Consider the following 144,179-nt stretch of genomic DNA (forward strand, 5'->3'; position numbering starts at 1 on the left):
TCACTCAAAATGTTTCCATGACCACTCGTCTTTTGCCAAGTGGATGCAGGAAGAGGCAAGAAGCACTTCTGTTAGGGTCCCTCAGGTGTCCATGATCTAATAATCCCTAGAACCTGGAATTGTGAACATGTGAACATGTTACCTTATGTACCAAGAAGGGACTTTACAGATGTTCTACAGGTGACAGATCCTGAGACAGAGATTATCCTGGATTATCTGGGTGGGTCCTTAGAGGGCAGAAGAGTCAGAGACCTGGCCAAAGAAAATGTAGGAAAGATGAGGCACAGGAAAGATTTAGTGCTGTTGCTGACTCAGAGAGAGGTCATTTCAAGAACAAGAGACATGTGACAGTCAGTAAGAAAGGGGGGACCTCAGTTCTACAGTAGCATGGAACTGCAATCTGCCGCCAACCTGCAAGAGCCTGAAAGAAGGTTCTCTCTCCAGCATTAAGAGCCAGAGCAGGCCCTGGGAAAGGTCTCAATTTCAGTTAGGTGGCACCTGCGTTGCATTTTCAACCTGCAGATCTGAGTTTGTATTTAAAGCTGTGAAGTTGGGACACCTGGGTGGCTCAGTTGGTTAAGCATCTGCCTTTGCCTCAGGTCATGATCCCAGGGTCCTGGGATTGAATGTCTGTATTCAGCTCCCTGCTCAGTGGGGAGCCTGCTTCTCTCTCTGCCTGCTGCCTCCCCTGCTTGTGCTTTTTTCTCTCTCTCTCTCTCTCACAAATAAATAAAATCCTTAAATTAAAAAAAAGCTACAAAGTTTGTGGCAGTTTTTTACTGTAGTGAGAGAAAACGGACAGTACAAGATGAAAGCGAATAATCTAAAACTGATTCTTTGGGAGACATGAGAAGTACACTAGACTAGCAATTTCTGAAGTACTGGGCATGGAATCCCAGAAACTTAGCTTGAGAAAGAGTTGCAAGAATACCTTTTCTGGACATCGGCTTCCCGCACTCACCCACAGTCATGCCTCCATCTCTTGGCCAGCCTGGTGGGTCGGCCTCCCTTTTCTGCTGCAGGCCTCAGGACTGAGCTGTGCCACAGCGGGTGCTGTATCTCCCACCAGGGCTTTTCCTGCTTGGCTAACTTGTCCTAGCATCTCATGTCATCTAAGCATAGACGCCTTTTCTTGATCCTGTATTTTAATCTTCCCTGTCTCTGCCATTTTTTCCTTGAGCACGTCACCTTTGAAAGCCACCAAATGGCTTGGGCTGGGATAGAGGAAACAACAGTTAGGGCTTCCTTGTTAAAGAAGAGAAGCAGGTGAAAAATTTATATATTTATTTTGGTGGGAAAAACTACATGTTATTACACGCTTTTTGCAAAGATTACTAGCATTTAAAAAGAAATTACAAAAGCTAATCTGATATCCTCTGTATTTATCATCTCTAAACCTCAGTTCTACCTATAAATGAAACACTATATTTTTGCAATATTAAATATTTATTTTTATATGTACAAAAATATTTTACTTGGAATATACAATCTCACATGTTGAACATTTCAATAATTTTTGTTTTGGACAACATAGGAAATATGTGAAAAGAGAAATTTATAGGGACAGTTTCTGAAAAATCAATAATTGTACTGCAAGAAAATTTTATTTATACAAGGGCAGCAGTAATGTTTCTTTTATACAGGAACTAGTAATACAATTACTTGGAAAGCAATAGCAAAATTTATTTTTAAACTTTTTCATCAGAAAGTTAACTTTAGCAGCTTGTTCAGCTTTTATTTTTAGATTGCTAACAAGCATTTTGCCCTCCATTAAAAAAGAAAAGTTCTACAATTATTTCAAAGATTAGAGGTTAAAAAGAGCATGCATTTGTTTCAAAATAAAGATATACCAAACTGAAATGGAAAAAAAAAATCCCCAAAGCAAGGTTTTCACATCAAATCCTCACCATGGGCTTTAAAATAACTCAACATGCAGAAAACTATACTTGCTGCCGAACCCTAAGTGCTCATTCTTCCCCAGCAAAACCCAAGATCCCACTTCCTTAAAAATCAATGTTACCAAAGAAAGAGGACTCGGCAGTTCTTTTAAAAGAACACATAGCCAAAAGGAATATTGATCTTACACTTAAATTATAGTGGAGACGAGCAATTCCTCAAATCTGGTTCTACCTGAAAAGGTGAAGGCATTCCTCATTTGGACCATATTTACCAGAACAAGCTTTGTCTTCAAAGCAGTGTTGCTATACTATTGCCTCTCTTTTTTCAGAATAAGATGAAGACCACGTATTTTAACTGGTGATGACTTCTGCTTAAACGGTGGTAATTTATAGCTGAGGAGTTTTGAATGCTCTGCTTTTTTTCCACTTCCTCTAAGCTCCTTGGCCACCTTGACTGATATGAGGAAAAACTAATTTCAGGTATGGCCTGTCATATTTGTATGTTTCTACCCCCTGCTGTTGCTGAAGTGCAACAAAGACATCTAGTTCCAACTTTTAAAATAAGACCTTTTGGCTTCTGCTTTGTGGCAACAACAGTACTATTCCGTGGGACTCAGGCAGGTTTACAAGCACTAATTCATTTACTTTCCCAAATACGAAGTGGCATTTATGCTCATTGTAGATGTGTTCATTTGGTTTGTGCTAGTAATTAGTAAAAACTGGTAGGGGGAAAAAAAGGGAATGAACTGTCACTTCTGGTTAACTTTGGTGTGTGGAAGCAAGTCAGATTTATCATAGCACTGCATTATCAGCCAATAGCCATGAAGCCATTAGAAAGAGAAAGCAACTAAGATGTCTTCATGTTTAATTCAAGGTCCACTAATTGGAGGTAACAATAATTCTCCCTACAAAGAAACAGATGCCTTTTAAACTTAATACTATGGGTTAAACAATAAGGCTGCAATGATAAATTTCAGGCATAAGAATTAAGATAGGGCAACTTTAAAGGCCAAAGATCAGAATGTCTTGGATGTCAGAATACTGAATTGCTTATATTTTATTTGATTTGTGAGTAACAAGAATTTGTTAAAGGTTTGGACTGAGAGTGGAATTCTAAACTCAAAAGGACCTCCTGACCAAGGCCACCAGAGAGCAGAACAGACCCTCCTTGGAGCTGTTTTAAAACTGGAGGTAGGATTCTGGAATAGTATGTACCATTCATTATGCTACCTCTGAAAGAGATACGTTTTAAATAAACTAAGATAAAAAACATCAATATAAGTGAATACATGTAATAAATAGATTAAGTAGCCTAATAAGGATTTTCCAGCCTAGCATTTATCACATCAAAGTTACAAATTACTTCATGTAATTTAAGGTGAAGACAAATATTAAGCTAGCCTCATTTAACTGATGGAATATTAAAAGTAAAGGAAAATATAAATTTTATCAAAGGTCGCACAGTCAGAATTAGGATCTCAGCTAGTAGAAGCACGCCATCTCTATTTTTAATAAAAGAGATTGTTTTAAAGAAAGTAGTGCAGGGGCGCCTGGGTGGCTCAGTGGGTTAAAGTCTCTGCCTTTGGCTCAGGTTGTGATCCCAGGGTCCTGGGATAGAGCCCCACGTCGGGCTCTCTGCTCTCTGCTCGGCGAGGAGCCTGCTTCCCTTCCTCTCTCTCTGCATGCCTCTCTGCCTACTTGTGTCTACTACTACTGTCTGTCCAATGGATAAATAAAATCTTAAAAAAAAAAAAAAAAAAAGAAAGTAGTGCAATGTACTGCAGAAGTGGTACCAACCAGGCTTCAAAATTCTTACCTTAGAAATGAGATAGCATTCCTTCACTTTTTAGGGTATTAAAATTCATTTTTGATTCTGTGCACTAAATTATTCCAGGAACACAAAAAGTAACATAATGAATTAAGGGACATATTTAAAAAATGAATAAAATTTGAAGCTAACAAAAATGTAATTTAAAAATAATCTTACCTTAAGGAATTACAGAATTGTTATCTTCTTCAGATATACAGTGTATACTCAAAAAATGATGCTGCTGATTATTAGTTGACTGTTCTTAGAAGTCTGTGAATATTCACTTGCACTATATACAATAATCCCATTATTTAAAATACTGAATCTTGCTCAAGAACTTAAAATACATTACAGATGTTATTACATGAATTGTCACAGCAAATCCACTGGAACAACAGGAGGACAGTTACCAGAATCTCTAAGCCTGAACCATATCACAAATTCACTTGAAAGTTTAATTAAGTATTTCCCACGACATTGCCATCTAGAACTCTGTCCTTTTTGCTTAAAGAAATTGTTATAATTTTCTGAGCTAAATTTTGTATTTTTCAGAAAGATTAGTATCTGCCTCAAAACTGGAGCCTTATAAAACAACGTGAAAAAAGTTTCAGACTGTCTAAGAATTTGGGAGTAAACATTTAAGAACACTAGCTATAATTACAAGGGTGAACCTATTTAGTTTTATTATTCATGTACTTTGGGAAAATTTTACATATTATACATATGGCTGTATATATATATATATGTAATATATATATATATGGTGACTCAGGCATTTAAAAAAATGACCTATATATGTACATAAAAGTTCAGGATTTCTTTCTCCATATTTAGTATAAAGATTCATTACTACAAAATTATTGGCTCCCTAGCCTGTGATTTCTGGAAAATGGAGTGTTGTTTCAGAAGTCATAAAAGTACAATGTTAAGTAGACCACTATTTTGACCAATTTTCAAAACTTTTACAGTTAACATTTATCAGTTCAAAATAATCGTACCTAACTCCATGGCTATCTATCTTGAAAATCAACTCCAATCACCAGATTATGACACTTATTGTTCTGCCCAGCAATAAATACCAATCTAATGAATTTTTAAAGCAAATATCATCTTTTATTGTCATTGGGATGTATGGCCAAAGCAGTTAGTATCTGGCCATAATCTATAATGCTACACTATTGTATTTTATTGCTAATTTGCATTCTTTCCTAAGTTTATGTTAATAACCAATTTGCTCTTTTCAAGAAAACTTGTCCTCATAAGCTATTATAAGTAAATTTGCTAGATTCTAGAATCTAGGGCTCAGGCTACTATTGCTGTAGTCATACTGTGTTTATAATAGGATTTCTATTTTAGAAAGCTATGTTCAGCAATTGTATAGTTAAGAATTGGGAAAAGTAAAAGTCCTGATGTATTAGATATTTGATAGTATCCAAATATCAAACAGAAATTAAGACTGCATAATCAAGACGTGGCTGGAATAAAAGTAAAACTAGTTGTAGTGCATCACATATATTCCACTAGTTATAAGGTTACATGACTTATCCAGGAACATCACCTCTACGGGTATTTGTACATTTGAAAATAAAAAATACATATATATAATAATTAGTCGTATATAAATAGTCATGCCCTGGATGCTGAATGTGGACACTCTTCAGTCCACAAAGAATCCTCAGGTACATTAATGTATTGGCACAGGTTTCTTCCCAAAGGCATTTGCATGTGCATGCATATTTTAACTATTACCAATTGCTTAGCGTCACTTTAAACTGTTTTCTCTTCAGTAAATCTAATTATTTTAGATATTTCCCACAAGAGAAGTTCATACTTCATTGATTACAACTGTACTCTCTCACTGCCTTGAAAGAATCCTGGAGCCTCTGGGACTCCTTGCCCCAGTAGAGCTCTACTGGGTCCTGCAGACTCAGATGGAACTTCAGTTTCAAGTTCAATGATTCTGTTGAGATACAATGAACTTTTCTGAATTTATTCTCTTCAGCTCAGGCATCTAGACTGAAATAAACTAAACAGCATTATTTTGTATTATGGGGGTCTAGAGTATATTAACTAGTCATGAATACCATTCATAACAGAAATAATCCTTTTAAGTATAGACTATTTTCTAAATAATATGCATTTTAAATCATATGATAAAGCTAAAAATATATATGATGTAAAAATCATCTCCATCATGTCAAGATAGTTGAAATATTTTGTGGGTAAACTTCTTGTGCTGCTACAATGATACCAAAGCTGCTCAAAGAGGCTCCGTGCAACAGCATGAAGGCACAGCACAGAAGACAAAACATTTCCTGAGAACTTGGAAACAAAATTTCTCTTAAAATTTTCAGTGTTGAAACACTAAATCATAAGACATTACCTCAACACTGTGCTTTGATTCAGGTTGCTTTGAGAAGCTGAGAATTTGAAGTAAATATATGTGGTTTAAAAGTTACCAAAGTTATTAAAAGGGTGTGATCCATTTTACCACTAATTCCCTATCCCAGGACTAAGAACATGATCTGTGTTCTGGATATGTAACACTAGAATAAAAAAAATACCTATACATTTCCAATCTTAACAATACAGCAACTTGGCTGTTCTGTTTCATTGTGAAGATGACTTAAAGCAATGTGTGCATAACTGCTTATTGCCATGTACTTTCTCCCCCTTCTAAGCCCTCCTGGCTGGTGTTCTGTCACGGCTCTGTTGAGGAGAAAACAAATTCAATAGCCAGGAGCCAGATGCCTACCATGGACAAAGATGACCACAAGCACCTAACCCTGTAGGTGTGAATACTGTCCTTGTGAAAAGCTGGCAGCAATATAAAACACAGCTAACTTAGTTTAATGATGAGCTACATCTCAATATGTTTGAAGAAGAATTTATACCATCCAAGAATCCTAAAGAATCCTATTAACTGAGATGAATTTTAAAAATCTGAATGTTAATGCATCTAAAAGAGAACTGTTTTCTTAATTACTAAACAAAAAAGTGCATTTCCTAACAGAAATGTAAAAAACTGTATAAAACCTTATTTTATATTATATAATACATACAATGTACATATTATATAATGTATATGTTATATATAGATAAGACAGCTGACAGTTATTTCCAGATCTCATAAGTTGTTCAATGGATCTGGTTCTCAACACGACAGATTTAACAAATATTCTAACAATCACATCACACTTCAAAAAGCACACTGATTCTTCACAAAATCCCCCACTTGCAAACTTGAAGTATCACAGAAATTTGCAAAGGCATGATACATTTGCTGACCATATCCTAATAAAACACTGTTGAAGCTACAGGAGGTTCATTTTCGTCAATGTCGGTATTTTCTACATGTGAAAATAAATCAACTTTATGCATCATTTTGCTGCGTTATGTGTTACAGGATAAGGCACTCTCTTAGCCTACAAGGCCTTGCTTGCTGTGTACACATTCACTTAGCATCAGCCTGTAATGGCAACAAATGAGAGTGCAAAGTATTGCTCTTCACTTTTTCCCTCAAGATGGAAATGAAGGGGAAAAAAACCAATATACCTGCTTAAATTAGAATGGATAGCCATATATCTTTGAAATAATGAAACCATGTATTGTTGAGCAGACTTCTAATGTCAGACTTGGAAGGTATGGACATTATAGTTCTGCTTCAACTTTTATTAGGAAAGAAGGCCAATAATTACTATTTTCTCCTAATAAAGAGTAACTGACCTTTCACTAGTTAAATACTGAACTAAATAAAGGACAGCTTTACAAAACTATTTCAAGTATTCATTATCACAGTGAAAATGGGAGACCAATGCGAGAATGAAGGATTTGAAAATTCCTTTGATGAAAAGGCAAGGGTACTAAATCAAAACATATAAAATGCTTCAACGCATTTCTTTATGTGGTATGAATAGAAAGATTACCCATAAAAAGTTAGAAAAATTAAGATAAATTATATATTAGTACACCTTCCCAACCACATTTTATATAAAAATTCAAATAGTGTACTGGTATTACAATCTACACAATAAAAATGCCTGAACTTGGCAGGTATCTTCTATCTGTGCATGTATTTTCTCGGTAGAAGGCTTATTTGTTGCAGTCGTTTTTAAAAAGTTTTATTTCCATTATTGAATCATCAGTAAACCCAGCTGATTGGGACCCACTGTGGCTCTATTCTCAGCTTCTCTATGGCAGTTTGTAGTTTCTCAAAGGCTTTGTCTAGATTGTCGTTTACGATGATCAAATCAAAATAGTGGTTGTATGCTCTTTGAATCCGTGCACTTTCGTCCACTGTTTTCTTTAAGTCAGAGTCCTGTCAAAGAGTGTTAAAAGGAAATGTTTCTATCATAATGTGTATATACTTGCTCAAATACCGATTCAAAGTGAACATAAGAAATAAGCACACTGGGACTTTTATGGTGATTCTGATATTAATGCTCAAAATCTAATCTCTACAGTGTTAAAACAGACATTACCACCTGTTCATATCCCAGTCCTTCCAGCAGTGCAATGTTTGCTTTGTAAGTATTCTGTATCTTCTGTTTCATTGATCTTAGGATAAGATTCCTAATTAAATAACTGCTGACAATGATCTCAGGGTGAAATTTAAGATAATAAAAGAATTATTGCAGGTTTCCATCCCAACTATATCATCCTTTTCAAATGATTTTTTTTTTTAACTTTGCATGTATGTGATACACCCCTAGAAAAAGAATCCCAGGATTTTGCCTTCTGTGTGTTTTTGTCTTCCTTCTTCATGGGCCAGGATGCCAGCTGAGGCGGTCAGGACAATGAAACCAAACTGGGGGGAAAGGAGCAGATTATTTTGCCATTTTTGTAGATCTTTGAGTTGTACATCTAATCTGCTCAAACAACGATTCAAACACATTTGTTTAACCTGCTTGTGAGGTTCACAGCAATTTTCCCAGCTCTGTGATCATCAATGATTTCAAATATGCCAATGTAACCACGCTTCATCATCACTGTTAGAAACTGGTTAATGACTTTGGAGCTTAGCCTAATAAGAACCTAGCGTTTGCCTCTCCTTTCAGGAGTTAAGTTAATGCTCTTGAGAGCATCTGCCAAGACATTCACATGCACCATTAGGACGACACAGAAAGACTGCGGAAAGAGCTCAAAAGACTTTTATCTTATGGGCTCTGAGATCATGGAAACCATTTTGCAGTGCCTATTAAGCTCAAAGCCAAATTTGCTGCCTATCTCCAGGAAAGAGAATATTAGAAATGTGTTTTGAAGACTAACTACATGCTCCCTATCCCCACCAACACACACACACATATTTCTTTCTTTCTTTAACTGGCACTGTTTATATTTTGTATATTTCTAGTCATTTTGTAAGGAAACAAGTAATAGGTTCTGCGTGAGCAAGTAAAGCTTTTCATTAAATTGCAACTGTTTTGAAATTTCACACTACTTTTACATATTCATCAAATATTTATTGATTGCTATTAAATTGTCTACTATGTTTCATCATCTGTGGATATAACAATGAATAAGACAGACAGAGTGGGTTCCTACCCTCCAGAGCAGGAGACAGACGAAGGGCAAATAAACACAAAAACTTCCAAGATGTAGTGAGTACTATAAAAGAAACCAATCAGAACAAAGAATTTTGAGAATTCTATTTTAGATAGAGTGATTACAAAGATACTGAGTAAATGACATTTAAACCGAGAACTATAGTGTGGGAAAGAATATTCCAGGCAGAGAAAACAGCAATGCAAAATCTGGGAGGGAAATGACCCTGACAGGTTTTAAGATACTGAAAGACCAGAGGGATAGAGGGACTGAGGCCAGTGGTGATACCTTGAGATAAGTACAAACTAGGTTGTGGAGAACTCACATTCAACAGAAACACATCGCTGGCTTGTGATGGAGAAATAGGAGATGGATATGACGGCAGACCGGAAATATATTTTGGTGATAAAGTCATCAAGATTGGCTGATGGGCTGAATGTGAAAAGTGATGAATAAATGAATGGCTGAATAAATCAAAATGTAGAAAGAGGGGCACCTGGGTGGCTCAGTGGGTTAAGCCGCTGCCTTTGGCTCGGGTCACGATCTCAGGGTCTTGGGATCGAGTCCCGCATCGGGCTCTCTGCTCGGCGGGGAGCCTGCTTCCTCCTCTCTCTCTGTCTGCCTGTCTGTCTACTTGTGATAAATGTCTGTCAAATAAATAAATAAATCTTTAAAAAAAAATTTTTTTTTGAAAATGACGACCTACATAGGTGGGAATGGAGCAGACAGAGAAAAGCTAGATTTTCCTGTTAAGATTTACTTTAGAACTATGAAATGTATAGAATTATACAAAATTAAATTCAAATAAAAAAAGAACAATACTTAAAAATCAAAAGAAAAATGAAACAGACCCGTGTTTCAAGTTAATGGTTTAACCACACAGAAAGGAATTACTTCACTGACTTTAAAATAATACCCAGTGGTATATATCTTAGGAACAATTTTTTAAAAGCCTGAAACTTAAGAGTTTTCAAAAATCATACTGTTGATATCAGTGTTGATACTGTTACTCAGAAGTTATATAGAGTGGGTTCTTAGTTTATATATGTGAAGAAATTATTTTAATGTCATCAAGAACCAAGATTTTCAGCATAAGAAAAAAAATACAAACATAGAGTCAAAGAAGTTTAGTAAAATAATGGAAAGTTTAAATTAGAATTATCAAACTGAACAAATGATGTGTACTTTCTTTCTTTCTTTTTTTTTTTTTAAATTTTATTTATTTATTTGACAGAGATCACAAGTAGGCAGAGAGGCAGGCAGAGAGAGAGGACGAAGCAAGCTCCCCGCTGAGCAGAGAGCCCAATGTTGGGCTCGATCCCTGGACCCTGGGATCATGACCCGAGCCGAAGGCAGAAGCTTTAAACCACTGAGCCACCCAGGTGCCCCTGATGTGTGCTTTCTAAAAAAGAAAAATGTATTTCCTATATCTGGCCACCAAAAAGCCTGGAAACAATGAGCAACTAAGTTGAGCACACAACTTCAGCACCTACATTGCCTCTAAATACCATTTTCCACTAAAAGGAACCATGTTTTTTGAATGGCTGGCTCCAGGTCTGGGCTAAGAAATGTGTAAGAAAACCAGAAACAGCTTATCTAGCTAGGAAGAAAAGAGTCATCAAAGATTAGTGTGGTTGTGTTAAAAAAAACTCAGAAGAAAAGCTGAATATTCCCACAAGCTAAACATAAGCCAATTTAAACACCAAAAAGAGTTGTAACTAAATCATCAGAGATGAAGTAGTCCAAGAGACTTTAAAACACAGCAATTTGACTGCATATACATAGTGAGATAAACCTTAAGGACAAAAAACCAAAACCAAACCAAAACAAAACAACCCACCAAAAAACTAGTTCATGGTAATCACACCTGGTAGTGTTGGTGTATTTATTCTCAGACTGTTGTGTGTGTACTGTGGGATAAAGCAAATGAACAATTACATCATATTTTAAGTCTCACATTCCCAGTGTTTTTGAGAACTGGGATACTCAGTACTCAGAATGGAAATAAGGTAATAGAGGTTAGCTAAAAACCCTGTAATTCTGAATTTGAATGGGAAATAGCAGTATGAATTCATGAAATGGTTTCCTTCAGAAATACAATAGAAAAACATATCCTAACTCTACCTGAGAGCTAGAAATAAGGATCAATCTGACAATAAGCACCCCTAAGTATTATGGTCCTAAAATACCACTTACTCTAAAAGGAACCAGAGCTTCTTGAAGAAACAGCTCATACCCGGCCTAGAACAGAAAATGTCCAAGAGGAGCCTGGAACATCTGTCATACCAGATAGTAAGGAAGCTGAGACTAAAAGTTCTCAAGGGCCAACTTGAATAAGCTCCTACTGGTCAAAATGGGACAATTTGAGCATCAATAAGAATAACCATAATAGAGTAGCCACGTCAAAAACTCACATCAGGTGCTCATGATGAAACTAAAAAACAAAGAAAATGAACCTTATTTGATCACCTGTTGCTTTTAGGGGCTCTCAGAACAAACTCATTATTCTGAAAACTGACCCATCGAAGTATCAGCATATACTCTGACCTTCCTATATGAACTCTACTTCAGAGTAATCAACTAGTTGATAAAGAAAAGTTATTTCTTAGAACTCTAGTTTATAAATTCAGAAAGAATGACAAACTTTTTGGTGTTATCATTTTATAATCCCTAAGAAATATGTGATCCAGGCAAAGATGAATAAAACTTGCCAAAATCATTAGGTAAAAAGCTTCTAGAGAACTTTACAGATCAGGCTCACAACATCTGAACCCTCTCATTAATCGTCTCACGAAAAGAGAGCCTTTCATATATGCCTCATAATGTAACAAGGCAACATGTATCAGTTATTAATTATTTTTGGGAAAAATAAATAAACCTATACCTGTTCAAGCTTCTATCAGTTCATAGGGAATAGAGGGAAATGACACCATGGGGACAAAATTGGCAAGATCTAGACTTTGAAGCACTCTATAGGATAACTGACCCAACTTTTTTGTTTTGTTTATTTCGATTACAGCAAAAGCTTGATCTCACAAACCCGAGATCATGAACTGAGCCCCAATCAAGAATTGAATGCTTAACCAACTGAGCCACCCAGGTACCCTAACCCATTTTTTTGAACAACTAAATTAGAAGGTTCCAAGAGAGGAGAGGTGGGGAGAATTTACAGATTAGAACAAGTAAAGGGATGTCTGCTTCCGGCTAAGATGTACTAACAGATACCGGACTAACCCTCCTACCTGACAATGAAAACAGAAAATGTATGGAACAACAGCTTTCAAGACTTTATGCACGAGGCAAAAACATAAGCCAATTTATCTCAGAGACAAATGAAGTGAGCCCTACTTATTAACCACAGCTTATTGTCTTGAAAGACCTTCTAGGCCACAATATACAAGGTAGAGCCCAGAAGGAGCCTATACAACATTCCGAGTTGGGACAGAGCTGAGAGCCCAGAGAGACCAAGGTGGCAAGAGTTCATGGGACAGAATTCCTGAACAGAAAGCAGCATGGAGAGAGAACTTCAGAGACTAGCAAATGGTCCCCTCTTCCAGCATATAGCTGTATACCAATCAGGGCAGTGTACATGTACCTGAGACCACGAAAGAACCACCAGAAAAAAGTGAGAAGTGTTCAGCTGGAGTCAGGAACAGGACCTCTTCTCACCAGGAAGAACAGAAAACCTCGATGCACAGGCCATTTGGAAGAGTCCTCAAATGGTCTTGTCTCAGGAGTGGAGAATAATTGCCCCCAGATTAAGAATTGTTCTGGTCTTACCTAACACATGTTTAAAAGCAATACCTGAAAGGAACAAACTGTTTCTAAACAAGTACATCCTAGAACGAAGCTCACAATGTCTGGCATCCAAAAAAAAAATTACTAGGAAGAGAAGCAGAAAATATGGCCAGTGTGGAGAGAAGTCATTCAAGCCAAAACTGATTCAGAACACAAATGTCAGAATTAGTATGTGATGACATGAGAGCACCTATTACAGCTATGTTTCAGATATTCAAAAAGTTAAGTAGAGACACGGAGAAAACTGAAAAAGAAGAAAGAGGATTAACACTATGAGGTTTTAAAAGTCTTTATCTTTTAGAGATAGATAGTGAAGTATTTATGGTTGACATATCAAAGATTTGCTTCATGTTAGGGAGGAAGTGAGAGAGGGCTAAGGGAAATAGAAATGGCCACACATTATTGCACATAGGTGATGGGGATATGGGAGCTCATTTTTTTCTTCTTTTGTATGTATTCTGAATTTCTAATAATATGAAAAGAGAAAGGCAGAACAAGAGAAAATATAACAGAAACTAAAAGTCAGAACTATCTACCAGTAGTAAACCTTATGATGAATATACCTGTTATTGGTCTTGGAGCCCAATTTCCTCACTGGTAAAATGAGAGGTGGATTAATATGCATATTTTAATATTGCTCCCTTTCATTTGTATAGGGGGCATAAACTTGTGTGTGTGTGTTTAAGATTTTTATTTATTTATTCAAGAGAGAGAGAGAAAGGGAGAGGGAGAGCACTCCCTGCTGAGCAGAAACCCCGATACGGTGCTTGATTTCAGGACCCTAAAAATATGACCTGAGCCAAAGGCAGATGCTTAACCAACTGAGCCACCCAGGCATCCCTAAACTCATGTTTTAAAATAAAGTGAACAATGATTTTTAAGTAAAAGACATGTGTTCCAAATCCTAGCTACATCTCATGAATGGATTTTTATTCTGCCATGTATCATATGGTATATTTATTTCATAAATATGATTAGAATTAAACATGCCCAAAAGAAAAAAGAAAAAATCTTAGGAGTGAAATTGTTAGCTTGAAAAGAACTGCTCACCGTCAAAAGCTTAGTAGTGATACCAGCATCCACCACTGCCTTGTGCATGGCACGTAATGTCTCTAGTTCTGGAGCAGCAATAAATACAACATAGGGCATGAACTCGGATGTCCTCAGCACTTTCAGGGCCTGTGTAGAAGAAAAATTACAAACCAATTTATATGGAAATGAATTTAAATTATGTTACCCTTTAATTTATAATAAATGCTAACTATTCAAAATCTATCTGCCCTCTCACTAAGGATGAAGGATGTAATTTAATACTTGCCACCTTCTATCCTTTTGGTTCTATACAGAATGTTTCTAAAACAGTGATCCATTAACCATGTTCTGACCTCAGTCATACTACCCTTTAATCCTCTTGAACAAAGGAAAGTATTAAACTTAATGATCCAAAAATTATCAAGAATGATGTAAATGCTTTCTATGTTATTTGTACAATTCTGTTAATATTGAAAGAGCAGAAATAATCTCAAAGTTTATTGAGAATGGTTATATAAATTAATCTACATTTGTACTGTGAAACACTATGTAGCAGTTACAAAGAACTAAAAAGCTCTACAAAACTGACATGAAAAGATCTTCAAGAGATACTGTTTAATGGGAAAAAAGCTAAAGAATCTATATAGAATTTTCCTATTTATGTAAAAAAGAAAAATAGAAAACACATAAAAAATCTAATAAAAACTATATAGGTATATATCTGTATTTAAGGCATACTCAAATGACAAAAATATATATCAAACTATTAATAGTTATCTCTGAGTAGGGAAGTTAAGTTGGATTGAGTGTGGAGGGATGAGAAGGGGTGACCGAGAGAGAAGAAATGGGAAGAAGAGAATGGTGTGTGTGTGTCTGTTGAGAAGGGGTGAGACTTTATTATGTTGCATCTTGTTGAAATTTCCTAACACATGCATTTATATGTTACTTGAGCAAGTAAGTAAATACTAAACTTCTATGAAGTTGTATTGCTATCCAAACCTCTGCCGGTTCATTAATGATCAGAGATTTATTTAACTAGCTGCAGACACATAAACAGGTAATAGAAGGAGATACCCTCACAATCTGAAAATAAAACCAAACAAAATTACACAGGATTAAAATTTTAAAAACAGCTTTGGAATTCGTGCAGCTTACTTGTGGGTTGACATCCAAAATACAAGTTCGTCCAGTTTGGACAACTTCAAGAATAGAATCAATTTTGGTTCCATAGAGATTTCCTTCATATTCCCCATGTTCCAGATATTTTCCAGCTTTGATATCTGCTTCCATCTCAGACCGTGACACAAATTTATATGCCTGACCATCTTTTTCATCTTCCCTTGGTTTTCGTGAAGTAACTAAAATAATGTTGAGAATTTATACAAAGAGAACACAGGGTATTAAAATTGAGACTAAAATGCACAGGGTAGCTTAAGATTTTTCCATTTAGTTTGGGGTTGGCAAATTATGACCTATGGCCAAATCTAGTTTACTTCTTACTTTGAAAAACTAAGTACTATTAGACCACAGCAATGGCACATTTGTTTTATCATCCCTGGTTTCATTCATGTTACCATAGTGTAGTAGTTGTGCCACAGACCAGATGGCCCACAAAGCCTAATATTTATTCTGTGGCCCTTGAATTAAAAAGTTTGCTGACTCCTGACCTATAGGAATATTTTAAGAGGTAGTCCCCAATACACAATTTATATCTTAAAAAATATGCTTTATAAAGTCAGTTTTATATTATATTTACATACAGCAAATATATTTTCATAGACAGTGTCCTAAATTTAAATTCTTTTTTTTTTTTAAAGATTTTATTTATTTGACAGAGAGAAATCACAAGTAGTCGGAGAGGCAGGCAGAGAGAGAGAGAGGGAAGCAGGCTCCCTGCTGAGCAGAGAGCCCGATGCGGGACTCGATCCCAGGACCCTGAGACCATGACCTGAGCCGAAGGCAGTGGCTTAACCCACTGAGCCACCCAGGCGCCCCTAAATTTAAATTCTTAATTATGATGAGTCCTACTAAGTGTGAGGTATATTGTAAGTGAATATCTTTTCCAGTTGCCACCGCATCCCCCTTAAGGTATATACACTTGAACACTTCCTAATAGAGCACACAACAAGTGAGCAAATTCTATTTTTAGTTGGTATTATCAATCTTCTGAAGCACAGTTTTACCCACCAATTATCTATCCTTCTCCTCACCCTAACACCACACCTTCTTCTGGCCTCCTGCTTACTGATATTCTGAAATGTTAACTATTCTGTTCTGCAGCTTGGTGGTGGATCTAGCCACACTTGATGCTACTATGGTCTATTAACTTCATCTACTCTAAAGTATTTTTTTTTCGGAGAGAATAACAGTAAACAGAGCAAGTCAAAATTTAGAAGATTGTTTTTGTCTGACAGAGTTCTGAGTACTTCCGAGATACACAGTTCCTTTGCAACTTAGGCTAGCATAGAAATGGAAATTCTCTTTCATACTGTTGCAAAGATGCAGTTAGATACTCCCTTCCAATTTGTTAACACTAGCTTGGAAGAAGGAAAGTAATTTGTGTGTGTGTCTGTTATTCTACAGTCTAGCCTTAATCTGATTTTGGCTAGATCTTTATATCTGATCAAATACTTAGACATGCAGAATATCTGATGAAATCATTAGGCATATGCAATTAAGAAGTAATCCAGATCAAGAGTTGACACTATTTTGACTGTATAATAAGTATAGCACATCAAGAAAATTTTTATAAGAACAGAATGAACTTGAAATTCAAGCTCAATAATAAGGGTCTAGTTCATAAATGAGATCATTAGGCACAATAGGACTCCCTTTCTTCTCCTATTGTTCTGTGGCTCAGTCTTTAGGGTGATCATCCCAGACAACTGTGGAGAGCATTTATAAAGTAACTCAAAGACCTGCAAGATGCTATGATGCCTTTTCATATTAAAAAATGTGTAGTATCCAAGGTTTCAGGAATTATTCAGCAAAGGTGGTATGATAAAATGTCTAAGGCAATTTTAAACTTTCCAAATAAATACATACTAGGACTCGGCTCAATATCTGTGAATATAATTTTGAAAGAGTACAGTTTTTTGGTGAAGGTCTATAGTGAAACCATATATGGGAATGTGCTGCTTGAAAAAATATGTATAAAGCACAAATATTAACTCCATGTTGAGGGAATCTTAATTCTTGGCAAATGTTTTTAGTTTACAAGCAAAAAAATTTAGAAGATTTTATTGATCTATTTAGAGAGAGGGAGAGCAAGCATGAATATGAACAGGGGGAGGGGCAGAGGAGAGAGAGAATCTTAAGCAGACTTAAGCAGTGCTGAGGGCAGAGTTCCATGCAAGGCTTGATCCCACAACCAGAGATCATGACCTGAGTGAAATCGAGAGTCAGATGCTTAACAAACTGATAAAACTACCCAGGCCCCCCTAAATTACAAGTGAATTTTAACCATAATCTCATTTTCAAATGAAAACTCAAAACAAAGCAAAACAAAAATCAAAACCTAACAACTATACTGCTACATATTTAAGTCCCTTTCCATTCTTAGTACAGAGAAATTAGAATGGGGTGGCTTTACTACAACTTACTTCTTAGGCTTATATGCTAGGCAAACAATGTGATTTCTTGTAATGTAATCACTATGGCAAAATTCTAAATATTTATAGCTCTTCAAATGGTGAGGAAACAACAAAGTAACATTTTTCTGTTAATTAAACTCAGGATGTCAATGTTAAAAAGCAAACTTGATTCCTAAGGTAGCCTATTCCCCTGGATTAATAATTTTTTCTATTTTAGGATCATTTAATAATATATAAAGAAAAATCTATTTCTTCTAAGATTTATTTATTTGTGAGAGTGAAAGAGCAAGAGAGAGCACAAGCAGGAAAGAGAGGCAAAGAGAGAGGGAGAAGCAGGCTCCCCACTGAGCAGGGAGCCAAACTCGGGGCTGGATCCCAGGACCACTGAATGAAGACCCGAGCTGAGGCAGATGGTTAACCAACTGAGCCACCTAGGCAACCCAAGAAAAATCAATTTAATACAATGCCAGCATTTACAACCTTCCCTATGAGACTTCCTTATCCATACCATCTGACAATATGCAGCACAATACTATATATCAAGAATTAGGCAAACTTGTCACACTTTTGCAGTGTTTCTTTTTTGTGATACATTCTGTGACTTAAAAAAAAAAAAGCTAGATGCTATTTAAATGAGAATGTTTTAAAGAGAAGTAAAACACACCTACATTATATGAAGAAGTGAGAGTTACCCTGATGTATGAGTATACCTAAAATTTCTATATAAAAACTTAGATTTGAATCCTTACTAAAATATTTATTTACTGTTGAAAGGCAAAACAGCATCTTTCCAGAAATTAATTTGACACCAAGAAATCAAGAAGTTGAAACATCTATATATATTTTTTGATCTAATAATATTATATTTGAGATTTATATATATATACACACTTTATCATCTCTTGTAACAAACATAACTAAACTATATACATAGGCAATAACACTATACTTATACACTGGAATATTAAGAAGTTATTAATTTTTTTTAGGTTTGCCATGGTAAAATATATATAAAATTGATCATTTTAACTATTTCTAAGTACACAATTCAGTGGCATTAAGTACATTCATACTGCTGTGTAAAATCACTACTATTTCCAAACCTTTTCATTTTCTCAAACTGAAATCTGTGTCCATTAAACACTGACTTCCATTAAACACTCTCTCCTAGGCCCTGGTAACCACTACTCCACTTTCTGTCTCTATGAATTTTATTATTCCAGGTATCTCATATAAATGGAATTGTACAAAATCTGTCCTTTTGTGTCTAGTTTATTTCATTCAGCATAATGTTTTCAAGGTTCATCCATATTACAGTATGGATAGGAATTTTATTCTTTTTTAAGTTTGAATAATATTCCATTGCCTGTACATATAAGTTAGTTTACCCATTTATGCACTGATGGACATTTGAATGATTTCTATCTTTTTGGCTATTGTAAATAATGCTATGAATATTCATGTACAAATATCTCAGTCTCTGCTTTTAATTCTTTTAGGTATATACCTATAAATTGAATTACTAGATCATATGCAATGCTTTGTTTATTTTTTGGAGGACCTGTTGTACCGTTTTCTACAGAAGTATGTACCATTTTACATTCCCATCAGTAATATACAAGTGTTCTAATATCGCTACATCTTTGCCAGTACTTGTTATTATCTATTTTTTTTTAATGCATAATACCATCTCCTAATGGGTATGAAGTGGTATATCACTGCAGTTTTGATTTGCAAGTCCCTAATGATTAGTGATGTTCAGCATCCTTTCATGTGCTTATCGGCCATTGTAGATAGTCTTTGGAGAAATGTCTATTCAAGTTCTTTGCTCATTTCTGAATCGGGTTGCTTGTTTTATTGTTGCTGTAGGGTTAATATTTACATAAAAACATATAATGACAATAACTTGTGAGGAAAAAGTTCATATTACAATATTCATTCATTTATTCATCAAATATGTCTTGGGTATAGCCTATGTGCCAGACCCTATTCTAGATTCTGAGTCTACAGAAGTACAAAAGACAGAGCAGCTCTCTGTTCTCGTGGGACATACTCTTAAATGTAGAGATGGGTGAATAGTCAAAAAATAAGAATTTAAGTGCTAAAACATAACCACTAGGTACTGGGGAGGCTACTTTAGTAATGTCCTATGAGAAAGTGATATCTGAATAAAAAGAAAAATTTAAGAATCTGAAGATCTGGGAGGCAGAGTGTTTCATGCTGAGGGACCAACAAGAACAAAGGGTGTGAATGATAAGTTTGAGGAATGTGAAGTAAAGAAAGACCAGTGTGTTAAGTAGGAGAAAAAGTATGGAAATTTTTATATGAATAATATGGTCATAATTCCATAATTAGAAGTTATTTTAACTGTGTTCATTGTATTAATAAATAGAACACTGAATAAGGTGTATTTTCTTTTTTCCTTTTTGCAATCTCATGGTATCCCTCAAATCCCAAGTAGAAGCTAAAATGCCAAGGATTTATAGCTTCCTCTTTCAGAGTTTACTAAAAAGTGGCCAACTTGGTCCTAGGAACATCTGTCCACCTATCTTTATCTTATTATATATACTCAGAAAGGAGTCGCTGAGGTTATGAATTGTAGGTTCAGGGCAGAATGCTTTATTTTCTTCTCCTTTATCCCATGGTAAAATGATTCTCCCTGATGAATTCTGAAAACTCATGATGACATACTGTAACAGTGGGGTGATTTGTACTCTCACTGTTTGACAAAGCAAGAATGAGTTTCCTGTGGGATATGTGTGTGTGAGAGTGTGTGTCTGTGTTTGTGTATTCAAAAGATAGAGTGGATGAACTGTACTGAAGGTATCCTGCACAGAAAGACAGAATGAAGCATAGAGAATGAAGCAAAGGAGAACATTAAGTATGGGCTCGGCATTAGTCTCAAGAGGACAGCCGGAGATCATACTATCCTGGGCAGGAAATGGCAAAGTATGGAAGTCTCCAAAGAACCTACCAAGAGGCCTTAATGAAGAGACAGTATTTGGCCATTTGTGACAAAAAGAACTCTCATCTCCACAAGGCAAAATTTTACATGACAGCCTTTGGTCCCCACTTCTTCCTGTCCTGACCCTGAAAACCAGAAGTAGCAGAGCAGGATGTGAAGGCAGAGTAATAAAACAAACTATACTGTTCACCTCAGAATATAGGTTTCAAGCCAAGGATCAGAAATGAGCTGTGAGGAAGGGAGAAACAGTGAATTGGATATAACACTAAAGTTTTGAACTGGAGTAGCCTTTTTTTAAACACCCCAAAATAGGGTTTTATTTAAGAAAAATGACACAGTTCTTATACATGAAAGTGACTACAAAGTTATGGAATCTTCTAAGGGAAGGAGGGAAAGTAGAGAGAGAGAAAATGTGACAGAGCATGGATGAAGTCAGCAGTTAGATGAAAATGAAGCTTTTTCCTGTTTGTACTCCCAAAGAGCTCAGCCGTCCAACAAACCACTTAGTTATATACTTGCCAGAAACCAATTAGTCAAAATAGCTAACTGCAAGGATACTAAGAAATGAATGTGTATTCAAACAATGTAAGAAAGGATTTAAGTGGCCTGGTAGCTTTTACCCCAAATTCAGGAAAAGATTTTAAATTAATGAATTATTGATGGATGCTAAAACAATTGAGTAAAAGTTTGCTGAGGAGAATAATTACACAGTTTCAAAGTATCTTTGAACAAATGACTTATTAATGACAAATGGAAGAAGTTACCCTTTACAGTGAAGAAACCTATCAGACATGACCTAAATCAGTAATCAAAGTTAAATTCATCAGTAATGGAATAATTTGACAAACGGACCTACTATGTAATGTTGAGAGAAGAATAAAGCATGATTTATCTTTTCTAATAATGCATGACCTGAACCTAATCATGGGGAAACAACCAGGTAAACCCATGATGAGGGACATTTACATTAAGTGGATAAAATACTCCAATTAAAAGGCAGAGACTGGCAAAATGGATTTAAACAAAAAACCATGACCCAACAATATGGCTGTCCCCAAAAGACACACTTTAGATTCAAAGACATCAGTAGGCTGAAAGTAAAAGATCTAAAAAATATCCCATACAGGGCGCCTGGGTGGCTCAGTGGGTTAAGCCACTGCCTTCGGCTCAGGCCATGATCTCAGGGGCTCTCAGCAGGGAGCCTGCTTCCTCCTCTCTCTCTCTCTCTTTCTCTCTCTGCCTGCCTCTCTGCCTACTTGTGATCTCTCTCTGTCAAATAAATAAATAAAATCTTAAAAAAAAAATATCCCATACAAACAGACCTGGAGTGTCTATACATAGATCACATAAAGTAAACTTAAAGACAAAAATTTTACTAGAGACAAAGGACATTTTATAATGATAAAAGCATCAATCCATCAAAAAGACTAAAAAATACAAACATTTATGGATTTAACAACAGAGTTCTCAAACCACATGCTGCAAAAAACTGTCAGAATTAAGGAAGAAATAACTAAATCAACAAAAACTTCAATACCACACTTTGAAATAATGGATAGAACAAATAGGAGATCAACAAGGAAATAAAAGGCTTGAACAATACTATAAACCAACTAGACCTAAAAGACATTTGTAGAAGACTCTACCCAATGATAACATAATACACATCCTTCCCAAGTATACCTGGAACATTCTCCCAAATTGACCATACCTGAGGTTACAAAGCAAGTCTCAATGAGTTTTATTTGTTTATTAATTTTTAAAAGATTTTATTTATTTATTTGACACAGAGAGAGCAAAAGTAGGCAGAGCGGCAGGCAGGGGAGAGGGAAAAGCAGGTTCTCCGCTGAGCAGGGAGCCCGATAGGGGACTCAATCCCAGGATTCTGGGATCATGACCTAAGCTGAAGGCAGTTGTTTAACTGACTGAGCCACCTAGGTGCCCCATCAATGAGTTTTAAAAAAGTAAAATCATACAGTGTTCTCTGACCACAATGGAATGAGCTGGAAGTCAGTAACAGAAGAAATTTGGGAAATGCAAAAAAATATGTGGAAATCAAACAATATGCTCCTGAACAACCAATGGGTCAAAAAAGGAAATCACAAATGTAATTAGAAAAGTTTTCGAGATGAATGAAAACAGACACAATACCAAAAGTTATAAAATGAAGCTAAAACAGTTGCTTCTAGAGAACTTTATAGCTGCAAATGCTTATTAAGAATGAAGGGCGCCTGGGTGGCTCAGTGGGTTAAGCCACTGCCTTCGGCTCAGGTCATGATCTCAGGGTCCTGGGATCGAGTCCCGCATCGGGCTCTCTGCTCAGCAGGGAGCCTGCTTCCCTCTCTCTATTTCTCTCTCTGCCTGCCTCTCCATCTACTTGTGATTTCTCTCTGTCAAATAAATAAATAAAATTAAAAAAAAAAAAAAAAAAAAAAGAATGAAGATCTCAGGCTCCTGGGTGGCTCAGTTGGTTAAGCGACTACCTTTGGCTCAGGTCATGATCCCGGAGTCCAGCAACTGGGTCCCCCATCAGGCTCCCTGCTCAGTGGGGAGTCTGCTTCTCTCTCTGACCTTCTCACCTCTCATGCTCTCTTTCATTCTCTCTCTCAAATAAATAAATAAAATCTTAAGAAAAAAAAAAAAGGAATGAAAATCTCAATCCAATAACCTAACATTCCACCTAAAGAAAATGCAAAAATAGCACACTACACCTAGAAAAAGAGAGAAAAAATAAAGACTATAAAAGAAATTAATTAAACAGAGAATAGAAAACCAATATAGAAAATCAACAAAAGCAAATGCTGGTTTTTTGAAAAAAACATCAAAATTGACAAATCTTTAGGGAGACTGACCAAGGAGAGAGGACTTGAATTACTAAAATCAGAAATAAAAGCAGGGATATTACCATGGGTGCTGTAAAAATTCTGAAACCCATTAAAAAGAAACAGAAAGCCTCAGCAGACTTATAATAAATAATAAGACTGAATCAGTAATCAAAACCTCCTACAAAATACACCAGGACTGAATGGCTTCAAGAGTAAACGCTATGAAATACTTAAAGGAGAATTAACATCAATCCTTTACAAACTCTTCTAAAAGAAAGAGAGGTGAAAGGAACACTTCCCAATTCAATGTATGAGTCTGGTATTACCATGATTATCAACATGATTAATATGATAAGAAATGCAATCTATGGGCCAGTATCTCTTATGAATATAGCTGCATAAATACTCAACAAAATACTAGCACACTGATTCTATAAGCAAAAATAAGGATCATACACCATGGCTAAATGGGATTTACCATAGGAACACAATTAATGTAAAAGAATAAAAAACAAAAATCATGCCATCATTTCAAAAAAGGAAAAACATCTGGAAAAATACAATACCTTCTCATGATAAGTCAGTGAATTAGGAATAGAAGAGAATTTCTCTAACCTGATGAAAGTTATCTACAAAAAACCCACAGTTAACATCAAACTTAGTGATGAAAGACTGAATAGTATCCCTCTAAGATCATGAACTAGACAAGGATGTCCACTTTTGCCACTTTCACACTGCACTGGATGTTCTATAAATGGCACCCAGTTTAAAGGAATAAGGAAAACTGCCTCTACTTACAGATAACATGATCTTGTGTATAGAAAATCCTGAGAAATTTACAAAAAAATTATAATACACGAGTTCAGCAAGGTTACAAGATTACAAGGATACAAGATTAATGCACAAAAATCTGGTGTATTTGGGGGCACTTGGATGGCTCAGTTGGTTAAGCATCTGCCTTTGGCTCCAGTCCTGGGATGGAGCCCTGCTTTAGGCTCCCTGCTCAGTGGGGAGCCTGCTTCTTTCTCTCCTCCCCATTCATGCTCTCTCTTGCTATCTGTTTCTCTCTCTCTCTCAAATAATAAAATGAAAAATCTTTTTAAAAAATAAATCAGGTCTATTTCTATACATTTGTAATGAACAATCTGAAAAGAAAATTAGGAAAATTAGAATACTTAAGAATAAATTTGATTAAAAAAATACAACTTGTACACTGAAATCTACAAATACTACTGAAAGAAATTAAGGAAGAATAAAGTGTTAGAGAATTATGGATGAGAGGACTACTTTATCTCCACAACACTGAAGGACTAAGGACTTTGAAGCAAGGAACTAAAAACTGAAGTTGGTGGTGTAATTATGCATATGGAGCAGGTTAATCTATACCTTCTCCCTCTTCATCTTGTTAGAGAACAGTCTCAGCAGGGGAGGATACCTGAAAACTCTTCTCTGGAAAATTAAATAACTCCTCCCCAAAATATTTTTTTAAGGTTTTTGTTTTTTGTTTTTTTTTTGAAACAGACAGAGAGAGAGAGAGAGAGAGACAGAGCACAAGCAGAAGGAGAAGCAGGCTCCTCGATCAGCAAGGAGCCTGATGTGGGACTGGATCCCCAAGACCCTGGGATCATGACCTGAGCTGAAGGCGGATGCTTAAACAATTGAGCCACCCAGGCATCCCTGCCCTAGAAATATTTTATGCCTACTTTATGGCTCCTCCAACAAAACGGCTGTCTCCTCCCCCATTTCACAAAATAAAGCTCAGCCAGTTGCCAAGATCTGCTCAAGTACATGGAACTTCCAACCAGTTTTAACACTTACTTAAGCAGGATGTACAGTCCAGGATCAGTGCATAAAAGAAAAAATCCTCTAGCATAAAAGGGAAAACACACACAATCATACCATAAACAGAAAAAGTAATCCAGAGGAAAACAAAGGTAATTCAGCTATAGATGAAAACCTAAAAAAAGAATACACTATTTACTATTCTTAGAGATACCTAAGATACAGCTCTCAATAAACAGAAAATCCTAAAATGAAAAATAAGATTACTCATGATAAAACACTGATGGAAGAGAAAATAAAGAACTCAAGGTAATCTTTTAAAGAGTAAAATAAAAAGATAAAGGGAGAGACAACATGACTGATAGAGAAAGACACTGAGGAGATGATTCCAGGATGCTCAACATTCAGCCAAAAGAGATTCTAGAAAAAGTAAACAGACAGAACATAGAGAAATCATTCAAGAAATAATAATTTTCCAGAATTGAGGGACATGAATCTCTAGTCTGAAGAGCCCACTGATCAACAGCACAAGGAATTAAAGAAGATGAACAGGAAGGCACATCATTATTACATTTCAAAATACTGAAAAACAACAAATGAAACAAACAAAAGATCCTGAATGTCTGTGAAAGAAAAATAAGGTCACCTGTGAAAGAACAAAGATTACAAAGGCACTGACCTCAACAGAACTGGATTTAAGAATAACATCTTTTAAGTTTTACTATCTTGAATTTCTATTCTTGGTTAAACAATCAAATATATGACAAAATACATATCTTCAAATACAAAGATAAATAAAGTATATCTCATATACTATTTCTTATGAAGTTACAAGAGGATACATTCCAGCATAACAAGTTACTGTCAACCCAGGAGAACAAAGGGAAATAGGCCCATGTTAACAGTGGGGTAGCCAGAATGGAAAGCAGCTGGTCCTCACTGAAGCAGGAAGATCTATGGCTCTGAGACAGAGATCTCCAAGAAAATAAACATGACTTACTGGACAACTCTTTGGTTTAAAGACAGGAAGAAAAGGAACTCCATCAATTGCTGGATGGAGGAGAGAAAGATGCTGTTCAAGGAAATAAAATTCAATGAACTAAAACTAAACATTTTTATATTGGGAAGAGAGTCAGGAAGTCAACAGACAAGCTTACACTGGATAAAGCAAGAAATTGCAGAAGGATGACATTATTAAGAAATATGGAAGACTTCTAAAATAAACAGGAACAAATATGAAAAAGCAAATGTTTCTGGTAAGCAGGTGGGGTACAGCAATATAGGCAGTTAATTTTTCTATTACATATCTTTAAGAACTCCTTGATTAAAGTACTGTACATGTATTAACTAGATAAAGATGAGATACAAAATACTTTGAAATACTTTGGTCACAGTGAAGTTTTTATTTTCTTAGCTATTTAACCAGTATTTGTCTGAATTTAGTGACTTACAGTGCCTACAATGGAATCCAAGGCCTTACATTGAAGGGATTACAAATAGCACATGGTTATTACTCCCCTAACAAATCCGTAAGAATTTCAGCAATAAGATTACTCACTGAACGTTAAACCTCAAACCATACTAGATGAAAGCAGAGAAACTCTAAAATTCATCTAAAAGAGATGGAATGACATTAGGCTAAGAACTCAGAACAGCTTAATGGCATGAATATACCTAAAGAAATACAGTTAATCCAAAGGGGGCTTGGTCAGCAATTGAGGCACAGAAAGAGATTATAAAGACAATGCTGGCTTGTCTCCTGCATTGTTCAGGGGAGAGAGTATGTAAATTCCCACATATTTCTAAAACAAAGACAAATGTATACTGGTCCTTATAAAAAGTCTATGACATCATCTAACTCCTTGATGTGGTTCTATTCTTATCAAGCACACTTCTGACATCATTACTTAATTTTCCCAATATTGGGAATATGCCAATATGCCAATAGGGAAAGAATGCAAAGATTATAAAATGAATGTTTGGCTTATTTAATTTTATACTTCTCATCAGTATTATTTTTATTTTATATGTCAACCTTTGTGACTTTAATTAATGCTGCCTGATCAGGAAGATGAATTGCTGTTGATGTGCTATCAAAAATCAGGTTAATGACCTTGCAGGATAGAGGTACAAGTGAGAATGCACAAAATTCACAAAGGGATGGCCACACTGGATGGCAGGCGGTGGTGGGAGGGGGTGTGTGAGGATCCAGGTTTCCCTCTTCTCTTTACACTAAAATGAGTAAAAACAACAACAACAACAACAAAATTTTTCAGATAAACATCAGTTATACAAGAAAATACAAAGTTAATGCTGATTTTGCCATAACTCCTAACACTTTCATTTAACTAGCATTTCTGTATGAAAGAGTTTGGAGAAGCAACTGCCACTGGGCAGCAAGCCAACAGAGCTATAGCACTAGTTCAAGACAGCTGTAGAGTCACTGAGTTTTTCAGTATCTTCTACTTGTTCGTTTCCACTGGCATAATAAAAAATTATTTGGGATTAAAAATAATAATCTGCCCTACCCTACTCTTTGAGGCCAAATTAAACAGCAAAAAGAGAAAACTTACATGGCACTGTGGTTCCAAATCTAGTGGGATTCAACACTATGAACCTGTTTTTCAAGCTTCTTCGTCCCACACCTTGGGCTCCTATCAATACTAATGTCTTTCTCTGGAAAGGAGGCATTTTGGCTACTTCCTCATATATCTGGATTTCATGACGATCAAATTCTAAATGTAAAAGGAAATGGAGAATCGTGATACTCAGTTATTTTTAGATGGATGAAAAACCTCTGCAATTCTGTTCAGTAAGAGCTTGGTTGTCTGACAGGTAAATATCCCTTGAATTGTACTAACTTACTATAGATTCGTTTTTATAAATTTGGTAAGTTCAAGAAACTATTTTTTATCTTGATTTAAACATCTGCCTCTATCCATTTGCTCTTAAAAATTTGTCTAAGCAAGAAAAATGCCTGTGCTTTATCTTTATCATACATTCTATCCATCTATCTAGGCTTTTTTATCAATTCTCAGTAGAAGTAGTTCCTTTAATATATATAATCAAACTGCAAATTACCTTAAGTAATTTATTCAGCCAACTAGGGTGTATCAGACATAAAAGATGTCAGTATACTTAGTGTGGCTGCTTAAGTAAGTCCCACAGAATGAGTATGCCCTTCCAATCATATAAATGAAAACATCCTGTGTGTTGACTCAGCAAATACCAGTACGATTAAATAAAATACATGCAAATATACTGATAATTACATTTTAAGATTATGAATTTATGTATAAAATGTTGGAGCCAAACTATTATCAGTCAAAACACATTCCAAAATTAAATCTTGGTCAATGAGAAAATTGCAAGTTCTCTATTTTGCAAAAAAGCTGTAAGGACATATATTTAATGAATAATAAGGACAAAGTGGATTTGAAATAGTACATTACCTGTTATTAGGGTTATAACTCTTAATCTGCAGTAATAACACTTCTTCCTTAGATTATTATCTTAACAGCAACTCCTTCTTTGCATAATTTCTCCACAGAAGATTAAACCAATATTAAGGGAGAGTCTATTTTCTTATTATCATTATCATTATTATTATTATGTATTATTTCCCTTATAGTGTGCTATTTAGTTTATAACCGGTAGAGAGGCAGCTCTGAAGTCTAGAAAGTACTTTAAAATTGTCAATTCCTTTCAGAAGGCCTTCTCATTCAAAGAGCTGCATTTCATGCCTATCAGCCTCTAGGACTGAAAAGAATAACTATGGTAGCTGTCATACTTACCTTTCTTTACATCTAAAAGATTTAAGAGAGTATCCTACTAGATCAGGCTAAGATCTTTTTGGTCCAGTACTATTTTCCCAAAAGTATCATGGACAATGTTAAGGCAGAATATAGTTGCCCTTAATCATAACTCTATTAGTATCTTCCTAAAGGCATTTCTTAAGAAATGATACATAAATTACCATCAAAGTTCTCTGAATAAATAGTTTTAATAAGTTTGTTCCTTCATTAATACAAGAATAAATCCTAACCAATCCATTTTACTGTGAACTATACTCACAAAGAAAACACCTTGGTAACAGTGTGAGTATGTATAATGTAAAAATTAAAACAATCTTTATATTATATTGCACCATGTGCTCAAGTGACAGCCCCTTACAATCGGGTAGTAATCTGAATTACTTTCATTTAAAATTATATATTTGGAGTTTATGCCACATTAATTAAAGATATAAAGCTATCTCATTTGGACCATTCAGAAAGTATTTAAAACGTACCTGCATTTCTGGTTGTGAGATACATCATCTTTTTCTTTTTTTTGCTACTTATGGTTCCACAAAAAGGTCCTGAAGGGTCACAAGAGAAATATAACTTAAAACAGTATGTCAGAATATGATAAAACTGCCCTGTGGTATTCTATAGGGGTGGGAGAATTACCTTTCCAATGTTGTGTCCTACAAAGCAGAAGGGGGCAGAAGTGAGTTGAGCCACTAAATTGTGATACTATATACCAGCAGGTGGCACACAGGGATCAAAAAGTTTACTTTTGAGAGAGATACAATAAAGTAGATGGGATGGATTAATTTCAAATATATTTTAAATAAATTCTTTTGCTGATTCGGATGAAAGAGGAAAAGAAAGGTCACCACAAAGGACTACTTGTTACACTCTGTGTTGAGCTCCTCACCTGAATTGTCCCAGTCTCTTCTCACAAATGCCTTTCTCTTCTCTTCCAGGAACTGGCTTGGAATGAGACCAGCGCTTCCTCCCTCTTTTACATGGCTAGCCTAGAATCAAATCAATGAATTGCATATCTCAGTGACCAAAATTTAAGACCATATTCTAATAAGGAGGACAATCAATAGTCAGTAAAAATATAACACATTAGCTCTTCAAAACTGACCTTAAGATTTAAATCCATGGCATTGTCAGTTAAGATATTTAAACACTTTAGCATTTAAAGGAATCAACTGACACCTAATCACTCTGTAATCTGGTATCAAAATTTTGGGACTAAAATGCAAAGGTATAGAGGATCTTTAAATTACTGCAACTTTTTATTCATAATGTTAAGTTAGTCCAAGAACAGAAAGGATAAATACTATTTTATGTGTTAAAAGAACATTTCATTAGCACACTTAGTAAGGTACTTACTATCAACCTTAATCTTACTAGAGAGATATAATCTTAATATCCTAAGTTTAAAATAGGTAAAACTACATCTACTGTCAAGAAACTAAGTTTTGAAATCCAAAAAAGTGCTACTTTAAAATAGTGACTAAAGAACTGTGTGCTAGAGACTTATCCCACAAGGGTAGGGTTTTTTATATTAACAACTAGCACTGAAAAATCTGGTTATCATTTTTAGCCATTAAAATCCTAAAAAACAGAATTAAAGTAACAGATCACCAAATGCAAGAAGAGACTGAAATAATGGTGACAGGAGGAGAGGGCAGAACGAAGAGACAACATTCATAGAAAGGGGAAGAAAAGAAAGATTTCCTGGAAAAGTTCAATAAAGAAAACAAAGAGTTTTTTGAAGAGAGTTCTTAGAAATTCAGTGGAAACGTCTAGATCTCATGGATTCTTTTAAACTTACCTACGTTTTAGTTCTCTCACTGAATAATGCACTTATACATAATAATGTCTTCATTTAAATTTAAGGACACATTAGTAAGACTATTTTCACTCTTGTTATTCATTCCCCCTTAGAAGTCAACCAATATAACTTAACAGAGCTAATGTGAGTTACTAGTATCTCCATTTAATTTAGAGTTTAGAGTGCTAGGTCCTGGGTCCTTTCCTCATACACCTTCCTTTTTAATCACTTGTTCTGATGGTTTAGGGAATTTTAGACTTTCTGACTTGTCAGTTTCTCCAGCTCTGAATACTGTTGGTATTGGACAGTGTAAACAATTACAAAATCAGACTTAATTCTGCTGCTAGAGATTTCTAAAAGCTAAAGTAGGGGAAAGAAAAAACATGATCGCAGAGATCTTTAGAAAATGAAGTGGGGGAAAATATGGTGATAACAAAATCCCTTTCCATATACGCATATTTTAATCCAAGACCAACTAACACTAATCATAAGCTAAACTTTCATTTCTAAGTAACTGAGGAGAGGTAGAGAAACAAATTTAAGAGCTTAAGAAATTTGGGTTCTTTGCCATAAATGTATATAGAGGGAGAGGAGACAAGAGAGAAAGACACTACTACACACATAGTAAAAGACTTCTAGTTAAAACTATAAACACTGAGAAGGGATGACCCCAAGTTGTTCTTGACCAATACTATATTTTATTACAATCACTCATGTGGAAGAACCAACTATTCTAAACTATCCTAAACCAATGGAGTATCTCCACAGACTAGTTAATTCTGCATTTATTAACAGCTACTCACAAAGTCCCTCTCAATTTGATCTTTTCTGTCCACAAAATTAGCAGCCATGAAGCTGGAGCTGTCCAGGTAGGAAAAAACCATTGGAACAAATGCTAATACCTTCTTCTTGAATAATATCGACTAGATCTAAGATTGAAAACAAAAAAGCAGTTGTGGAAATTATGAGAAGCATACTAACCTGCCACCAGTTTGGATCTTCTCTGTTTACAATTTGAAGAATTTCTCCTTTTGAAAACTTCAGTCCTGCTTCTTTGCAGGGTATCAGATTATCATTGTATGGATTATAATCAAAATGACATTTCACAAATACCTAAAACACATAGCACAATTTAAAGTAGTATGGATGTATCATTTGTCACTAGATTTTTAAAATCTTTTTCAAGTTGTTAATTATAATTGAGAATTTATTTAGTACTTCAAATAAGGACCTTGTCCCACTCAAATAAAAATCAATTATTATGCATAATTTGGCATCAGAAAAGAAAATATTAGTACTACAATTAAAACTTTGTTTCTACATTAATGTCTAATCTTAAACCAACAGTTTGATAATCATTTTACTCCACCATTCTTATATTTTCTCCCCATCTTTTCACATGATTTTCTAACTCTGCATAAGTTTTGTTCAATTAAATGACACTTTCTGATTAATACCCAGCAACAATATATGCAGCTGATTTAAGGCATATATTTCAGATATAACAGGACTTTGGGGGGGGGGGTTGTTTTTTGAAAGAGCCCAGAAATCAAAATTAAACAATGAAAATTGATGCTGAAGTCAGACCTGAAATATACTTAGTAGCTCAAAAAAAAAAAAAAAAAAAAAACCACCTAATTTTCATCACTGGTAACATATGTTTTATAATCATAGATTTACACTGACCAAAATTTGTATAGAAAATACTTTTCTGAAATTATCTTGCTTTGATCTAAATAACTAACATTAAATTAACTACAAGAACAACACTGAAAAGACCTTGAAACTATTTCTCAATTTAAAGTCACTAAACTATAAAAACTCCTTTTAAATATGTTTTATTAATAAAAGTATGCCAGTAAGTTACCACCATTGGTTATCTCCAATAACTGATCCAATAACTGGATCCAATAACTGGAATATTCTGCTTATTCACTTCAATGTAAATTCTAATAAGTTAAGCATTTTCAGTATTTGATGGCAAGTTCAGATTACTTTCTTAAAAAAGCTTTTTCATGCATATTTATAAAAATACAAACTATGTCCACTGAAGAACTGACTTGGCATAGATTAATCAGCAGGTGAACTTTAACAAGCAGAAAAGCACAAAATTAGTCAAAATAACATTGATATCATACTTCTATAAATGTAACCAAGAAGATATTCAAGTAACACAGCAGATACATTACATTATTAGTGTGGTAAAACATAATGTGATGGATGCATATTAAAATAAATTTAATAATTTAAAAGTAACTAATTTGGGAACATGTGACAAAATTTTAGTTATTTACAATTAGATGATTTTGGTAGAAAGCATTCAGAACATTTTCAATAACTTTGGAAAGGCTAAATATTATTTAAAACATCAGTAAGCCAATTTTTTTTAATATAAAAATTTAGAAACATCTAAAAAGCAAGCATACAAACAATATTAAGATTGCTAAAATGTGACAACTGGCTAACTTGAAAATGGCATGCAGCTCAATGTTTTGGTAATGGAAAAAGAAAACCCAAATTATTATTTAATTAAGGTAAATTTAGTTGGCTGATAAGACGGAAAAGCAGAGTATCAAAGAATGTCCTGGAATGACATCATACCTGACGGACGTGTGCTGGATGCCTCTCCATACTGATGCAACTCTAAAAATATATTTTTCATTGCATAAATAAAGCCAGACTTTTAAATTGATAATAAATTAACAAAACATAAACAAATTACTGGCCCATTTTATTACTTCACTCATTTGGTAAAGTAACTATTCCCCTCATTAATTATTCATAGGATATAGCACCTGAAAATTAAAAATGATAGAAGCAAAAAGGTCGAAATGTTTGTGATGAGGCAGGGAAAAAGGACGGGTATGCAAAGTTTTAAAAAAAATACTTGGATACTCTTACTTCTCAAGAAAGCCGCACCAAATGAATAATAAGAGCATCCTGTCCTCTAACCAGGAATGCATTTATCATTCTTATCTGTGGGACAACATATATTTTGTAGCCATAAATCCAGATTTTTTGAGGTAGTCTAAATTTTAAGTAATTATTCCCCTACTCCTATCAAATTGTTTTGGAAATGTCATTATTTGTGGAACAAAACACATCTCTCAAATGTAAAACATTTCTAGAGGGAACAATTTTTATTATTTCACGTATGAAACTACTTTTAGAACATTATTCTCATGCTCAAAAACTCAGATTAGTCTGGTTTTACTCACTTTAAAAAATCTGTCTGAAAAATCAATTAACCCAATCTTTAACCCACTGAGCCAACCAGGCACCCCTATTTAACCCAACCTCTGATCTGAAGATTTTGTAATGATGTGAAAGTCATTAGAGTTCTGATCAAATTTAGTATAATTATATTTTATTTTATTAAGTATATTGTAAAAGGTTTTACTAATAGGCTATGGATGTTAACAATTCATTATTAAGAAGTTATTAAACACTACTAAAATATTCAATCTCATATTCTTATCACTAAAAAAAAACCTGAAAAACTGACAATCTAAAGTAGAGGGAACAGAGAATGGGAAGTACAAATGGCTTTTAAGCATAAGAAATGTTCAATGTCACTCAGAACAGAAATATGAATTAAAACTATATTATAACAACATTTTCTTCCTGCCAGATTAGCAGAAATCCAAATATTTGGTAAAATTCTATGGATAAGACTCTATGCCAATAGGCACTTTCCTAACAGGTTAGTGGAGGATCTGGCTCAATCCCTTGGGAGAACAATTAGACAATAGCTATTAAATTACAAATGTAAAAATCTTCTCACCTAATAATCCACCTCTGGGAATGTAGTAAGCAGCAATGCTGCTCAGGCATATGCAAAATGTCTTATGTACAGGACTATTAACTACTAAATTAGTCCTAGTAGCAGAAGATCGAAAGCAACCTAATTGTTTAATAATAGGGAACTGGTTAAATAAATGATGATAACCCTACATGATATAATACTATGCAGCTATTAAAAAGGGTGGGGAGGTGGAGATGTGTGTCAAGAAGTAGTCTATGTACCAATAAGGAAACATCCAACAGATACATGGTGAAGTGAAAAAAACCAAGTAGTGTATATATATATATGTAACCTTTTCATTGAAAAGGAGGTAGAACAGGAATAATATGTAATTTTTACTCACTTGCACATGAATAATAGAAAGATAAACTAATAGCATGGTTTCTTACGGGGAGTGAGGACTAGGCTTGTAGTGGATTATGAGAGAGATTTCAATTGAATACCTATTTATATTTCTTGAATTTTGAACCATTGGAATGATTCACCTATTTAAAAATTAAATTCTCATGGTAATAAAAATAAGATAAAATGACTCATACTTCTGAATAAGATGAACCAATAAAGGACTCTGCAACCTGAAACAACTAAAATATTGGACAAAATTTGACAAAACGTTTTTTTAAGACATCAAGCAATGAAGTCAGTGATCCCTAAAAAATGGAAACAAACAAGATGAACTACTCAGTTGCCCCTGCTAACTGCACAGAGAAAGTTCCCAGATTGCAGCTCAGAAAGGAAGAATCTCAGTGGAACCTGTGTGGTCTCCAAGTTGAGGAGATGAGCTGGGCGACCTGGGAGATCACGGTGGCTGCAGTGTACAGAACAGAGTAATCAGTGAGGAAAGGGTTGCATACTCAAGAACTGCAGAACACTCCCTCCAGTCTTCAGGACAGTACTGATCAGTGAATGGATATAACAAAACTACTCAAAGTCAGGTAAAGAACCTGCATGATAAGAAGCAATATCAGCAAGTCATACAGGGTCAGGAATAATTTCTTTTCTCATCAAGGTGAGTGGAAAAATCTCATAATTCATGAGGCACTGAGTAGGTGGAAGGATTATGTCCCAGACTTAATCCTGCCCTGGCTCTACCTAAAAAAGCTTAAAAAACAAGATCTCAAAGGATCAAAGTGTTCCCAAGTAACTGAAGTATCCTAGAACAAAGTTTAAAATTTTTCTGAGGAAACAAAAATATCCAGCTTCAACAAGGTAAAATTCATGTCTAACAACCAATCAAAAATAATATAATTTACAGTGTGGAGAAAAATCAATTAAGAATGATCCAGAAATGATAAACATAATCAAATTAGCAGAGAAGGACATTAAAATAGTTATTTTAACTTTACATATTGTATTCTTAGGTTCAAGAAGCTAGAGGAAGGACTAGGCATGTTAGGTAGAAACATGGCAGATAAAAAAAAAAAAGAAAAGGAAGACTCAATTTAGATTTCTAGAGATGAAAACCAAAGTAAGATGGAAAAAGTACACCAGAAGTGACAACAGATTAGACATTGAAGAAAATAAACTTGAAGATAAGCAGCAATAAAAACTAAGATAAAAAACAGGGAAGTATTAGGATTTAAATGAAGAGAATCACTGAAAAATGGGACAATTTCAAGAAGCCTAATATATGCAAAAATGATGTCACCAAAGGAGAGAAGAAATGGGAACAGAAAAATAATCTGAAGAGGTAATAGTCAAAATGTTTCCAAATTTGATGAAAGAAATAGTCTTTTCAACAAATGGGGCTGGAAAATTGTTTATCTATATGCCAACCCCCATTTGTCCATATCTTAAACTTATACAAAAACTCATACACTAAATGGATCCTATTGCTAGATATAAAGCATAAAACTATACAACTTTCAGAAAAAATATCAAAAAAAAATTTTATGACCTTAGGTTATGCAACAATATTTTACACAGAACAATACAAGCATGATTTGTAAAAGATAAACATGGAAAAATTGGACTTCATCAAAATTAAGAACTTCTGCTCTTTGTATTACACAGTTAACAGAATGAAAAGACAAGCGTTTTCACTGTGAGGAAATCCTTACAAATCATAATTCTGACAAAGTAGTTGTATTCAGGGGCGCCTGGGTGGCTCAGTGAGTTTGTCTCTGCCTTAGGGTCAGGTCATGATCCCAGAGTCCTAGGATCGAGTCCTACATTGGGCTCTCTGTTCAGCAGCGAGCCTGCTTCCCTCTCTCTCTCTCTCTGCCTACTCGTGATCTCTGTCAAATAAATAAATAAAATCTTAAAAAAAAAAAAAGTAGTTGTATTCAAAATATGTAAAGAACTCTCAAACCTAAATTAAGAAAAATCTTAATAAAAAACTGTTACGATTTTAAGACAATCACCAAAACAGACTTAAACACACACACGCACACACACAAATAAACACAAGAAAAGATACTCAAGTAGTCATCAGGGAAATGCAAATTAATATTATATTGAGTTATCACTACATACCTATATAAGTATCTAAAATTGTAAGGACTGACCATACCAAATTTTGGTGAAGATGTACAGTAATTGAAACTCTCAAAATGCTGGGGTGAAAGTACACTGGTAAAACCATTTCTGCAAATAGTTCAGCCACTTCTCTGAAAGTTCAACATATACCTACCATGACCCAATCCTTCAGTTCCTAGGTATTCACCCAAGGGACTTACATGTAAATGTCCACAGCATCTTTATTTATAATAGCCCCAAAGTGGAAATAACAAAAATGTTCATCAGCCAGTTAATGGATAAACAAACTATGGTATAGCCAAGCAATGAAATACTACTCATCAACACAAAGGAATCAACTACTGATACACATAAAAAGATGGATAAATCCTAAAAGAATTATGCTGAAAGAAGACAGATTAAAACAAAACAAAACAAAAGAAAAAAACAGCAAAGGTGATTCATGTTGTATGCTTCCATTTATATAAAAATAAGGAAAATGTAAACTAAACTATAGTGACAGAAAGCAGAGGAGTGCTTGCCTGGAATGCAGGACGGGGGGAGGGAGAAGGAAGGAAGAATTATAAATGGATACAAAGAAAATTCTGGAGGTGCTAGATATATATGTTGTCTTGATTATGTTGTTAGTTTCACAGGTACATATATCTACATTTATCAAATGGTACACTTTAAATGTATGCTATTTATATAAGCTTTTTCTCAAGAGTATTTTTTAAAAGTAAATATAAAAATTTTACAAGTACTGGGACGCCTGGGTGGCTCAGTTGGTTGGGCAGCTGCCTTCGGCTCAGGTCATGATCCCAGAGTCCTGGGATCGAGTCCCACATCAGGCTCCTTGCTCGGCAGGAAGCCTGCTTCTCCCTCTTTCTCTGCCTGCCATTCTGTCTGCCTGTGCTCGCTCTCTCTCCCTCTCTCTGACAAATAAATAAAATCTTAGAAAAAAATTTTTTAGAAGTACTGAAAAAATAAAATATTACAATGGACTATGCTGGGCCTATTAAAGGATAATAATTAGTAAGAGAAAAGAAATCAAATGGATGAAATGGCTTTAGAAATAGCCCTACCATAACCTTTATGTTAAATCAGAAGGTGGTTCGAAATTTGGAAATATGTTGTCTGAACATAGTGCAAGTGTTCTTTATGCACCCTCAGTCTCAACACATATTTTCAGGTCTATTCAAATTTGCAATTGGAGCAAGTGACAACGTGGTGAATGCAGTGATCATAGTTGATATGAAGTTCACTGTGACAATAGCAGAGATGATTAAGAAAGGATGTTATTCTTCTAAAGATTTTCAAAGTATATGAATTCAGCCTACTCAATTAAATGCAGTCACACACACATTTTCAATCAGCAGGGAGTCTAGAATATATTTGTTTAAAAAAGCTTTGAGGGGCAATTCATACTCCTATTTGGTAAACATCCATCTGTGACCCACAAATTTAAGTTTCTGTCAAAGAGTTTATTTTAAAAAACTATTAAACTATTCAGAATTATACTAATAATAATAATTCTTAATTTATATCACACTAAGTCACTGGTTCATGCAAAGCCTATTTTTATTTTATTCCTTTTAAAAATGTGATAAACAGCTATAAACTTGTACCCAAAACAGAGGCTAGAACCTTAAGTGGTCCTCCTGCTCTCATTCCATTCCATCACCCTGACTTCCCCAGCTAAGGTAACCCTTACCCTGAACAATGTATTCATTAACTCTTTGGTATCCTTTAGTATAGTTTCACTGTGCAGTTATATGCATTCTTTAAAAGTATGCATTTAGATTTTTTAAACGTAAAAAATTATATCACATCATAGCATACAATCTTTTGGAATTTACATGCTTGTTAACATATTTCTAGCTGTACATACCTATGAACTGCTCTAGGAAATGACTCCAGTATACGTGAACATTCAACTCTGATAATGCTAAACTCCGCCCACCACCCCATGTGGTTATATCAATTTACACTGCCACCAGCAGTGTAAAAGAGATACCTTAAAGTCACATGTACACTTTCTGCCAATTGAATGTTATAAATGGTAATCCACAGTCATTTTTAATATCTCTTCATTTGTTAACTTGATTTGTATATGTGAAGAGAAACAGAAACACAACTTCATGTTAACCCCATTAATAACCAGTTTCATTGAATAGTCTCTCCTCTTCTCCATGAAAGATATGTCATCTTATCAAAACAGTACATGTGTTAGCTCTCTTTCTGAACTCTCTATTCCTTTAATCATTCTATCTGCTCTTATGCCAATTCCATGATGGTATCTTAATTCCTACAAATTAGGAATGCCCCATTACTATATTTCTGTTTTTCAATACTGTGAGATATTCATCCTATCAAATACTATGAAAAATCTTACTGGAATTTTGTTGAATCTAAAAATCAATTTGAGGAAAACGGGACACCACAATATTGTCTTCTCCATGAACATGATGTATCCATTAGGATCTTCATCAGAGTGTGTATAAGTGTGTGTGTGTGTGTGTGTGTGTGTTTGTAGAGGACTCGAATCTTTTTGTTAGATTTATTTCTAAACATAAATGTGACATTCTCTGACTCTACTGTAAATGATGTTTGTCTTGCTTATATATCTTGATGTTTGTTGATGACATACAGAAATGCAACTGACTTCTGTATATTAATCTTAGTTTCAAATAGCTTGCTAAACTCATTTCTATTATAGTTTTGGGTACATTTTATGCTAAAAATATAATTTGAAAATAGTAAATTTTATTTTCTCCTTTCTGAACTTTTTGCTTCAATAATTTGTCTTTTTGTGCTTATGAAACCTTCAGTAAGATACTAAATTGCAATGGTGTTACTAAACATCCTTCTCTAGTTCTTACTTTTTGTAACTAGGCAAGGACTTTATTAACTCTTCTTTTAAACTTTATATTGTGGCTTCTTTGGCTTAACTAACTGTATATTGTGTATAGGCAATAATTAAAAAGCAGCAGAGTCCAAGGTCCTCAGAATTTAAATGATAGGTTTCTATATTTCATCATTCTATATATTTGCCATAAACAAAATTTTTTAAGCAGTCAAAATTATTGAAGTTTTATTATTTAAAAAATAAATCTAGTCAATTATTTGCCTAATTATTGGAGGCCTCATCAAAACCCTGAACAAGATCACCCTTCTCCCCAGGAGCAAGTGGTGCTTTTCCATTCAGCTTCTGCCAGTGTCCTTAAGCTTCTCAGTACCAAGTTGGTCTAAGAAGCCAGGGTGCATTTCTGTCAGGGACTGTGTCCCAGCATGGCTGGTAATGGTAAAAGTGTTTGCTGCCAGAGACATCTGAGCTTAGGATTGTTAAAGTAAGTAGATAACCATTCCTAGTTTGCAAATATACTTACCTCTTTAATGTCAGAGATACTGCTTATTCTTAGTTTCTTTAAGGAGAACTGAAAATTTTTATCACTTACTATAACAGATATTTGTTGGATCATCTGTTACTCTATGTACCATTCTCAGGGCAGTTTTTTTTTTTTTTTTTTTTTTAACCAATGCACAATTACGCCTGAAGTTTGGCAAGTTTCTCTCAGTTTATGATAGGTGTTTTGATCTTGTTGGAATGGAAATGAGGCTTTCTGGGGGAGTGGGGTTGTACTTAAGTCTTAGGCAGACTACCTGAGGGTCCAGTTCCTGATATTAAAGAGAATGATTCTAATATTCAACTATTCAGGATAATGTTGTCTTTAGTTTTAGTTTTTATTTTTACATAAGCATAAGGAGTCTCCCTCTGTTCTTGATTTATTAATCTTTTTTAAAATCATAACTATGGATTGAATTTCATCAAATTCTTTACTGAGGTTTCTCTTTTTAAATCTGTTAATGAGTTTGGTTTCACACTTATTTCCAATATGAAACCACCCTAGCACCCACGGGAAAAATTCAACTTGAACATGTTCTGTTATTCCTTTTATATATTATTAAATTTCATTTGCTATTATTTTGTTAAGAATGTTCAAATGCATAAGGAACTGTAATTTCTTTTCTTAAAATATTTTTGGTATCTACATCATGGTGGCCTTAAAGATGAGAAGTTTGACCTTAATGAACAAATGGAATTATGAACAGCCTTTGGAAACTAAACCATTATGTAAGTTGAGAAACCTCAGAATTAGCTACAACTTCTAATTTACGTTGGTCTCTAATTTAAAATGATAGATTCTTATATCTCATGAAAAATTTTGATTTTTAATAAGCACTTCAAATTATTCCGATAAAAATATCTACTGATCATGTTTTGAGAAACACCACCTGGCAGGGAGAGCTCCTGGCTCCCTTCTGCTCTCCTAGCAGTCCAGAGGGAGTTAAGATAGGCACACTAGGACTATATGATAGAGCTTCCAGTGAAAAAGCTGAAGAGGTTAAATGCCCTTGCCTCCCCACAGCTTCTCCTAGGAAAATGACCATAGCTTGTCCAGGACAAGCATTGTTTAGACCTGTTATTCCAAAGTAATCAGTAATAATTTCCTCATATTAAAAAATAACCCAATTTAGACATGTTTTGACTCACCTTTGGAAGTCTTCATGTTATAATCTCTTTTCTTTTTTTATGATAGGCCTAAGAACTGTCTCAGGCTTAGATGACCTCTCCTAGCCCATTTAAATCTTTACTCCCAGTTCTAAAGGCTAAATTAAAGAATTTGAGAAGGCATGGGATGGGAATATATTTAAGCCTGAGAGGGCTAAAGATCCTAGCATCTTATGCTATTCAGACCAGTTCACTGGGTGCAGAATCTAGAAAGGAATTTGAGCCAAAGTGCTAACATGTAACATATCAGTATTATGAAAATACCTTGCCTGTAAAAGTTCATGATAGCCTTGGTAAACTGGTATGAATTCTGGTTTACACCACAGGGGGGAAAAATCTTCCTAATTATCACAGCTAACACATAATTTTAAAAAAATCTTAAGTTCTACTTTTCCAATCTATTCAAGTCCAAATGAAAATGTGCTACTTGAGAAATACAGGAGGTCTTAGAGGTAATAGTGATGTGAAATGTCTAATTTCGAATACCTTTTCTTTCATGATTCTTTTCTTGGAGCTGGGGAACAGGGGACACTGCACTGCGGGATTCTACAGGCCCTCTTCTTTATAAAGGCATTACCCTCAAAGAATAAAAGATGTAGTTAACTTTCCTAACACAGAGAAACAGGCACAAAATGAGAAGACAGAGGAATCCGTATCAAATGAAAGAACAAGACAAAGCCATAGCAGGAGAGCTAAGTGAAACAGATTTAAGTAATGTGCTTGATAAAGAATTTTAATCAATGATCACAAGCATACTCAATGGACTTGAGGAGAGAGTGGAGGACATCAGTGAGATCATTAAGATAGGGACAGAGTAGGGGCGCCTGGGTGGCTCAGTGGGTTAAGCCTCTGCCTTCGGCTCAGGTCATGGTCTCAGGGTCCTGGGATCGAGCTCCGCATTGGGCTCTCTGCTTGGCAGGGAGCCTGCTTCTCCCTCTCTCTCTGCCTGCCTCTCTGCCTCCTTGTGGTCTCTCTCTCTCTGTCAAATAAATGAATAAAATTTTCAAAAAAAGATAAGAGATAGAGATAAAGGACTCAATAAACAAAGTAAAAAACATGCCTGATGGAATGAAAAGCAGGCAGAAGAAAAAAAGGAATGAATTAATGACCTAGAGACAGAGTAATGGAAAGTAATTATGCTGAACAAAAAGAGAAAAGAATTATGCAAAATGAGAATAGACTTAGGGAACTCAGTGACTCCATCAATGTAGTAATATTCATATTATAGGAATCCCAGAAGAAGGAGAGAAAAGGGGGCAGAGAATTTATCAGGAGAAATAATAGCTGAAAACTTCTCTAGTCCAGGAAAAGAAACAGATATCCAGATCTAGAAGGCACAGAGAACCCCAACAAAATCAACCAAAGCAGATCCACAAGAAGACACACTGTAATTAAAATGGAAAAATAAAGTGATAAAGAAAAAATATAAAGAGCAATGGGACCAAAGAAGATAGTTACATATGAAGGAAACCCCACAAGGCTATCAGCGAATTTTTCAGTAGAAACCTTCCAAGCCAGAAAGGAGTGTCATGATATATTCAAAGTGCTGAATGGGAAAAACCTGCAGCAAGGCTATAATTCAGAATAGAAGGAGAGATAGATTTTCCCAGACAAACAAAAACTAAAGGAGTTCGTGACCACCAAACCTACCCTGCAAGAAAAATTAAAGGGAATTTTTTGAGTGGAAAGACCAAAAATGACAGTATCAAGGTAGAAAACACAAAAGCAATAAAAATGACTATTTCTGTGAAAAACCAGTCAAGGAACTCACAAAATAGAAAGATGCAAATTATGACACTATATACCTAAAACATGGGTAGGAGAAAAGTAAAGAATGGATTCAAACATAAACAATTATGAATTTAATATAGACTGCTATATGCAGATATTCTATACAAACCTAAGAGTAACCACAAATCAAAAACCACTACTAAATATACAAAGAATAAAGAGAAAGAAATCCAAATATATCAAGACAACCAGCAAACCATGAAAGACAGAAAGACAAGAAAGCATCAGAGAAAATGTTCAGAAACAACCATAAAATGGCAATAAATAATATCTATCAATAAATTACTTAACATGCAAAAGGCCTAAATACTCCAATCAAAAGATATATGGTGACAGAATGGATAAAGAAACAAAACCCATCTAAATGTTGCCTATAAGAGTTATTTTAGACATAAAAACACCTGCCAATTGAAACTGAGGGGCTAGAGAAACATTTATCATGCAAATAGATGTCAGAAGAAAGTCACAGTAGCAATATTTATGTTGGACAAAAGACTTTAAAACAAAAATTATAACAAGAGACAAAGAAAGGCACAATATAGTGATACAAGAGAGAAAATTCAACATAAAGATAAAACAATATGAAGTATTTATTCACCCAACATGGGAGGTCCCAAATACATAAAAAAGTTAATAACAAACATAAAGGAAGTAATTGATAGTAATACAATAATAGTAGGGGCCTTTAACACCCCACTTACATCAATGGAAGGCTCATCTGAAAACAGAAACTCAACAAGAAACAGTGGCTTTGAGACACAATGGACCAGATGGATTTAACAGATATATTCAGAAAATTCCTAAATTTTCTAAAATTCCTAAAATACCACAATACACATTCTATTCAAGTGTACAGGGAATATTCACCAGAACCAATCACATATTAGACCACAAAACAAGCCTCAACAAATTCAAAAAGATCAAAGTCTACCATACATCTTTTCTGACTATACCATTATAAAACCAGAAGTCAACCAGAAGAAAAAACCTGGAAAGACTATAAATACACAGAGGTTAAATAATGTGATACAATGAATAGATCAACCAGGAAATCAAAGAAATTTAAAAATACATGGAAACAAATAAAAATGAAATTATAATGTACAAAACCTTTAGGATGCAGCAAAAGCATTTCAAAGAGGTAAGTTTAGAGCAATATAGGCCTACCTCAAGGAAAAAACCCTCAAATCCTTACAGCTAAAGGAACTAGAAAAAGAACAACAAACAAAACCTAAAACCAGAAAAAGGAAGAAAATAATGATTAGAGCAAAAATAAATGATAGAGAAACTAATAAAATCACTAAATCAATGAAGTGAGGAGCTAGCTCTTAAAAACAAAACAAAACAAAACAAAACAAAGCAAAACAAAAGTCAATAAAACTGATAGCCCCCCAGTCAGACTTATTGAGAAAGAAACCAAATAAAATCAAAATGAAAGAGAAGAAATAACAATAAACCTCCAAAAAATATAATTACAAGAGAATATTAAGAAAAATTACATGCTGACAAACTGAACAACTCAGAAGTGGATTAATTCCTAGAAACATATTAACTGACCAAAACTGAAGCAGGAAGAAATAGCAACAAAACTGAATCAATAATTAAAAAACTCCCAACAAACAAAAGTCCAAGACCAGATGGTTTCACAAGCAAATTCTGCCAAACACTGAAAAAAGAGTTAGTATCTATTCTTCTCAAACTATTCCAAAAAAGTGAAAAGGAAGGAAAACTTCCAAATTCATTCTATAATGCCAGCATTTCCCTGACACCAAAATTAGACATCACAAAAAGAGAAAAGATCTCTCATGAACATAAATGCAAATATTCTCATCAAAATACTAGCAAATCAAACCTAACAATACATTAGTAAAATTATACACCCCGACCAAGTGAGATTTATTCCTGGGCTGCAAATATAGTTCAACATTCACAAATCAGTCAACATGACACATTGTATCAATAAGAAAGGATAAGAGCCACATGAACATTTCAACAGACACTGAAAAAAACAATCAAGCATAACATCAATTCATGATAAAAATCCTCAACAAAACAGGTTTGGAAGGAACATACCTCAACAAAATAAAAGGCCATTAATGAAAAACCACAGCTAATATAATTTTCATTGGAGACAAACTGAGAGCCCTTCCCATAGGGTCAGGAACAAAACAAGGATCAAAATAAGGATTTCCCCTAGGGTCAGGAACAAAACTCAGCACCTTTATTCAACATAGTACTGGAAAACCTACCCATAGCAATCGGACAACAAAAAGAAATAAAAGGTTTTAAATCACCAAGGAAGAAGTCAAACTTTCACTCTGCAGATGACATGATACTACATAAAGAAAATCCAAAAGACTCCAACAAAAACCTGCAGGAACTGATTAACAAATTCAGAAGAGTCACAGGATACAAAATCAACCTACATAAATCTGCTGCAGTTCTACACACCAATAATGAAGCAACAGAAAGAGAAATTAAGAGAACAATTCCATGTACAACTGCACCAAAATTAATAAGATACCTAGGAATAAACCAAGCCAGAGAATTCTGAAAACCATAAAACAATGATGAAAGAAATTAAGGATGATATAAAGAAATAGAAAGACATTCCATGCTCATGAATTGGAAGAACAAACATTGTTATTATTTTTTTATTTTTTATAAACATATAATGTATTATTAGCCCCTGGGGTACAGGTCTGTGAATCGCCAGGTTTACACACTTCACAGAACTCACCATATCACATACCCTCCCCAATGTCCATAACCCCACTACCTTCTCCCTACCTCCCTCCCCCCAGCCACCCTCAGTTTGTTTTGTGACATTAAGAGTCTCTTGCGGTTTGTCTCCCTCCCTATCCCATCTTGGAAGAACAAACATTGTCAAAATATCGATACTACCCAAAGCAATCTACACATTTAAAGCGATCCCTATCAAAATACCACCAGTACTTTTCACAGAGCTAAAACAATCAATCCAAAAATTTTTATGGAACCATAAAAGACCCTGAATAGGCAAATTTATCTTGAAAGAGGAAAGCAAAGCTGAATGTATCACAATTCCAGACTTCATGATATATTACAAAGGTGTAGTAATCAAAGCGGTATGGTACTGGCACAAAAACAGATGCAGAGATAAATAGGACAGGATAGAAAATCCTGAAAGAAATCCACAATTATGTGGTCTATTAATCTTTAACAAACCAGGAAGACTATCCAACAGGAAAAAGACAGTCTCTTCAACAAATGGTGTTGGGAAAACTGGACCACTTTCTTATACCGTACACAAAAAATAAACTTAAAATGGATTAAAGACCTAAATGTGAGACAGGAAACCATAAACATCCTAGAAAAGAGCACATGACACTGGTCATAACAACTTTTTTCTAGATAGGTTCCCTAAGGCAAGGAAAACAAAAGCAAACTATTGGGACTCCATCAAAATAAAAAGCTTCTGCACAGCAAAGGAAACCATCAACACAACTAAAAGGCAACCTACGGAATGTGAGAAGATATTCTGCAAATAGCATATCCAATAAAGGGTTAGTATTCAAACTACATAAAGAACTTACAAAACTCGGCACCCCAAAACCAAATAATCCAATTTAAAAAAATGAACAGACGTTTCTCCAAAGAAAACATAGAGATCAGCAGAAGACACATGAAAAAATCCTCTATATCATTCATCATCAGGGAAATGCAAATCAAAACTATAATGAAATAGCACCTTACATCTGTCAGAACAGCTAAAATCAAAAACACAAGTAACAAGTGTTGATGAGGATGTGGGAAAAAAAGGAATCCTCTTGCACCGTTGGTAGGAACGCAAACTGGTGTATCCACTGTGGAAAACAGTATGGCAGTTTCTCAAAAAGTTAAAAATAGAACTACTCTATGATACAGCAATTGCACTACTGGATATTTACCCAAAGAATACAAAAACATCAATGCAAAGAATATAGGCACCTCTATGTTTACAGCAGGATTATTCACAATAGCCAAGATATGGAAGCAGCCCAAGTGTCCACTGATTGATGAATGGATAAAGAAGATGTGGTATGTATGTGTGTGGATATATATACACACATATAAATATTAAAAACATACACATATATATACAAATATATAGTGAAATATTATTCAGCCACAAAAAAAGAAAGAAATCTTGCCATTTGCAATGGCATGGATGGAGTTAGAGAGTATAATGCTAAGTGAAGTAAGTCAGTCAGAGTAAGACAAATGCCACATGATTTCACTCATATATGGAATTTAAGAAACAAAACAAGCAAAGGGAAAAAGAGAGAGAAACCAAGAAACAGACTCAAATATAGAGAACAAATTGATGGTTACCAGAGGGGAGATGGGTAGGGAGATGAGTGAAACAGGTGATGGGGATTAAAGTGTACACTTATCATGTTGAGCACCAGGTGATTAAAATAAAAACTTAAAAGAAATGTATATATTTTTTTCCTGTCCTTCAAAAAATAATGTAAAAGAAGTATTCAACATACGTTATTTCAAAGAATTGTATAGAAATATAAAAACTAGACTTTTAACTTCTCATACTGAAAGATCACTGGCAGTATCTTATGTAGAAACTTACAATTTCACTTACCCATGAAATGATAAATTTGTGAAACAAAGTTGAATTAAAGGCATCAATCTAAAACATTCCTTTCTCCCATTTCTACATTATATAGGTCTTTTAAACCCTCTCCTCAGTTCCAACACTCCCACCATCATTGCCAAATCCTTCTCTGCAATTACTTTATTACATTTCTTTCTTTACCACCATAACAACAGTAGCAGCTACTTTTTGAGTGCTATATGCCAGGCGCTGCTAAGAGAGCTTTACGTGAATTAAGTAATTTAATCCTTGTAACACCTTCTGAGAAAAGAAATATTATCCTTAACTATATACATGAGACAATGAAGCACAGAGAGGCTAAGCTAGTAAGTGGTAGCATTTGAATCCAAACAGTGTTAACCTTCTTTTAGAGTTGTCTCTCAGAAATCACCTCACACCTCCAAAATTCTGCTTCCTGGTTAAAGGATATCACTTCTCTCCTTTTGGAAATTCATTCAACAAGATCAAACTAGATAATTGCTGTCATTAGAACATTACCCTGTTCAATAATCTACCTAAAAATTAGTTACAAAAATCAGACCAAATGAGTACAATCCAGGTATTCAAGATTTTTCTCAATCTATATACCTATCCTCCCTTTCTGACCTCATTCCCCATCCAGCCCATCACATGAACACTAAATAAGAGGTATTCAGAGCTATATTCTTATCCTCTCACAGGGTCTAATATAATTCCTGGAACATAACAGGTGCCAAAAGTGTCTGCTAGGTTAAGGACTAAAAGGCTTTATGATTTTTCAGATACCAGCTGTAGGTTACTGTAATGCTAAGGTTCATAGTATTCACAAAGACATTTTGTTATTCCTTCCTAATAAGACAGTGCTAATTGTTTTAAAAATTCAAAAATTCACCCATGAAAAAATAGGGCAAATCAGAACACTTAAATCATAGTTTTTTCCTATTTTCTTTAGCAAAAGAGGAACAAGTGGCAATTATAGCTGTTATAACTAAAAATGTGATTAAAGAAATAGAAGTATTATTGATATTATCAAGAATTTTATTACTAACCTGTTGAGGGGTTATGGTATCTCTATAACTTGGTAAAATTTTTAGGGTGACACTTCCACTAATATTTTTCAGTAATTCTTGTAATTCCTTTGGATTGTTTCCAACTTCATGACCATTGACTTCTTTAATGATATCTCCCACATGAAGTAGACCTTGTCGATCTATCATTCCTCCGTGAAGGATTCGGGCGATTACCAGATCATTATTTTCAACCCGAAACGTTACACCCTAAAGGAAATAACAGAATTATCAATGATTTCAGATTATTAGGAAGAAATCTTAAATATTCATTAATATGTATATGTAAGAAAATCATTCTAAAAGTAGGTGAGTTAATTGTTCCTACTTTCCCCCATTCTCTCCTGTCTTCAATATTTTAATCTCATTAAACCACAGGCAACTGTGATGATATAAATGACCTCATAAAAACAGGACTTTCAGGGAATTGCATTCCACAGGATAAAAAGCTCAAAGGAGGAGAAAAAGTATTTATGCATTCTAATGACCTTGTTCTAAGCTTATCATATTTTCTGATAGTCAGGACCCAGAGATAATAATTTTTGCGTGGAATAGAAAACTTCACTACTTACAGACTCCTACCATGCCTTCAATTTTTAATAACTTTCTTTTGTGTTTTGATACTATCATTAGCAAGCAACTTGAGTTCATTTCTTCAAAGGGTATAGGAAGAAATGGGGTAGTTGTATCTTATAATTTCTACTGCCCATTAGCCAGCTTCTTCAGGCTTCTATTTCAGCTAAACATTTTATTTTGGCTTAATTTTATATGCTATATTAAGATGAGAGAGCATCAGTTGTATATTTCTATACAAGCCAAAAAGTACTGATAAAACAAATAAACATGAATTGAAGTTTTTATAATAATACAAATTATGAAAAAGAAAAAAAGATATGATTGAGCCACAAATATGTCAGATTTCAGATTTTAAAAGGCACTGATTTATCTACTCACCAATGGCTCCCCAGCTCTTTTGTGAATACCAAGAATACGAATGGCATCTACTGGTAATAATTGATTATTGATAGAAGAATTATTCATTTCTGGGCTTGACGGAGGTGAATCATAACATTTTGATGCCACAATATCATGGGCCTCCAAGAGTGACTGTAAGGATTCAAAAAAGCCTGTGGTTATTAATTACTGATGGAATAAGTTATTAAAAATAATAGTCCATTATTCCAGTGGAGTACTAAAACCTTCCAAGGCATACATTATTAAATTCTTAAAATATGAGGTAAACCAAATGCACCAGAATCTTTTAAAGAAATATATATACAGTACATTAACATAAATATTGTATTTCTTGTTTTAAAAGAGTTGAAGACTCCTGATAGAGTTTTATGACTTCTTAAAAAAAGTGACATGTTCAGTGGAAATTGAACCTAGATTTCCAAGTGTGGTACACTGAAGGCACTGGAATTCACTGCCACCTTTGTCATCAACATTATCACATTTCCTATTTATCATCAATCCCTATTTATTAGGTATCATACAAATTCAAATGGTACAGGGGCACTTGGACGACTCAGTGGTTAAGTGTCTGCCTTCTGCTTAGGTCATGATTTCAGGGTCCTGGGATAGAGCCCTGCATCAGGCCTGCTCAGCAGGGAGCCTGCTTCTCCCACTCCCTCTGCCTGCTATTGTGCCTACTTGTGCTTTCTTGCTTTCCCTTTCAGATAAATAAATACAATCTTTAAAACAAACAAACAAACAAAAAACCAAATTCAAATGGCACAGACCCTAATTTTTACTTTAAGATTTTTATGTTAGTAATACCATGTATTTTTTACACATATAAAAGCCTGCTAAAAAGATATCCAATAGAAAAAAATGGATAAATATTTACAGCATCTTATATCAGTGATGAGAGATTCATATTACTGACAAAGGCTTTAGTTTATAAAACATATGTTTTAAGAGGAAAAAAACTCTAATGAGCTAGTAATGGTCCTGAATATAATTTTACATCCTACATTTATGATGTACGTGCTACCATCATAGATGACTTCGATCTACTTTCTAGGGATTTCTTATAATTTTTAAATATATTTTAGTTTTTCACTTACACTATAATTGTGTATGCTCAACAATAAACAATAAACAATAAAATTAAAAAAAATTTTTGAGTGGATGGAGCTCAAAAACAAATCAAAATAGAAAGAAGGGAGAAAATGTCAACAAATTAGAACAGAAGCAATCAGGATATGTGTAATTTCTGGTCATTTCATGTCATAAGAGACTAAAGAAAATTTCAAAAAGAAAAAAAATCACAAGTCCACGTGTAAGGATTATTCCTATAAATGCTAGACGTTGCTAAAATCTCTAACCTGGGTTGCTTAGCTTCCAACCTATGCCTTCTTAGCCAGAATTATACTCCTGTGACTTGAACCACTACTTAGATGCTGATAACTTCCAGAACTCTCATGAGCTTCAGATTCATAGACTAAAAATCTTTCTACAACCAGTCAGTCATGAAAATTTGAAAATCAAAGAGTAAACATGGTAGAGGATTGAGACATACTAAATTAATGAAAGATCTGTAACTGCACAATGCTATTTAAAAAACAGAAGGACTGAAAAATTCATCTGTTGCCATTTAAGACTGCTATTTTAAACAATTCTTTAAAAACTGGTAAAGGGAAGGATCAGACATTTCCCTGATTTTTCAGTCTGAAATGCATTACGGGGTAACTAAATAGTTCAGTTGATGAGGAAAAGCTCTACTTTATATAAGAACAGCAGCTACAAAACGTAGAACGAGAGAACCTGGAAAATGTCATTTTGAAGGCTCTAAAATACTGATTCAGGCAAGGATTAATTTGTGTTCATAAGTAGATAAATGATTAAACAGGAAACAGCATCTGTATGTTAGAATAATAACACACTAGATTATGTCCTAGTCAAAAGTATTTCAAAGAAGGGATTAGATTGTCTATGCCCTTAATCAAGGGACTAATCTCAGCAACGATACTGGTGAGCTAACCAGGTGTCACATATCTTCTGATGTACTTTAATTCATATTAACATTACATCACTAATGATGCATTCTAGTTCCAAATAGTTAACCTGAATCATCCTTTTAGATAGAACTTCTGTTCACAGGAAATAGAGGGGGTAACTAAACAACAAAGCGAAGAGACCACCAGATTATCCAGGGAGTGGGACATTCTTTAGGGCAATGGTCTCGTCTCTTAATAGGTCAATATCATAATCAAGGGAGAAAGGATGGTCCATCCAAATGCCACACATGAATCTAGGTTGGAAACCCATAGTACAAAACAGCTATAAAGAATATTTTGGTGTCAAATGGAGATGTTTGAATATAGTATGTGTATTACATGAGATGGAGATCCACTGAAATGGCCAAGTGGAAATCAGTGACTGAAAATAAGGGTAAGTTACAAAATAGCTTGTACAAAAGGATCTCAATCAGAAAAGAAAAAAATATGTACATTTATGCATAGAAAAAGTATGGGTACTAGGATAGTACAGTAGATCTGGGTAATAAGAATGCAATATCTTAATTTTTAAATTTTTGCTTGCCAGTATTTTCTAATTATATTTATGAAACTTTATATAAATTTATATACTTATTAGATTTTATATATTTATTAAAGATACACAGCATGTCTGAAAGCTCTATCAGATTCTTCTGAAGTATCACAAACTTAACAAGGCTGGTTACCTAACATTAACATGTCAATTTCTTCTAGAGTATTCCTTATCTCAGTGAGTGCCATCAATTATTTGTTAGAAACCTTACCCTTATCAACTTCCCAAATCTCTCTTCTGCAATGATCACACATAACCAATCACCAAGTCCTGTTGATTTTACTGCTTAAACCTGAAAATCTTCACATTTTCTACTCTCAACACTGCTGTCAGTTTCTTGCCCTAGTGCTTAACCATCTTGCTCCACAATCAGCCCCCTCTCCCTGTGTAATACCTCCTACTCTCCCCTCTCATGGTTTCCCATTGTCCTCGGGGTAAAGTTCAAATGGCTTACTGTGCCCTAGAAGGCCTTCATCAACTGGCACAAGCATATAGGATGTCTCTAATACATGTCCATTATTTTGTATGTTGAGACACTGATTCATGGAGCAACCAACTCACTATAAACCTTTGTATTTTACAGTCACGTTGTTGAAGAGTCACAGAAAGTCCTTGAAAAAACCCAAAGAGGAGTTGCCATTTCATTTTCAATGCTAAGATTTATAGTGAAAAGCACTTTATATTCTTCCATCCCAGCATCACTTACAAAACAGTCCATTCTTTCTCCCCTAAAATGTAGTATCTCTATCATAAATCAAATTGTCATATACATGTATATGTACTTCTGCGTTTTTTATTCTCTTCCATTGGTCTATTTTTCTAATACTGTCCCAATGCCACACTTAATCACAGGTTAATAGGAAATCTCTCCCCCACTCCTCTCCACTTTCTCTTCTAAAACTGACTCTTTGTTAAACAGGTTTATTTTTCACTGACAGACCAAAGCTTAAATTGCACTTATTTTTTTTTTTTTTTTTTTTGCAGCTATGGAGGAAATGTTATGGATTAGTTTCTATCCTCACACAGTTCTCTTTTGTTTTATTCTAAATTCATTGATTGCATCTCAGTCTCAGAAGCAATACTGCAATAGCTTTCATAAGAAAGGCTGTGAAACAGTGGTAGTGAGGAAGGAAAACCTATTATCACAGTAAGAAAAATGTCTCCAGCATGTGGTCTGGTGGTGAATCAAGGCTGGTTTTAATTACACAATGGAAAATCCATTCTGATATATTTCTGCTATACATTTATGTAGTGTGTTATTAGTTGTGGGTGTATCTGATTTGATATCCTCAGTATTTCAGGATATTAAAATACTTAAGTTGGAACTTACATATTTACAAACTCTAAATAATCTTAAATAATCTTAAATATTACTTAATAATAAATAATCTTAAATAAATCACCATAAACTGGAATTTAACTACTAAAAGAGAATACTTTGGGAATAAAGTGCACTTGGGAAGAATAATACACAAAATTTACCTGGAAGTGAGGCTCTTTGAGGATTCCAACCAGCTCTGCCACATTTTCATCTGCATTCATTAAGGGAGTGATATCTTCAAGAATTTCATTGACTAATTCTAAATTATTATCACTGACAGCTTCTAGTTTTGAGTCTTCTAGCCTCTCATGAGCCTGAAAAGATACAGTATAATTAAAGTCACAGCACATATTGTTTTGCTCCAGACCATGGTTTTCTTCTTTTCATAAAAAAGACTTAAAAAGATACTACTTGAAAGTTTGATTCATTGAAACCAAATGTAATATTTCAATCAAGGACAATATATAGATTTTGTAGTAAATGTTATCAAGAAATATAATAAATCTTAGCTTGTATCCCTATTCTGAAAGTCAAGGAAAACTTGTTTTAATAACTTAACCATGAAAAAACTATAGTCAGATAATAACTGAAAAGAAAAAAAAATTTCCTACCCAATAGAATTTCCTAATGACTTTCCTAATGACTGGTCTAGGCTCAAACTCTAGAGGATACTGCTTGTGATTCATGAAAATAAATGATTATGCATAATAAAAATTAAAAAAAAAAAAGGAAATGTAATCATTACATGGACTGCCATTAAAAAATAATAAAAATCATTTGGGGAGCACCAACTCCTAAAACTACCATTTCCCAATATTTGAAAATCAGCAAAATAAGTCAATTTAGGAAAGTCAGCTCTTGAACTGGACTTTGAAGGACTGTTTGATTTCATTAGGGGAGTGATCACCTTGTGTCTCTTTATCTTAAGCCACTTTTTTTTTTTCTTAATCTCACCATCTCTTCCATGGAAAATGGACCATGAATCACACTATTACAGGAAACAAGTAGCCCTATTTAGCCTCAAATAGTTGGAATAAAACAGTTTTAAATTCAAACTAAAAATGAACATTAAGCAGTCTCCCTTTTTTAAGTGTTCTTTGTTTTTTGATGAATGGTTGCTGTCCGATTTTGAAGGCAGGCAAAGCATAACTGTTAAGACTTAATGTATAAATGAAACTATGTAAGATGACAAATCTTGTATTTAGTATTTTAAGATCCACGTTGGTAAGTGCTCAGGAAAAACCCAAGTTTCAAGTAGTAACAGTATCAATTAAACTTTATCTGCACCTATAATACTTTAGCTGTTATATCTACCATAGAGTGGATCCTTCAAGACAAACACATGATTTTTAAAATGCAATTTTTTTCACTTAAGTATTTTTTTCTAGGTGACTCACCAGACTGAAATAAGTGTTTAAGTGAAAGAGGGGGCTATATATTAAGCAACATTTTTAAGAAACGCCTCAGAAGAAAAAAAAATTTAAGTCATATGAGATGACAGAAGAAATTATAACTGCTATTAAACAAAGAAAAATGTCAAAAGACCAAATGTAATTTAGAGAAAGGAGTTACTATTTTTTTAAAAAAGATTTTATTTATTTATTTGACAGACAGAGACCACAGTAGGCAGAAAGGCAGGCTGAGAGAGAGCAGGGGGGTGGGGGGAACAGGCTCCCTGCTGAGCAGAGAGCCCGATGTGGGGCTTGATCACAGGACCCTGGGATCATGACCTGAGCCGAAGGCAGAGGCTTTAACCCACTGAGCCACCCAGGCGCCCCAGGAGTTACTATTTAGATATGAAAAAAATTAAGACTAGAAAATGCCATGAAGTGGGGCGCGTGGGTGGCTCAGTTAAAGCCTCTGCCTTCGGCTCAGGTCATGATCCCAGGGTCCTGTGATCAAGCCCCACATCGGGCTCTCTGCTCAGCAGGGAGCCTGTTTCCCCCCGCTCTCTCTCACTCTGCCTGCCTCTCTGCCTATTTGTGATCTCTGTCTGTCAAATAAATAAATAAAATCTTTTAAAAAAATTTATTAAAAAAAAAAGAAAATGCCATGAAGAATGAAATGGGTAAACCTGTAACTTTCTGAAAGTTTAATGTAAGCCTAATAAGGATAAAATGATGACACTCACATATACCATAAAATGATTATCACCATTGGAAAAAAACCCTAAAATAATGGATATAACTAGCTATTAACTCTTATAAAACAAGCTAGAATTGCTTATTGCTTTAATACAAATATTTGCTGTTAACAAATATTTAATTTAGCATCGTTAACCTTGCAACACTCTATTACTCTTACGGAAGTAGAATAAAGTTTAAGGAAATAAAGGAAATAAAGAAGCTGAACATTTATTGAGGGCTGTTTGGGTATGTGTCAGGAACTATATTCTCAGTGCAGTGTGAGTGAGTGTGTATTAAGCAAAGGTAGGTGTATTGTTATCCTCACCTTGCAAACATAGATGCTGATGCAAAATAAGATAAAGTGATTTGCTTGAATCTACGCTACTGCTAAGTGGCAGAGTCAGGTAGTCTAATACCAAGGCTTGAATGCTTACCTACTAAAGCTTTTTTGACTTCATCATTATACAGACAGCCACTGAAATATCGTACTGTGGTTAATTATTGTATCTGTTATATATTATTCTAATTCATTTAACTCAGAGATATACTCTCATTGACTGCTAGTTGATTTGTTCCTTCTTAGCATGCTCTTCTAGTCCAGATGTGTCATTCTGTTCTACTGAGTCTTCCCTACAGTTACTTTGTACTCCTGTGGTTCAGAATACTACCTGTCCCTTCAACCTGCACCCCTCTGCTCAAAGTAAGAGCTATAAAGACCACCTGTTTCTCTAGTTAAGAGATAAGGAGTACCTTACAATTTTCAGGTACTGTATCAATATATTTTCTATAACACCCTCTGGTCATGTAATATATCAATTCAATTCAGACAAGTAAAGAGCAGAAATGATCACTGACCTGAGAACTCTAATATAGCTCCCTTTGTTCCTATTCCTATGTTCATCTACCTTACTGCTCCCAAATTGGGTGAGGACACGTGGGAAGGTGGACAGACCTACCAGAAAGAGGATGTCAAGCAGGAGGGCAAAATTATGTTATAAAAACAAACACACCCAAAGGTTTTTTCATACCAACTACACAGACTGATGCTATAGTAGGAAAGAATCTCACTATACAATAAGAAGTTCTCAGGGAAAAAATAAAAGGCTTTTTAGTGAAACTGCAGCTATAATTATATAACACAGAAAGCCAATTTCTAAAATATAGTTGGGTTCTATCAAGACTAACTGTAATTTTTCCAAAAAAGCAAAAGCAGGTCCATATTTGTTAATATGTAGATTTTTAAGCTCGAAGATACTGTGAAAGAAGTTGGGACCTCTAGTCACTTTAAAGTCATAATTTATTTAGTAGATTTTAAGAGGCAAGTGCCAACTTGAATTTAACTAATAAGACCCACCCACCACAAAAAAGAAAATAAAGGACAAAAGGAAATAGTGAAAATTGTCCAGAAGGAGAGATGAATCATAAGCTATTTGAATGAATGGGTCTAGCATCCTTTAAGACACTATGAGAATAAAAACATATTCCACCTGCCACAAGTGGTTGAAAGAATATGCTATGACTGGGTTCGTAGAACAATTGGAGTTGATACAAATATGGCCTAGCCTTCTTTTATGTCCAGATCCGAGAGTCCTATTTACCACTGCACCTTAGAAAAATGAACTGCAGAGAAGAAAAAGTTCTTTCAGGACTTCTAGGTATTTCTTCTAGGCACAGTCCAGCAGCCATGCTTGCAAGCCAAAAAAAAGAAAGAAAAAATTTAACAAGTTGTGGGCTATAACTAAAGTGAAAAATACTATCATTTATTTTGTTATATCTAATACTATTATTATTATGTGTAAAACCTTGCCTTTTGTCCTCAAAAGGACGAAAATATAAATTTTGTTTCTATCTTTGAATATGGCTAAGTATGTGGTAGTTGCTCATTAAATGTTTCTTGGAAAAGATAAGTAAATGGGAAGTAAGTTTTGCTGTGGTCAGAGTCATCCCCTTCTATTCTAAAGAGTTTAGGAAGAGAAAGATCAAGAGAAGCCCACGAACAGTCAAAAATAAGTAACTTGAGCAGAAAATAGAAATGAGACAGGAAATAGAAAAGTCAATTTCTATTTTGCTTCTGCATCCATTATATCAAAGAGAATGAGATTTGTTCTGAATAAAAAGATGGACGAAATAAGTATAAATAAACTAGAATTGAATTCTCTAATAAGTAAAGAACTTGCCAGAAATCTAGTTAACAAAAGGAGTTCAAATTCTTAGATTAGATAAATTATATATTGAAGTACTAAGGAAGCTTCTAAATAACATTGCCGAGCCACTCTTAGAGTTATCTGTGGAAAAAGAGAACAGATGCCAAAAAAACTAGAAATGGTAATCTATTACACTTTTTAAAATGAAAAAGACCTTTTTTCTTTTTTTTTAAAAGCTTGGCTTTAACAGTATTCAGAAAAAATATAAAAGAATACTTTTTATAATCTCTGAGTGGGAAAGACCTTTCTAACTTATGCTGCAAAATCTGGAAGCTATAAACTAAACAAAAAAGGTCCAATAAAATTAACTGCATTTAAAAATTTAATTTCTTGTCAAAAATCAGCAAAGTCAAAATACAAATGACAAACCAGGGTTAAAATACTTACAAATCATATTATAGACCAAAGGCTAATTTTCTTATACATAAAGGAAGTTTTAGAGAGAGAGAGACGGAGAGAGAGAGAGAGAGAAAGCAAGAGCACTAGCAGGGATAAGAAGAGGGACAAGCACACTACCAGGTGAGTGGGGAGCCCAACTTGACCCCAGGATCCTGAGATCATGACCTGAGTGAAGTGAGGCTTAACCCACTGAACCACCGAGACACCCCTACAGAAAGGACTTCTATAAACCACTAAGAAAAAAATCAACACATAAATAGGCAAATACTATGAACAAGAAATATACAGAAAAGGAAATTCAAATACCTCTTAAATATCTGAAAAGATATACAACGACCTTCATGATAAGAAGTACAAACTAAATATATAGTACTATATATATTTTTTTAATTAGATAGGCAAGGATAAAAATCCTGGTAAAGTACCATGTTGGTGAAAATACAGTAAAAGACAGACATTCTCATACATTTTTTTTTCTCCCTGGTGGAAACATACTAGTGAGCAAAGTACACATTCATCTGAAGCGCACATGGAACATTTACCAAGACAGACCACTGTATGGGCTATAAAACATATCTTAAACAGTCTGTAAGAATAAAAATCATATTAAGTATGCTCTCAGAATACAATGGAATCAAATCAAAACTCAGTAATAGAAAAACAGCTAGAAAACCCCAAAACACTTCAAGACAAAGCAACACTGTTTTTTTGTTTTGTTTTGTTTTTTAGGATTCATTCATAAAAGAGAGCGCACAGCACATGAGTGTGGTTCAGGAGAGAGGCAGAGGGGCAGAGGGAGAGGGAGAAGCAGACTGCCCACTTAAGTAGGGAGCTGGATGCAGGGCTTGAGCCCAGAACCCTGGGATCATGATCTGAGCCAAAGGCAGATGCCTGACTGAGCTACCCAGGCACCCTCAAAACAACACATTTCTAAGACTACATGGGTCAAAGAAGAAGTCTTAAGAAAAATTTAAAAATATGCGATCCAAATGAAAATACAACTTACCAAATTTTGCGGGATGGGGCAAAAGCAGTATTTAAAGGGAAATTTATAGTACTGATGCACACTTAGAAAAGAAAAAAGACCTAAAATCAATAATCTAAACTTACATCTTATATAGTCAAGAAAAAAAGAGCAAATGAAATCTAGAGTAAGCAGAAGAAAGGAAATAATCAAATTTAAAGCAGAAACCAATGAAAGTGAAACCAGGAAGTCAATAAAAGTTAATGAAACCAAAATCTGGTTCTTTGAAAAGATTAAAATTAATAAACTTCTATCTAGGTTAACTAAGAAAAAAGAGAAAACAGAGATTTACTAATAACAGAAAAGAAGGGGGGGGCCATCACTACTAATGCTATAGACATTAATGAATAATAAAAGAATACTATGAACAAATCTATATCTATAGATTTGATAACCTATATGAAATGGACCAATTCCTTTAAATACACACAGCATAAAAACTCACAAAAGGAGACATAAATAACCTGAAGAGTACTCTATCTGCTAAAGAAATTAAAATCAATAATTAATAACCTTCCCAAACAGAAAGCACCAGGCCTACAGGGACTAACTTGTATATTCTACCAAACATTTAAGAAGAATTATTCCAATTCTCTACAATCTCTTCTAGGAGATAGAGAAAACATTTCTTAACTCATTCTATAGGGACAGCATTACTCTAATGCCAAAACTGGACAAAAACATTACATGTCATTATACATCTATTAAAACCCATAGACACACATATACAACACGAAATATGAACACTGATATGAACTATGGACTTAAGTTAATGAAGTTTTAAATTTATAGAAAGATTGTGCAGAGGGGTGCCTGGGTGGCTCAGTGGGTTAAAGCCTCTGTCTTTGGCACAGGTCATGATCTCAGGGTTCTGGGATCGAGCCCCACATCGGGCTCTCTGCTCAACAGGGAGTCTGCCTCCCCCTCTCTCTCTGCCTGCCTCTCTGCCTACTTGTGATTTCTGTCTGTCAAATAAATAAATAAAACCTTTAAAAAAAAAAAAAGAAAAATTGTGCAGAAAGTATGGAGAATTTCCATGTTATCTGCCTCATTTCCATTTCTATTATTTACCTCTTGCATTAGTATGATACATTTGTTATAATTAATAAGCCAATCTGATACACTATAATTAACTAAAGATTATAGATTACATTAAGATGTCCTCTAAATGTTGTACAGTTCCATGGGTTTTGACAACTGCAGAATGTCATCTGTGTACCTTTACAGTATCATACAGAATAGTCCCATGGCCCTAAAAATGCTTTATGCTTCCCCTATTCATCCCTCCCTTGTACTCCACTAAACCCTGGCAACTACTGATTCTTTTGCACTGTCTATAATTTCTGCTTTTCCCAGAATGTAATGTAGTTGGAATCACAGTATATACCTTTTCTGGCATGGTTTCTTTCATCTAGCAATATGTATTTGTAGTTCCTCCATATTGTTTTGAAGCTCATTTCTTTTTTACTGCTGAATAATACTCCATTGTATGGATGTATCACACTTTATCTTTGCTCCTATTAAAAATCATCACCGTTTGCTTCAAAATTTTGACAATTATGAATAAATATGCTATAAATGTTCATATGTAGATTTCTTTGCGGACATAATTCATCAACTCCCTTGGGTAACTATCAAGGAGTACAACTGCTGGATTGTATGGTAACACTATGTTAGCTTTGTAAGAAACTGCCAAAGTGTCTTCCAAAGTAGTTGTACTATTTGCACTGCTACTAGCTATGAATGAACAGCTTCCTTTTTAGGATACAGGCTTTCTCAGAGATATTGCAGGTTCAGTTCCAACCACCAAAATAAAGTGAACATTGCAAAAAGGGAATATTGCAACAAAGTCAAATGAATTTTTTGGTTTTTACCAGTGCATAGAAAGTTATGTTTACACTAACTGTGCAATAACATTGCGTCTGAAAAACACTGTATATACCTTAATTAAAAATTACCATATTGCTAAAAACTACTAACCATCAACTGAGCTTTTGGCAAGTCATAACCTTTTTGTTGAAAGAGGGTCACACCTCAACACTGATGGCTGCTAACTGATCAGGGTAGTGTTGCTGAAGGTCTGGGTGGCTGTGGCCATTTCTTAAAATAAGACAATGAAATCTGCTGCATCAACTGACTCTTCCTTTGATAAAAAATTTCTTTGTAGCAGGAGATTCTGTTTGACAGATTTTCCCTAATAGCAGAACTTCTGTCAATCTTCTCAAACTCTGCAACTGCATTATCAACTAAGTTTATGTAATATTCCAAATCCATTGCTATCATTTCAACAATCTTCATAGCATCTTCATTAAGAGTAGATTCCACCCTAAGAAATCACTGCCTTTGCTCACCCATAGAAATAACTCCTCATTTGGGTTGATGACTGGATCAGTTGGTTAAGTACCTGACTCTTGAATTCAGCACAGGTATGAGACTGAGCCCTGTGTCAGGTTCACACTCAGCATGGAGTCTGCTTAAAAGTCTCTCCTGCTCCTCCCGCACCTGCACGTGAGCACGTACTCTTTCTCTCTTAAAAAAAACCCCACAAACTCCTCACCCATTAAAAGGTTTATTATGAGATTGCAGCAATTTAAATATTATCATGATAAAGTAGAAATATTGTGAGAATTATCAAAATGTGACACAGAAACATAAAGTGAGCACATGCTGCTGGAAAAATAGTTGAGAGATTTGCTCAAAGCAGGGCTGCTACAAACCTTCAACTAAAAAAGAAAAAAAAAAAATACCCAACAAAAAACCATAGTATTCATGAAATGCAACAAAGAGAAGCACAATAAAATGAAGTATGACTGTTTATGTTTTGCAAATATTTCCCCCCAATATATAGCTTGCCTTTTCATTTCCTTAATGGTATCTTTTAAAGTAGAAAGTTAAATTTTGATAAAATCTAATTAGTCAAATTTTCATTATGCTTCATGCTTTTAATGTCTTATCTAAGAAATCTTTCTCTAACCCAAAGTAGCTAAGTTTTTCCTTATGTATTCTTTTAAAAGTTTTAAAATTTTAGTTTTTACTCTTAGATCTATTTTGAGGTATTTTTGTTTATAATGTGAGGCAAAGGATGATGTTCATTTTTTTGCCTATAAATAATCAATTGTTTCAACATTTATTGAAAGGACTATTATTTCTTCAATGAATTACCATGGTGCTATTAATAAAAACCAGTTGACCATACATATATTAGGGTCTCTTTCTGGGCTCCATTCTTTGCCACTGATCTATGTGCCAATACTACAGTGTTTTCTGTACTGTAGGGTAATAGTAATCCTTGATATCTGGCTATGCATAGCATCAAATTTTCTCCTTTTTCAAAACTGTTCTGGTTTAGTCTAAGTCCTTCATAAATTTCAGTTTATCAATAATATGTCAGCCTGAAATTCTGACTGGGATTCTACTCAAGCTACAGATAGTTTGGGGAAAACCGACAATGTTAACAGTACTTAGCCTTCCAAACCCTGTATGTATGTATGTATGCCTTTAATTTCAGCAATTTTTTTTTAGTGTCCAGAGGACAGGACTAGCACATATTAAACTGATCCCTATTTCTTTAACAAGTATATAAAAATACAACTAATTTACATAGATTGATCTTGTATCTTATGACCCTGCTAAATCACTTGTTAGTTCTAGGTTTGTTCTTCCTTCTGATAGATTCTTAGGATTTTCAATATAAACAATAATGTTATCTTTGAATAAAGATAGTTTATTTTTTCTTCTTCAATTTGTATACCTTTTATTTATCTACTTTTCCTTGCCTTTTTGTACTGGCTAGTACCCCTGGGTATAAACATGAATGGAAATGATGAAGATTGAATAGAAGGGATCACAGAAAGAAAGCATTCTATCTTCCATCATGAATTATGATGTGAACTGCAGTTTTTTAATAGATATCCATCAGGTTGAGGCAACCTCCAAGTTTACCAAGTTTTTATCAAGGATGAATGTTCAATTTTATAAAATGCTTTTCCTGAAACAATCACATGATTCTTATCATATCAACAAAATGGTGGCATTTACTGATTTTCAAATATTAAAGCAGTCTTGCATTTTTTAGACAAAACTCACTTGATAATGGAGTATTATCCCTTTTGTATGTTGCTGGATTTGATTTGCTAGTATTATCTTAAGAAGTTGAAGTCTATGTTCATGAGGGATACTATTTTACAGTTTTCCTTTCTTGAAATGTCCATAGCTGGCTTTGCTATCAGGGTAACACTAGGCTTCATAAAATAGTAAATGTTTTCTTTTCTTCCACTTTTTCTGGAAGGAATCAAGTAGAACTGCAAATATTCAATTTAAAAAAACATAGAGCTCTTCAGGTTGTCTCTTCTTACGTAGGCTTTAGTAGTTTGTGTCTTTTAAGGAATCAGTCAATTTCATCTAAGTTGTCATATCTATTGTCATAAAGTTGTTGTTCATAGTATTTCTTATTATTCTTGCAATACCTGTTGGATTTGTAGTGATGTCCTCTCCTTCATTTCTGATACCGGTAATTTGGGTCTAGTTATAGGACTACTGATTTTATTGATATATTTGAAGTTATACTGACTTTGTCTATTTGCCTTTAATCCATTTAGTCTTATTTTTATTAATTACTTCTTTCTGCTTATTTTGAATTTAATTTGCTCTTTTTTTTTTCCTATTTTCTCAAGGTGCACACTTAGATGACTGATTTACATATTGTTGTTTTCTAATTACAGCATTTTCCTCCAAACATTGCTTTGACATATATTTTCATTTTCATTCAATTCAAAACATTTTTTGTTTGTGATTTCTTCTCCACCCTGTGGTTATTTAGAAGTATGTTGTTTAGTTTCCAGATACTTGGATATTTTTCAAATAACTGTTCTGAATTTTAATCTCCTTTAGTTTCACAGGTCTGCTATAAAAAAACTGGGGTGAATCTGCCCGATGTACTGTGTAGCATGAGGACTCAACTCAGTAGTGGGAATGCAAACTATTCTCCAGATTTTGTGATCCCTGGGAATTGTTTGGCCTACTGTGCTTTCCAGGGGATCTTCTCTAAAACTCCAGAGGCCTACTTCATACATATATAGGTCAGTGCTCAGCCAAGGATTTGACAGAGATCTCCAGAGCCCTTTCTGTGTTCAGCTTCCTTTTCCCTAATATTTTGCCACACAAATTTCAGTCACTTCCATCTCCTCAAATCCTGACCTCTATGAAGATTGCTGGCCTGTTTGTATTTTCATCCTTTACTGCAGCCTGAAAACTATCCTCAATTTCATATTGCTCACTTTGTTTCCTTTCTGTCAGGGATCATAGTCCTGGCTGCCTACTATCCCTGTCTAAAGATGGTTTCCCTTCCCATCCCATATTTTGCTGACTTGTGATGTTAATTCAAGACTATTTTTTCTTCCTTATAGCTTGGATGAACTTTATTCATTCTTGTAACTTTAGTTTACAATCTTGAAACCCTAGAGATTTCAGTACGCATCCCTGATTCTTCATACACTATAAACAATTTCTTTTACCACTTCCTGAACAATGAAAGGATCTTACAATTGTTTGATTCATTAAAATGCCCCAAGACATTGTTATTATTTTATTTTAAAAATTAATATTATATTTACCATTAGTATTCCCTTTGTCATTCTTTCTGCCAGAAAAATGTCCTTCTGCATTTCTTATGAAATAAATGGAGATTATTTTTCTCAGATTTGTCTAAAAGTAAAAACCTTTATTTTGCTTTCATTTCTGAAGGTATTTTTGCCAGAAAGGGAATTCAAGTTTGGCAGTGTTTTTCTTTCAAAACTTCAGTGATCTCAGTGCACTCTGCTTTGACATATATAGTTCCTGTTCTGTTGTTAACCATTAGTCTCATTGTTTCTCTTTAAAAGTATTCTTCTCTGGTTACTTTACAAATATTCACTCAGTCTCTGATTTTCAGGAATTGGACTATATTGTTCCAAAGAATGTCTTTCTTTAGATTTTTCCTGTAGAAGTATTCACTGCTTCTTGAATCATCAGTTGATGCTGTTCATCAGTTTTGAAAATTCTTGGCTACTAGATCTTCAGCTATTTCTTCTGCCCCATTTACCCCTTCTCTCCTTCTGAAATACCAATTACATGTATATCAAACATTTTGAGAATGCCTTCTATTCCCTCTTCTGTTCTTTCCATACTTGCTACTGAGTTTCAGTTTGGATGCTTACTACTGGACTGTCTTTAAATCCATTGATCCCCTACTCTGCAATGTTTAATCTCTTAACCCTATCAGATGAGCTTTTATTTCAGATATCATATATTTGAGTCCCTGAATATCCATGATTGTTTTTTAAAGTATTACTAACATAAGGTGTTTCATTAATTGCAGGTGTACATTGATTTAACAAATCTACACAGTACTCAACGCTCACCGTGATAAGTACAGTCATCAACTGTCACCATACATTACTTAAATATCACTGACTATATTCCCTATGCTTTTAATCTCCAAGACTATATATTTTTTTACAACTGAAATTTGTACTTCTTAATCTCCCTCTTCCATTTCACACATCCCTTACCCATCACCCTTCCAGCAATCACCAGTTTGTTCTCTATATTTAAGAGTCTGGTTGTTTGCAGCACTTCTTAAAAAAGTCAAGATATGGAAGCAAACCATGTGTCCACTGATAGATAGATAAATGAATAAAGATGATGCGGTATATTGGGACTACACCAAAATAAAAACCTTTTGCAGTGAAGGAGACCCTCAACAAAATGACAAGGAAATCTGCTGAGTGGGAGAAGATATTTGCAAATAACATATAGTATAGGGGTTAATATAGAAAATATATAAAGAACTCTTACAACTCCACACAAAAAAACAAATAACCTGATTTTTAAAATGGGCAGAGGACTTGAACAGACATTTTTCCAAAGATGACATACAGATGAAAAGATGCTCAACCTCACTAATCATCAGGAAAATGCAAATCAAAATCATAACGAGATATCACCTTACACCTATCAAAATGACTAGAAGCAAAAAGACAAGAAATAAGTGCTGGCATGGATGTGGAGAAAAAAGAATCCTTTTGCACTGCTGGTGGGAATGCAACTGATGCAGCCACTGTGGAAAACAGTATGGAGGTCCCTCACAAAATTAACAGAAATAACCACATAATCTAGTAATTCCACTATTGGGTATTTACCTAAAGAAAACAAATGGCTAATTCAATAAGATATATGCACCTCTATGTTTATTCCAGCATTGTTTACAATAGCCAAGATATGGAAGCAGCACAAATGTCACTGAAGAAGATGTGGTATATATATACAATGGAATATCACTCAGTCATAAAAAAGGAGACCTTGCCATTTGCAAAACCTAGATGCACCTGGAGGGTATTATGCGAAGTGAAATAGACAAAGACAAATACTGTAGGATTTCACTTCCAGGTAGAAGTGAAAACAAACAAAAAACAGAAACTGACCCATAAATATAGAGAACTGATGATTGCCAGAGGGGAAGTGGGGGAAGAATGGGCAAAACAGTTGAAGGGGAGTGGGAGATAGAGAATTCCAATTATGGAATAAGTCATGTGGACAAAAGGTACAGCATGAGAAAAGTCAATGATATTGAAATAGTGATATACGGTGACAGATGGTAGCTGCACTAGTGGTGAGCACAGCATAATGTATAGACTTGTCGAATCACTATGTTGTACACCTGAAACTAATGTAACATTGTGTGTCAAGTGTATTTCAAAAGAAAAATGTTTAAAAAAGATGATGGGGGGCGGGCACCAGGGTGGCTCAGTTCTTCAAGTTCCTGACTCTTGCTTTTGGCTCACAGGGTTGTAGGATGGAGCCATGCTTTGGGGCAGTGCAGAGTCAGCTTAAGATTCCTGCCCCTTCCCTCCCCCTTTGTTCTCCCAGCCCCCACCTTGCCCCTGCACTCTCTCTGAATAAATAAACAAATAAATAAAATCTTCAAAAAAAAAAAAAAAGATGATATGGCACATATGTATATATACACTACGTATATACACACATACCCAATGGAACACCTATATACATATACGTACATACACAATGGAATACACATATACATACACAATGGAATATTATTCAGCCATAAAAAAGAATGAGATCTTGCCATTTGCAAAATATGGACAAACCTAAGGGGTATTATGTTAAGTAAAGTAAGTCAGACAAAGACAAATGCCATATAATTTCACCTATATGTAGAATCTAAAAGAACAAATGACTACTTGATTGACTTTGATTCTAATTTTGATTCTACTTCCTAGTAAAATTTTATATCTTCATTTCCCTTTTCTTCTCTTAAAATATAATACATTATTTAAAAATGTTTGTTTATAAATTCTAATAAAAGGACCATCTATGGAACTGCTGTTATTTTTCCTCATGATTATTAGTTACATATTTCTGCCTCTCCATGTTACTAGCAACATATGCCTCTCTGTTTCCTCAGTAACTTAACCATTTTTCTCTACATATTGTACTGGGAATGTTAGCCTGCTGTGACTCAGTAGCTCTTTCTTGGAAGTAAAAGTCTTCTTTTCCTCCTGGGATTTCTTTTCTTTCATTGTGGGAATACTAAGCTATCACTGTTTCTATTTATTTATTTATTTATTTTTAATTTTAATTTTTTTTAAAAGATTTTATTTATTTATTTGTCAGAGAGAGAGAGAGCGAGAGAGAGTGAGCACAGGCAGAGTGGCAGGCAGAGTCAGAGGGAGAGGCAAGCTCCCTGTGGAGCAAGGAGCCCAATGTGGGACTCGATCCCAGGATGCTGGGATCATGACCTGAGCCGAAGGCAGCTGCTTAACCAACTGAGCCACCCAGGCGTCCCTCACTGTTTCTATTTATTGAGAAACTGCCTGACCAATGGTAGATGCTACCAGTTGATTCTGTTCTTAATTTCATTTTTAAAGAACATTTATTTATTTGAGAGAGAGAGAGAATGCATGAGTGGAAGGGGCAGAGAAAGGAGGAGAAAGAATCTCAAGAAGACTTGAGCTGAGCCATATGTGGGGCTTAATCTCACAACACTGAGATCATGACCTGAGTCAAAACCAAGTTGGACACTTAATTGACTGTGACACCCTGTGCCCCCTTCATTTCATTTTTATCATCAGAAGATTACACAAGCACCTGAGCTGCTCAAAAGTCATCCAGCCATTTCACCTGTTGAGAATGAACAAGATAATCCTCTATAATGCCAATATCAATAGCACAAAAGCCAGAATGAAAATAATTTTTACCCACAGAAATTCTTAGGAATACACAAGCACACAAAACCCATGCTATAGTAGAAAGAGCCAGAATTTGAAGAAAGAAAACCTGGTCTAAACCTCATCTCTGTCAATTTACTAGGACAATGACCTTAGACAAATAATTATTCTACTTTGATTTTCAATTTATTAAGCTGCTGTGATGACAAAACAATGTATTATAAAGACCTCTGTGAATTATAAACACATTATAAAATGTCTTATTATCTAGTTTCTATATCTACAAAGATAATAAATTGAATAAACATGGGCAAGTGGATGTAAGAGATACTGATGATAAAAACTGACAACCAACATTATATCAAAAGAAGAGTCAAAAACTTTTTAAAAAGATTTTATTCCTTTATTTGACAGAGAGAGAGAGAGAGATCACAAGTAGGCAGAGAGGCAGGCTGAGAGAGAGCGTGGGGAACAGGCTCCCTGCTGAGTGGAAAGCCCGATGTGGGGCTCGATCTCAGGACCCTGAGATCATGACTTGAGCCGAAGGCAGAGACTTAACCTACTGAGCTACCCAGGTGCCCCTCAAGACCTACTTTAAAAGTACCACTTAGAGGGCACCTGGGTGGCTCAATGGGTTGGACCGCTGCCTTCGGCTCAGGTCATGATCTCAGGGCCCTGGGATCGAGTCCCGCATCAGGCTCTCTGCTCACTGGGGAGCCTGCTTCCTCCTATTTCTCTCTGCCTACTTGTGATCTCTCTCTGTCAAATAAATAAATAAAATCTTAAAAATAAAAAAAATAAAAATAAATAAATAAAAAATAAAAGTACCACTTAGCACTAAGGGTGAGCTAGTTAATACAGATGTAACGAGCCCTTACATATTTCAATAGACCCTGAAGCTTTTACTCTACCTTGACATGGTATGATAATTGGTTATTTATGACAAGAAGCTTGAATTCGAAAGTTATTTATATCCTATATTATTACTATTAAGATAAAGGACTATCTAATAAACTTGGGAAAAACTGTAATCAAAAATGTCTAAAATTGGGGCACCTGGACGGCTCTGTTAGCTAAGCAGCTAACTCATGGTTTCAGCTGAGGTCATGATCTCAGGGTCTGTGCTCAGTAAGGGCTCTTCTTGAAGATTCCCCCTCCCTTTCCTTCTGCCTCCCCTACTGCCCATGGCTTACACCCACGCTTTCTCTCAAATAAATAAATTTTTAAAAAATGACTAAAATCCAGTTGGTTGATACATATCTAGATTAGTTTCTACTTAGGAGCCCAGGGTTTTATATTATGTGATCTTAGGATGATTAAGTTTGTGAATAAAATGTGCATCACTGACTCACTTTTAGAAATGAAAAACTTTGTAAAAAGTATGATTTTTCACAAGTGAGAAGAAAAAGATGAATTGACTGTGGTTAAAAACAATTATGGGAGAGGGTGAAATCAACATACTGGGAGTGCAAAAAGCAAATGGAAAAACAAGATGACTACATGAAGGAAACACCAGAGAGGACATGTGGCATGTTTCTGAAAACAAGAATCACTTGAAGGAATGCTGAAGAACGGGAGAACAGGGTTGTGAAGCAGTTAATACACTAAGCTTTAGTGATGTTTATAAAAACTAATACAGGAAATAGTACAAGTGAAATAAAACTGGACTAAGAATAGCAGTAAAAGTGTATTTACGGATGAGTTAAGGAGACTACTAGAGAGCTGATTACAGAAACAGACTTAATAAACCAAGGCTATTCAAGAGAATACAAGATTTCAGAAAGTAATAGATATAGGAAATCAGGAACCAAAATGAAAAACAGGTACACAGTCTAATATAAAAGAAGGAAATCAGTATTTTGCAGTTCCTGAAATGGAGATAGTACCAGGATCTTTTTCATAAGTCCTGTTATGACTGTTCAGTTACAATTTCCCTAGAATTTAAATGTGTTAGGCTAAAACTAAGAGTTATTTTATCTTGTATTTAAAGTCAACACAAGAAAGGCTAAAGTGGTCTAATTTTCATGTGCATGAGTGTTATTATTTGCTAACTAAACTGAAGGCATATTAAGTTCTGAAATAGTATTATTTGAAAAGACCTCTATAAAGACAATTTTAAAAATAATTTAGTAAGTTTATGAATAAACCACTATACCTTAGCAAGTGATTTTACAATAGGATTCTCCATAATCCCCTTGAGAAAAATTAGGTCTATTTCTTCTGCTCCTGTAGATGAGGGCAGCTCCGTAAGGTTATCCAACACTTGCTGCATTGCTGCTGAGATAAAAGCAATAAAAAAATAATAATGATAAAAAACCCCAAACCCTTAAATTCCAAGCCATTATGAAATACAATATAAAATTATAAAATTTTGATATATTTAAAATAATTCAAATAAAAAGACATTAACAAAACTCTTTTGAAAAGTCATGTTTTAAAGTAAATCTTTTTTTTTTAAAAAAGATTTTATTTATTTATTTGACAGACAGAGATCACACGAAGGCAGAGAGAGAGAGAGAGAGAGAGAGAGGAGGAAGCAGGCTCTCCACTGAGCAGAGAGCCCAATGCGGGGCTCGATCCCAGGATCCTGAGATCATGACCTGAGCTGAAGGCAGAGGCTTTAACCCACTGAGCCACCCAGGTGCCCCGAAAAGTCATGTTTTAAAAAACAATTGTTAAATGGTTAAGTTTCAAACTGAATTCCCGTAAATTAGGAGGACACATTTTTATACACAATTTGGGCTTTATCAGACTACCTTATACATACTTACAACTTAACACTTGCTTTATATTTTTTAAATTTAAAGCACTACTCAAGAAGAAATACAAAATTTTAATAGACCTATAAAAAAGTAAAGAGAATGAATTAGTAATCAACAAACTTTCCACAAGCCCAGAACCAGATGGTTTCACTGGTAAATTCTATCAAACTTTAAAGAGGAATTAAAACCAGTACTTCACAAACTCTTAAAAAAAAAAAAAAGAGGAGGGAATACTTTCCAATTATTCTATGAGACCCTGATACTAAACCCACAAGAAGGTATCAAAAGAAAATTATAGCCAATATCCTTTATAAATACAGATGCAAAATCTTTAATGAAGTACTGAAAAAACTGACTCCAGTCACATATGACAAGGGTTGTACACAATGACCAAGTACAGCTTACCTCAGAAATACAAGAATGAAAATCAACCCGTGTACGATACTGTATTAATAGAACATAAAACCAAAACAACTACATGGTATCTCAATGGGAACAGAAAAAGCATTCAACAGAATTAAACTCTTTTCATGATAAAAACATTCAACAAACTAAGAATGGAAGGGAAATTTCCTAAACTTGGTGAAAGGTATCTATGAAGAATCTATAACCAATATCATATTTAATGGTAAAAGACTAGACACCTTTCCACAAGATCAGGAACAAGGCAAGGATGTCTACTCTTGCCACTTCTACTCAACATCATAGTGGAGATTCTAGCCAAGGGAGTTACGCAAGAAATAAAAGCTTTGGAAAGGAGTAATTAAACGATCTCATTTTGCAAATGACATGACCTTGTATATAGAAAATCCTAAAAAAAAAAAAAATTTATTAGAATAAATGAGGTCAGAAAGGTTGCAGGATACAAGATGAAAATACAAAAATTGAACATATTTCTAAACACTAGCAATGAATAATCTGAAAGTGAAATTTATGAAAACATTCTTTTAAAAACAGCATCAAAAACAAATAATTAGGAATAAATGCAACAAAAGAAGGGTAAGATTTGTACACTGAAACTATAAAAATCATCGAAAGAATTAAAGAGGACTAAAATAAATAGAAAGCGGGGCACCTGGGTGGCTCAGTGGGTTAAGCCTCTGCCTTCGGCTCAGGTCATATCAAAGTCCTGGGATCAAGCCCCACATTAGGCTCTCTGCTCAGTGGGGAGCCTGCTTCCCCCACTCTCTCTGCCTGCCTCTGCCTTCTTGTGATCTCTGTCAAATAAAGGAATAAAATCTTAAAAAAAAAGAAAGAAAGATATCCTACCTTCACGGATTGGAAGACTTACTATTGTTAACAGGGCAACACTCCCCAAATTGATCTACAAATTTAATGTAATCCTTGTCAAAATCTCCACTGCCTTCTCCCCCTTTTTTGCAGAAATTGAGAAGCTGATGTTAAAATTCATATGGAAAAATGCAGTGGACCCAGAATAGGCAAAAGATCTTCAAAGAGAAAAAAGTTAGAAGACTCACACTTTATTTCAAACCTGACTAAAAAGCTTCAGTAATCAAGACTGTGGTACCAGCATACACAGAGACATAAATTATAAGAGTCCAGGGCCATGTGGTTGGCTCAGTCAGTTAAGGATCTGACTCTTGTTTTCAGCTCAGGTCATGATCTCATCATCATAGGATTGAGCCCCACATTAGGCTCCACACTCAGCAGGGAGTCTGCTTGAAGAGTCTCTCCCTCTGCCCCTCCTGACTCAAATAAATCTTAAAAATAAAAAACAAGAAACAACTTACAGACCAGAAATAAATCTATATATTTAAGGTCAACTGACTTTCAACAAGGGTAGCAAGACAATTCAACAGAGCAAAGAATAGTCTTTTCAACAAATGGAACTGGGTCAACAGAATATGAATATGAATATGCAAGAGAGTGAAGCTAGACTCCTTCTGCATTCAATATCATAATCTTAGTATTATTCAGATTAATTTTATTAGTTTTGTCTCTTCTTGATGTTTCTTTGGCATAAGTCTCTTAAAATTGCAGTTTTTAATATGTTTTAATTTTTATTAAAATAAAACATAAGCATTGTTAAAAGTCAGACTGTACTCACTAACTGGCTTATAACAAAATATAGTAATTCTCTGCTCCATACTGTCCTCCTCCCTCCCAAATTACATGATTCTGTAGAAGTAACTACTTTGAATTTGTTAGTTTCATTTAATAACATCGGTATTTCTGTATAATATGCTAATATTGCTTCTTTTTCTTTTACCCATTTTAGACAGTATCTATTTTCTGCTAGAATACTTGAGGGTTAAGCTTTTAACTTCCTCTATCTCCAGAAGGGCAATTTCTAATAAAGTCACCATATGGGAATCCTACACATTTTTTTCCCCAAATGTTCCAACAAACTTTTCACATTTCTGTAATTTTTCCAAATGCTCAAGAATTTTTTCCAACACTCTATCAGACCTATTTTTCCCTGACTTCAACTCCTAAACTCCAGTCCAAAGTATTCTTGTCTTGTACTTTAATCTGGACAGTTCATCTCTAGACCTCCTATTCACTCTGTGTAAAATGAGTGACAATTCTGAGAGATGTGAATGGAAGAAAAATGTGCTCTTAAAACAAGGAGAAGGAAAATCTATATGGGGCTAAAATGAAGAAAGGAAACCTAGGAAATAAAGTATACAAACAAAGCCTATTTCATACTTTTGTTTGGGGCCCAATGTGTACCTTTCAGTAGGTAGAGAACAACAGAATCAATAATCTTTTTATCCTGTAACTAGTTAGCTCTACTTCTCATGATGACTTTTTTCTTTCCTTTGATGTTCTATATCTATATATATTTTTTAACTTTTAACTTTCATTATGAAAAATTCCAAACATATCTAAAAGGGAGACAAAATAATATAATGAACCCAATAACTATCAGCTCTAACAACTAGCAACTCATGGCAAATCTTGTTTCATACCCCTATATATTCTCTATCCTACATAACTTTGAAGCAAATCCCAGATACCACATTTCAGCATTTATGTCTAAAATATCAGGGTTCTTTTTAAACAATATAACCAAAATACTGTTAGCACACCTAACAAAATAACAATAATGTAACATCACCAAATTGTTATACTGAAAATCTTTTTAAAATGCACCTTCTAAATGTATATTGATTCTTGAGGTACTGAAATTTTTATATTGGTGCTTAATGAAGTGGGAAGCAAAGTGGTAGAGGTTGTAAAATATACCCTTGGTTATTCTAAAGATCTTCATAAGTTCTTGATTCTTGATTATATGAAATTTAATTAAACACTGGTAAGTCTGCCAAATATTCCATGTTCTGGAAATGGGATCTTGAATATTACAAAGTTGCCATGCATTCCCAAACTAATTGGTACATTTAATGGAGTTCTAATCAAAATACAATAGCACCTTCCACTTGTTTTCAGGCCAGGTCTCACTTGTTCTTCCCGCATTAAGGAAATGTCCAGGGAGCTCCAAGAAACCTGGGCAGCGAGGCAGGGGAGCAGGTAAAACCAGTGCAGTTCTGCACAGGTCGGGTAGGTTACGCATCTGGAAGTAAGTAGCTGTCCAAGGGCAACGCTGTGCTGGTGAATGTCCACAGCAATCTGGTATATCCACTGCTATTTAGTTTAAGGAAAAAGCAGACTATGTGTTTTACAAGGAAATCTTCAATGGATCCTCATGTCCCTTTGGGACCCATGCCCCCAAGACTTCAAAGAGCAGACTGATACTTAAGTATTCAAGTTTTAGGATATACCATAAAACTCCCAGCCCCTTGGGGATGGTGATGCAAAGCTGCCAAAGCTGAAAATCAGAATAGTTATAACTGTCTTTCTAGGATGAAAGTTCTGGATGTCATCCATGCCCCTGAGATCCCATTTCCAGCTGAGGATGGCATCCCTGTTTCTTTATGTGCAAGAATTTCCACCCCTAGTTGCTAGATCTTGAGTCACTAGTACTCCTTTCAAGGGGTACTCAAAGTTTTCACTATGCCCAATCCCTTCTGGATAGCTGAGATGGCCCAGTATGAGAGAGGAGTCTATAGCCAGACAGTATTGTTCCTAACAGAAGGTCCTGACCAAGTTGGCCACTATGGCCAACGCACAAAGTGGGAGCTCTCAGCAACAACAGTCAGCAGCTGGAGACCTAAAGCAATCTCCTAAAGTCTCCCTAACAACCATCAGGTAATATACCCCCCACTCCAGTTAGAAGAGTAAGCATGCCAAGCACCTCTTTGAAGAGTTTTAAGGACACTGTAACAAACTGTGGAGTATGCTATGATGGCGCTGAAGGACTCTCGCTGAAGACCAAGCTAGACAGACTGCAGTGCGCTTGCCAGGCAGATCCAGAATGGCCCTGCCAAAGCCTTATTGAGTCCAAAGCTTCTAGTGCTTCTGCCTAAAGGATCATTCCCCAGCCCTTTCTCATGGGCAGTTTTAGATTATTCAATAAGACTTTGTTTCCCAATGATAGCAACTTTTTTCTGTTGTTGAATTCAGATGTTATTTCTAACATTCCTGTCAAAGCATCCTTAAAAATATTTGCTTTTCACTGGGTGTGGTGCATAAACAATGAATGCTGGAACACTGAAAAGAAATAAAATAAAAAAAGAGTGTAGAGATTACCTAAAAATAATAAAATCTTTTAAAAAAAATTCTAGCAAGACTTCAAGAGCTACTTCACATTTTTAAAAAAGACACAGAAAAGAAAATACAGAAAAGATTGAAAATATTTCAACTTCTATGCAGATTTCAAAACTCAATAAAAAAAGAAAATTGTATTTTAAACTCACTTATGAACATATAGGCAAATATCTTAAACAACACATTAGCAAATTGAATTTAACAAGGCCTTAAAAAACAACAATGGCTATAACATGGAGGACATGAGGAGATGGAGAGGAGAAGGGAGTTGGGGGAAACTGGAGGGAAAGATGAACCGTGAGAGACTGTGGACTCTGAAAAACAATCTGAAGGCTTTGGAGGGGCAGGGAGTGGGAGGTTGGGTGACCCTGGTAGTGGGTTCTATGGAGGGTACATACTGCACGGAGCACTGGGTGTGGTTCATAAACAATGAATTCTGGAACACTGAAAACAAATTTTAAAAATAAATAAAAATTTTAAAAAATTAAAAAAAAAACAACAATGGCCAAACAAAGTTTAACCTAGTTATATAAAAATGATTTGACATTAAGAAATATATAATGTAATTTAGTAATTATCATAGTAAGAAAAAAAACCCTATCATCTCAATGCTTCAAATACAGTACAAATAAATTTCAAAACTAAATCCTAATAGAAAAATCATACCATAGTAAGAATAGAAGGAGGAAAACAAAGTCATTTGATAACAGAATCTATATGAAACATCATACTTAATAAAGAAAAGGCAAAAAAGCTTTACCATTAATGTCAGGGACAAGACCAGAACACCCACTAAGACCACTACTTTTCAAAAGTATATTGAAAGGTTTTTTTTTTTTTTTAAAGATTGATTTCTTTATTGGGAGGGGGCAGAAGGGGGTGAGAGAGAGAGAGAGAATGAATCCCCAGCAGACTCCCCACCAAGTACAGAGCCCAATATAGGGATCAATCTCATGACCCTGAGATCATGACCTGAGCCGAAATTAAGAGTCAGACGCTTAACTGACTAAGCCACCCAGGTGTCCCTATACTAAAAATTTTGATCAAACGTTTAAAAACTCCACATATGAATGTTAAAATAATAAAGAAATAAATAAAGCCACTGATGATAACTATCTACTTGGCAAAGTCACAAGGAATCAAATGAAAAATTATTTAAATTAGTTAAAAGAGTTTTGGCTAAGTGACTAGACATAAGAGCAATAAACAAACAAACAAAAAGAAATCCCTTTCCTAATAATAGTTATAACGAATTAGAAAACATCATTGCTGGGAGAAAAATAAAAAAGATATCCCATTCACAATAGCAACAAGATCAAGCAAAACAGGTAAACAAGTAAAATTTAATGCTAAAATAAAAATGTTCATTCAGATAGGTATGAGAAAAATTATAAAATATAATAAAAAACATTTAAAATAAATAAATGAAGAGACTATGTTCTGGGATAGGAAGACTCAATGCTATAAAAATATCAATTTTCTCCCAATTATTCTTTTAAATAATGAATAAATTCTGGGGCGCCTGGGTGGCTCAGTGGGTTAAAGCCTCTGCCTTCAGCTCAGGTCATGATCCCAGGGTCCTGGGATCGAGCCCTGCATCAGGCTCTCTGGTCAGTGGAGAGCCTGCTTCCCTCTCTCTCTCTCTGCCTGCTTCTCTGCCTACTTGTGCTCTCTGTCAAATAGATGAATAAAATCTTTAAAAAAAAAAAAAAGAATAAATTCTAATAGAAACCCCAACAGAATTTCTTGTAAACCTATTCCAAAATTTACTTGAAAGAGAAAATGGGTAAAACTAGCCAGTAACTTTGCATATGCGCGCGCGCACACACACACACACACACATATATATACACACACAAATATAAAGGAAGTACCTGTGTTATCAAGTATAAAAACAGTGTAATTTAAAATAGTGCAGTATTGGCATTGCAATAGTCACATCTTGAAAGATGTGGAGCTAACCACATCTTTCAGCTAACCACTGGAGCTAACCAGTATTTAATATATGTTAAAAGGTGATATTTTGTATCAGTGTGGGTAGGATTCAGTTAAATATGGTAGAATGACTACATGAGCTTATATTCTATCCCTTCAGAACCTCTATAAAACAGCAGCATAGTATTAGTAAAGGTACACCCCCGCAAAAATAAAGAGAAAAAAATGGACAAAAAATATAGCAAAAATATTTGGAACAGTGGGAAAAGAAACTAACTTAGAGCAAAAGTAGATTCTACCTGCTAAATATTTGGGGCATCTAACTATTTCATTCCATCCCACCCTCATGAGTCTTAGCCATCATCATTTCTTTCCCAAGCTACCACAATAGTCTCATGAATGTGTGTATGTAAGTAATTGAAATGTAGATTTTATGGCCCATAAGTTATTTTAATACAACGCTAGATTCAATCTGCACCACCTTTTACAGCTTTAGTTACATCAATCTAATTCCCTGTCCTGATGCAAAGTCCTCCCTCCACTTACCAGCACATATGCACAACCACTTTTGTGTACCTAATTCATATCATCCTTTAGAAGCAGAATTTCTATGCCCCAATTAGGATAAATTCTCCTAATATATATTTCCATAGTATTCTATACATTACAACTCTGATAAACCTATAATTATTTTGGTATTTGTTTAATGTACAATTCTTTTCTAAACTCTAAGTCTGATAAGCATAGAAATTAGATCTGTCTTGCTCAAAACTATATTCCCAGCAACCATCCTACATTCTGGTACATGCTAAATTCTTCATAATACAGTTTCAGTCACAAAAATGTAGTATTTTTCTCTAACTAAAATCAAGAACAGTTTTAAATTATATATTGTTATTTATAAACAAAACATCTGTGCAATACTTGGAATTAGCAAAATGCGGTGTAGTTTACAAAGCAGTAATCCTAAAGCTACCAACTTTCCATAAATTATATAATAAGCCATAAAGATAGAAGTGTTTTCTTTCATTGCTTAATCTACTAAAGTGGCTTTTTCAGTAATTCTTCATATAAATATATTTCTAACTTTCTATAATTTAGTACATAAGGCAAATATAATAAAATAAATGGTATTTACCCACCAAAATTGTTCCAAAATCTCTTTAGAATTGTTTTATGTAAGCATTTCTGCCTGGTTTTAGAACTCTAACTAATTACATGAGTTATTCTTAATAAATTAGGCCTTAAGCCTATTTTAATATACAAAATCCTTTGTAACCACATTTGGTGATATATTCATTCCCATTTGACTCAACCATTGAAAATATGACAGGTAAGTTAACTTTTCATAAGATGTTAAAATTTATTTCTGTTGCTATATTTTGTAGATAAAATAACAATTATTTCACCAGAACCAAGCTGGATAATTTGTAAAATTCCTTTAATGAAAAATGAAATCTCCTTCTATGTGCTTTTGGAAATATTTAAGCATAATTTTAACGGAGGTACTTAGAAGTCATTTGGACTACTTCTAATGTGGCTGCAATAGAGTAGCAAAATTTTTAAAAAATATATTTCCAAGAAATGATACCAAAAAAAATCTACTGAAATTCAAATCAAGTCAGGTTTAAGTTTAAATTGTGACACAACCATTTTCACACAACGGATTTAACCACAACAGCAGAGTTCATGTGAACCATTAATGTTAAGTCAGTAATACCCATTTTCTATAAAATGACAATATACTGTCAACATCCAAGCTCTCACACTAGTATCTTGAAAATCTAATTTAGTATAGTTACACTGAATCAAAGAATCAAATCTGAATGTGCTCAGCCTATTTAATTAACATTTGCTGAGGGCTTATAGGCTAGGCATGATGTTACCTGCTGAGGAGACTAGAGAAATATTCTTCAAAAAGTCAAACCAGTAGACCAAAATGTGTAAACATGTATATAAAGCCTGATGATGGTAAGAACACTATGAAGGAACTGCAGTTAGGTGATACAGCATAGTGTTTAAGAGCCTGGACTTAACCATTTAACTAGCCCTAAAAAGTTGAGTAAATGACTTAACATTCCCAAGTCAGTTTCTTTCACTTTTTTTTTTTTTAATATTTTATTTATTTGGCAGAGAGAGATAGTGTGTGCAAAGCAGGGGGAGCAACAGGCAGAAAGAGAGGGAGCCTGATGTGGGGCTCGATCCCACGGTCCTGGGATCATGACCTAAGCCGAAGGCAGTCACTTAACAAACTGAGCCACCCAGGCGCCCCAGTTTCTTTCACCTGTTAAGTAGAAAAGGACAATAGTATACAAGGTAGCTGCTGCTAAATAATATATAGAAACTCCTAGAACAATACCTCCTGGTGCATTATTAACATTGAGGGAGTACAGAAAAGGAGTAAAATATTAACTCTTTCTTTGATGGTGGTGACAGGATGATAACATGGGAAACTATATAGATGTCAGTGGAAGCATCTTCGTGGAAATGACCAAAGTGATTGACCCTATTCAAAATCCTGAATTCATCATCAATATTTAAAGTCTCAAAATAAAATGTGGAATTGTATTTCCCAAAGCATTCCTAGAGAAATTTCTAAGGTGGGAGTCAAGAAAAGTGCAGACATAGTGGAGGGGCAGCCATTCAGAGCTAAGTAAGGAACCCTATATACAGGAGCATTCTTTTTAGCCTAAGTACCACACATTTCTTTGCAGAGACAGTGGTGGGTATTCTGCTTGGGAAGGATTCCTAACACAGATGTTGGGCCTGAACAAAGAAGCACAGAGGCCAAGGTAAATCTGTTTCTTATTGATGGACCCTGAAGAAGGGGTGGAGGAAAAGCTACATTACAGAAGGGAATACACTAACAAACAGTATTTCTCAAACAGGAAACTATTAGCATTTGGGGAACAAAGATTTCTTTTGGCCCAGAACTGTTCTCCACCAAATGCCTGTACTGCTCTACATTTATTATAACCACCAAAAATTCCCCTTACCACATTTCCTAACACTTTGATGGCTGATACCACCTTCTTCCCTTCTGTTCTTCCAACAGAAAGGCTTGCACTAATATGTGTATCTCCAGGATAAATTCTTCCTTCTCAGTCTAGCTTGCTCTTTGCCTACAAATCTGAAAGAGAAGCCTGCCTGAGGACAGGCTTACCTTTTAGCCCCCATTCAAGACCTCTTATCCCATAGGAAACAGCAGCAAGGTCAGGGGACAGTCTATATACTACAGAGGAAATCCTCATTAGATATATATTCTGGATTAATCAACCTAGTCCTTCACTTACAGATCACCAGACATCTAAAGAAAACTTCAAGGGCAGTGGACAAAGCTGAACAAACTAAACTAAGTGGAATCAGATGGTGCTGAGAATAGAACTTAAAATTTTAATTTTTATTAGCAGACTCAGAGACCTGAGAGGCAATTGCATTCATAAAGGAGGTCACTAAGAGGAAGAAAATTAGGTACCTAGAGAATAATAAAAAGTTCCTGGCAATTAAAAATATTGTCAAATTTAGGAGCCTGGATGGCTCATTCGGTTAAGTGACTGGCTCATTGGTTTCGGCTCACATCATGATCTCTGGGTCCTGAGACTTAGCCCGCCGTCGGGCCCCACGCTCAGTACAGGGCCTGCTTGTCCCTCTCCCTCTGCTCCTCCCCCTGTTCTGTCTCCATCTCTCTGTCTCTCATAAATAAGAAATCCTTAAAAAAAAAAAAAAGTCAAATTTAGAAAAACAGTAACCTAAAAGATAAGACTGATAAGGTCAAAACTGCAATCCAGAAAAATCAAGCCAAGTTAAACTCCTAAATGCAGAACAAAGATGAAAACATGGAAAACAAAAGAGAAAAACACATAAGCAAGTCTAATGGTGCCTATCAGGAGTTTCATAAGACAAGATCAGAGAAAAGGATGAAGAGGAAATAGCTGTCAAATAGAAAAAAATGTCCCTGAGTTTAAATGACATACAAAACTTCAGAATGAAAGGCTTTCCAAGTACAAAACAGACTGAATGAAAAAACCCCAGATCTGGAAACATCTAAGTGAAATTTCAAAATGCCAAGGATAAAAAGGGGGGGGGGGGGTAAGTGGATATTTCCAGAAAGAAGAGTTATGTAAAAGGAACAATAATCAGACTTGTATGCCATTTATTACTGGTAATACTGAATACCAAAAGATAACAGAGTAAAAATGTCAAAGTTTTGATGAGAAATAAGTTTAAAAAATTACATTATTTTTTAGAAGCCATTATACATTCACACACTTTTATACATACAAATGTGTGTGTGTGCATACACATATGTTGTAAAAGAAGTTTAATTATGTTTCCAGATTTTAGGGGTTTTTTGTTTGTTTATTTTTAACCAAATTCTACTTTCAATATGGGGCCTGAACTTATAATTCCAAGATCAATAGTAGCATGCTCCACCGAATGAGCCAGCCAGGTGCCCAAAAGAAAGTTTAACTACTGAAATATTTAATAAACACACAAAAAAACAATCTCCTCCTGCAAAGAGATTTCTTTCTATCCCTCCAGACAAAATATATGCTTGTATTTAAATATAAACTTTTTTATTTATACGAATGTGATTGTTTTATTAACATCTTAGTGTTCTTTCCATATGGAGGTTACTCTCTTCAGTGTATCCAGTACCTCAAGAAAAGTATCAAAATTTAGTCTGTCCTCTACTAAAAGATATGCAGGTTGCTTCCATTTTTTTTTTTTAATTTTTAAGATTTTTATTTATTTGAGAGAGAGAGGGGGGGGGGGAGAGGGAGAAGCAGACTCTCTGCTAAGCAGAGAGCCTGATGTGGGACTTGATCTCCGGACCACAAGATCATGACCTGAGCTGAAGGCAGGCGCCTAACCTACTGAACCATCCAGACATCCCCATTTTTTGCAGTTAAAATCAATGTTACAATCAGCATCTAAATATACACACACATAAATATAAATTATATGTATATTAATATATGTACCATATGATATGTACCATTAATATATGTACCATAAATGAATAAATACAAAGAGTAGATTGCTAGGTCAGAAAATACATGATTTTTCAATTGAGATACTGTGAAACTGTTTTTTAAACAGGTTGTATCAATTACATTTCCATTAAGAGATCCTCATTTCAGTATTTGTTATATTAATAATGAACTGCCTTATAAAAACATATCAATATAAATGCTGACAACACGTGTAGCAAAAGGAGTGCCTGTAAAAGAATTAAATTCTGAATTCTAATCTCACTTTTCTCCAACATGGCATAAAAAAAAAAAATCTAACTATGTCTTTATTTCCTTATCTGTAAAATATAAATAACATCGATCCAACTCATAAGGCTATATAACAAAATTAAAGGACTCACCTACTAAAAACATGTAAATGCTAAATATTGTTTTAGTTAATATTCTGCAACTCAATCTCTTCAACTATCATTGTGACTATTGCTAATTATTCAAAGTATCAATGAAAAACAAATCACAGTAACAGCAATTTTAATATAATTTTCCCACCTTAAAATAATGTTTTTAAAAAAATTAAAATAGTTGAGAGCTTTTTCCTAATTTTATCATTTTAACTGCCACTCTGCATCTTGTCATCTTCTGTTAACTCTAATTCAGAAAGGAAAGTGACCTACCATTTGTAATAAACTTGTCAATATTCCTGCTATAAATCAAGCGTCTTACAAGATCAGCTAGTATAACTTTCTGGCATTCTTAGAAACAATTTTTTTCTCCAAATTTTTATTAAATTCCAGTTAGTTAACATGCAGTGTAATATTGGTTTCTGGTGTACAGCGCAGTGATTCATCACCTCCATACAACATCCAGTGCTCACCATAAGTACACTCCTTAATCCCCATCACCTATTTCACCCACCCTCTGCTCACCTCCTCAGCTCCGGTAACCGCAAGTTTGTTCTCTATAGTTGAGTCTATTCCTTGGTTTGCCTCCCTGCCCCACCCCTATGGCATTGGTATTTGTCTTTCTCTCACTGACTTACTTCACTTAGCATTAATTCTCTCCAATTCCATCCATTTTATTGCTAAAAACAATTTCCTATTACGCGTAATGCTTTAAGAAAGAAGACCCCTTCAAAAAACAAAAACAAAAACAAAAAAGATAGCATCTGGAGAATATTTCACTAAAGAATTCTGAACTGATACCTCCCTTCCCCACCACCATGCTTAAATCTGTTTTACTTCCTTCTGGCCTTTATGGTTTTACTGATGAGAAATTCACATTCACTTAAACAGTTCCTCTATTAGTGCTTTTGGCTTTCAGTGTTTTGTTTTGTTTTGTTTTCAGCAGTTCAATTATAATGTGACTAGGCATGGATTTCATTGGGCTTATCCTGTTTTGAGATTTGCTGAACCCCTTGAATGTATATGTTTATAACTTTCACCAAATTTGGGAAGTTTTCAGTGACGATTCAAATATTTTTTTCTGCACAGTATTCTTTTTTGCTGGGTGTCTAATAAAACAAAGTATGCCAGACTTTCTGGTATTATCCCATAGGTTCCTGAAGCTCTGATCATTGTTTTATTCAACTTTCTCTCTGTTGTTCAGTCTGGATAAACTTCTGTTGGTCTCTAAGTTCATGGATTCTTTGTTATCTCCATTCTGCTATTGTACTTGTCCAATGAGTTTTTTGTTACTATATTTTTCAGTTCAAATTTTCTATTTGGTTTTTCTTTTTCTATTTCTTTACTGAGACAATCTACCTTTCCACTCATTTCAAGAGAGCTCACCCTTACCTGCTGTGGTGTATTTATAATGGCTGCTTTAAATCTTTCTCAGATTATTCCCACATCTATGTCATCTCAGTGTTGTGTCTGTTGACTGTCTCTGGCCACGTGAGTTGACGTTTTCCTGGTTCCCTATGTGCTAAGTAATCTTAGAATGTATGCTTTATATTTTTAATAGTATATTTTGACAATGTCTTGTCGAAATCTTCTGGAGAGTGTTGATATTTCTGTGGTAGCAAGCAATTTACTCAGTTGACTTCAGACCTTAAATTCTGATTCTCTGAAGTTCTACTGCCATTTTAGTTTAGTCTTTCATGCTTAAATTCACAAAAAAAGGATGCAGATAAGTTTTCATTTCTCTCCGGTAAATACCTAGGAGTGAGATTGCTAATTCACATGATAAGTATACATTTAACTTTATGAGAAACTACTAAACTGTTCAAGACTTTCACAATGTTATTTTGATCAGTCCCACATTATGTACTACCTACCAGTCAGTCTGGGACTTTGGTGGTGGTCAATCAGCATTTCAGTGCCTAACATCAGTGTATACTCTTATGGTCACACACACACACACACACAGTTCAAGGGTGAGTCCAGGAGTGCACAAACGACTTTAAGGAGTTTCTTCAGGTCTACTCCCTCTCTATAAATTTGTCCAGTACTTCTGTTTTCTGTGATGCTCTTTATCAATGCTCTGGCCAGAGATCAGGGGCTCTATTTAAGCCATTCTCCCATATACTTCCTACAATGACAACTTTTCAATGGAAGAGGAAGGTTTCCTCCCCTGGAGTTAGAGTCCTCTTGGCTGCTGCAACTGCTTCAACACTATTGCCAAAGGATTTGCTGGGAGCTGGGGTGCAAGACAACTCAGAATAAGACAAAGAAGAGAGAAGATTTCTGCACTCTGAGTATCTTATTCTTTAAACCAGAAGCAGAAGGTTTCTGAAGTTCTCGCTGCACATTCTGATGCCAACTTCTGGGTTTAGGGATATAGTTGGTAGGAGATACCAAGGGGAAAAAAGAGTAAACTCACCTCTGATTCAGTGGTATTTAAATTTTTGGTTGTCTTCTCCAACCTGCCTGCTACTATTGACTTTTTAGTCTACAAATAGCTATTCCTGTATTCAGGCCAATTTTTATAGCTGCATTCACTGGGAGAGAGGGTGTGGCATGTTTACGCCTTCTTCCTGGAACCCTTTGTAAACAAGTTCTATTTTCCACCAAATTTGGGGTGGTTTGGTGCCATCATTTCTTCAAATATTTTTTCTGTCTCTTTTTCTCCTTCGTATCTTTCTGGGAACTTGCATTACATGTATGTTGAAATGCTGGACATTGTCCCAAAGGTCTCTGAGGCTCTGTTTACTTTTTTAACATTTTTTTTTCTCTCCCTTCTTTGGACTGAATATCTTTTATTCATCTTCACATTTTCTCTGCCACCTCCAATCTGCTGTTGAGGCTATCCAATGAATTTATTTTAATTACTGTACTTTTCAAATACAAATTTCTATTTGGTTCTTCCTTTTTAATGTGTTCTTTATTGGGATTCTTTATTTGTTGAGTACACGGTCTTTTAATTCTCTTAACATATTTAAAAGCCAATTTGACGTTTTTGTTAAATCCAACTTCACGTTCAGAGGCCATTGCCATTGACTGTTTTTCCTGATTATAGGTCATACTTCACTGGCTTTTTTCTTTCATCCCTTTCTTTTTCCATGTCCTTCAGTTTCTGCCTGAAAACTGAATCTTTAATGTATTATAGTAACTGTGCATTCATTTTATTTTTCAGAATCATTGGGTCTTTTTAGTAACTCATCTGGATTTAAACCACAGAATATGTTTTCCTCTATGGTTTGCAGTTGGGAGGTATATGTTTAGTTTTTTTAATTCTTATTTTTATATTTTAGATTGGTTTTCTAGGAGTTGTGCCTATGTCTATATAGCTAAATGGTTAGTCACCAACTTGGGCAAAAGTTGGGTTCAAACATTTCAAGCCTGTAAGATTTTCACCACTGCCAGTTGGTTTGTGTATAGAGTGGGGAACAGATTCAAACTTATAGCCAGTTCTCTACTCTCCCTTGCTTTGAACTTTTTGCCAGGCTCCCTCAGGTCTCCCCTCCACATACATAGTTTCCCAGGCAACCAGAGCTGTGTGGAGTGCTTGTCTTATCCCATCTGTGGCTCTCTCCTTTCTAGGATTTCCCTATGAAATTTCTACTTGTCCTACTGCTCACCCCAAACCAGGTTCCACAACCTTAAGCCAGCAAGGCAGCAGGTCTTCTCTATTTCTACCACTTTTCACCAGCAAAGCCATAGGTTTTTCTGTCCACTCTCCATTCCCTGAATTATATCACTGCTTAATTCTGTCAGCAAAGCTGCTGGTTTTCTATTAGTGCCAACCTGAAACTTAATAGTTCTCACCGACTGAAGGGGCACAGGGATACTGAGATGGTGTCTGGGAAGAGCCCAGGCATGAAGGCTTCAGACTCACACTGTTCTCACCCCAAGCCCTAACAGCTGTGCAATATCAATTTTTTAACTGACTTTGGTCAATTTCCAGTACGCTTAAATGGCTGTTTTTGATGACTTTGTCCAGTTTTATATTTATTTTTTGCAGAGGGGAACTACCAGCCTCTTCATACCACGATTACCAGAATTCAAGTAATGTCTTTTATTAACAGATTTTCAATGTTTTAACTATACCAAACCTTCACCGTCACAACTTATTATCAAGTGAAAAAGATCATAATTAGTAATGTTACCTCTACTGAGGCATTTTTTTAGGATTTTCTTTGGGACATCATTCGAAAACATAAGGAAACAGAAACAACCTTTAATGCTCCTTAGGAGGGGAATGGCTAAAAACCTGCCGGAAGAATAACCTGACAGTTAAAAGAACATGGTTTTACACACTAACATGAAAATGCTCTCCAAAACAAATTTTTTCTGTAGGATAAAAAACAAGTGTTTATTTATAGAAACCAAGCACACAAAACTGTACATTTTCCATAGTTATAAATGTTAGTATACAGGAATAAGTCTAAAAAAGATAGAAAACAAAGTATAACAGGTATCACCCCTGGGGAAGGAACAGAGATTGAAACAAGGGTTAGTCTTGGCTCTATTTGGTAACTGTTACAAAATTAATATACTTATGTATACCTGTGTAACAAAACAGTAACTTAACAAATGGGTTGTTCTAGCTATGAATCGCATATTTGTAAAGTCATTATCATGAGGGTTCTTAGAGCTTTTTATACAGACCCATTAGGATTAAAGAAAACCATTTTACCTAATAAAATTAAATACTATTATCTACAAGATTTTATTGGGCAAAAATGCTTAGCCTCATTTCTCAAGTCATGAATTTGCTAAAGATCATCTCCTTAGAGAGGATACTTCATCCCTTAACTATCATGTGCTTCATATTTTAGTTTGTACTTCTCATCATGGACTTCTTCCCTAGTAAGCCATTTCAGCTATGTCATACTAAATAATACCTTTAATAACTTTAACAGGCACGCTTTAAGTTACAAGGCTTCTTTAATGCCTACAGTTAAGAATTACAGTAAATGAAACTTATTAACAATCACCCTTAATTCTTTAAATTTCATCTTACAAATCAGATTTTTTTTCTCCAAATATTTTCACCCTAATCACAACCTTTATAGATTTCAAGAGAGAAAACAGAACCTTCAAGACAGTGTGATTATAAGTGAAAACAACTTAACTTTCCACTTTAAGCCACACACACATCATAGTTCCCACATGCAGCTCCAGGGTATTTGGTTTGAGATTACTAAGAATTAAATTCTATATTGATTCTTGATAAATATTTATCAAGCCAGAGGACTTTTCTTATTCACCTATAATATTATATTACTCTCACAATTATGAAATGATAAAACATTTTATATTAATACTTTATGACTTAGGAATAATTTCTTATTATTGTTGCTTTAAGGAGCTCTTTTAGAAGAGGTCTCTTAGACTTTTCTGCTAATATAAACACCCACCTACACTTGCTAATTTAACCAAAAGTCATCAAGTGGTACTGGTGGTAGAAGTCTTAATAACTGGTATTCTTTATAACTCTACCACCACTGAATTTTGCCTGAATACCACCATAGATATACCCACTACCTCATTTCCACTTCATTTTTAGGTCAGTAGTCCATTGCCTCCCACCTACATTAGTCAAGTCAATATCCACCTTTGCATTTTCCCTTAGTGAATTAAGTCATTACTTGAGTTCGAATAGTAACCACCTTATGTGTCAATTATTACCTTTTCCTACATCGTCTATCCCATTTTAGTCTTAAAAAATGCTGAACACTGGATGGGATAGGTATTTTTCCATTTTATAGATGAAAAAAGAGCCCCAAAACTTTAAGAGAAATGCTAGAGGGGGTCAATAGGAGAAAAAGAAATTAAGAGTTCGTTTCGACTGGCCCCAAACCATCCTCAACTTTCTCAGCTGTAATCACAGATTATAAATAGCACTTCCCATGCATAGTCCCTCTAATAAAGCAACCTCAATATCTCCCCCAAACAAAAAGAAGGATAATGTCCAAGACACTGGAAAGATAGCAAGTCAGGACATTTTGCAAGAAACTGCCCACAAGCATAGGGATATCATGAGCTCAGTTCTATCACTAAGAGTTTGCATTTCAACAAGTGGCAGGTATGAAGAAAAATCATGAAACAATCTACTTTGGAGAAAGCACCAGGCATGGGAAGTTCTAGTCTTACCACGATGCAGTATGACTTTGTTATGATTTTAGCCTTGAAAAAGTAGACACAAATTTCCACAGGCCAACATTAGCTATCTCTCATCATTCCTACATCTGGACATACTAATGGAATCAGAAATACCCTGGAGAGACTTGAAAGCAGTTGCAAAGTTTGGTACAACAAAAGAAATTGAATTGCCAGTAATAAGGTGCTCAGGGGCAGCTGGTGTTTGAAATAAATGCTTGCAAGAATAGTAGATGACCGAAATAAAATTTAAGATTAATGGTCAGAAATGGTCATTAAAAACTATTTGCAGTCAGGAGGGTCCAGAGATGTTGGATGCTATGATTAACACTGGCTACAGAGAAGCTCAATATGCAAAAAGAGCTTCATGTTTTTAGTTTTTCACTCTCAACAATGAGCTAATAACCTTATTATCAATACTATAGGCTGAGAAAACCCTAAAGCATGAAAGATACAGATCAGAATAAACAATCGAACAGGTAAAATCTACTTGGAATAATGAAACTAGTCAGGATAAAGAAAACCAAACATCATTAACATTCTCAAAGAAATAAAAAAATATTGTATTTGTGAAATCAGAATAAGATTGCTCTAGAACAGGAACATCCACAGGAAACAAAAGAGCTCTTAGAAAATAAATATACAAAAGTAGAAATAAAAAATTCAATAGAAATCATAGAAGATAAGTTTGGGGAAATACCAAAAAAGTAGAAAAGCACGGAGGCAGGAAAAATAGAAAGGAATTACGAGACCTAATAGAGGACATCTAAGCAAGAAGTTATATAAAGGAGGAAAATGTTAATAAAATGCTCATTCTTATTGCTTTTGATTCTGGAAAATATTAAGTTCCTAGACTAAATGGTACATGGAGCACCCTGGGAAATCAAGAACGAGAGGCTTACTGCACAACACATCACTGAGATTTTACAAAACTAGGGACAAAGGGGAAAAAAAACCACACACACACATACATGTCAAGAACCAGATATCAGTGCTTTTGAACTTTTCAATAATGACATCTAAAGACAGAAGATGATGAAATGATCCATTTAAAAAATTTCCATCCTAATATTCTTTACCCTGCCTTAAGTAACAATCAAGTGTGAGGGTAGTTAAAAATTATTTTCAGACTTGCTTATAAGGTTTCACAAAATTAACCTACTACAAACACTTTTTCTCAGATTAAAAAAAAAAGAAGAAGAAAATAAGAAAAAGAAAAAGATGTGCTATTCTCTAAGCATGAAACAAAGTGGCAAAATAGAAAAAGGAAAGACATGAAATACAGGAACTACAGGAACTAGAAGACCCAAACCAGGAGAAAGGCAAAGAAAGATGATTCTCAGGAAGATGATGACAAGTGTGTATTGGGTATGGAGAGTAATGAGTCCCTAGTCAATAGGTCACAAGCCTCCACAAGTGACATCTTCAAAAAAAAAAAAAAAAAGAAAAGAAATTGATCAATTTGAATTAATATACTGAAAAGTGATTTAGAAAACTGGAAGAGATTTGGGGACTGAATTATTGATAATTGTTATACATAGAGAACTAAGCAAATAATTATGAACTCCAAGAAAATAAAAATACAAGAAAGGAGAAAGGTAACTATAGTTTACTAATGGATCAATTAACACATACTGATCTAATCAAAATTACTAATATAATTATGTTGGAGGAATTGAGGGATCAGAAGTATATATGAGGCATATATTGAGAGAGTGGGAGCAGGGTGGAAAAAGAGTTAAATGTTCATCTTCCATAATGTTTAAAACTGACAAATCAAGAATCAGCAACACAAGTATGACATTTACTGAGACAGCTAAAAAGTTCCAAGTAGTAGCTTCTGGGGAGCAAGAAATAGAAAAGAAAATTGGAAAGCACTGTTGGCCTTTCATCTATATATGCTCTAACAATTTCAGTTTTTAAAAAGTACAATAAAATACAACTCCCATGTATAAATAGTAATGTCTATTTAAATGCAGAAAAATCTAGAGAATTATAACCATTCTTTTAGAGCTAAAAAAATAGCACTTTTTCTTTGAAGGTGAAAGCTTGGGGAACACCACGTTGTCCTTGGATGATATGCTTCATTAAATTCTTCTTTGTATACATTATGACATGAAATGCATTTGAGGGAAATAGTCCACTAAAATATATCAATAACATAAATAAAATCAATATTTAAAAGCCTACAAAGAATATTTTCAATTTTCAAAAGATATATTTTCTACATTCATGAGTGTACAGATTTAACTTAAACAAAAAAAAAACTTTTTAGTCAATCTCATTTTAACTCATCATTAAACTGCTTCTACTTAGTGCCATGTTTATCTAGTATCAACCAAATCATTTTCCTTAACTCGTACCTATCAATTCCACTCTAACAAAAAACTGGAACTTAAAAACTAATGACCTGTACTCAAATGAACTCCAGATTATAATAATGTTATGCCAAGGTGACAGAGATATCTTTATGCAAATATGTATTTTTTTTATTTTTTATTTTTTTTAAGATTTTTTTAATTTATTTGTCAGAGAGAGAGAGAGCGTGAACACAGGCAGACAGAATGGCAGGCAGAGGCAGAGGGAGAAGCAGACTCCCTGCCGAGCAAGGAGCCCAATGTGGGACTCGATCCCAGGACGCTGGGATCATGACCTGAGCCGAAGGCAGCTGCTTAACCAACTGAGCCACCCAGGCGTCCCAATTTATGCAAATATATTTTATAAGCTACTAGAATTAGCTATCTATTTGGAATATTTTATTGCCTCAGCACTCAGGCTTTGTCCATTTCTACTTATACCAGCCTTTAAAGCACTGAGCAAAACATTATGTAAAAGTAAGTACAAGGCACTGCATTAAAAATAAGCATAAAAATCTATTTTTGGTGGTGAAAAAGAAGTGGGAAGTATTCTCAAAGGTATAATGTCACTCAGTCATTCCCTCTAGGCAGGAATGCTCAAGTGAAAAGACAGAGGGATACAGGATTCCCCACATAAGGAGTCCTTGTCACGGGAATGTCAAAACAGTCCAAATATTAGAAGACTTTGATTTTATATGACCAGATGAAAACCCTGCATAGAATAATCTTACTAATTATTTAATAAAGTTTTAGAAATTTAGGGAATCCAAAGAGGTCCTACTTTGGTGAGAGCAGCAAATTATAGGTATCCAAAATGAAAGGATTATTTTGGGCTTTAACCTCACATTTTGTATGTGGAAGACTTTCCAGTTACAGTAACCTTGAAGAATAAGCAATATATTCAAAGTGACCAAAGAGTACTCCAAACAGATGAAATGACAACTGAACACTGGTACTACTTAAATCTTTTTCTCATTGTAAATTTCCTTATGGCAAGCATAAACACTGGACACATCCGGATATCCTTAAAAACCTGCATTTCTAGGGCGCCTGGGTGGCTCAGTGGGTTAAGCCACTGCCTTCGGCTCAGGTCATGATCTCAGGGTCCTGGGATCGAGTCCCGCATCGGGCCCTCTGCTCAGCGGGGAGCCTGCTTCCCTCTCTCTCTCTCTGGCTGCCTCTCCATCTACTTGTGATTTCTCTCTGTCAAATTAATAAATAAAAAAAAAAAATCTAAAAAAAAAAAAAAACAAAAAAAAAAAAACCTGCATTTCTAGTAGTTAAGGATCAAACTGGATACCATGTTTTGAGAATACTGGTAACGAAATGAACTAAAAATATGGTGATTTGGTTTTTCATCAATTTTAAAAGGCTACACAAAAATATTGTTTCAAATATTGCAGGATGTTTTATAAGTCCTCTTCTATAATGATAGTTTTTTGCTATACAACTTTTTCATATCCTTTGATCTGATAAAATAGCATTAATGGTGTAGTTTACATTTAGACTTAGTGAAAAGAGTCACCCAGTGTCCTGGCTAAAGCTTGTCAACACTTGGTTCAGTATCAGTAGCCCTAGACAAAACTGTCAGGGAATCAAGTTTGTCTTCTCTGCTTGCCTCATTCCTCCATTTCAGGTCCCTCCTATCTATTCTTTTCTCCAGGTTTTCAATATGTTCCAACTTCCTTGAGTTCTCCAAAATCAACAAGGTCCCAAATATTCCTGCACAATTCCATTACTTTGTCCCTTCATGGGTTCCCCCCATCCCATTTCAAACATTCACTACACTAAATTGCCAACAAAGGATTTTGTTAGGAGAGAAAGGAAAAAAGAGGGCATCATATATGATTTATTGAAATTCCCCTCCACTTCTAGAATCAAATGTCAGCACCTTTCCTTACTTCCTTTTTTTCCAACCTCAGAAGAAAATATACTCCTCCTCCCCTACAAGACTACAATGAATCAAGTCCTTCCCACCTACTGTGGGATCATGAAACACGCCATCCCTTTCTTGTACCTTCAGTACTTTTTCCTCATTTGATACTTGCACATTTTTATAAATGTGTTAACATCTTCTTCATCCTTCAATAATACTTTTAAAAAAAAATACTATTTGGAACCCCACTTTCCTTTTCCCTAAGTCATAGCCTTCCCTCCTTTTCCCATTGCACCAAGCTCCTCTAAAGAGTAGTTCAATTCTCCACCCGTCCCATCTCAGCCACTGCTCTCCTCAAACTTTGTAAATAAATTTAAGAATGACCTGAATGATAAATCAGTTATATTATCTGTCCTCACCCTGCCTGAGGACAGACCATCACTGCTACTGACATCTCTCAGGTTTTCATCCTTTTCTTGAGCGATCTCATTCACTTTTAGAACTTTAGTTTCCATATGAATATGATTTGAAATCTAGTGACAGCACTCACCTTTCTCTGACTGCCTTCTTAACATACTTCCCTGGTGAGTCCCAAAGATGGTGCTTTTAATTTACCATTTTCAAAACTACTCACTCACCTAATTGAGCCTATTCCTCCCACTATAGATTCTACCTATTATGACATCACCATCTACCCATTATCCAAAGCTTAAAATCTCAGAATCATCTGACTTTCTTTCTTCTCCCTAACCTCCATCTAATTTTCTTTCAAATATTTTTACCCTGCTTCATAAAAGATTCAATTTCATCTTCTTCAAAATTTCCACTCTCAGACCGCTGGTATACAGTTTTTATCTTCTTTTGCATAGACTATTTTAAAATTCCCTTAACTAGCCTACCAACCCCCAGTCTTTCCCCACCCTAGTGCCTGCTCCATATTTTGACTGGAAGTATCCCGGTTAAAGTGCAGAGCTCATCCAGAGTAAAGCTAGATCTACAGAGATTTTTTTAAACAGCTCAGGTAAATAACAGTAATGTCCCTAATTTACTCTCACAGTATAGTAGCACTACTTTGACTATTTTCACTGACCTCACCAATAATTAACAAAGCAGGTCAAAGCTTCACTACTTTATTATAAGAAAATATGCAGTGTTGGGGCACCTGGGTGGCTCAGTGGGTTAAGCCTCTGCCTTCAGCTCAGGTCACGATATCAGGGTCCTGGGATCAAGCCCAGCATCAGGCTCTCTGCTCAGCGGGGAGCCTGCTTCCCCTTTTCTCTCTGCTTGCCTCTCTGCCTACTTGTGATCTCTCTCTCTGTGTCAAATAAATAAATAAAATCTTAAAAAAAAAAAAAAAGAAAAAAGAAAAGAAAATATTCAGTGTTATAACTAAACCAGTTGAATTGTCTGGAAGGGTTTTTACATAACTAATAAGCACTAATAAACCTGAAATATGACTACAGGATCACTGCCAGATCTTATTAAACATGAAAATTTGTATCTCAAAACTAGGTTATTTTAGAGTAATAAATTTCATCAAGTTTCTTTTTTTTAAGATAACATTTCATATATGCACTGACAAAAATACCTAAAATTCATTAGAGATCCAGTGATGAAGTGGTTTTTAAAAATTCAGTCATGACAGGGGTGAATGAAGAAAAGTAACTAACTGAAAACCTGATCTCATGGCTCTACTGGCACATCTTATTCTAAGCCACCATCACCTCTTGCTTATTTACTTCAGCAGGCACTCAACTGGTCATTTACTTTCACTCTAGTTCTTAACAATATTCTCTAGAGTGGTTAGAGACATCATTTTAAAACAGAAAAAAGATTTTGTTATTGTTCTGCTAAAACTGTCTAGTGGCTTCCCACTACACTTTGAAAATGTCCCAAACCTGACTGTGGACTATACCAGCCTTCCTGACTAGGCACTCCGTGTGCCCTGCTGAGTAAACCTGTGACAATCTCTCCCACATCTGCTCATCTCCAGTTGCACTGGCCTGCCTTCCCTGCTTCAAACATGTCTTATTTCCCATTTCTCATCTTTACCATTGTCTGTTCTCTCTGCTTGAAATGATCTTTCCAGATATCCACACATCTATCCTTTTTCTCTCATTTGTCTCAGTATGTTACCTCCCCAGAAACTAATCCTCAACATTTGACCCAAACTAGCCTCTCCCACACACATACACATTTAGCCACTTGCCCTCCAATTAGGTTTGTTTTCATCAGTGCTTATTTGAAGCAGCTCTGATTGTTGTCCGTCTCTCTCTTCACTTGAAAAAAAAAAAAATCACTCGTTTCACTCTGGCACTAGGAGAGTAACTTGACACATAGTAGGCACTGAGATACTTATCAATTCATAAATGCATTCTAATGTCTTTCAAAGCTCTATCTCTTGATATCTTGATATCCCTATCATATTTCCTCACCTATATCTCTGTAAAGATGTTTCATGGACACTATAAACTCAGTGCATCCAAGTATCACATTACTTCCTCAATCTGGTGTGGTTCCTATATTCCCTATCTCAATTAAAGGAACCCAGGCACACCTGGTTAACCTTTTTAATTCCCTCTAGCTAACCTGCTGCCAAGATCTTTTAATGTAATATATTTCACATCTTTCAAATACATCAGTTTATTTCCACTGTCACTGCCTTAGTTCATTCTCTCATCATCTCTCACCTTAACCTCTATAACATTCTATTTATTTTCATCTATCCTCAATACCACCATTAGGGTGAGCTTTCCAAAATACAAATATAGCTATGCTTATGCCCAAGTTAATATCACTCAGTAACTCTCTATCATCTATAAAATCGAGGTTCCTTAATAGGGCACAAGGGCCTCACATCTCCCTCCTTAACTATTTAAACATGCTCTCCTGTTAATTCTCAGAAGAGCCCTTTTGATTCTGGCCACACTGGGCCATTTGCTATTCCTTAAATCCACTGCTTCATACTACTAGAACTTCACCTTAATTTTTTAAAATGAAGCCTTTCCTGACCCATCCTAGCAGATTTAGAAATATAGCACTCAATATATGGTAGAGGCAATCTTCATTATTCATGAATTCTGTATTTGTGAATTTGCCTACTTGCTAAAAGTCAATATTTGCCATGCTTTTGTGGTCACCTGCAGACAGGCACAGAGGCAAAAACATGTGCCCAGTGCGTGCATCCCCAGCTTGTGGGCAATAAGGGGACACTTGGCCCTTTCGTTTCATCTATCACACTGAAAACAAGTATCCTTTTCATGGTCTATTTAGTGTCATGTTTTTCACATTTTTGTGCTTTTTCACAATGATTCTGCTGTCTAAAATGTCCCAAGCATAGTGATTAAGTGTTGTTTAGTGTTCCTAAGGACAAGAAGGCTTGGGAAGTGCCTTACAGAAAAAAAACATGTGTTCAATGAGCTTCCTTCAGGCATGAGTTATGGTGCCATCGGCCATTCAATGTTAATGAACCAACAATACTCGTTAAGGCATCTTTAAACAAAAAACACACAAATAACAGGGTTATATATTGACCAATTAATGAAAATGTGATCAGAGGCTCATAGGAACATATCCTTGAATATTCCCCTAGAAGCATGGGCTCAGCATTTGCTAATTCAGTAGTCACAAGGAATTCTAAGACATAACTATCATGAATAATGAAAATTGACCATATTTTCCTTTGCATGTCTGTCTCCACTACAAAATTAGTGGGCTCTCTGAGAGCAGGAATGGCATCATATATATCTTTGAACTTTAATTCTCAGGATTATGGCAGACATGCATACTGCAGTTAACAGTTTTTGCACGTAATTTTAAAATTGTGATTTCTCACCACTTTAATGTGTTTTACCCTAAAAGTTTAGACATTATGGCAGGATCCTCACTGTTCCGCACTCCAGGAAGACATTGCTCAACTGCAGTTAATGGTCTGAACTTCCATTTTCTGTCCCTGCCCCCTTGCTTCTTTTATAGCCAAAGATCATGCTCTTCAAGTTCAAACTACAAAATCAAAGTAAAATGAAAAGGCATTTATAGAGATTTACTTTTCATCAGTTAGCCCTAATGAGCTTAGATCTAAAAACAGACAAGCCGCCAGCCAAAATAGAAGACTGAGCACACATGCCTACATTCTCTCCTAAGGTCACAGTGAAATGACAGAAAGGATACTTTTTAAAAAGAATAAAATGCCAACAATACTGGAGGTGAGGTGGGAGGAAATGAAAGAGATTATCCAAACCAAAAATTTTAGGAAATTCCTGGAAGTTAGAAAGAAGATGAATGAGGCTTGAAGGTCCAGCAAAAAATTAGACTTGACAATCTGAAAATAATCCCCACATTTATAAAATAGCTAGGAATGCTATATAAAATACCAAAACATCCTCTCAAATATAAAAACAAGCCATGGGTCCACAGGAAGAAGATAGAAAAGTGGTAAGCAGGTGCACAAGCCATGGCTGCTCTGGGATTTGCAGATTTCAGTTCCTAGAAGTTCAGAGGCAGCAGCTTAGGACTTGGTCTATCCAAGCTGGAGAACTGAAAGGAAAACCCTTCATAGAAGGCTGGGACCTTACAAGAATAACCCCACCTTGTAAAAGAGTGGCTTAGCAAAGACATACCTGCTGGCCAACGAAGCCAATGAGTATTAGCCTGTCTCAGCCTGGATATCCACCCCTCCCCCCAACCATGTCGGGGGAATATCGCCTGAGATTGTGTAACCATGGCCTATGCTCAAGGATTCAGGGTTCCAGTATACCTATCAGTTCAGAAAACCCTGAGGAGAAAAATTAGAGATGTCAAAGAAAAGCCTTAGCAAATCTTCCTTGGAAGAATGTGCTATTTAACCAGAATCCTTTCACTAAAACCCTGCAAAGCTCAAGCTCACAACTCAAGAACCACAAACACTCAAGGAAGAAAAAAAAAAGGTAACTGAAAACACAAGACAGTAACACTGTCATAAAGGAAAGCAGATAAGATTGAATAAACATTATAATCTATGACATTCAGTTCTTCCCAAATGGATTTCCTCTGGGCCTTCCTTGAGAAGTCCATGTGTGTTCAAATAGTCTTCTTTTATACTGGAGTCAATATAGTTACTGTGTAAAACTGAAAAAAGACACATTTTCTAAGACATGTGGTATAGTTTAGAAAAATTCTAATACTCTCACCAATAATAAGTATCACCCCCTAACCAAGGAGCATCTGGAAAGAAGGGCATTTTTGATGCCTCCATGGCTGTGGCAGAGAACAGGAGCACTAAAAATTAAGATGTGCTCAGGATGATCCCAGACAACATAGAGCTGCCAAAATGCTAATTATGAATTGTTGAGAAACACTTTACTAACTAAATCTAAACCTGTTATCAGTGATTAACTCTATGAAGTAAGACTGAACAGAAATTTTTTAACTTTCACTACATGTTCATTTTTCTATACTAGCATAACTCTACCATGTAACACTATTTTTTAAATTAACATATAATGTATTAACATTAACATATAACATATAATGTATTATTTGTTTCAGAGGTACAGGTCTGTGATTCATCAGTCTTACACAATACACAGCGCTCACCACAACACATACTTTTTAAAAGCTAATTTAAAAAAGTTTATCACAGGGGCGCCTGGGTGGCTCAGTGGGTTAAAGCCTCTGCCTTCGGCTCAGGTCATGATCCCAGGGTCCTGGGATCGAGCCCCGCTTCGGGCTCTCTGCTCGGCAGGGAGCCTGCTTCCTCCTCTCTCTGCCTATTTGTGATCTCTGTCTGTCAAATAAATAAATAAAATCTTAAAAAAAAAAAAAGTTTATCACAAATAACTAAGGAGGAAAAGCTGTCTATTCACCACCAGTCAACATAATTTCCTCCCTCCAAATAAACTGGGTTGTTCAGACCACGAATGCTGTGTATTCAATTACCCCAGAATTCCTAGACTCAGAAGAGTAGTCTCTTCAAACATTTAAATGTTCCTTAGCTAAAATATCTCCACAATTAAAATAAGCTTACTGATGTGGGTTGTGTGCTTATGCAATTGAGGACATTATACCTCTTCCGTGAGACAGCAGTTGCAGCACCAATGCTTTCCACAACAAGAAGACTCAAGATCTTGATAACCATATATATCTGAAGTGGTGGGGTAGGATGGTTCTGTGGTGCAGTTCAAGAATATATTACTTAGGAGCACCTGGGTGGCTTGGTGGGTTAAAGCCTCTGCCTTAGGCTCAGGTCATGATTCCAGGGTCCTGTGACTGAGCCCTCAGCGGGGAGCCTACTTCCTCCTCTCTCTCTCTGCCTGCCTCTCTGCCTGCTTGTGATCTCTGTCTGTCAAATAAATAAATAAAATCTTAAAAAAAAAAAAAAGAGTGAGAATATATCATTTAGTAAACTAATGAAAGCCTACTGTTGTTAATAACTGATCTAACAACAAGGCAGATCAGTTTTCGATTTGATGGAAGGTCAATTAATGAAACACTTGCACAGATGAAAATGAAGGTGAAAATAGAATTTATGTGTACCAGAGGCAGACATGAAGTTATCTACTAAAAAGAAAACCTGCACTTATTCCACAAGTTTGCCTCTCAAGGATGAGAAATTCTCAATGTTCTCTCTCTCACTCTTATCTCTCTCCTTTTGTCAACACACCCTGACCACTACAGAAGAAATTTTTTTTTTTTACACTTTTGCTTTCCCTCTCTATTCCTTTATTTCACATGGAGTAGCTAGTATACACGGGTATATTTCACTAAATAGCCAATATGTTTAGATCAACATCAAACTGAAGTGGTTAAGGTTCTTTCAAAATGTCTTTCTCCATCAGTGATATGTTCATTCAACTTTCATCTTTATATTCCAATGAATTATTTTGCACTGTTTAAAAATAAACACCAATCGGGCCGCCTGGGTGGCTCAGTGGGTTAAAGCCTCTGCCTTTGGCTCAGGTCATAATCCCAGGGTCCTGGGATCGAGCCCCCCATCGGGCTCTCTGCTCAGCGGAGAGCCTGCTATCCCCCCCACCCTACCTGCCTCTTTGCCTACTTGTGATCTCTCTGTCAAATAAATAAAATCTTAAAAAAAAAATACTCCTTTAAAAAAAATAAACACCAATAAAAAATTTTTGCATAATTTGTTTCATTCTAGAATTTCAGTATTTTTCATTTATCATTACAAAACTATTATAAAACCTTTTCACATGTAGCTGTTTGTATCTAAGGCAACCTTTATCTATAAACAGGGACAAAATTATTCTAAAAGAAAAAACTAGATGTTTTTTCTTTTCAGCTAAGCATTTTATTTAAATTAACTTCCTGTGTATAGAAAAATTAGAAAAGATTCAAATGCTGTTAGAAAAAAATATCTTGCATAAACAAGACAGAACAGATGCAAACACTACCAGAAAAAACCTAGATTCAAGAACTAGCTCAACCCAGACCTGACACACGAAGCACCTTAAAGCACATAAAAGCCTTGTTGCAAAAGAAAATACTTAGGAAATCATATCAAGAGACTCTCAGAATTTGGAAATAGGGTGACCCTTCAAGAATTAAATTAGTGAAAGAAAACAGAAAGTTGGCAAAGAAAAAGCCACCCTAAGAGAGGTAGAACTACTGGAAATATTCATCCAATTGAAGTGTCTAAGATATATACCCTTAGGATAAGAGCATAATAAAGAAATCAGTGACAACCAAGTATACTGTAAGCTGCTGGAGAAAAAGGAGTGTTAAGAGAAAGATGGTTTCTGGTCAATCCTAGATAAAAAGAAGAAATTGATAGGTCTCTAAAACTGCCCACAGCACAACTTGCCTACCTTATAGTCCAGGATTTCTCAATCTTGGCACTACTGACATTGGGTTGTCCTATAAATGGTTCAGCAGTATCTCTGATCTCTACCCACTAGATGATAATTTTTTAAAAAAATTTATTTATTGGACAGAGAGAGAGGGAACACAAGCAGGGGAGTGTCAGGGAAAGGGAGAAGCAGGCTCTCCACTGAGCAGGGAGTCTGATAGGGACTCCATCCTAGGACCCTGAAACCATGATCTGAGCTGAAGGCAGAAGCTTAATGCCTAAGCCACCAAGGTGCCCCTCTACCCACCAGATGATAATAAACATCCCCACCTCCACCCCAAATTGTGACAACCAAAAAGGTCTTCAGATATTACCAAATATCTTGAGGGAGGCAAAACTGCCCCCTAAATCAGTGGTATATTTTAAATAATGCAAATAGATGCACCAAGCTAATACAGTTTGATATTTCTAACAACAGAACACTTCAATTCTCTTGCTTACTCAGAAAATATCTCACAGTAACTTGGCTTTATATAAAAAGTATGGTCATGGTTGTAAGAAATATTTGCTGACCATACTTTACATATGCTTATAATAAAAATCAAGTCACATACTTCCCTTATTTGCCCACAACTTCTAACACTGTTTTAAGCATCTTTTAGGCATTTGAACTTTTTCTTTTTTAAGATTTTATTTATTTAGTTGACAGACAGAGATCACAAGAGGCAGGCAGAGAGAGAGGAGGAAGCAGGATCCCCGCTAAGCAGAGAGCCCGATGTGGGGCTCCATCCCAGGACCCTTAGATCATGACCTGAGCCAAAGGCAGAGGCCTAAACCACTGAGCCACCCAGGTGCCCCCATTTGAACACTTTTAAAATTTGTTTTAAAATTACTTGTTTAGGGACACCTGGGTGGCTCAGTGGGTTAAGCCTCTGCCTTTGCTTGGGTCATGATCTCAGGGTCCTGGGATCGAGCCCTGAATCGGGCTCTCTGCTCAGAGGGGAGCCTGCTTCCCCCTCTCTCTCTGCCTGCCTCGATGCCTACTTGTGATCTCACTCTCTCTCAAATAAATAAACAAAATTTTTTTAAAAATTAAAATTACCTGTTTAACATTCTTACAGTCTTCTGCACTAAATCAGTGTCTTAATTTTCTGTTTTTCTTTTCCATAGTTTTTTAAAGATTTTATTTACTTATTTGAGAGAGAGAGGGAATACAAGCAGGAGGAGTGGGAGACGGTGAAGCAGGCTTCCCGCTGAGCAGGGAGCCAGATATGGAGCTCAATCCAGAACCCTGAAAAATAAATAAATAAATAAATAAAATCTTAAGGGGAAAAAAAAAGAACCTACATGATCTAAGCATCGTGAGATTGACCCCCGAGTTGGCTTCCTGCTCAGAGGGGCGTCTGTTTGAGATTCTCTTTCTCTTTCCCTCTCTCCGTCTGCCCTCCCACACCCTGCTTGCCGGTGTGCAAGCACACTGCATGTGCATGCACGCTCTCTCTCAGATAAATAAATAAATAAATAAATAAATCTTAAAAAAAGAAAACAAGAGCCTAGATGAACCTTTAAAACAAGATGAGGGCTTACCTTAGGAAAACATCCCGAAACCCTGAAAATCCAGGGACTGCCCTTGGCCTAAGGATCCCTTGAAAACTTCGAGATACCTCTTGTAGGTCATTTGATAGGCCACAGTGGATTCATAATTTCCCTACATTCATCTCTTATTCTCCATTCCCTCTGCCACCACTTTCAAGCTCTTATTACTTCACCTTAATTATTATTACAAGTCTCGGTGGCGCCTGGGTGGCTCAGTGGGTTAAGCCGCTGCCTTCGGCTCAGGTCATGATCTCAGAGTCCTGGGATCGAGCCCCGCATCGGGCTCTCTGCTCAGCAGGGAGCCTGCTTCCTCCTCTCTCTCTGCCTGCCTCTCTGCCTGCTTGTGATCTCTCTCTGTCAAATAAATAAATAAAATTTAAAAAAAAAAAATTATTATTACAAGTCTCTTCCTACTATTCTTCACTATAATCCACTCAGCACAAGACTATCATGTAAAAATGTCATTCTAAGGACAATACTAGGTTAGAAAAACTTTGATTATCTGAAAATGTTTAAATTTCTCTTAAATATCTAGCTTTTTATCTATTCAGCCAAATTCCTCTATTCTCTAAAAAAACTATTCCAACCACATTGTTCTTTGTTACTTACTGCATGCACAGCTACATATCTCTTCCTACTTAAATGCCTCCACTCATGTTATCCCACCCAACAATATTGTTTCTTAGCTGTTCAATACCTAATAATTTATGACACACTTCTTGCTTTTTTAGAATCAAAATTTTAGAGTTAAAAGGACTCATTTCAAAATTAATTCGATCAAATGAATGGCAAGACCCTCCCTACGGATAAGAATTTCTTCTTCTAAACTTCAAACTTTTTCAGAACTTAGCCGCACATGATAAACTACTATTTATATGCTAATTTGTGGCATTTCCCAATTTCAGTAATAAATATTAAACACAGCCTATGAGCATGGGACGATGCTTGGCTGAAGCTATGCAAAAAAGACAGTTTCTTTCTTCAGGTAAACTATATAAAGTAACCCTTTTGTTGTGTGAAATTCCAGTATATACATATATACACAGAGATTCACTTTTGGTGAAAATTTTTACTCGAGTATAACAAATTCTAAGCTGCTCTTTTTGCAGGTATTTTGAGAAAAGGGGAACTGAGTTTAGAAGATAAAAGAGAAGGGAAATTAAAAGATGGCAGAGTAGAAGATATTTGCAGTGCACTCTTAGAAGAGACAGAAGAGATAAAACAATTTCCAGCCTTCGATCTGGAAACAGTTTATTGGGAAGGAGAGAAAGGATATGGGAATGAGAAGGCAGAGCCAAGTAAGTGTTCCATTATGTTATGTTCTGATGAGTGCTGGCATGAAATTATCATGGGTAGAAAAGAACTATAAATACCTACTCAGCTCTAGCAAGCTGAGTGAGTTAAATCAAGGTTACTAAAAGCTTATTTTTTTAAAAAAAAATTTTAAATATCCAAGTTATGCTATCTCTAGAACAACAGTTGGAAACACAAGTTGAGGTAACTTTTAAGTGGAAATAAGAAAGGCTCTTTTTTAGAAGACACCCTAAAAAATGCTTCTTAAGATGTTAAGAACTCCCCACCCTATCCCTCCCCAGACTGGAAATCCTGAAAAGTATCTTTTAAGAACGTAGGGGTAAATGGAAAATAACTGTATCATCCCTGGTATTTCCAAATTTAATTGCATAAAATGTTGTTGATAATCTGATATATTTTATTCAATGTTTTAATTGGATGAACATTGAAAGTGTATAAGGATTTTTAAAGGTTCATTCACAATCACAACTCCTTATCCTTATTTCTCCCATAACATCTTAAATCCCTTCAGGGAAAATTTCTCTACATTAAGGTTTTCAAGAATCTAATGCTAAGAATGATGAGGACATCCACTGACGACTTCACCTGTATGCCTCACAAGGTGCTCCAACCTTCTTAAAAACATGGTTTAAAGTTTTTTATTTATCCCCTATTCCAAAAGATTACTAGTTTGAAAAAGAAAATGAAAAGCATTTGAATCAACTTACATAAAAATAACCATGATCACTGTTTAATATCTGAAATAAGTAATTTCAATGAATTAAATATAACTCAGTTGCCCACGTTTCCTATATCAAAGTCCCAAACAGAAGAGATTTAATAGATTAAAAAAAAGGGACAAAATTTTATTTATTAAAGCTAAATTTTCCATGAAACATTTTATTATACATATACAGACATATATATTCTAAATAAAAGAGAAAGACATATCCATTTGAAGACAGCCACATTCATCCAAAATACTAAAAATTTCCTTTTATATAATGGACCATTAAGAACATATTGGTCATTCTCTTCATTAAAAAAAAAGCTGCATTATCAAACGCTATTTACTTCTGTAGATTTTTAGAGGGAAAACAGGAGGAAAAATCAGGATTATATGAGTTTTATAAAATCTTATTTTGTTGGAAGGAATCTTTGAGGTCACATAGTCTCTTTCCACTCAGTCTCCCTTTATAAACACATTTATTTATTTTTTTTATAAACACATTTAAATGTCATGTTAAAAAATAAGACTTATTAACTTTAGTTAACAGCACATAATTTACTGAACTACTTTAAAAGCAGAGTTCTTTTAAAAAAAATATTTACTAAATGAGACATAGCTCATACTGCAGTGAAAGAAAATGGAAGTTATGAATCAGGCAGAGGCAACTGAAAATGTTATTCAACAAATAGTATTCACTGCACATATAACACTGAACCAAATAGTAAGAAAAGAAAATGATACTGACAATTACTGAACACTTAAAATGTACCAGAGTCTGTGTTAAGTAGACTATATTATCTAATTAAAATCTTACACTAACACAATAGATATTATAACCTCTGTTTTAGAGATGAGGCATATTGAGTTCAGTGCTAACACCAGACATGTTTGCCAGCAGGCTTATTGTTTGTACCACATAGAACTGAGTTCTGAAAAAATAAAAGAGCTGAAAGTTAGAAAAACTGGGATTACAACCCGTATCTCTAACTGTCCTGCCATGCTAAGTAAGGAAACGATAAAATGCAAACCCTAATTTCAAGGAATTGTAGGATTTAAATATGCAATTTTGCTAGTAAGCAAAATCCCAACTAATATTTACCATAGTTAATGAAAAGCCAATGTTTCCTTTAGTAGAAGAGGAAGTCAAGCATTAACATGGTATAGGAATAAAGTACGTAAAGTATTATCCTATAATTTATAAACTCTCATTTGTATTAAGACAAAGTTTTCTACAAATTCCAAAAATTTAGAAGCAGCTAGGACATAAGCTGTCATCGTATCACCAGATAAGAAACTTTGCAAATTAGCTCATCTGGGAGTAGTATTCCCAATAGCTTAAGGAGTCATTATTTTTTATACAAAACAGAATTTCTTTATATATAATTTTTAACATTAAACATATATTTCCTCATAAATAAAAATTTATTTTATAAATATATACACACACAATATTTTATTTAATACAAAACCATGGAGTTATATCATTCCTCATATGAAAACCAAGTTGAATGCTTTGGAGAGACCCAAAGAAAGCAAGTGACAAAAAAAAAAACAAGAAAACAAAATGCTATCTACTATATAATTAAATATAAACATACAACTAAAAACAACTGAGGAGTCATAAAACACTACAAGGATCCTACACTCAGATTCTTGCATAAATTTTTAAGTTCTTACTTGAAAGCTAGGAATCAGTGATAATGCACTAGAATAATTAGAAGAATAATGACACAGAACTCCAGGCAAAAAGATACATACTGAAAGAAAACACTGGCAGATAATGTACAGAATATTTATATTTTTAAGTAAAAATATATGATTTAAAGTATGTGTGAATCATTTTTTTTTCCTCACTTAAATCAACTTTCAGTGAACCACAAACTACAACCAGTCATAATCAACTCAGATTAGAGAGTTTTGTTCATGATAATGTGCTGGTGTAGGTATAAAACTTTTTCTAGGAATGATACGCAAGAAACTCCTGGCAATAGTCACCTTCAAAATAGTGTTTCTCAACCTCAGCACTATGACATTTAGGGCTGGAGAATTCTTTGCTGTGGAAGTCTGTCCTGTGCACTGCTGTAGTCTCCTTGGCCTCTATCTGATAGATTCCAATAGTGGCAATCCCCTACAATTATGACAGCTAAATGTCCTTGAGGGAAGTGAAGGGAGGGTAGCAAAATCATCCCTGCCTAAGAAACACTGATTTATAAAGAGAGGGATAAGATGGGGTAAAAAAGACTTTCACCAGCCCTCCTTTTCTGGATTATTTGAATTACTAGTATAGTAGGCTAGTAGTCCTCCAAAGATAACCAACTAGGTCGTAGGCCCTGGAACCTGTGAATGTTACCTTATTTGGATTATCAGGGGTTATTATGTGGGTCCTAAATGCCATTATAAGTGTCCTTAAAAAAAAGTCAAAGGGAGATTTCTCTTTCTCTCATGCACACAGGAGAAGATCTTAAGAACAGAGCTGAGAGAGATCCGGAGCCACTGAAGATTAAAGCAATGGAACCATAAGCCAAAGAATGCTGGCAGCTACCAGAAACATGAAAGAGGCAAAGAACAGATTCTCTTCTTGAGCCTGTGAGGGAGCACAGCCTTGCCAACTCCCTGATTTGGGCGCAATGATACTTATTTCAGACCTCTGGCCTTTAGACTGTGAGAGAATAAATGTCTTTTGTTTTAAGCCATCAAGTTTATGGGAATTTGTTATAGAGCAGACACAGAAAACTGACACAATGATATAAGGGTTTCTGATTTCAAAAATCCGATGAGCAAATGAGACCATGTATGGATAGCATTTAGTGTAGTCCTAAAACATAGTAAGTACTCAATAATATTGTTCATGACTGAGCTCCAAGCTCTTGGTACTGAGAGGAAAAATTAAGGAGGTTCAAACTGTAAAACCAGGCATATACATACAAGGCTCATGTGAGCGAAAGCACACAAATCAGCTACTGAGATGATGTGTAATTGTCTTATATAAGTGTTGTGCTCTAATTTGTCTTGTACTGAAAAGATAAACTGTGCATGAGGCCAGCCAATATAGCTTCTTGGAAGAGGCAAGTTTGAACATTTATTAGTAAAGAAGAAACAAGGGAACAAAAAAAGGGAGAGTATAAAAGTTAGCAAAGCATTGGAAATCTGATGCTTGTAGAGATATCGATATGGCTAAAGTAGACACAATGGTAGGAGACCAAATTCTAGGGTTAGAGTTATGTAAATGGGGTAGGAGCCTAAAAGCTACACTAACTGAATTGGTTATTAAAGAGAGTATTTTACATAATGTATTACTTGACAAATATTGGCTCTTGTTGGTTTTAAAAATATAAACATGATCTGGTCCTACACCAGAGTTACCAAATTAGAATCCTTTGGTATAGAATAACTCTAAAGGATTCTGATGCCTAGTTAGGTGGAGAACCCCTGTACCAAAGTCAATTCATGGTAAATGACCTAGAAAATAAAAATATTATAAAGTATATATCATATCCTTGAAGTATATAATCAGCTAAATTGGCTTAGCATTTTTCTAGGTTAAAACCCCTTCTAAGATGCAGCCCTTCTATGATCCACCTTATACCTTCTCTAAACTATATGCCCTTGATCTGCTCATTTTCCTCATACTTCCTCACAAATTGTCCTATAAAGATTTCATGCATCCTAAGCTGCCCTATCCCACTTTTCATATCTATCTAACCCAACTAAGACCTAACAATATTTTATAGAACAAAGGAACCATGTAAAAGTAAGGTTTCATTAATATATTACATTATAAACAATTTATAAAACTGCGCTAATCACCATTTATTGTAATAAAATCTGAAGTACATTTACCAAATGAAATTCTAAATCACTTTTTACAAAAGATCTCCAAAAGCATAAAATTATGAAGTGGGTCTATGAGAAGCTAATAAGCTAAGCACAGTTCCCTTCAACCTACTTCAGTGCTACTAAGCAGTTAACAAAGTGCTATGCTCTGAAAGATACAAAGTATATAGAAATCTCAGTGATTTATAAACAAACTTCACCAGGACTAGAGTAAAAGAAAGGGTGATCTAGGAAGATGAACTGAATATTATCCTAAAAGGAGGCTCCTTTGTTCAGGGTTAAGAGGGTATGTGACCTCGCTGGATTTACTTAGCCTGGGCTTGTTTCATGACTAAAGCTAAAAATAAAGCAACACAAGTTAGTGTCCAGATAATTAAATTGTACATTAGCACTTTCCTCTCCCACAAACACCTAACACCAATTTATGCGTATTCTCAAGTATTTCTATTTACCCTAGTACTCTTCAGAAATTTCAATCACATCAAATTCTATTGATTTATATTTCCACCAGCAATGCAAGAGAGCACCTGTTAGTCTCTATCCTCCTGAAAAAATTATCAAATTCTTTTTCGATCCTTCTAATTTGTGAAAATGGTACCCCACTGGTTTAATTATGATATTTATACTATGTGTGAGGTTGAATATATATGCTTAGGAACCACTCAGATTTCCATGTCTATGAATTCTGTCTATAATTTTTACCCAACTTTATTGCTGGTCTTTTTCTTATCAACTTATGGGTATTTGTTATATATCAAGGAAATTCACCTTTTGTCTGCAATACAAGCTGCAAATATTTTCCTGTTTCTATATTATCACCATGCTATTTTTGATCATTTCTTTCCTTCATGTATATATCTTACTGTCCTCAACCAAACTGTAAATTCCTTCCATGAAAGGACATTTCTTTTTAATATCCCCAGGACAGTGCCTTTCAGATCTTCTAACTTCATATACCAGCAAAGTTTAAAAGATGGGAAACCAAACTTCTAGAGGTGGTCAAGGGTGAATGTTAATCATTATATCATTATACTATCTACTTGGGTTTTCTCTCCAATTCCATTTCACATGGTTACAGCAAATACCACCAATACAACATAGTTTGTTGAACAGGGGAGTGAAGGGTACTAGATGAATCTCTTCCTGTTGTCTGGGCTAGTACTGAAAAAATTCAGGAGATGCTGGCAGCCATATTTTCCATTGAGAGGACTAGGAAGTGATCCTCTGCAGCAAAAAAAGAAATGAAGGAAATGCATGTCCAGAATAAAGAGATGAAGCGTATTGTGCCGGCACTGGATGAAGTCCTGAGTCCCAACCTTTGGATTCCATCAGATACTCCCTGCATCTTTACAATATGTCTTACCTTTACTTAGAGCCAAAAGTAGCCTACTTACTACAACTACCATCTATTCATATCATTCCATAAAGGAACACTTTAATGAAATTGAGGAAGGACAGAAACTCAGATATTTAAAAAAAAAAAAAAAAAAGGAATATTTATTTAATGACATCTGTGTGCCAGGAACATATCTGAGTCCTTGAAATATAGTTAAATAAAAGGGCTACAATTGCTGTTTCCATGGGGCTTATTCTACTGAGAGTAGACAATGAAATAATATAACAATACAATTTGAGATAATGATAAGCAGTTTGCAGAAACTTTTTTTAAAGGTAATGAGACAGAAGGAAATAAGCATAGTGTCATTCTAAACGGGTGGTTAGAGAATACTGCTTATCTGAGAAGATCATTTCTGAACTGAAACCTGAAATGATGAAAATGAGCTAGCCATGTAATGTTTTAGGAAGAGAATTTCAGGCAGAGAGAACAGTCCTAAGTTAGGAACAAACCCTGACATTTCTGAGGGACAAAAAGAAGGGCAATAAAGATAGAATATAGTGAACAAGGAGTAATCGAAAAGTAAAAGTGAAGTAGGGATTAGTTCATATATAGCAACTAGTAGGCAGTAGAAAAAGATGTGAATGACTTGAGCTTTACAAAAAACACAGTATATTATCTTTTTTTTTAAAAGATTTTATTTATTTATTTGACAGAGAGGGATCACAAGGAGGCAGAGAGGCAGGCAGAGAGAGAGAGTGAGGAGGAAGCAGGCTCCCTGCCGAGCAGAGAGCCTGATGCGGGACTCGATCCCAGAACCCTGAGATCATGACCTGAGCCGAAGGCAGCGGCCTAACCCACTGAGCCACCCAGGCGCCCCACAGTATATTATCTTTAATTCTCATATTGCCTTGCTTCGGATAACTTTAACAAAACAGGCCTTTAAAAGTTACCACCCGCAAGTATTTGACACAATCTTGAAGTAAGCTAAAAGGGAACATTTCCTAAGCAAAAAACATCATTTCTGGTATACCATCAACATTTTTTTTTAAATTCAGGAAAAAAGAAAAGCGATTTTTAAAGAATTTAGGATGATAAAACGTTAGAAACTATTCCAAATTCTATCCTATCTACTATGATCAGGAATGTACAAAGGTCTTAGTTATTAAAGAATATAAAACTTCTAAGTTACTATAAACATAATATCCTTGGTTTACTGAGTTCACGATTATTCAACTGGACATTGCCAAAAGTGGAAACCAGACTTCTGACTAAGAATAGCCATGATTGGGGCGCCTGGGTGGGTCAGTGGGTTAAAGCCTCTGCCTTCGGCTCAGGTCGTGATCCGTGTACTGGGATCGAGCCCTGAATCAACCTCTCTGCTTGGCGGGGAGCCTGCTTCCCTTCCTCTCTCTTTCCTGTGATCTCTGTCTGATAAATAAGTAAATAAAATCTTAAAAAAAAAAAAAAAGAATAGCCATGATTTAATGGTCAATAAAGCTGTGAGTTTTATTTTTTTTTAAGATTTTATTTATTTATTTGACAGAGATCACAAGTAGGCAGAGAGGCAGGCAGAGAGAGAGGAAGAGAAGCAGGCTCCCTGCTGAGCAGAGAGCCTGATATGGGGCTCAATCCCAGGACCCTGGGACCATGACCTGAGGTGAAGGCAGGCAGAGGCTTTAACCCACTAAGCCATCCAGGCGCCCCAAGTTGTGAGTTTTAATCTTATCTTTACTACTATGAAAAAGGAAGAACTTCCCCTTTCTGGTAAAATTGGGTACAAGGGATGCTGTAATACCTCTTCCTCTGAAAGCTTTTTAAAAATAGAAGCCAAATCTGTTTGAAGAGGTTCAGATATAGCACACCTGTATCTCCAAATCTTTTCAGACAGCTAATATCTGTGTACACTAAGCAAGTGATTAAACTTACATTGCTACTAAGATTAATGTCAGTAAAGTCAGCCTTTGAAAGCTCTAATGTATTTATGAATCTCATCTTTCATTATGTGAGATATTTAGTTAGCTCACTTAACAACAGACCAAAAAGTAGAACGTTAATAATACAATCTATTGTACTTTGTGCGTGGTGGTGTGAGTTAAAAAAAAATAAAAGTTACTAGACACTTCGATCAAGACTTGATTCTGAGTGCATCCTTCTCAACACAGATCCAGCATTTGGCAAAGTGCCCAGGGATGATTAGCAGCGAGTGTATGTAAAGGGAGGGATACCGTCAATCTAAATTGTATAAAGTCTCCCCCCAGTGGTCACAGACAAATAACAAGAAGAGTGCGGAAATCATTGCAGCTTCTGTGGGACTGACCAAATATACACTATACAGAACCTGGTCCCTACAAGAAAGAAATAAAATTTTTAATTCAATACTAGCAACCTATCAATAAAGAGATCTTTTATGCTTATCTGCTCCTATGGTATTTATAAATGTGAAGTCTATTTTTGGAAGGAAAGAACCTACAGGTAAAATAAAACTAGCATTTTTTCTCAGCATATATTTTTAAAGGAATAAACAATATCTTCAGGGAGCTCAGTATTTGTTTTATCTAAAACAGGCAGATGTTCAGTTCTTCTGAAGTAAGTATCAGCACATCCCTTGCAAGTTAACCACATTTACCTGAATCAGAGTTCTGGTGCAAATTTAGTCACTTACCAAATGAACTGCCTTGGAAAAGAAAATTATCAGTGCTCTATACCTAATGTCTACTTTGCAAAACACTTTCAAAAATCACCTAGAACTAGATAATTTATAATAAAGTGATGTCAAATATACAAATGAGCCCTCTTGTTTCTTCTAATATTTATTTTCTTGGTGTTCTTAAACTTAGATAGCCTTTGACTAGCACTAACCCTATATTATTTGCAACTCTCAGCAATAATTTGCTGTTACTTGCTTTTAGCAAAGCTTGAATGTCAAAAATGTGAAAGGCATTTAATTAAAACTATCTGTTGTCTTCTAACCATCCATTATTAAGTGGTAAAGAACATTAGAAAAAGATGGTAAGCACTCAACTTCAATTTTAAAAAAGCCTTTTAAAAGGTAACACAATTGTGGTTGTCTCGGTTATCCCAAGCTAAAAAGGTTGTGGGGGTGGGGGGGGGAGAAGCGGACTCTGTAGTATTCTCCAACAACTTCAGCCTGAAATGAGACTCGGGCGGTGTGGGGGGGGGGGGGACCTGCTCCCTCAAATGTTTAAGAAAAATATGATTCATTTTTTAAAAATCCAAGTTGGCTCAAAGAACAAAAAAAATGATTTTGTCTTATATAGCACTTCCAGACTTGCTTAAGAACCTTAATTCTTCCAGTGTTTATTTAATCTAGAATGTAAAATAATTCAGTTTTGAAATTCCAGGTGAGAAAGGAGCTGAGTAGTATCAATTGGAAAAGGACACACACATACACACTCATGGATGTTTTTTCATAATTAGTGTGCAACCCCAAAGGACAAAACAGAATGTAAATGTTACCATTTGAATATTATGTAACCTTAGTCTAAAATGAAAAAAGGACCTTAAAAAGTAACATGTTGTGCAAACATGTATTTAAACATGTATTTAAATATGATAGATTTCAGATACAAATGACCTCAAAATGACACAACCCATAAAAGTTCTTTGTTTACTGTAATGAGGCCTCAGAACATATTACTATAATCAGACCTGATACCTTACCATAACTGCACAGTAGGTACCTAAAATAAGCACTATTACCTGAGGTCTGTTGTACGTTTGTACCGCAACTATCTCTGCATTGATAACACTGTTACCTCGCCTAATATAGTCGACATACATAAGTTTCCAAAGGACGATTTGAAAGATTTCACGGGTAGAAATGGCTGCTAAATCATACTCCAATTGAAGAGCATTTTAACACACCTCAAATGTTGCAAGCCATATTAAAAGAAGACCAATTTAGGAAGCATAAAGTGAAATACTAACAATCCCCAAAGCCGTAGGAAAGAGTAAAACGTGGCTAGCTTGACCTTAACAGGCTGTTTATAAGTAATGCGGAGAATTTTCTGAGCTTCCTTCAATTCCCTTCCTAGCCTGCCCGCAACCCCCTTACATAAATGCATGCCCCATCTGAATAAGTTTAACGGATGTAATCTCCGGCTGTAATCCCAGGAGCTCGTGAGATTGAGACTGAACTCCCAGTAAAGTGTTAAAAAGTCCTTCTGGGAAAAAAAATATATATATGTATATAAATATATATATATATATCTCCACTAACCAATCCACAGCCTGTCACCATACCGGTCCCTCAAGCGACTCCCTCCTGGCCCTCCACCCCGCCAGTAAAAAAAATTAAAAAAAAAAAAAAAAAAAAAGGCCCCGCACCTTTTCGGTTCCAGATTATGTACCCAGGATCGAAAACACTGCCTCAGCGGCGAACGCCTTCGGAGCAGCGCGTGCTCGGCCCAGAACCACTTTGGCCAAATGAGTCTCGTGCTTCGGAAGTAGCAGCAATAGTTGCAGAAAGCCTCCTCCCCCAAGAACTTGGGGCTCGGGAGCACGCCAGAAGCCGGCTGAATCGCCCCCTCTCGGCACTGACCCCAAAGGTGTCAGTCACTGCAACTACCGCCCCCGGCGCCGCTCTCCATTCATGCCTTAAACGCCACTCCCGCCGCAGAGGGTGTCGGCGCCCGCGCACGGCTCCAGGCGCCCGGAGGGGGCCCCGCGCGCCCCCAGCCCCAGCCTTGCTCCAGCCGAGGCCGCGCCGGGGACCGCGTGGAGAGCCGGCCTCCGCGCGGCGGCCGGCAGCACGGGCCAGTCACGTTGCCGCGCTCTGGCCCGCCCGCAGCCCCGGGGCCAGGGGCCCGGCAAAGCGCGCCCCATCTGCGCCGGCCCGGCCGGGTTAGGCTCGCTTAGCAGCCCTCCCGACCCGCGCCGCCTCCGCCGCCCCGGCCCCCCGCTCACCGAGCCCAGGTGCTGAGGGGGCGGGGCGGGCCGGGGTCCCCGCGTGGCGCACGGCGACGAGCAACAGGGCGCCCTCCGGCCGCCTCGGCGCGCGGCCAGACCGTTACCCGAGCAGCGTGGGGGCCCCAGTAACTCACCCGCTCGCACCTCGGCCGCCTCCGCGCCGCCGCCGCTCCCCTGCGCCCGCCGCTGCTGCTCTCGCTCAGCCGCAGGCGCCGCCGAGCAGCCCCATCTACAAACTCGGGGCTCGTAGTTGGGAATTGGAAATGCGGCTCTCTCTCCTCTCCGCCCCCTTCCCTCCGCCCCCCTCCCTCGCTCCCCACTCCGCCCCGGCTCCGGTCGCCGGCGCCGCCACCGCCGCCACCGCGCGCTCGGCCAGCCTCCCCTCAGCAGCCCTCCTCCGGCTCTTCCCCCTCCTGCTCCTCGCGCCGCCGCTGTCGGGGGCGCGCTCCCTCCCGGCCCCGCGCGTGCGCCGAACGCCGAGGAGCGCGCGCTCGGGCACGAGGAGGCGTCAGTGCCTCCGCGAAGCCCGGCCCCGCCCCTCCGGCCGCGGCGCGGCGGCCAGGTGGAGCCCCCCTCCGAGCGCCCGCAGACTGCGCCCGCGGCGCCGGGGCCTGACTGTGCCGCCAGCGCCCGGCGGCCTCTCCCGTGTCTCCCGGCGCGGGCCGCGAATCGCACCCGCGAGAGGGTCGGTCAGACCCAATCCCCCAATCCACGCCTGGGCTTCCGGCCGAAATCTTCGCTGTCATTCAGCATTTACTGATAGGCGAGGGCGTATCCTATCCTACAGATCGGATACTCTATGGGGCGTAAAAGACGCCCCTCCCTGCCCTTTCCAAGAGTTGACGTTCTAAGAACCTAGTCGCTGGGCACAAGGCATAAACAGACGCAAAGAAAAGCCTCTGGAGAATCTCCTCCCTTCCCCTGCATACACACACCCCTGGTTCTGATGTGTAATTTGGGAGGGTCTACAACGCTGAGGGTGTCCTTCATGAATTTTCTCCCAAAGGCCCAACCAGCGAGTGGGATTCACACCCGAGGTTATGGACGGACAAAAGCTCTTCTCATAGCACCGACTATCCCGTGGAACTCTCAGAGCTGGCTTTGCCGGACATTCCCACGGCACCAGTTGTTCAGCTCCTCCCCAACCTCTGGCCTTCCCAGACCTCGTAAGGGGCGACTGCGCCATCCTTGCCACCTCAACTCTGGCTCGGCATGGAGTATGGTGAACTGTGATGACTGTCCGGGGGTGAAATGACACATTTCGACAGGAGCGCAGATTGAATTTTTCAGTTGAAAGGAACTGAGCAATGCAGTGCAGCAAAGACTCTGGCTAGAAAAACACAGCAAGGCAGTAGGAGAACTTCCAATTCCTTTAACGGCTACCTGATCCCCAAAGATGTCTGTGAACTCTCAGCCCTGTGACTGGAGACTTTTGAAAAAGCTGTTGTGTTCTTCCTGAAGCCGGAGAAACTATGAAGATGTTATTTAAATTTTGCAAAATGTTTGCTGCAGTCCTTTCAAACAGTGGCTGTAGAAAGTGCAAGTAAAACTTGACAAGTGAGGAATACCCCATCAGGAGACCTCTATGCAGTCTTCCTTGGCTTCTCTTGGGCTTGTCGCACTGTGCTGCAAGAGCAGTACAGGATTTAGTAAACATTTGCAGGATGAGTGGATGCATCATGGTCCTTTGGACTCAGAGATGGAGTTTCAAACTGTACAAGTTCCTCCCTCTCTGTGAGTGTGGCTAGCATGAAAGAGGGGCAGAGTACCATGGATGAGGTGTGTTAAGGTGGCCTCGTTCCCTAAAAAAAGTGTTTTTTCTCCTTAGCCTCAACCAAGTATCAAAGATTAGTTTCCTATTCCAATAGGATCATTAATTTTGCAAACCAACATGCAGGGGGAGTTTGTAGAGTATTGAGAACCTTCTTTTCTGGAGCAGCTATCCTGCGGAGGAGACGTTGGAAGCTTTTACAGAGATTTGAATGTACTAAAGGGAACAGAGTAGCTCTGGGCACATGTGGTGCTCCCCCACTCCCTATAGTCAGGCTAGCTGGGTGAAATGAAGTACAGTGGGTGGTGTGCCCAAGAGTGCGGCAAGGGGGAGGCGGAATGGAAGAAGGAGGTTTCTCTTCTCAGAGACTCAGCATAACTTTCACATCTTCTTTTTCCTCTTCTTGCTTCCCCCAGGTTCATTTGCTTCCCACAGGATACCTGGTGGCTCATTCCTGCTATACCCTACCCAGGCCTCTGAACTTTTATTCTCTTCTCCCTTCTAACCCCCAATTTTACCACGTCCCCTCCTGTCCAGCTGGTGCCTGAAGCTCCTCTGGGAGGAAGGGGTTGAATATCATTTTGGGGTGTGTTTTTGATCCCTGTAGTGCACTTTCATTTTCTCAAGGGTCTTCTGGAAACAATGTCCTAACTTCCTACTCTACCTCCATACCCTGCAAATAGGAGGAAGTTTTGTGGAGGAAGAGTTGGGGAGTCTCTACCTTTCAAATCACATGTACACCTCACTGCCTTCCAGCTAGGACCAGCCCTGGCTTAACTCCCTTATTCCTGCATGTACCAAGGACCCAGCATTTGAGAGGGGTAATATAGAACAATTGTATTTTATTTACAATTCTAAGTGTATTCTCTAAATAATGATGGCAGCTATTAGAGGCTTATCGCAGTTGTAAGACCGCCTCATCCTCAGAGCCAGAAAAATGATTTTACTTCACATCTATGGCTTCAGTTGCTTCTCTTCAAGATTCTCTTGGTAGTGAAGTTTCTCTTTCAGCATCTATATTTTATCAAATACTCGTATACAGGTTACGTTATGAAACACTACTTCTTTTTATAAGTAATATGCCACTTTATGACATTCTGCCCTTCCTCTAAACTTAAGAGGTGGGACACGCCAGAATAAATTTAAAGTGATCTAACAGGAACATTGGAACTCTCATCATTGCTTGCCAGCCCACCTTTCTGAGAGGTCATAATTTCTGAGACATGACCCATCCATTTCCCGTATCTGTTACAACTTCTTCATTCCAGAAAGGGGAATGCTATGATTGAAAATGATGGGGAATCCTTCTCTTCAGTGTCCTTAATGATCTGACTTTTCATTTCCTTCAAGGTTACTCTAGAGGGGTAATCTTACCACAGCCTGCTATCTCCTAATCATAACTCAACTTAAAGTTGAATTTTGATTCTTAATTCCACAGCATCCATCGTTGGCTTTATTTTTTCCTTCTGATATAAACAAAAGCTTCCATACTTTTAATATGATTGTGTTTTCTTTTCTCTTCTGACCTGCTTTGCTACGTCAGAAACTGAGAATTTTACTAAGAAACAAGCCCCAAATTTTAGCAAAGCAAGTTACTCATTTTCTAACTAATCCATCATAAAAGAGCAGTGATGCTCCTGCAATATAGCTTTATGAAAAATTGCAATTGACATGCAACACAGAGTCCAACCAAGCTTTCCTCCAGAATACTTTATTTAGCCTCACCCCTTTTATCTCTGTTCACTAAGTTAGGTCAGACTCCAATTTCCAGCCAACCTTACTAACCTTTCTAACTCAAGTATCTCTCTTGTTTGCTTGCAATTTTTCCTACACTTAGAACAGTGCTTCTGCTTTTGGTTATTTATTGGGGTGATCCAGAGAACTTTAAAAACAAAAAACAAACAAACGTAGCTGGGTCTTGCCTCTAGATTTAGTTTTTCTGGGGTGCAGCACGGGCATCAGGATCTTTCAGAGCTCTGCCAGTAATTCTAATATGTAGCTAGAGTTAAGAACTACTGAAATGAATCATCTTCCAAACAACGTTTATACCAAGTCTTCTCAGAACATTGGGATGGCTCCAAATTACCTCAAGTAATCAAATTAAAATACCTAATCCTGTGCTCTAAGACTCTTCGCCAATTGACTAGAATAGTCCCCTTTCAAAACAGCTTAAATTTATCTCCTTCCAAAAGCTTCTCCAGATTAGTCTCACCTGGCTGCCTAAAGATCGCTGTTCCCAGTTCTCTGAGCATTCCATCTGGCAGTGGTTTACAAGCCCTTGGACCACAGTTGATTGTGTATATTATTGTTTTAATCCAGCTTTCATAGATACCTGTCAGAGGCTTTTCTTGTCATCTAAATCTCTCTGAAGTCCCACCAGATCAACAATCTCAAAATAAACAGAAATGTTATTCTTAGTGGAACTTTCTCCTACCCACCTGAAATCAGAACCTTCCCTGATACAATGGCAGTTCATTTTTTGATCATCACAAGGAAAGCCAACAATTATAAAAATTTATGTATTTGGGGTTGTTTCTTGTTTCTTACAAGATAAGAGTTATATATCTCTTCATATATCTCCCTGACTCTCCTTACCACCACTCTTTTTCTTTAGATAATAGAATTAGCCTCCACATCCACCTCTCTATTGAAACTGTCACAACTGACATTTACATTTATGTGTTTATTCATCCATTCACTAATTTAATAGTGATAATTGCTGGAAATAAAATAATTAACATTATCAAATTATCCCTACCTTATGGCAGAGAATAATAAACAATTAAAATGTCATGTGATAAGTACTATGACAGGAATCTTAAGCAGACACAATGGAATCGTGGAGGGAGAGCCTTAGCTTAGTGTTCAAACAACCCAACTTCTCTGCAGTGTTTGAGGAGGTTGACGAGCACAACCCCCACCCCCACAACCTTTTAAAGTTCTCCTCTCCTTTCATTCCTCTGATACAAGCCAGAAACTTCTTTGACTTCTCTGATTATTCCTTGTCTGACCTCTTGTTGCATCATGTCCTCCCACTTCCTAAACTGAAATGTTACACTAAGAAGGAAGAGACTTTTAAAGGAGAAAGTGTAGAAAAAGAGACCACTGCTTCTTTCAAGAATATCATGACCCTTATGGCCCCAGGGTCCTGGGGTTGAGCCCCACATCAGGCTCTCTGCTCCATGGGGAGCCTGCTTCCTCCTCTCTCTCTCTGCCTGCATGTGATCTGGGTCTGTCAAATAAATAAATAAATAAATAAATAAATCTTAAAAAAAAAGAATATCATGACCCTTAGAACGCCATCTTTAATGATTCCACATCTGTGTCTACTCTCCCCTGAGGGATGTTTTCAACTTCCTGTTGAATGTATCCAGCTGGATAAGCCATTCATTCAAGCTCAAATGAACACGTTTAAAATAAAATTCATTGCTTCTGCTACCCTACTCAATCCCCTCCTGCAAATTTTTCTTACACCTCCCCCCCTTTTCTCACCTCTTTTTACCCTCTCCATAACAAAGACAGCCTAGCCTGCACCCAGGTCCTGTGATGTTCACCTTGTCAATGTTACAGTAGATTCTCTGGTCCATTTCCTCTAACCCTACAGTTTCCTTGTCCAATCTCATGCACACCCGAAAGCCAGGTGTCAGGTATATCATCCCAGCCTCCTGTGGAACTCCATTCACAAGGTCATTCACAGCGATCTTTAAGGCTCCCCCATGTGTGGATATTATACATCAGCCATATCTCACACCTTCATATTCCCACCCCTTTGTTTTGGTAGGAATGCCTTCCCACATCTCTGCTAATCAAACAGAAACTTCTATGCCTATTTCACATCCTCATTTTCTATTAAAACTTTCTTGCCCCACCCTAAGAAGAGGCAATTACTTTCTTTTGAATTCCAATAACACTTTGATGATCTCTCATGGCCGTTTTCCTATTCTACTTCATAATAGCATCATTTATGTTTGTGAATATTAATCTTAACACTCTTTTCACCACCTTCCCTGGTCCCTTCTTGTTTGCAAATAAGAGTTCAGGGTTCTGGGTACAGAAATGCCTGTGGAACTTGGCACAATATTAACCATAGTAGGGGTTTATTTATGGAAATAGATAAAGTAATTGGTAGACTTCTTAAATTAAAGAAAATGAAATGGCAAAAACGTTGCTAATTAGACTTGAACTCCTATTCTTGAATATGCAAGTTATGGCTCTTGAAAGGACAATCAGATTTCAGGCAGGGACCCTAACAGAGCTGCTTGACTTTATCTTGTCAGCAGTCAACCTCTATGTCTAATTAACCCCTTGGGGTTCTCATTTAAAATTAATCTCTAAATTCCACATCTCCCATTTATATATAAGTTGAAAAAAAAATTAAAAAGACCTCCTACTCAGGTACCAAATGAAGATTTAGAAAGACATGAAAACAGGAAACAAAATATAGTCTTCATTGGAGAGGCAGAGGCATGAATCATGGAGGGTAGAGGAGGTCTTTTTGAGGAGTTTTATGCCATTATACTAAAAAAGAGTATCTGAATAGTGATTAACCACAAAAGCAAATGGTAAAACTCTCAGAGTCTGATGCTCCTCCAGAAGACTAAGAGCCATTATGAAGGTAAAACCAAGTCATGAGTGTGCATACCAGGCGTTTAGGACATTTTTTGCTACATGATTGAAAGAAAGATGGTCACGATCAGCAGCCTGGGAACAAAGACAGGAGCAGGTGTATATGTGTGTATATAGAAGGTGGTGAGGGCAAGCAACTTCAGCTGTTAAAAAGTGCAAGAACTTAATGGCCCATTCTAAAGTGATGCAATCTTCATGTTAGACAGTACAGAGCACTTCATTCCTTCTCAAGAGAGCTTATTCCAGCTTAAGAGAGCTGCTGATAAATATGAAAGTCCAACCTTTCAAAACAATCCCATCTTGATAATAATAAGTGAATTATGATAACTACCGATTGACCTCACACCTTGTGGAAGACAGTGCTTTGTGTCTTTTTATCCCATTTGAATCATTATTATCACCACCACTGTACAAACAAGGAAACGAGTGAAGAGGGTAAAGTTAACCTTCCCAAAGCTCCAAGCTAGAAGTGTTTGAGTCAGTTCAAACGCAGAGCTCCTGCTTATTCCCACACCTCATATACAGAGTGCTTTGTAATTCTCAGGTCCATTCAACTGGAATTAATTATAGTACAAGTCCCCACAATTAAGGGTTCTCTGTAACATGTCATTTAACTTGGATTCATCACCACGATTTTCAGACTTACTGTGAGTGTGTATTTGAACAATGTAACATTTGTGGAAAGGCTATTTTTGTTGTTATTGTTGTTACAATAGAAGTGTGTTATAGAAAAGTGCAATTTTTTCTGAACTAGGCTTTTTAAGAAATAAAAGAGTAATAAATAAAATCGGAAATAAACAACACCTTAAAGAAGACTAAGAAAAGTTTCTTCTACCCATTTAGAATGGCCATTGTTTAGCCATCAACACATTGCACTGAAGATGGTTTTATACTACAGGTTCTTAGCAAGTAAGAAAGGAATAGAGAACATCAATTCAGCTTCACGATGTGTAAATCCCCGTCTCTACCAGGAAAGGATAATGTTAGGATTAAATGAATTACTTTTTAAAGCAGTATATGTAAATTATTGATAATAGAGCATAACAGAAACTATTACTTCAGTTTTTGGTGGTTCCCCCCCACCCCTTTCTCTTTGCCTGTTAACTTCACCTTCTCTGAAGGATGTGGTCGATGCAGAGAGACACTCCCCAGATATGCTTCAAGGAAAGACTTGTTGCTCCAGCTGCAGGAGAGCTGTCAGAAGAAAGACTCCAGCTTCCGTTAGCCCTTCAGGGATGTCCTGAGCTGCAGAAAACCCATATGCTCAAATTCATCCCCCAAGCCCTTTCCAGGGTGATCCACATTTAAATGACTGATGGAGAGGGTAGGGCATCTAAAGGTTCAGCTACTGAGAGATTATTTTTAGCTCAATGTCCCTGTGGAATCAGCTAAGACTGTTGTTCAGGTCTGCATTCCATACTGATTTCTCTCTCGCTACCTTTTCTTCCTTCACAGGTATTCATCCAAGTGCACCTACTGAACTATACACTGAACTCTGTCTCAGACTCTGCCTCTCAGAGATTACAACAGGTGATACAAGAAAGGGGGCACATTTTAATTCATACCTCACACATTTCTTTACCTTAGGGTGAAAACATAATCAAGTCTTATGTGCTAATTCAGTTGTCTCAAGGAGATTCATGGCTGATTCTGAATCTATTTAATTTTTTGTATGTATGTATTGTTTTTATTTATGCATTGTTTGAATGTCTTCTATCCGCATGGATAATTGCTTTGCTGGTTGATAGGAGGGATACAACTAAGTGAAAGAAACTTCGTTGACTTAGAAGAACTTATAATTTATGATGGATACCTCTCATTGTTAATCTATCGTTATTTTATGTTCTGATAATTGCAGCTTCTCTTTTCCTTTAGAGAAATGTTTCTGTCACTATTCACTGCATTAAATTCCAGTAGGTTTGCTAATTATGGTATCCTTCCCAACCTCTCAAGTCATAGGAGTAGCCATGTAACATAGGCATAGCCAATCAGAGGACTCCCTCCCCTGAGCCAAAGTGATTAGTCCAAGAAGTAGACATGTTACCTAAATCAAGGAAAGTTGGTATTTTTATATACTATAGTAAGGAGAAAGATTTTTTTTTTCTTTCTTCTAATCAGCACTTAGAAACCCTTGGGAAAGGAAGATTTAGTCATGCCTGAGGCCAGCCCTGGACTCTTCTGGTTACATAAGTTTGCAAGACCATTTTTTTTTTTTTAATATGTGCTTTTTTTTTTTTTAAGATTGTATTTATTTATTTGACAAAGAGAGATGACAAGCAGGCAGAGAGGCAGGCAGAGAGAGAGGAGGAAGCAGGCTCTCCGCAGAGCAGAGATCCCGATGCGGGGTTCGATCCCAGGACCCCGAGATCATGACCTGAGCTGAAGGCAGCGGCTTAACCCACTGAGCCACCCAGGCGCCCCTGCAAGACCATTTTTAAATTAAACTAATTTGAATTGGATTACTATCACTTGTCACTAACAGAATTCTGACTTACAGACAATCTATTTGGAGGAGAAATTATATGCTTATGAAATGTTAACTCACAAAACAATCATATGATTATATGATAGTGAGGTAATTATGAAGACACAGACATATTATTGGTACTAAGCATTTATTTAACTCGTTCCATTTTTTTAAAATCAAGAAGTGATTGGGGCACCTGGGTGGCTCAGTGGGTTAAGCCTCTGCCTTCAGCTCAGGTCATGATCTCAGGGTTCTGGGATCGAGCCCCACCTCGGGCTCTCTGCTCAGCAGAGAGCCTGCTTCCTCCTCTCTCTCTGCCTGCCTCTCTACCTACTTGTGATCTCTATCTGTCAAATAAATAAATAAAAAATCTTAAAAAAAAAAAAGTGCTTACTGCAATTCATCTCATTCGAAGTCAATATGTAATTCTCCCAAGTTGAATACATACTTAAAATATGTTAAAGTGTATCACTGCAACATATACCAGTTGCCCAGATATATCTATTCATGTGTTTCAGAATTAAGGCAAGATAATATTTCTATAATGCAGGTAATAGGGTGTGAGAGTTTTAGAATCAAAGAGCTCTAGGTTCTGTTTCTAGATTTACTTCTTGTAAGCTGGGTAACTTTGGGCAAGTTATTCAATATATGAAAGCCTTTCTTTTTTTTTCATCAGCAAAACAGATAGAATCATCCTACCTTACAGGATATTTCAGGATAATAAATTAAACCTGTAAAATGCTTGCTCAGAGCAGAGAGAAATTATCGAGTATATTATTTTCACAGTAATTGTAAAATAGCAAATGACCATTTGCTAATTATATTTAGTGCATATTTGTAAGCAAAGAATTCTCTTATTTGATTATCTTTCTTCTCCAAGAAGACTAAGTTTCCATTATATTTACTACTATTAAACATTGATCTGGAATTTCTAGGCAGAGAAATATGATAAGAAAGAGAAGAGATATGATATTCATATTAGAAAGGAGAGACAAAGTGATCATTATTTATGATGATAAAATTGCAGCTTTAGATGAATAATCAACTAAAAGAACTAAAAGAATAAAAAAGATTTGAAAAATAATCAGAGGTAATTCATTTCCATAGATATAATAACAAGATAGAAAATTAAACTGAAAAAGCAAATATCCCAATCAAAATAGCAACACAAATGTGTCATACCAGAAACGAACTATAAAACCAAAGTAATTGAAACATACAGTATAAGAGAAAGAATAAATGGGTAGATTTGTAGAACAAAAGAGTCAAGACATAGACCTATGTATATATAGAAATTTGGGAGTGCAAAATTTATTGTTTTTAATAGCTAGACAAAGTTCGGATACTCAAAAAAGATGAAAAGATGGAGTGAAGATCATTGGCAAAATGTTTTTAAAATATCATCCACAACATAAATTCCAGCTGAAGAGCTAAATCTAAAAGATTAAACCATATGAGTGACTAAAGAAAATATACCGTTTTACCAGGACAGAAACTGTCATCAAAAGACTAAAAACTGTGGCTACACAAAATTATTTGGAGTAAAAGATGCCATAAACAAAGTTGAAAGTCAAATGATAAATTTAGAAATATAAGTGAAATCCATGACAAAATGTTATCATTCATAAAGAATATCTAAAAATTAGTATAGATATAAATGAGCAGATGTAGTTTAAATTAATATATGAAAAAAAATAAATTAATATATGACAAATGTAAACTAGGTTGAATCGATGTTCTTTTGCACTGAAAAATTTATTAAAGTATCAATAGAATCCTGTTGCTCAAGTTATTCTTTAAATTTAAAACAAAGTATCAGGAAACATATTTTTAAAAGAGGATACCTTGAGTGAATTTGATTCCCAAAGTGTAGGGATTGTACTTGTTTTAATTAAAGCCTTTTGCATGGTACCTAGCAGACTGTCTTACACAGATGGGTTTTAATGATGATGATGCAGTCTATAATAATGTTCACACAATATGTGAAATATTTTGTAATCATGTGGACTTCTTTATGACAGCAAACATGACTGATTAGATCAATATTATTTGCATTTCATTATGGGCTTGATGGTTTTTTTCATTCTCTTCTAACATCTTAATGATGTCTTAGTATGCTAAAAGAATATTAGCAGAATTACGGCAATTTTTTCATACTATAGACTTTCTAGGATTCTTTGGATAGAAAAAGTGTTAAGGTCTTATGAATTGTTACTATGCAAATAATTTGAGTACCTATTGCTTTGGAAATATTGTCCTATGATTCTTTTTTTTTTTTAATCCCAGCTAGAGTGCAGGCTATTTTTTGGCTAATTTATTTCTACTTCTTTCCTGGTGTTATTTGCACCTGGTAGGTCCTTGCTAAATTAACCATTTCAACTAATTTTTCTTTCAAGCACTTAATGTATATGTCAGATAGTATGTTAGGAACCTGAGTACAAAGGTGACTAATGCATAGGTCCTGTCCTCATGGAGCTTATAGTATAGACAGGGAGACAATTAAAACAAGCAAATGCATTAGATTCAATATAGGTGCTTCAAATAAAGGAAGTTCAGTTGCTGTGGGAGCATATAATAGGGAATACCAAGCTCACCTATTATTATTCTAGCACAGCAGAATTGTTTCCAATCCCTAGCAAGCAACTTAAATTATTTGTTGAATACTGACTATGTCCCAGTACTATGTCCCAGTACTATGCTAGGCACTCTTCATTTCATGTTAAAAAATATAATTAAATCAGAAAAAGACAATTATTGTATGATCTCACTGATATGAGGAATTTGAGAAACAAGACAGAGGATCATAGGGGAAGGGAGGGAAAAAAGAAACAAGATGAAACCAGAGCGGGAGACAAACCACAAGAGACTCTTAATCTCAGGAAATAAACTGAAGGTTGCTGGAGGGGAGTTGGGTGGGAGGGATAGAGTGGTTGGGTGATGGACACTGGCGAGGGTATGTGCTATGGTGAATGCTGTGAACTGTGTAAGACTGATGATTCACAGACCTGTACTCCTGAAACAAATAAAACATTGTATGTTAACCAAAAAACAAAAACAAAACTATATATCTATATCTATAGATATTTTGAGAAGGGAGAGGAAGATAAATTGTATTTACTTCTAGTTTATGGGTGAGGAAGTTGTCAGTCAGATTGTTTAAGGGGTTTATTAAAGGTGATATTGTGTAGTGGTTAAGACATGGTCTCAGAGTCAGACAGCCTGACGAATCTTAGCTCTGCCATTGATGAAATGAGTGGGCAAAATCTTTAATATCCTTGAGAATCAGGATTTCCCATCTGTAACAATGGAGATAAAGATGAGTATAATTTGGTTAATACATGTAAAAATAACTTAATACAGTGCCAGCCAGTTGGTAAAGGCTAAATAAATGGTAGCTAAAAATTTAAAAAAATGAGAAAAGGCCATATAGTTTTTATTAATCCACCAAAACAGTTATCATTTATTTAATACCCAGCATGTGTCAACTGAAGCATCATGTCGATTGTATACCATAAGAACAGTTCTTATGGTCCACAAGCTTTTCAGGGCTATGAAAATATCTGAGAGCTGAAAACCTTTATTGTTGGGTCCAAAAAACCAAAAAAATAAATAGAAAGAGAAAAGAAAAAACATAATTAAATTTAAAATAATAATGATTTTATTAAATATTTGAAAAATATGATTGCTAATTTAACTTTTCATTATATTCAAAAATAATTTTTAGGTAACATATCCTACTTTGGGAGAATGGTAAGTCTGCTTAATGATTGCCTAGACATCATAGCCCTTTGAGAATTAAACCAGTTATTTATAACTAAATAATTTTAAAAGCAAAATTATAAAATTATTTAAAATATCATAACAAAAAGCTATATGAGTTATGGGATGTGTGTTTAACATATTCAATGTGAAGTGTGATAAAGTCTAGAGGACTTAGAGTGAAGATGGTCATATTTGTTAGGTGTTGGCCATGTCAGGCTATCTAGTGTGTGATCTCAATGTTCAATGAATTCAGAGTCTGGTAGAGAAACAGACATCCAAGTAGTCATACTACAGTGTTATAAAGGATGTAGTCACGTTTTATACCAAGTGTAGTAGTGGCAAAAAAGGAAGTAAGATCAATTATAAATAATTCAGAGAAAGATTCTTAAAGTTGGAAATGCTTCAGGTGAGCCTTAGGTATGAACAGCAAGGAATTAAGTGCACAAAGTTGGGGAAAGAGAAAGATATTTGCCATAACTCCTGGAACTGGGAAGTCAGGAAGGACTGAAGGTGTGTTCAGAGGAGCGTATAACTTCAGGAAGCATCTAGAAGGGGAGACATAGAAGATGAGTCTTCAAAGGCAGATGGAAGGCAGTGAATGAAGCACCTTCTGGAGTGGCTTTGTTCTATGAGCAAAAGTAAGACACTAATTGCTTTTTTCAAAGAGTAGATTTCTGATTCAGAAAAGCTGCTCCCTTGCATCTGTTAGGAAACACTGATCAAAACCAAAAACCAAAACCAAAAATGGGTAGAAGAAGGAAACCCATATTTGTTGAAGACATACTCAGTGGAGGAGCATGTCAAGTCTCTCACACGTGCTATCCCATTAACCCTCGGCATGCCTGTGAGATTGATTTGACTTCCATTTTAACAAAGAGAAAGCCTAGGAAACGTCAAGGAATTGTTCCAGTGTCAGGCCACTAATAAGCAGTGGATGTGAATCAAGCACACGTCCCTCTGATACCAAGTCACTGGTGTGGTTTTTTTCCTGTATCCTACTGCTTTTCCAGGCAATGGATCATGAGGGCTTGAATTAAGGCAGTTGCAACAAGGATGAAAAGAATGGACAGGTTTGGTATCTGGATGCAGGAAATCAGGAAAGAGTTTGGGATGACTCCAAAATGTGGGAAAAGCATAGAAGGAGGTAGAGGAGAGATTTCAGAAGGCATAGTGGAAATGATGGGGGATGGGGAGCAGACGCAGCCAAGGAGTCTTTGAAGAGCATGCAGGTTGAAAGTTAAACCCTTGGGGGCTTGCATCTAGACTGGGATGACGGAGATGAGAGGCATGGTGATATTAACTGGCTTTAAGGTCTGACTTGTTATAACTTCTTGGTTTGAAAATAAATATAAATCTCAGAAGTGGGAATTTGGTTTGTTACTTAAAAAGAAAAAAAACCAAAACCACTTTCTAGCTCAGAGGAGAGTTTGACATTCCATTCATCACCGAGGTTATCTATAAAGTAGTTACTGAAGCAAGAAAGAATGGGCCCTCTCCTAGCACTCCAGCAGAATCAGTCCTGGCCCAATGATTTCAGGAGCATCTTGGGTGTGCAGGGAGCCATGACGATCTTCTGAAAACTCAGCATCTGGACAGAGTCCTCCTCACATGGCTAGGTTTTACGTGGTCATTGCTGAGTGGGGACAGGCACAGTAGAGAAAGTTTGCTCAGACGCCTAAGTTTATCTTCATGTGTCAGGTTAGTGAAAGTAATTACATTAGAAAAAAGAGGAATTCATCCTTTAAATTGATTGTTACATTAAGGAATTCCAGTGTTCTCATCTGTTGTTATAGACTAGAGCAGCCTGAAGCCTCATCTTAGAACTTGTTGGGCATGCAAATTCTTGGGTCCTACCCAAGGCCACTGGATTGGAGTCCAGTTGCTTTCTGGGCAGAAAAGACAGTAAGATGCCTGCCTCAGAGCACTACCTGCCCCTCCTCTCTGTTGCTAATCCTCCCCACCCCAGTTTCTGCTGAAAACTGAAGGATCTCATTGCTTCTCTCAAATCTGGGAGCTATTCAGAATGTTTCCAAGACATTTTGTGATGTTATTCTTTAAAGTCAGAAAGAATGGAGAGGGTAACAGATGTTAAGATGGGAGAGGTCTTTCTTTCTTTCTTTCTTTTTTTTTTTTTTAAGATTTTATTTATTTATTTGACAGGGAGAGTACAAGCAGGCATAGTGGCAGGCAAAGGGAGAAGGAGAAGCAGGCTCCCTGTTAAGTGATACAGGGCTTGATCCCAGAACCTTGGGATCATGACCTGAGCTGGAGGCAGACACTTAACTCATTGAGCCACCCAGATGCCCCTGGGAGAGGCCTTTCTAAGCTACAAACCAGAACAGAAGTTATAAAATGAAATTATTGATAAATATGACCCCATAAAATTTTTAAAATTCTTCAAAGTCAAACTCAGTAAACAAAATGCAAGTTATAAATTGTGAAAATTAGCTATATCATACATGGCAGACAAGTCATCTTATATTTTATTTAGAAGAAAAGAAGCCCTTAGATAAAAGAGAAAAAGAGAACTACCTGAATGGAAAGAGGGCCATAGCCAGGAAAAGGCAATTCACCAAAGATGAACTACAGAAACCAATGAATGCTTAACCTCAAGAGAAATCAGAAAATCAAATTAAAACAGGAAACCAATTTTCACCTACAAATTGGTTTAAAAATTTTAATAATAAATACTAATGTTGTTGAGGAAATGGGAAAAGAGACATTATCGTAAACTGCTTTTAGAAGTAGAAGCTGGTATAAATCTTTCTGGGAAACAATTTGGTGAGACATCAAAAGTCTTCAAAATATGCATGACATTTGACCCATAAAGAGGATCACGTTGGTCTGAAATGAATTCATCCAAAGGAAATAACCATTTACACACACACACACACACACACACACACACACAAATGGGTCTATAAAAACGTTAGTCTTAGCGTGTTTATAAGAACAAAAACCGAAAACAATGTAAACTCCAACAATAAGAGGTAGGTTTATTGGATAATATAGAGCATGTGTCTCTAAAATAAGTTACTCTGCTGCTTTGACAACTATGGTGTGGATGAATATGCAATAAAATAAACTCATGTTTATAACATTGTTAAATAAAAAGTCAGCTAATGAAAGAATATGTGTAGTAGTATCCAAGTCTCATAAAAATACACATGTGTATTTGTATATCTCTCTATCATCTTTAAGTATAAGAATGAAGAACTAGGATGTCTTTGAAGGCAGGGATTTTGACTGCCTGATACATAGCATAGCCCCAAAGCTTAGAATAGTTACTGCACATAGCAGGAACTCAACAATAATTGACTGTCAGAATGTTGACAGTCTTATTTCCTACTGATGAGCATAAGGCACTTACATTTTTTTCTTTAAGTTTCTCTAGATTTTCAGAACTTCCCACAGTAAGCCTTGTGTTCCTTGTTGTGTCAGAGAAAGAATACAGTCTAATTTTGGAAAAAAAAAATGTTGATGGATAAAATTCCCTTCAACGAACGAATGGATAAGGAAGATGTGGTCCATAGTGTATATGGAGTATTATGCCTCCTTCAGAAAGGATGAATACCCAACTTTTTGTAGCAACTTGGATGGGACTGGAAGAGATTATGCTGAGTGAAATAAGTCAAGCAGAAAGAGTCAAGTATCATATGGTTTCACTTATTTGTGGAGCATAACAAATAACATGGAGAACAAGGGGAAATGGAGAGGAGAAGGGAGTTGAGGGAAATTGGAAGGGGAGGTGAACCATGAGAGACTGTGGACTCTGAAAAACAACCTGAGGGTTTTGAAGGGGCGGGGGGTGGGAGGTTGGGGGAACCAGGTGGTGGGTATTAGAGAGGGCACGGATTGCATGGAGCACTGGGTGTGGTGCAAAAACAATGAATACTGTTACGCTGAAAAGAAATAAAAAAAATAATAATTTTTAAAAATTTGCGATCTATAGGAAGAACCTAAAAGCTAATGGGGCTCATGAAATTAACTAATTAATAAAATATTTTATTTATTTGAGATAGAGAGAAGGAGCAGGGGGAGGGAGAGGAAGAAGTAGACTCCCCACTGAGCAGAGAGCCCAACGTGGGTCTTGATCCTGAGACATCAGAGCTGAAGGCAGACGCTCAACTGACTGAGCTACCAGGCATTCCCCATGAAATTTAAAACACCTAATTCACTCAGGCAGTGTCTCAAGAAGGTTGACAAATGTGTGATTATGATTCAGGAAAGAGTTCTACTAACTTGTTCTGTGTTGCCCTTGGACTATGATTTTAAAAACTTTTCCACCAAGTACCCTGAAAAAAAAAATCTCAAGGTTTTTACATTAAGGATAAAATTTCTTCATTGTTTTTCAGTAACATATCCAGTTCATTGCACATAAAAATATTTCAAATTGTTTACCATCAAGGAATGTTGGTTCTTTGGGAAAATTTCCACGTTACTCTGTAGTTTATGTGCCCTCTAGAACTCCTTGTTAACCTCAGGAGTTTGTTCGAGCAAGGGTGGGAACACAGTGTTAGCAGGCAGGATTAGCAGAGTCGGGTACAGTGGAGTCAGAGAGAAAATGTGTTGGCATTTATTTACGAGTGCTGTAGGTTGTCTAATGGACATCAATATGCCATCTGCTTGGCAGGTATATCTCATCTCCGCAGTGAAAAACCTCACAGGGTGAGGATTAAATGAGATATAAAGTGTTGAGTACAATGCCTGACATGCAATAAGCTCCCAATACAGGCTTGCTGCTACTAATTATTATTACCAGAGAGAGTTTTCACACCCAGATGTCACTACCACTTACATTATCAAACTAATTACTGTTTCTGATTCAGTGTGTGCCAAGCCACATTCTCCTGCAACTACCCGGGCAGATTTTTCCCACAGGGAGGGAATGATCAGAATAGCTTCGTGCAGCCATATTTCTTGTTTGAAATTAACAAACGAGTCAGTCCTAAGATACTGGCCATCTTTTCATGGGCAGCACAATCAGATTTCCTCACCCAGGAAACAGTGATTTTATTAGGGTGTGGCCACCCCTCCAGGCACATCCGGACCGCAGTTCTTTCCTAATCCACAACTGTGCCTTCTTTCCCTAACTGCCATTGACAGCAGTATAAGGTGCAGGTAGGTCCCACATTCCCTAAAACAGAAGATTTCAGGACTAATAGTAAATAATACATTTTATAATGTGATCCATTACATACCCTTCTTAACATAATTATATAAAACCGGAAATGTAGGCAAACAGCCACTGTCTTGGGATTCACAGATGAAACGGACGGTGTCTCCCTGCTCAGTCCCTGTTTCCTTCCCTCCCTGTTTAGTCTGTTGCCTCATCTGAACTGTAATGGTTAGAGCCTTTTGCATATTCTCGTTCTCTGCCTACGAGTCCTGCACAGCCTTTTGCTTATCTCTATCGATACGGTCAGAATTGCCTGGATTCTTCAGGACATTTTAAATATTTTATTCTATGATCCCTGGCTTTGGTTCATTTTGTATGTTCTTTGGCCCAAGTCTTCCTGTTTGCCTTGACCCCTTAAGTGCTGACCTCAGCTTCACCCAGAAGACTGGTAGTGACTGAGGACCCTTTTCTCTGTGTTAAATGTCTTCCTTTACTCCTTTATTGTGCCAGTCACTGTTGTCGAGGCCACCAAATCCGACTTGCCCTCGCTGTATCATTCCAGCCCGCCCCCATCTCCCAAAGAGAACTGTCTCTGTCCCTTCTAAGAGGGAGTAAGCCCTTTCGTTTGGTACTTCTTGGTTCCTACTGTGTCAAGGGCGAGCTACTTTACGAAAGACTGATGAATGCTTTCCTGGCAGTCACAGACTTTCTTTCTGATGCTCTTTCTTCATCCTGATGATTGCTTCCTTGTAGACACAGAAAAAATAACTTCTGGAGTCAGAGGATGGTGGGCTCAAATCCTCACTCTGCCACTTACTGACCTTGTGAGGTTGAAAACTATTTCCTCATTTGTAACCTCAGAAGAATTTTGTAAAGATGAAATAAAATAAATAAAATCTTACACTCGTTAAATGTTTGCTGAAGTATTTTACAAATAATAGATGGTGAATAAGTATTAATCCATCCCCTTCCCTGTTTTACTTATTTTTTTTAGTTAATAATGCATAAAGAGAAGATACAGTGTGGTGGCATGGTAATGCTAGCATGTCTTAAACACTGTGCTAAAGACTTCATGTGCCTTACCTGATCTAAACGTAGAATTACTCCATAGAGTTTCTTAACATTTTATAGATGAGGGAAGTTGAGGCCCAAGGAGATTAAGGAACATAGCCAAGTTCCCAAAATCAGTAAGGTACGGAACTGAATGTGAACCCTCTAACTTGAGGGGTGTTCAAACTCCTGATCCCATATATGGTGTAATATCCATTGGGGGATGGGGAGTCAGATCCAGATTGCTCATTGTATATACCTGTATGATTACATTTCTTGCCTTTCCCCAAAATGAGAATTCTAGTCTTCTTCCCCTCATCATTCCTCTTCTGTTAGGGGACATTTTCCATGCGGACCCTCTGGGAAAATCTCTGGCATGAAGTAGTTAAAAGCAGCAGCTAAAGTTTATGATGAAAAACATTTATGAATCACCTGACCATCTTTTTCACTCACATTTTGCACAGTTCTGCAGTTGTCAGTATTAAATGTCCTGAAGAATGGACTTAGCCCAAGGCCAAGTGAGTGGGGGCTCTGTGTGGGCATTTATTCCAAAGGCCATTAGGTTAGTACGTGCCTAACTGTAGTACATCTGTTTGTTTTGGATAATAGCGAGTGCTTTTCCAGCTGTTCTTCTTTCTTTCTTCCTTCTTTGTTTCCCTACGGCTTGAGCTTTTGAGTCTTCAGTATTCATAATCTTTTTTTCAGGCTGTTAAATCAACCTAGAATTATCATTCTAGCATTTCAGAGGACTTGGCTTTGTCCATTTTCAGACTTCTGTTAAATCCTGAAAGAACAGCCTGCTATAGAGTACCCTTACAAGAGAAAAAAAAAAAAAAATATATATATATATATATATATACACACACATATATATATATATATATACTCATTCATCATTGGAATTTAACACTTGGCAAAACACAGTTTTAATTACCTCCATTTAATACATGCATCTATACAGTCTCTTCTTTTTATTAAATTTATTTTTTGAACATATAAAAAATGTACATGATTCCAAAGCCAAAACTGTATAATGAGGTAGACCCAGAAAAGTCTTACTTTCCATCCTACCTTTTCCACCTGTTCTCCCCCTCCCTTCAGAGAGAACATGCCGCTTCATGCATTCTTGTAAGCTGAAAATACCCATGTACCCACCATCCAGATGCAGAAATAAATCTTCTAGCATTTCAGAGACTGTTTTTTGCCCTTCTGACTCCTATGCCACTCTTCTTCCCAGAGACAACTGCTCTCCTGATTTCAGACACTATAGTTTAATTTTGCCACACGTAGGACTATATATAAGTAGAGTCATAGAGTGTGCATTCTTTTGTGTTATTCTTCTTTCATTCAACAGTGTATTTACAAGATGCATCCATGTTGCTGTGTAAAATAGAAGTGTTCGCTCTTTCCATTGCTGTTAATGTATTCTACTGTATTGCATTTATAGCATACCATAATTTATCCATTCTGCTGTTGTTGGAGATAAGGGTTTCTAGTTTGGGGCTATAACCACACTGTTTCTTAGAACATTCTCGTATGTGTCTTTCAATGCACATATGTATTTCTGGTGGGTAGATTCCCAGGAGTAGAATTGCTGGGTCATATGGTATGTGTGTGTGTTCAGGCTTTAGCAGATATTGCCAAAGAGTTTCTATAAGTGGATGCTCCAATTTACGCGTCTTCCAGTAATGTATAAAAGTGCCATTTGTTCCTCATCTTTGCCAACACTTGATAATTTCTGTCTTAGTAATATTATTCCTTCTGGTGAGTGTCTCACTGCGCTTTTATTGTGCTTTCCCTGATGACTAATCATTTGTACTAGTTTCCAGCTTATTCTTCCATTATTTATTTTTGCAAGAAAAGGAAAAAAAAATACATATACCACTGTATCACACAAAGGATAACACTATATATACTGTTTCCTGTTTTGCACATTGCTTTTCTCACTTAAATTATATATCCTGCGGGTCTCTGTGTAATAGAGTTTAGCAAGATTTTCCTTATTTCTTTTCACATCTGCATTGTATTCAATTAGTTTATTCAATCAGTCCCTTATTGGTACCTTAGTTTATTCAATCAGTCCCTAATTGCTGCAATTAGTAGTTTTGTGCACATCTTCACATTTTTGCAACTGTACCTTGGGATAGAGTCTTAGAGTTGGTATTGCTGTTCAAAAGAAAAGGCATATGTAATTTTGTTAGATATTGACAAATTTCTCCAACAAGATTATGCCATTTTATATTCCCACAAGTGATCTGTGAAACATGCACCTATATTTTATGCAATAGACTTTCTCTCTTAGAATATTCAGTAGCCAGGATGTAAGACATTAAACAAAATTTTTAAAGTGAAGAATCTTTGAAAGTAAAATTTTTGATCTATAATGCTATAACATCATAAGCATTTCAGTATTCCTCAAATATGTATATATTTAAATTGAGTCAATGTATTCTTATGTATTCATATAAAATATGGTTTTAATGATAGCACATAAATCAAGAATCTTTTAGTTGTGAGTTTAAGGGAAAAAAAGTGAGGCATTTACTGATTCATATGACTGGGAAATCCAAAGGCAGGCCGGTTACCTTCAGATACAGTGGGATCCAGGGACTCACGCAATGGTGATAAGAATGTTCTTCTCTCTCCATCTCTCACCTCTTCTTTCCTCAGTGCCAGCTTCTCTATTGGCAGGCTTAGGGAGTGTTGCCCATTGCTCTTACAGCCTGCAATCTCACAAGGCAAGAGGACTTTTCTTGTTAAGCACTCATATCTGTGCCCCCAACCCTCCAAAAAGGACTCTGGCCCTGAATGAGCACTTGAATAGTTCTCCTATGTTAGAAGTGGGTGAGTCTGGGGGTGGGGCTGTCTCTTGATTGACAGTACCATCAGAGACCAACAGAATAAAGGAAGCTGAAGTGCCGGAAAGAGAGGTGGTAGAACAGCCCCCAAAGAAGAGACATCATCTGCAGCTGCCAATTCTGTTATGTGGATACACTGTAATCAATTTCACCACTCACTGGTCTCCTTCTTCACCTTTAGGTTGTTTTTGGGTCTTGCTGGTACATATTATGTCGTGATAAATATTCTTATGTTCGACTCTATTATTTCTTTAGGGTCTATCTCTGTAAGTGGGATTACTGAGTGAAAGTTATGGGTAGTTGACATATATGGTCAAATCTTTACAGGGTGCTTGTGGTCGTCTACATCCTCAACCGCAGCTGATGAGACTGCTGCTCTATCACACCCCAGGGAGTATTATGAATTTTAATTTGATAGGGGTTATCACATTGCTTCGTGCTTAGTTTGCACAAAACAACAAATATCTGCTCTTTTTAGCAGGTGTTCAATACATGGCTCTTTGCTAGATTGGCATTTTGTATTTTTCTATATTCTTATAAAAATGTCTACTTTTCTTTTTCCAATTAAAAAAATTATAAAAGGAGAATGTACCTGGTAAGTGCAAGAATGTAAGGTTCTTGAGTTTTCCCCTTTATACTTAGGAGTTTTCAGCTGACCTGAGCAATTGGCTAGGTATAGATTGTCAGCAAGAAGTGGCTCTGGGATGTGGGCAACCGGGCATCATTTCTTCAGCTCCCCCATTAGAGCTTCTGCAGATTAACATGCAATCCAAAGACAGCATGCTTGCAACTAGAAGGGCAAATCCCTTTATCCTTCTTGCAATCAGACTGTTACCCATAAATTCCTCTTATAGAGAGATTCTGGAGTTCCCACTAACTTTGTTCATCACCATCGTTCTCAAGACCCTGAACCAGCAGCATTAAAACCGCCTAAGAATTTATTAGCAACGTAAGTTCTTAGACTTCCCCTCAGACCTCCTATAGCTGTAATTTGGCGTAGAGTCTAACACCGGGCAGTGTGTATATGTGTGTGTGTGTGTGTGTGTGTGTGTGTGCTTAATTCAAGTAAAATACACAACATTGAATTTGCCATCTTGACCATTTTTAAGTGTACAGTTCAATAGTGTTAAATACATTTACATTATAGTGTAACCATCACTACCATCCATTTCCAGAGCTTTTTAAATCTTGTAAAATTGAAACGCTAAACCCACTAAACAGCAACTCTCTATTTCATCTCTCCTCAGCCCCTGGGGGCCACCATTTTACTTTCTTTCTTTGTGAATTTGACTCTTCCATACCCCTCATAATAGTGGAATCTTACAGTATTCGTCTTTTTGTCACTGGCTTAGCATGATATGCCCCCAATGTTCATCCCTGTGATAGCAAGTGTCAGACTTTCCTTCCTTTTTAAGACTGAATAATAGGTATTCAGTTTATCTGTACATGCCACATTTTGTTTATTCGTTTGTCCATTCATGGATACTTAGGTTGCTTCCTCCTGGCAAGATGTGTTTTAACACAACCTCCAGGTGATTCTTCTTCTTCTTCTTCTTCTTTTTAAGATTTATTTATTTATGTGAAAAAGAGTGTGGCCAAGGGCTAGAGGAAGAGGGAGAGAATCTGCAGCAGACTCCCTGCTGAGCACAGAGCCTGATGCAGGGCTCAATCCCATGACCCTGAGATCATGACCTGAGCCAAAATCAAGTGTCATCTTAACTAACTGAGCCACCCAGGCGCCCCTAAACCCACCAGGTGGTTCTCATGCACACTTATATTTGAGAACAACTGGTTAATTGGAAATAAAATATAGTGATTTAAGTCACCTTGAATCATTTAGAATACTTTTTTAGAATATTTTAAGCTATATTTGATATAGCAGGTTAATCTGTATAAAGCATGTGATTCAGGGCAAAATCTCACAGGGCTTCAGTATGAAATGCTATCATGCCACATGACGAGTGTTTAGTAATGTTTGAAATAAAAGCTTAGTTGCATTAAACTAGGATATGTATGATGATAAAGTGTTATAAATTAGGCTAATCTGATCTTTGATGGAAACTGGACAGGGGTGAAAACTTACCAAATTAAAAAGGTAAGGCAAAGAAAAGATAAAAAATAATGATGTCAAAGAGCACATGTCATAAATAACATAAAGGTGAACAGAAGTATTCTATTTTGTGCTCCTGTGGAATTTAGTGAGCTGTTCCTGGAGTTAGTGTTAGGACAAGTTTGAGCAAACTGAATTCTATTGTGGTTACCAGGGAACATCTATGGATTGTAAAGTGCTATGACAAAGGTAGTCAGATCTTATGAAACAGAATATTAAAAGACAGCCTGAGCTATTCAGTCAGTTGAGAACCCATGGTCATGTGCAGCATTGCACAGTGGGCTAAGTAAGCTTTGGGGTGGGAAGATTCAATGTTTCCACAAGAGCCCCAGCTAGAGAATCCCACTGAAGGTAAAGTATAGTTCTAGACAGACTGATGATATGATCTGACATAGGAATATTAATGTTTACTCAAGAAACAAACATATATATTTGATTCTAATACATTTTATTTGGAGGAGAAAATGATCTAAATGATGCTATACCTGATGTCTGGAAGAGAGTAAGTATTCTAATACACATGATATGAATGAATGAGTGAATAAATAATGAATTGATTGCACAGGGGTTTATTGAGTACCTACAATGTGCAGGCAAAAGGGAGGCCCTAGAGATACACGAAGATAAATAAGTTAGCAGACTTTAATAAGGGAGGAAATAAATGAACAACATCCTCTATTTGTGTTGTAGCTCTAGTTATCACTAGTAAATTAACTTCATGACTTTGGGCAAATTATTTCAAGTCCTGGGTCTCAGTTTGTTCATCTTTAAAACTGGGTGTGCGTGGTGTCATGAGATGCAAGGTGGATGATCTTTAAGGCTTCTGACTGTTTGTGAATTCTGTTTCTTATGCTCTATTTCGGGGGGAAGGGTGATCTCACTTATTAATTCATTCAGCAGTGTGTGTTGAGTGGATGGAAGATGCTGTGCTATAGTTTTTCCATTACTTATTAAAAATCTCTTTCCTTTTTTATTACTATAAGATAGCACTGTTAAATATCAGGGAGAAAGTTTTCATAAATGGATCACTATAAAATTCATACCAAAATAGTAAGCACTCTGGATCCTGGAATAGCTGTGATCAGGAATTAGGTTCTCTCCTACCTTCCCAGAATTTCCAAGCTCCAAGAAGTGATCCTCTGAACACTTGCAGTTGGTGCTGCCCCGTCCTGATGGCCCGGGAAACATTCTTTGGTAACAGCTCTGCAAGGGTCTCCAGGCCTTTTTACTGATCAGCAATACTGTGCAAAAGGTTAAAATCATTTCAGAGGCATTTGGATATTTTCAAATGTGGTCTTTCTAAATACATTCATCCCCAAGTGATAGAGAAATGGGACTAGCAGATGTTGCTTCATTTTTCTTTTTACCTAGGGATTTCATGATATCTGTTTTTCAATTTCCAATTAAGTATTAAATGCTTGTATAATTTAAGTGTTTCATTTAATTAAGCTTGAAAATGTATTTAAACTTAAGATCAGCCTAGATAACTGGAAAATAGAAACAATTGGAGCAATTTTGCTGTTCAGACTTGATCTACAGTTCATTCTACTTTAAATGGTTTAGGTATTAATAAATACAGTTCTAGAGGTTTCTGGGCAGATCATCTCTAAGTTCTTGAGTCTGTCCAGGCTATGTTTATATGAATGAAGCTATCGCATTTATCTCTGCTTCCCTTCATTTTAAAATTAGCCCATTTGTTGGGCCTGAAAGGGCCAAGGCCTGAGTCTTTGCTTTAAATTACAAACTGGTGCCAAGCCAGTAGCATGACATAGCTAAACAGCATTTTTACTATAGCAGAAGAGCTCCTTGACATCCACAATAAATATATTCCTGAAAAGTTGTGCTTACGTACCTAGTTTAAACATCTTGCTACTTTCCATTTTTATGGGTTATTGCTCTGCCACGTGAAATATAATTGAATCTAGCAGTTTTTATTTGGCACAAATATATAAAATAGATTACTTATTGTTTGCCGTACTGAGTGATGTCTACAAAGTAGACTTAGGAGGGAAAAATGAAGTGTGGTTTACACGCACATCCACTGGGATGATCTTCTTTGGAGACACTAAAGGCAAGATTTGACAATCTCAGACAGATATGTAAAGCATGAGAATTCCTTTTTAATGACTATGTGTTCCAAATGACATCTTTCCTTAGGGACTAGTAAACATCTACTCTGAATCATATGACTACGGTGGTAATAGTAACTATTTGAGACATTCAAGAATGTGTTCTGGATGTGTATTGTTGCCTACAGAACCCAAGCAGGTTACTTCTCTCTGCTTTTCTTCCCTTTCTGAGAGGCAGGCCCTGAGAGCCTTTATAGACCCAACACCAGAAGGTGAGAACTTACCCGAATCCTCTGTCTTCTCTTCTCCATCCCTGCTGTGTCAAGGCGAGCTTTCATGAATATCTTTAACACTGCTTGTGCCCTCGCTGCCCACTGGTCTTCCTAACTCGTGATTTGTCCAAGTCTAGGCCACACTCCGTAGACTAGAAGAGCAGAAGCCAACCCTTCCGGGAATGTCGATTTCCACGTGTCACAGCCCTGCCTGAAATCTAAGCGCTTCCCACCACCTTCAGGACATTGTTAAAATTTCTTGGCCTGTCATGAAAGACCAGTTGTCACCTGACCCCTTGTCCCCATCCAGGCTCATCTCCTACCACTTGCTCACCTGTTCTCTCCTTGGGTCTTCCTGGATGATGCTTCTCAAGTTCCCTTGTGTTGTTCTTTCTGCTTGCGGCACACTTTTCTAGTTTCTCTCACATGGCAGTTGTAAACAAATCCTTCTGATGGGAAGCTTCACTGATCTCCCTGCTGAGCTGGATGCCTTCTTTCTCTGCTCCCACAGGACCCTGCGCATGACATTGTTATCACACCACACCTGTTCATGCAATTATTCTTCCGTCTCTTCCATTAAACCAGGAGGCTTATCATTTCTGTAACCCCAGTCATTAAATCTCGCCCTTTACCTACTACGTCTCTAGAAATGACAGCAGTGCCTGATGTGTGGTTTTTCAATAAAGGCAGGTGGCAAGAACTCATTCATTCACTCATTCATTCATATTTTGGTCAATTTTATTATAATTTTTTAAAAAAGCTCTGTTACCAGAGGAGTTTTTATCCTAGGAGCACCTCGGATATCTGTTTCCAAACAATTCTATGTTTATCTGGTGCCACTTAGGGCATTTCATATCAGCATTAATATCCTACAGCATCATTTGGGCCCAGCACTTCACACAGCATGGCAGCTTCTGCTGAAATGTTGAGAACAGATCCTGGGACCTCAAGCAAATCTTTCAGGAAGATCCACTGTATCTTCAGTCACTTGTGAAGCATTTCTCAAGATCTGTCTTTTCAGAGATTTTCCTGCGGAGCAGGAGCTGTTTGAACAGGATTTGCATCTACACTGTGCTATTTAATGGTTAAGTCAAATGCTCCTACACGCATTGTTTGAAATACAGGCTTGTTTTCCAAAGAACTTGCACCTGTAATGTGTTCACATGAGCACTTTCTTCGTTATTAGCTGGCATGCAAGATGAAAAAGCCATTGAACCTAGGACTGCAAACACCAGCTTTGACTTTTGGGGGTATGTGCTTAGAAAATAGATTTTTCTAGTGTGCAAATTAACTGTGCCCAAGGCCTCTTTCTCTTTTTAAAAGATTTCCCTTTGGCCACACAGAACTCAGTGCCACAGCAGCTCTTATTCTAGAATAGTAGTTCTCAAACAGAGCCGTTTTACTCCTCAGGGCGTATTTGGCAATGTTTGGAAACATTTGGGTTGCTGTAACTGGGACGGGATCGGGGAGTGGTGAATAATAATAGTGTTTAGGTTGTAGAAGCCAGAGATGCTGCTAAAGCTTCTACAATGCACAGGACAGCTCCCCACACACATTCTCTAGCCTGCAGTGTCCGCAGCACCGAGACTGAGAAACCCTGTACTAGGGAGAAACAAGAAAAAGTGCAACCAGAAGCTCCTTCCAAGGCGTGCTCTTCATGGTTCACGACGTGGTTGTTTTGCTCCTTCAGGGCCAGCTGGAGAGCCTCTCTAGCTCCAGTCTGCTGAAGACTGAGTCTCACACAATGCAACATAATCATGGGAGTGATAGTCATCATCTTTGCTGCATTCTGTTGAATAAAACAAGTTACAGGTCCCACCTGCACCAGGTGGAGGGCGTGCTACCCAGGTGTGGACACTCAGAGGCAGGAGGCATGAGGGCCACCCTAGAATCCGTTGGCACATCATATTGTTGCCAAGATGACAGGTGTGGTGTTCTGGGCTGTGTCACTCTGGTTAAGATGCAGGACGTTGATCTACAGAAGCGGTGGAGCGGCCAGGAATCTCGGCTGGTCGTCACAGTCTGATCAGTGCTGGGCAGACACACAGGCGCGCAGCCAGTTCCCGTTGGTCCCTGCCCAGCTCCTCTTCCCAACTGCTGACCAGCAGCTAGCCCGCGCCCACCACCAAGGCCAAGTCGTGGCTTCCTGGCACTGTCTCTTCTACTCCCCTTCTTAGCCTAGAGTCGGAATTTCTCAGCATGACTGGTGAGTGACCCCCAGATACACCACCAGCTCTTCATTTCCCAGCTCATCATAACTGTGCGAGCTCAATTCTAGAAGTCCCTTCTTCCATAATACTGAAGGAACTGTCCTTCCCTCGCCAACATGGACTGATACAGATAATGTCCCACATTATCGTCAGAAGAAGTAAGCATATCCTATGTGCTAGGTGCTATAGCCAGTAAAATCTAATATAACAATAGAATGTAACCTCTCTGTTTTGCTTACTGATAAACCCCAGGGTTGAGAATGGTA

The 144,179-nt window shown here is 36.2% G+C and overlaps 1 protein-coding gene and 1 pseudogene across 10 annotated transcripts; both read right to left on the reverse strand.

Annotated features, from left to right (window-relative positions):
- Nucleotides 1–1,427: 1,427 nt before the first annotated feature.
- Nucleotides 1,428–115,975, reverse strand: PALS2 (protein associated with LIN7 2, MAGUK p55 family member). Of its 9 annotated transcripts, none has more exons than XM_082693721.1 (13): nt 115,734–115,863; nt 71,174–71,292; nt 54,200–54,352; nt 50,117–50,269; nt 49,145–49,372; nt 33,462–33,503; nt 31,842–31,973; nt 29,949–30,048; nt 29,539–29,607; nt 27,821–27,982; nt 15,238–15,440; nt 14,101–14,229; nt 1,428–8,026 (listed from the first exon to the last, which is right to left on the reverse strand). In XM_082693721.1, exons 2-13 carry the CDS (start codon nt 71,288–71,290, stop codon nt 7,850–7,852), a joined length of 1,665 nt encoding a protein of 554 aa, XP_082549847.1. In that variant the 5' UTR covers nt 71,291–71,292; nt 115,734–115,863; the 3' UTR covers nt 1,428–7,849. The 9 variants fall into 9 exon arrangements, with proteins under 9 accessions (XP_082549847.1, XP_082549848.1, XP_082549849.1 ...); XM_082693722.1 differs by having other exon boundaries at nt 71,174–71,295; nt 115,734–115,862; XM_082693723.1 differs by lacking the exon at nt 115,734–115,863 and adding an exon at nt 115,018–115,220.
- On the reverse strand, nt 8,417–8,817 carry LOC309845578 (small ribosomal subunit protein uS8 pseudogene; annotated as a pseudogene). Its single transcript has one exon. The product of its transcript is annotated as a small ribosomal subunit protein uS8 pseudogene (transcript).
- Nucleotides 115,976–144,179: the final 28,204 nt, after the last annotated feature.

This window comes from Mustela nivalis (genome assembly GCF_964662115.1).
Source record: "Mustela nivalis genome assembly, chromosome: 12".
NCBI lineage: Eukaryota > Metazoa > Chordata > Mammalia > Carnivora > Mustelidae > Mustela > Mustela nivalis.

What these genes read in the sequence shown, in the direction of transcription:
- PALS2 (XM_082693721.1), bottom strand. Translation starts at nt 71,290, where the DNA reads ATGCAGCAAGTGTTGGATAACCTTACGGAGCTGCCCTCATCTACAGGA. An exon ending in TCAAAGAGCCTCACTTCCAG is followed by an intron (nt 50,270 to 54,199) that starts GTAAATTTTGTG and finishes GAATCCTTACAG; the next exon opens with TCACTCTTGGAGGCCCATGA. An exon ending in TCTCACAACCAGAAATGCAG is followed by an intron (nt 27,983 to 29,538) that starts GTACGTTTTAAA and finishes TTTTACATTTAG; the next exon opens with AATTTGATCGTCATGAAATC.